This window comes from Pogona vitticeps, chromosome 2 (assembly GCF_051106095.1).
Source record: "Pogona vitticeps strain Pit_001003342236 chromosome 2, PviZW2.1, whole genome shotgun sequence".
Lineage (NCBI taxonomy): Eukaryota > Metazoa > Chordata > Lepidosauria > Squamata > Agamidae > Pogona > Pogona vitticeps.
The window spans coordinates 166,985,995-167,130,173 of record NC_135784.1 but is presented as its reverse complement, the minus strand read 5'-3'; the positions used below and the strand labels follow the sequence as shown (position 1 = coordinate 167,130,173).

Genomic DNA, 144,179 nt, shown 5'->3' with positions numbered 1-144,179 from the left:
TCGGACCAGTTTAGCTGAGGGCTATGGGGAGAGGAATACACCCTGTCCCAATAGCCCCTCCCTTCAAGCCAGCAAGTCCCAAAGTGAGCTTGATAACATGGTGAAGAAATGATGTATTTTATAGATTTATTTGATTTCTATCCTGCCTATCTAGACCAAAGGTCTACTCTGAAAAGTCGTGTACTGAAAAGTCTTCAGCAGACATAAGTTGCAGTCAACCAGTCTGTATATACAAAGCTACCAAGCATGCAGAGATCTAAAAGGGGGCTCGTGTGAATGAACGAATGAATGAATGAATGAATGAATGAATGAATGAATGGAGCCTGGATGAAACAACACACTTCCCACGACAACAGCAATATTTGAATACAAAACAGACACCTGCTGGCAATAGTTAAGATTGGACTTCGGCTGCTTTTACAGGCACAACTGGACAATCTGGATCTCTTGAGGATCAGCATATCAGCGATCGACAACTATGGAGCATTAAGAGGATACTTTTTTTTGCCCCCAGAGGCCACAAAGACTGCCAAAAATGCAGGTGGGGGGGGAACAAATCTAGTTAGCAAACTTTCCAGCCTTGGGAAAAAAAGTATTTTGGGGTGTTAGGAAGTACAAAGCTGCTCTATGACTAATTTAAAATGAGAACCGCTGCTCCTGGAAGCTTGTAGGAGTGACAATTCACCCCTTCTTCCCCAGAGGCAAAAAAAAATCATGTTTTTAATGTAAGGATGAAGAAGTCGGATGTGGCTCAAGCCTTAGCTACAAATCATCTTCTGCCTTAAAGTCTTTTAATCTTTTTGATCCTAAGAAAGTCTACCTTGGCAAACAGGCGGTCCCCATCATTGTCCAAGATCAGGATGGCTTTTACTGTGTAGAGAGATGGCTCCTGAAAAGGAAGGCACAACTGAATAGTTCCATTCAATCAAGGCCAGGTACTCTTCTCTTTAACCGTGTCCTGAAATCTAGAGCCATAACCCTTCCAGAGGGAGGACACAGCTTCCAGTGTGGTGCACAAACAGGCTGTTACATCCAAAGGTTAATATGTAAGCACATCTGAATCTACATTATGCTAACACAAAGTCCAAACTCTCAAAGAACATTAGTTTAGATTTTGTTTATATGAACAATTTATAAAAATTAAGCAGGTCTACATATCTTTTCCTTGTAATGGGAGGAAAGACACTAAGCAAGGAGCTAAAATTCCACCCAGCAATCCTACCAAAGTTCCCAAGCTGACATGCTCCCAGGGTCATAGCAAGTTGATTTTCTCAGGCCATAGGGACTAGAAATTTTGTGAATACTGGGCTTCTGAAGATGCTACATTTCATGCTAAATATCCTTTTTGCTTTATACAGTTTCACAATGTGTAGAATTGCATATAAATTAATTTGGAGGAGCAGCTGAGATCATCCATAACCCACTTCCATACCAATCACTCCAGCGTTGTATAGTTTGAGAGTCTCTGAGTGTAATGTTATGCATGGGAGCCCCCAGACCACTATTGCTTTATTTTATTTTTTTATAAATTTATTAAACAAACATCTGATATAAACCTAACACCATAATAAAATGCAATTACATAATACACCAGTGCCACCATCAGCCTCAGGTCTAGCATTAATAATACTTTAAATTTCATTCGGTCCATTTTCTCTCCAAAACTTCATTGTTTCTTCCCTCAGTATATACCCCTTCCTTCTCCAAGATACATATTGCAAGAATACACTCCACATTTTCTTAAAACCATTATTTTTGATAGGCGTCTTCTTATTTTCATACCTTGTGTCAGTTTATCATTAATTGCCATATCCCATAGTTCTCTATACCATTCTTCTAAATTGAATTGGTTATCATTTTTCCAGTTTCTTGCAGAAATTAATCTTGCTGCCGTAATCATTATTACTATTAAGTCCTTATTTTCTTTCAATAATTGAGCCTTCTTAAACAAATTCAAGAAAGCCACTGACAGGGACATTTGAATATTTAATCCAGTTATTTCACTTATTTCTTTAAAAATTTGCTTCCATTCTTGCTTTCTTACTTCACATGACCACTACATACGTATATTATGTCCCCTTCTCTTTTTTATACCTCCAGCACAGTGATGATACATTTTTATTTATTATATTCAGTTTTATTGGCATTAAATACCACCTCCATATTACCTTATAACCTTACAGACATGTTCTTCATAATTCTTTGGTCCCACATTTTATCCCATGCTTCTCCTATTACTTCTTTATCCAAATCATGTTGCCAACATGTTTTTAATCCTATTGCTTTACTTTTTTAAAACTACACTGTGGTGGTGATAGGGAATTGAATGGTTAAGGTAACTCACTTTCTGCCAGGCTGAATCAATCACATTCATAGCAGGAATGGGTAACTTGTAGCTCTTCACATATTGCAAGATCACAACTCTCATCCTCATTCACGATTAGCTACACTGGCTGCGGCTGATGGGAATTTCTTCCTTAGTTGTACGTACATCAGCCTTTCCTCTCATAAGATTTTCCTCTTGCTTTATTGAGCTGAGCAACACCGAGACAAATCAAGCTGGGAGAGAGGGACCGGTCTAAGATCACCCAGGAGCTTTCATGGCTCAATGGGGACTAGAACTGAGATCTCCCAATGACCTACCCACTAAACTGCATTGACTCTCCTGTTCTTGCCAGATACTGCTATCCATCAAAATCTGGAGGGCAGCACTTATTTGAATAGGATATAGTGGGGCTTCAGAGCCTGAGAGAGGGCGTCTGTCACCCAGATGGTGCCCACAATCTCAAGCTTACCAATCACACTTCAGAGGTAGATTCAAAGCAACATGAGACAGCAGTTTATCGCAAGGCCTGAAAAGGCAGGAAGCCCATGTTCCTTTTGACAAGCCATCCGTGCTTCTCATGGCTGTTGAAGGAGCATCTTTTCACCCCCTCACAGGTGCTCCAAGCAGCATGCCAGGGAACAATCTCACTTCTGGCTGAGGTATTTATGACCAGATGAGCCTTTGGGGTCTGTTCTGTCCAGCCAGTACCGTTCCTCTTATTTAGGCACTAAATGCAAGGAAAGGATCTATGTGGTTCCAGTCACGGGTGCCTGCAGCGTATTATGACACTGTATGGAAACAGTACCCTTGAAGCAGGGAGAACATGTGAAGGGTGCCCCTATGTTTGACAGAGATTATGAAAAGGTCCCATTTGTGCCTGGAGCTGTGACTGTGCCACTGCAGCAGGCCTCAAACTTGCCTGGGTATGAAGAGTTGCTTAAACAGAATGGCACAGGGTACCAATATGCAGGGCAAGAAGCAGCTGGGAAGTGGGACATCCAGTGAGGCAAGTGACCTAAGGCACTGGTCCCCAACCTTGGTCCTCCAGATGTTCTTGGACTACAACTCCCAGAAACCTTCACCACCACCTCTGCTGGCCAGGATTTCTGGGAGTTGAAGTCCAAGAACATCTGGAGGCCCAAGGTTGGGGACCACTGACTTAAGGGACCAAGAAGGAACTGACTAGCCCAGAATTCAGTTCAACAAGCCATCCATTCTTAATGCACCATGAAGAACCCCACAAGACACTTTACTGACATCATCAGCAAAGCCCAGGGTAGGGGACTGTTGGATCAAATCTCTCTGGCAGATCATTTGGGGAATACACATTCCTTTCTGCATCCCGAACACCCATCACCTTGGCCCACTTCTAGCCATTCACCACCAGGCGGAGCTCCAGGACTATGTTGGTGAAGCTGTGGCCATTCTTGAAAATAGGAGAAGCCCCAGGACTCAGGAGTATATACTGTACTGGTCATGGGTAAACGGAGTACAGTATTATACACACATCCTTCCCACAACCTTTTGCAGCTGTCATCCTCTAACTAACAAGCATGCAATTGTCTCTGCTTCTCAACCCACAGAAACACAAACATATGCACACACCTCCCTTTCTTTCAGGTCATCCATTGATCCACTATCCTGTTCAACTAAAATAGCATTAACATTCTAGGAGCCTCCACCCTACTTGGCATCTGATCCTCCAAAGAGACAAAAACATTGGCATACAGGTTTGCGTCAGGGACCACACCAGTGAGCCCCAGGTTGCAGATGAACTCATGGCCTGGAAAAATTGCAGCTGGCACATGAAGAACAGAACATGATGTGGTTCTGACCAGTATTACCTTGCTAGAGCTGTAACCAAAGTTATAGATTCTATCACCAGGCCAAAATGCATCCCACATTTTCTTGGTGCAGTGCCTCCAAGAGCCTAATACTGTCTCTTTCTGAGATTACAAGGCTTAACAGGGTGTGCTGCAAATGGGAGGGTTGTAGCTCAGTAGTAGCATACATGCTTCATGTGCAGAAGGAGCGAGGTTGAGTTCTCACCATCTCTGCTATAGAAGTGGGAAAGATTCAAGCCTGAATTCTTTAAAAGCTGCTGCTACTCAAAAGTCAATAATATGGTGCTAACTAGACCAATGGTCTTGATTCAGTACAAAAAGCAGCTAGCTTCCTGTTCCTAACATTTTCTTTGGAGCATAAGAAAGAGAAAGTACTAAAGGTTATGCAGCTTCTCTTTGCCAGATGCTGGAAAGCTCTCGAGACAAAGTTCTGTGATGCACTGACTTCCATCTAGCCACAGTCAGAGTGTATAACAGAACTTCACCTCAAGCACTGCAACAGCCCCTTTTCAGGAGCAGCAGGCGACCCACCCATGGAGTAGATCAGCTGATGGTTCCATTATGCCATAGAGACACTAAGCCTGTGTTTAGATGTAACCAGACAAAATTAACAGGAATACAGAGTGTGCCTGTGGTCAGATTTGAAGGAATGGCTGTGCTTGACATCAACAGGAATGGAAGGATCTGTTCTTCTCAAGATTAGTGTCCTGACTCCAATATAATTAAAGGGCTAATAGCTCTATTTCCAAATATAACTTAATAGGTTTTCATCTCACCCAGCAAAGAGCACCCTTTTGTAGAGTCACATATTGTAATCCATGTGACCTACAGTGAATTGGGAATCAACACTGGTCATTGCATCCTGAAGTGGTTCTATCCTCAAGGTCACAACAGCATTGTAAAAGGTTACCCAGCTAAACAGGGCAACAAGTCTCAATTCTACCAAGGAGCAGTCTAGATCTTACAAATGTTGTAGTGTGGAGGGGTCAGGAGTACCCAGGCCAGCTAATGCAGAGTGTTTCATACAGTGTTCCAGGAAATTGTAGAAACAGCAGCTTACCAGAGGCTCCTCAAATGAGAAGGTCTAAAATAACAGCAGGCAAGGGTTCCAGAAATACAGTTTATCTATATCTACCCCAATTTGAGCACTGGAAGGGAACCTCTGGCCCTCCACTGGAACTTCTGGGAGTTCAGATGATAGACATCCCAAACAGAATGGGTAATGGTAAGTAACTGTGGACCAGTAAGTTTCCTCATCTCTGTCCTAAATGTCCCTTTTTGAGAATGCACTGTTAGCTCTTGCCAAACAATAGTGAGAACACACCAGGACTGGGGGCCAAGATCCTAAAAGATTTCCCAAGATCCTCTTCAATAAGTAGCAGATTTATGGTCAACATTACAAGAGTGTTCTGGCAGAATGGTCCATGAAGCCAGAAACTTTGACAACCCACTGCTGCGAAAGTTTCCATTCTGTAGATGTAGAGGGTTCTCTCATCAATTTAACGAAGTGTTGTGTGCCACACAAATGAGCAGAGGGAAGGCTCAGTTTCACAACCCTTGCGGGCCATCCTTTACCAAGTGAATGTGCCAACAAGGTAGACAACTTCACCTTTATCCTCCTTCTCTCACACACGTACATAAGATAAATTTAACAGGTAAATGTAGTAACCAGCAGTTGTGCTGTGGGAATTTCTCCTTCCCTTCTATAATATTTTGTCTGTCCCTAGGCAATGCTTCTGTTTGAGAATCCCTGTTTTATAGCAATATGGGGAGTATACAATTCCCCCGTAAAGCCCTCTGAAACTGCAGCACAAAACTGCAATGCTCCAAAGCTAACCAGCTAATGGTCCATAGAAATGCCATCAGAGGAATATTCAGTCTCTGTTATGAACTGAATAAAGGAGTTGGGGGGGGGGAGTGCTTATCTCCCCTCTGCCTTATTTTCACAACGTAAGAATAGATGTTCACCATTATAAGCACTAGAGAAGAATTTATACATCTTTTTGCCAGAGAGAGACAAGCTTCCACCGGAGAGACAGCAAATAAACACACATTTTAAATCTATAATGAGCACTGACTAGAAGGCCAGAAGCGGCATAAATTTCTCTCTGGAGGTTTCTAGTTCAAGCCAAGGGCTGCCTCGAGCAATCGACCATTAAAACAAGACGTTAAGAGTTACTGCACAGTTTATTCTGATCATTTAATTCTGAAGTTTCAATAAATTAAACTTCAATCAATTAAACTAGGTGTGCAACAGCCCAGATGGTCAGCACGATAGAAGCAGCATCGTCATAAAGATTTTACAGCTGCCAGGACCCTGCGGAAGGGGAGAGGTGGCCAAGGAATACAAGACAGCAAGAAATATGTCTGCACCCATTTTATTTGCAAAAGGCAATTGAAGAGCCACGTGGAGGAGCTTAGGCCTTTCCCATCAGGCTGCCTAGAGACCTTTATGGCTCACAGACAGGGGAAGTGTTTTTTGGAAAGAGGGCAAATATATATATACTAAGAATGGATGGAAAGGGTATTCAAATTATTATATTAACACAACAGCTCAAACTATATTAGTTTCTTTTTGTATCGTCATCAGCAATGAAAAGGTATCTTATTCCTGTGCTGTATCCAAATGCTTGAAACTGCCTCCCACAACACCTGTACAGGAATAATGCTACTTCCCAATTTCTTTAATCCCTCTCAAAACTCACTTCCTCTGAGAACCACAGCTTAACCCCCACCCCACCCCACATCACATCACAGGAGTGGAAAAATTTGGCACTCCATGTTGTAGAACCACACCTCTCATCATCCTTCACAACTGGCCATGCTGGTTGCAGCTGATGGGAATAAGAGTCCACTCAAAAGAGGTCTGCAGTTCCCAACTTTGCCATATCATATTTTAAAACATATAAATGATTATTCTTCCTATTGACCCTAACCTGTACTTCCCTCTTTCTTTCTCCTGTCTCTAATGCTGGATTCCTAGACTCCCAGCCTTGCCTTTTCCTTCATAATTTGTAACGGGCCATGTATAGTGACAAGGCTACATGAAAATAAAATAAGTGGTGGTGGGGGGAGAGAGAGAGAGAGACAAACCAAATATTCACAAAAATACCTAGACTTCAGTTCTCTTGTGTTATTTCACCAAAGAAACACTAATGACAGAACTTCTGGAGGTAAATTGCCTCAAGTTGAAAAGCCACATGGAGGAGTTTAGCCTTTCCCAACAGGCTGCCTAGGGAAAGAGATAGGTGAAATAAACTTCTTGTCCCTTCTGTTCCCAGAATTCTAAGACATCAGTATCCCTCTTAGAACTACCCGAGATGACCACCTGCTGCCTTGTACCAAGGAGGCATCTGCTACTTAAAATAACACCACATAAGTCAGAGAAGGGAAACCTCCAGTCCATAGGCCTAATCTAGGCCATAATATTCCCTACCTGGGACATCCTGGCCAAACAGAGAGAAGCTTCATGTGGAAGCCCTTCACAGCTCCTGGCCCAAGAGGACTTGGGAGAATCCACTCTCTAATTATAATTTCCCCAGTCCCCTGATGCTGGTGATATCACAGTAGCAAAATTGCTCTATCCTCTACTCTAGACTGTGTTACACACCTGTCCCTGCAACTATATTCTCTTTTGCCTTCCAAAAAAATAAGTGCTGCCTATGCAAAGGGATAGTATGTCCCTACTATGCCAACTCCTCTGATGCACAGTGAAGAATTCTCTGCAAGAAAAGATATATAAGTCACATATCATTAGCCATGCCCCGTCATGTAAAATACAAATACGTTAGGACAGGCCAATGAAAATAAATCCAAAGCCTCACATGTAGACCAGGCAGGGCTGTTTTCAGGTATGGCTTTAATCTGTGTCTAGGCCATACCATTACAAACTGAAGATTTGGAGATCACATGGTTGATTTCCATTTTTGTCATCATCTTTCCCCATTCAAGAAAACAAAAAACCCAAATGACAAAGTTCAGGAAAAAAAAAAACTTCTCTCAACTTGTCAGCTTTTTATTTCCTTTTTCATGGAAGAGAATTCCCTCACCCTGCAGTCTCAAGTGGTTTAGTCTAAATACTGATGTACTCTAAGTACTATGCTAAAGTTCTGGTTAGGCCCAGTATAAATTCCAATAGGCATACCAACCATTTCCAGATCACTCTGAGAAGCCAGTTATCTGCTCTCTGAAAACAAGGAAAGTGTGAATCTTTAACCTGAAATGGCATTCAGATGGACTGGGGGAGACTTTTATGCTTGAAAATCACTGCCGAGACCAGGATCAGGATTGTTGGTGGTGATTTTGAAGCATTAAATTCCACCACTACCCCATCCTGAGATTCCCAAAGGCACCAGGTCAATAGGGGTCCCAAGGGAGCCTCTGAGCCTGGCAGGCTGGAATAAGAAATTTTCAGTGAGCAATAAAAGACAGTATCAGCTTGCGCAGGTATAACTTATCCAAAGAGGATTTGGCTACTCTCTCTGGTTAGGGCTTATCAGTGGTGCTATCTAGGCAGGTTTTCAACACAGAAGTCCACGACTCCTCAATGGAATGACCAAGAGTTCCTACCCCAAATGCATCAGAGCTCTTCATCAACATTTGAAGTGAAGCAATAAATATCTAAAGAGGATGGGGAGGCCCCCAATATTATTATGTCCAGAATCTAAAATTATCTTACTGGTACCAGTGCTAATGAAGACAAGCCTGCTGGTCCTTCTTGTAAATCAGTTAATAAGGCAATCTTTTACAAGTAACTGACCTTGTGTTCCATTTGGAGACTTAGAGATTTAGCAAAAAGTTTACAATTCAGTTGGCCCCAAAAGTAGGACTGATATCAGGTACCTCCCATAACCCACACATTGCATAAAGTGGCCCACTGCCAGTTCCTGCAGCCTCTTGGTACCAACGCTCACCCTTACAGCTAATGCCATCACTGGCTGTTCATCTGTTCTTTAAAGCATGTGTGCAGTGGTAGGAAACAGAAGGAGCAGTAACCTCTACATACCTCGTCCTGTCTTCTTCTGCAAGTGGTGTTAACCAGGGCTAAGAACAATCAAAAAGGCTGCAGCGACAGAGATGTGGAGGAAGTGGGCCCAATGAGAATACTGAACCCCCTGAAATTAGAACTGCCAAAAAGCAAGTGCATTGATAGGCTTGATTCATGTGCTGCACAACTGCGACTGACCTGATATCTAAGGTAAAGGTAAAGATTCCCCTTGACATTTTTAGTCCAGTCGTGTCTGACTCTAGGGGGCGGTGCTCATCCCGCTTTTCAAGCCGCAGAGCCAGTGCTTGTCCAAAGACAGTTTCCATTGTCACGTGGCCAGCGTGACTAGGGAGTGCTGTTTTACCTTCCCACCGAGGAGGTACCTATTTATTTACTTGCATTTACATGCTTTCGAACTGCTAGGTTGGCGAGGAGCTGGGACAAAGCGACGGGAGCTCACTCCATTGCGTGGATTTGATCTTACAACTGCTGGTCTTCTGACCCTGCAGCACAGGCTTCTGTGGTTTAGCCCACAGCGCCACCACGTCCCTTGAGCTGATATCTAAATATAGAGCCTTTTCCTAAAGCAGGGATGATCAACTTGTGGTTCCCTCAGATGTTGATGAACTGCAACCCCTATCATGTATCATCACTAGCTGGCTAGGGCACTGGTTCTTAACCTTGGGTTACTCGGGAGTTTTGGACTGCAACTCCCAGAAGCCTTCACCACCAGCTGTCCTGACTGGGGTCTCTGGGAGTTGCAGTTCAAAAGCATCCGAGTAACAAAGGTTAAGAACCACTGGGCTAGGGCCAATAGCAGCTGAAGTTTACCACTGGGGAAAACCCCACACAGTGCCTACTCTAGCATACATACAATCCTTCTCCCCAACTACTCTTAGAAAGCCATCAACTGCTGGACCCTAAAGACACTTCCAGTGTTAATGATGCCACAGCAAGACAGAAAATGGCAGTTTCTAGGTCATATACTATCATACCCATTGACGTTAAAACTTTTTTCCAAGCAAAATGCTATGGATGTGGGAAAGAAAGCACTAAAAATATAGAAAAGCTAGAATATAAAGGTAGGAGTGAAAACTGATCAGAGTAAGAAGGGATGATGATAGTGGATGACAATAGTATAAGCATTTGGAGGTGTTATCAAACAGCTGTTAATTATAGATTATGTTGTTTCTGATAATTATTATAACTTTTACCAAGAATATTATGTCTTTAAGTTTTTATTCCTCAAGCTGCAAAATACTTTGGGTGAAAGCTACAGCTAAAAATCCTTCCCAGCATCCATAAAAAATGTCAAAAGTAAAATCTAATGAACAAGATGCATACATGCAGTACATGTGATTCTTCACCATCTGGAACATGGCCAAGATCATAAGGTCTGAGGTCTTACCAAGTACACTAAGGTTTCAACTAAAAGCTGCAAAGCAAAGAGGTACCAGACTGAAGATTTCCGTCATACAAAAGGATGATATATGTCCTCAAAAGCTTTGTAGCTTTCAAACCACAAGGCCTAGAAAAGATTCTAAAATTTAAAATGTAAACGCATTGACTTTACTTGGGGGGGGGAATGGAATCCTTACATTTTGAAGGGGATTATGGGAGTACTCAGGATTACACAGGACACTGAAATTCTGTTGGACCTCACATGTTCCCCTATGGATGGGGATGGAGAGTGTACCCTCCGGCACATACATACATTTTCATCATCTGTGCACACTGTAAGATAAATGCAGTACTGGTGGGCAAGCTATCTCAAAAAGGATATATCCTTCATTACCAATTCTTCTCACTGGGCCACTGCAGTACTCCATGTACCAGTGTTCCAAACCCTGCTAGCAAAACAAAACCTTTGTGCTCAAAATAAACACATTTTAAAAGACAACACACACAAAAAATATTACAGATTTTATGTGTCAGGACATAAACTCCATCAGTGGCAGATTAATTATGGCCAGAAGCCTGTACATATTCTTCTTGGGAGTAGGCTCCCTTTGTAAAACCACATATTGACTGGGAATAAAAAGCTTATTATCCCTGCCTCTCGACTATTAACGAAAGTTAAGGAATTCATTTATTGCAGAGGCAGTAGGCTGCAGTTAATTCGGCCCATTTTATGCATCCTCCATATGGCCAAAAATGCTCCAAGTCAGGGCTTGGAAGAGATCCCAATTACCTCCCAATAAAGCAGGATGCCCTTAAAGCCTCCAAGTGGCATCTGAAGCTTCTCCACCCCAGTAACAGAATCTTCCCCCTTTCTGACATACTGGACCAACCCAGCCTCTTTCTCTACCCCTGGGCCTGGGTTCCAGCCCAAGGATCCAGCCCAGGTCCGAGGAAGGCTAAGTAGTGGTCCCGTCCCGCCCACCTGCCCGTCTCCATGGTTACGGGCGCGCACCCTAGCAATTCGCCTTCTCCCCCCCTCTTGCCCCTCCGGCTCCTACCAGGATCAGCGCCTCCATCTTGGTCACCCCGATGCCGACGTGGAGCACCAACCGCGGGCTGTACGTATTGGCTGGCCTTACGCCAATCTTTTCCCTAGGCTCCGCCTCTACTTATCTATTCGACTTCTGATTGGATAACTCTCGACTTCCTCGTTTAACGTGCCTTCCTATCTCTCTCAGCGGGCCATCCCCCTGCCCAACACGAGGCGGTGAGCCTCCCACTGAAGAGCTCACCTTTAAAACCTGCCTTGGCTCGTGATTCGAAAATATGGCTGTCCGTCACTTGCAGGAGCCCGATTCCTACGAAGGTGGGGCCTGGAAGAATGCGGCAGTTTCCATGGTGAACAGGGAAGCCGCCAGGCCGGGCGTTCTATTCTTGGATCAGGATTGGATCAGTCTCTGTCACATGACCGGAACAGCGGGGCGATTTCCTGCTAATGAAGGGATGGGTTGTCCCTGTATTGGTTAGAACGGGGTTTGGATGGTTGAGACGATGAATTGTTGCTAGGGTATTTCTGGGGACAACGGGAGCCTCCCAGTGAACCCGACTACTGGAACAATACTATAGTTCCGTTAGCACTTAAAAAATTAATGGGAAACTCTTAGTACTTACAGTAATCTTTATTCATCATAGGCATCCTTCAGTCTCGAGAGACTATGGTATCGTGCTCTGTATGGAGGACTTGGAACAGCGTCTAGTGTGGCTGAGAAGGCCAATTCGAGGGTGACGATCCCTTCCGCACTGAAGACAAATACAATCTGTACCCCGTTTAGCTCCCTGATTTTGCTGGTTTCGTGACTGCCTCTTTGCCTCAGCCTGCTGGGCGAGGGTCTCTTCAAATTAGGAGAGGCCTTGATGCAATGCCTGCCTCCAGGCTGAACGCTCAAATGTCAGGGTTTCCCATCTGTTGAGATCCATTTCCCTGCACTAGTTCTCCATACAGGAGATCCTTTGGAATCCGACCCTCAGCCATTCTCACGACATGCCTAAGCCAACATAGGCGTCACTGTTTCAGTAATGGAAAATGGATTGAGGCTGAACCCGGACAAGACGGAGGTCTTGAGGGTGGGTGGCCCTTCCATCAGCAGCATAGGTGACTCCCTCTCCTTTGGAGGGACGACCCTTGCCGCAAAGAGTGAGGTCTGCAGCTTGGGAATACATCTGGACCCGGCGCTTACCATGGAAACCCAGGTGGCGTCCGTGGTCCGCTCCGCCTATTTTCATCTATGGTGGATTGCCCAGCTGCGACCATATCATGATCGGGGGGGCCCTCACTACTCTAGTCCATGCGCTCGTAATCTCGAGATTAGACCATTGTAACGCACTCTACCTGGGGCTGCCTTTGAGGCTCATGCGGAAACTTTAGATGGTCCAGAATGCAGCAGCCAGGCTCCTTAGTGGGGTGAGATAACACCAGCATATCTCCCCCACTCTGGCTGCTTTGCGCTGGTTGCCCATCCATTTCCGCGTTGACTTCAAAGTGCCAGTGATCATTTATAAAGCCCTAAACGGTTTGGGATCTCAATATTTGGCAGACTGTCTTCTCCCACCCAGATCTACCCGAATCACCCGACATAGCCAGCAGGGGCGGCTGAGGGGTCTGACGCCGAGAGAGGCCCGGAAGGAAAAAACAAGAAACCGGGCCTTCTTGGCGGTGGCCCCTGGGCTGTGGAACGCCCTCCCAACAGAAATTCGGCTGGCACCCTCGCTGGGTGTTTTTAAAAGCCAGTTAAAAACTTGGTTGTACAAGCAGGCCTTCCCTCCAGTCAATTAGGTTTTTCTCCTTTTTTCTTGTCTTTGCTATTCCATCTTGGTAATCCTCTCTTTAAATTAATTGTTTTAAATTGAAATTGAAATTTTATGATTTTATATATTTTTATACTGTTCTGGTTTTTTTTTGTAAGCTGCCCCGAGTAGACATGGTCTAGAGGGGCGGGGTAAAAATCAAATAAATAAATAAATAAAATAAAATAAAATAAAATAAAATAAAATAATGTATACATGCTAAAAATTCCAGCTCGATCTAGAACTACTTTATTTGGAACTTTGTCTTGCCAGGTGATACCAAAAATGCATCAGAGGCAACACATATGGAACCTGTTCAGCTTTCTCTCCTACCATGCATGATGGGTCCAGGACTCACTGCAGTACAGGAGTGTGCTCAGGACACAAGCTGTATAGACCTGGATCTTGGTGTATGCTGTCAGTTTCTTATTGAACCATACTCTTTTTGTGAGTCTTGAGAACATGTTAGCTGCTTTGCCAATACGTTTATCCAGCTCGACATCTAGGGAAAGAGTGTCAGAGATCGTTGAGCCAAGGTACACAAATTCATGGACAACCTCCAATTCCTGCATGGAGATGGTAATAGAGGGAGGTGAGTCCATGTCCTGGCCCATGACTTGTGTTTTCTTCAGGCTGATAGTTAGTCCAAAGTCTTGGCAGGCCTTGCTAAAATGATTCATGAGTTGTTGGAGGTCTTGGAAGTTAAGGCCAGAAAGACAGACAAGGAACGAGGCGACGGGGGTTGAAAACAGAATACAGTAATATCTAGAGAGGTAGCCGTGTCGTTTTGTTGCTGCTGAAACAAAACCTTGTTAATCCCAGTTTTGTGGTGGCAGAAGCTTTTGTGGACTTCTAAATACTTGCCACAGATTTTTTTTTTGAAGTTCATATGTCTGCTGTACATACCCAATACCTGTAAAGGCCTTGGATGAGTTGTAAACAAGGGTCAAAAGGAAATAAATATTGCTGGAAATGAATGTTTCTATATGTACTATTTCTGTTTAAAGCTGCTTTTCAGCTTGTTTGCATGGTTTTGTCAGTTCTTATTTGTGCTTATTTTTAATCTTATCAGACAGCTCGAGACCTGTTACTGGGGAAAGGATGGGATATAAGCCAAATAAAATACGGAAGTATGCAAGTAAAAGGAGCCGTGTAGCACTGTGGTTAAACTGCAGAGAAGAGACTGTTAATCATGACCACAGTTCAATCCTGGGATCAGGTAGTTGGCTCAAGGTTTACTTCACCTTACATCCTTCCATGGTTGGCAAATGTGAGTACCAGCTTGCTAGGGCAGGGAGGAACATGTGTAGCTTTTATAATTAAATTGTAAACCACTCAGAGCTTTATGGGACAGTATATAAGCACCATACTTTGCTTCTTTGCTTTTAAAATATGTAAGTAGTATTATGGGTGATGGAAGCAAGTTACACTGAGTGAAATGCAGCTTATTTATCATTATAGGTCTATAGAAATTTTGCCTTGTTGGGTCAGACGATGGCTGCTGATTTTCTTTTTCTCCCTTTTTAAAAAAGCATATATAAAAAATGTTCACTGAATTGTTTCTGTCTTGTATGGTTAGTACAAAAACTAACTTTAAGAACAACTTACTGAGATTTTCCTTCTCCACTCCTCTGTCTTCTTCTTCATAGTCATATCTTTAAATTGTGAGTTTGAAGACAGTTTCTTCATAAATTGTCCAGGGAGACCTTTGGTTAAAAGGTTGTGGGGAAAATGTTTTAAACAAATAAAATTAACAAAATAAAACAACATGTTCTGTCTGGCAAGGATAACATTCCCATAGATATGCTTCAAGGTTTACCTTTTGCCATGTGTTGACAACTGCATAAACTTTTATTTGTTCTGTTGGCTTACCCTTTTTTAAGGTACTTTTCCTGTGCAAACACCAATGAAGACAGATTCTCTTTGTAAAAGTCAGAATACAGTAAAGCTTTATGGAAGTGAGAGCTGGACCATAAAGAAAGCTGACTGCTGAAGAATTGATGCTTTTGAATTGTGGTGCTGGAGGAGACTAGTCTATAGCGTCCCCTGGACTGCAAGGAGAACAAACCTATCCATTCTAAAGGAAATCAACCCTGAGTGCTCACTGGAAGGACAGATCCTGAAGCTGAGGCTCCAGTACTTTGGCCATCTGATGAGAAGAGAAGACTCCTTGGAAAAGATCTTGATGTTAGGAAAGTGTGAAGGCAAGAGGAGAAGGGGACGACAGAGGATGAGATGGCTGGACAGTGTCATTGAAGCAACCAACATGAATTTGACACAACTCCGGGAGGCAGTGGAAGATAGGAGGGCCTGGCGTGCTCTGGTCCATGGGGTCACGAAGAGCATGACTAAACGATGACGAGTAAAGCTTTGGCAGATTTCTTCCCAGAAGCCAATATCTGTGAGCCTTCTGCTACAAAGCCACCACCAGAGGGCGGAGGGTTAACTTCAAAGAAAGGCCCCAGAAACTGTATGCTTTCATGCCACAAAAAGCTTGCCTTCCTGGAAATCGCAATAAAAGGTCCCCCCCCCACACACACACACACATTACCCTGTTTGTTGTGGTCTCCACACACTTGCTCATATTCTCCAGAAGAGATAAACAAGCTGGAAATACTACTTTTATTCTTTTGCTTGTGCTGTTGTATGTAAGCAGTTTAATCAGCCACATCTTTTCCTCCTCCTTGTTTATTTTAAGCTGCTTATCATTACTACTGTTGCTTTTCTAGGGTGATGGGGGAAGGATAATCAGTCTTTGCTTTATAGGAATTCCCATTAGCTGCCAACAGCATTGATGGAACTCGCCTCCCTGCAACTCTTCCCATAACAGCTTCTGTACCGCATTCTTGCTTGTTTTCGTTGAAAAAGAAAGCACCAAAAAAAGTCAATTTCTGCACCAAAATATGGAATATTTCTTCATAACTGTAGAGATGATGCATGTGAGGGTGGAAGCCTTGTTGACCTTATACTGCCTCCATTGAGCATAACCTAATGATGCACCTATTGTATTGAAATAGTGCTGCACTTCTTTTTATATTTCCACTTCTATTTCAATTCTAATGTACTAATGTAAACAGTACTAATGTAAACAGTTTTTTCCCCTGTTTTGTTGCCTTTAAGTTGTAAGAATTTTCTGTAGTTTCAGCTCCAGAAAGCCTGGAGGGACTCCATTTGAACAGAGCTAATAGTAGAGTGTCAGCCAGGAAACGGAGAAGTTGGGTTACACAGTGTCCCTAAACACACCACAAACCACAATTTGGAAATGAGTCCCAAAGCAATAGATGTGAGAAACTGTTGCAGGGGACCAACAAAATAGTGCATTTTGGTAACTTAAATATCAGCAGATTTATTATTAGCTATATTCTTGTAATCAAGCTCGCGTCGCTTGTCCCAGCTCCTGCCAACCTAGCAGTTTGAAAGCATGTAAATACGAGTAAATAAATAGGCACCACCACAGTGGGAAGGTAATGGTGATCCGTGTCTAGCCGCTCCGGCCACGTGATCACAGAAACAGTCTATGGACAAATGCTATCTCTACGGCTTGGAGATGGGGATGAGCACCGTGCCCTAGAGTCGGACATGACTGGAATAAATGTCAAGGGGAACCTATATTCTTCTATATCAAAATATATGTTATCAAGTTGCCTCCAGTCCATAAAGGTTTGTGCTGTTACATGTTTTTTAGTCGTTAAGATGGTTTAAGAACTTTTAACAAACATGGAAGCATCTAAGAATGATAAGGCATTTGTTTTGGGTAAAACTTTGTCTAGGTTTTTAGAAACAATTGAACAAGTTGATGAAAATGCAACTTGACGAAAGACTTGCTTGGGAATTTTCTTCACTGAAAGAGGATGTTGTGGGGAGGAGTCACAGGGCCAGGGGCAAGTCAGGACCTGGCTTTGCCAACAGTATCATGGATTGCAAAATGGGAGACGATTGGTGGGTTCCCAGTTGTGAAATATATTAGAACAATAAAGCTATTTTTTCCACTGACTTTGCTACTGGTATTTCCTTTACTTTCCACAGAAAAGAAAGGCCCAAGCTTTGGGATTAGTATGACATTCTACAGAAAATGGTGGTTCTAAACTGTACTAGACAGGCAACCCTGGGCAAAAACTATGAGAAGATCCAGGGGTAATTCCAAGAACGCAAGGGGAAAACAGAGTTTGCAAAAAAGCATGTAACGAGTTTCTTTTTCTGGAATGGCTGCATGTTATGCCTCTTGTGCAACAAAACAAGATTTTAGCTGATATAATATTACCTATATTGCTGTTGCATTTACTGACAGGGAAAAGGAGAGCCATTTGTGTGAGTTTCCATCTAGGGGTCAAAATAATTTAACTGGGCCTGCTTACTTTGCATCTTGACTTGAGTGAGGGTGAAGGTGATGTTTGCCACCCTAGTTTGGGCAGCAAAATGTCATGAGCCTGCCTATATCTTATGCCCTGCATGTTATTCACAACTGACTTGTTCACTGCTTCCTGATCATCATTTAGTAACAAGGACAGCCTTTACCCTCCTCCCTTAGTTATCCTGCAGTGGCAGGGAGTGACTCTGACACCTCAGTAGACTTCACTGCCTACAAATCGAAGCCACAAAGATGCACTGAGTCCTGACTTGGAAAGCCACACCCTTTGCACATGCAGTGTTTTTCTTTTTCTTTTGTCCGTTCTTTGAAGATTCTTTTCTCTATTAACATGTAGAGGATATGGGGAAATTGTTGCAGTGGATGCACCATCAGCTTCAGCAGTGTGCTATGTAGGCATCATTCTTGACCCTTTTCAACCAAGGAGAAGTACGGTAAATCTATTCAAAACCTGACATGAAGATAGCTTGTAATATACCAATGAATGCAACAGCCCAGGCTTCCCCAACTTGGGGCCAAGATGATGTGTTGGATTACCACTCCTATCATTCCAGTCTGGTCATCTATGAAACAGAACAATCCACATTTTAGGCCAAATCATATGGCCATTCAACTTCCAGTTAGATTAAGTCCCAATATAAATGAAATGCAAAGTGGACAAGCCAACTTTAGATGTGATGGTTACACCTAGAGCTTTTTACTGAGATGTAGAATCGATTGTTGATCTCTGCCTTGAAGACAGAAAGGGTAGCAGAAACTCAAGAGACCTGTGCATTGCACCCAGCCTCGTTTCCCATCTCCTGATTTTTTTTCCCTACCAGGTAGCCTGATGAAGATAACTGAAGAACTTGAAAACTTCCACACTTGTAATAATTTGTTTGGTCCTAGGTGTAACATTGTCAGACTCTGAATTTTGTTTTTACTCATGGTCTACACTACATGGCTACTTCTGTTTTTTTTTTTTTTTAACAGAAGTGCTGGAGATGTTGTTTATCTAGAATACAGTTTGAAAATTATTGAGCTGGTTCATCTCTGCAAGAAGAAGTGTCAGGACACAGACCCCCTTGTTACCAGAAGCTTTAACCCATAATCCCAGGTGGGAAGAGGGTCTCATTACTTCTCAACAATGAAAACACCATTAGGAGAAATTACATCCTTGGACTACAACTCTCAGAAACACCCAACTAATTGTTATCCCAGAAACTAACTTGCCTAAATTCTGAGAGAGAAGCCTCCGTTTATTGTGGACTCCAAAGATTCTAGAACAGAGCCATGGGGTTGAAAATATGCTGAAAACCTGGAAGGAGCAAGAGATGTGATTCTGATCTAACCAGCAGCTTCACTTTGCTGAATTTCCCTATCACAGTGCAGCCTCTCCAAGTTTTGGACAGAAGCTGAAAATGGTGCCACCGCTGCCAGTGGAAGAGGAAAGGGAAGGGGGTGTGATGGCATAAGCACTGCTCTTGCAATGGGCAGCATCCAAGTAGAAACCTGCCAGAGATAGTGGTCATGACAGAGAGAAGCACCACCTGTGCTAGGTGGCCCTAAGATTGTCACCCCTAGCAACTTATCCTGCATAAAGCTGTGGCCTATCTCTGTCTCAGAGCATGTTGTCTTCTCTGCTACCTGGGTGTAATCTGCAGAGGATAGAATGTGGTGAATAAATTTCAAGTGCATTTCCAGCTTTGGTTTCTCCATTATATCCCAAAACCTTTTCTATTCAGTTTACCAGTCTGGTCTGTACTTAAACGCTATCTAGAGATCTCTCCCTCCGTCGCTGCTATAAGGCACTTACAAGGTTTCTTCTACTGTACTTTTATCTTCAGTTTTTCCTTTCAGTGTTCCATGTGCATTTTGTTTATTTTAAAGTGATTTGCTTTGCTTTGATTAGTCACTGCAAAATGCAAAAGAGCACAAAGCATAAAACCGTGCCTTCAGTTGTACTGGAGAACAACGGAGACATTCTCATTAACTTTATAAAATGATGCAAGTTATCTTGATAGTCCCATTGCAGTGCCACTTTGTCTATTGTCTAGTAGCCTCACCTCGGCACAACCCCTACCACTACAGGGATAAGTACTGTATAAATACAGATGGCATAGTATGACCACTCGGTGTCCCTGAGGGTGAAGCTTTTGATCCACAAAAGTGCAAGCTGAAACAAATGCTCCACAAACGGTTACATGATCTGGAGTTTGCCCCATTAAAACCAAGGGGGCTTAGCGTGTGTAAGAGGGTCAGGGAAAGCACCAGGAGGTAAGGATCGAAAACAGCTCTGCATGCATTTGTGGAGTAATTGTACCAGGAACCATCCTTTTGGCCCTCTTCTCTCATTAGTTTCAAAATGAAATGGATGTGTTTAGGACACCAAATAAAAACAGGGCTGTTACATCTTTAATAGTTGCCCTTTCTGCACAACAATTAGGAGGCCTGTTTCCATTTGTTCCTGCTTTGACAGTGGCCATCGTATGTCCTCCTTCTGGAGCTGGCATGGATTCTGGAGGACAGTTCTCCATTTGAAGAGTTGCCAGAGGACAGTCATCTTTTTTTGAAAGGCTGTTCCTTTGAAGGGCTCTCCAGTCCAAGCCTGATTCAAGACTAAAGAATTTTAAAGAAATCAATGACCTTGATGTTGCAACCTGGACAGTAATTCTGCTTAAATCAGAAAAATAGTTTCTAATTATATACCTGTACACTAAAATTAACATATGCAACTTATCCAAATCAGTGTCCTCTTTTGCTCTCCTTTTTGTTGATGCATGTTCTTCTTTGTGGTGATACGGAAGTGGCCGCCCTTCCCCTCAACCATGAGTTTTCCTAGATGAGCAGGCATGTCTCTTGATTCTGCATCTGACACACTACACACTACACCACACTGGCTATCAGGTGATGTCTCTATGAGACCTATAAAATCTCGAAAACAAGCCAGATTTGAGTCCTGAAGACTTCTTTATCAAGCTGGGCTTGGCAAAGCTGGAGGGGAGAAGAAAGGGGGGGGGGAATGCTTCAAATAATTGTGGTTGGAAGTAGAGGCAAGGTTATTATGAATGGTGAATGTATGAAATTAGGTTTTTGTGTGTAGATGCTTTGATTTATGAATGTATCCAGTGAGCCTTCCATCATTTTCAAATGAAATGGTTCTGCGGGGAGGAGGTTCATTTTGTAAGAAACCCAGCAAGCCACATACACTGATGTAACAACTGATGGATGGCAGGAAAGATATGGCAGGGCATGTCAATTTGGTGTGAACGTCAAACGTGAGATCAGTCCCAGGAGTGGACATTCTGGAACCACAGTTCAGACCACTTCTCTGAAATGACTGATTTCTGCCTAGCTAGGTATTTGAACAAAATTACAATGGCCTCTGTTTATTTTCTTTCTATAGATATTCATTCTCAGTAAACTGCAGAAAGTACAAGGCACTGGGCACTTCAGAGAGTTATTAAATGCAATGCCTTATTTATTTATTTGGTGTATTTATCTTGATACTGTTTCCCAAGGAGGATATCTAATCACAGTCTTGAGCCATAGTATATTTCACTTTACATTATGGTAATAGGATATAATTGTAACATGTATGCATTAATTTAGTTTAAATCAGCATATGCAAATTCAATGCAAATATTTCCTGCATTTTGTAAAGAATGCCCTCCTTTCTGGTATTCCTCCTCCCTTGTGTCCTCCTTTTTGGTGATGGGCCAGTGGCCACTCCATATGCCTCTATGCTCACCTCACCCAAAAGTTTTGTAGGTACTGTTAAAATCAGTGGAACAAAAGTTGTGTTTGTTTTTCTTCTAAACCTGAGTTGTTGCAGAAACCTTATGGAGAGGCTATTGTTTCAGACCATTAGGGTATGACAAAAAAAATGGCCATCTCTAACTACCTTCTCATTTTTCTCTGACTCATGTCAACTCTCCTTACTTAAACTACCACATATTTCCAACTTGGATTGTCACCATCTGTCAGCTGAACAGGGAAAGAGGATTTAACCAGTAGTTTTCCAGCAAAATTCTTCCTCCTGCCTCCTGTAGCAAGCAAGAACTCAGCTTTGATTGAGGGCAGATGTTCCCAACCTTGTGTCCCCAGATGTTCTTGGACTAAAACTCCCAGAAGCCTTCAGCATTAGCTGTGCTAGCCAGGACTGGGAACCACTGTTCTGGGGAATGAAGAATTGCAGTGTAACCATTTTTTGTGAGTTAGGAAGGGGTTTTTGAAATGGAAAGCCTGAAAGGAATTGTAATGATGTAACAAAAATAATATGTACAGTAGTTATCATGGAAAGCTGTCCATACTACCTAAATCCATGGGTAGATCAGAAATAAGACTGACCCTACCATCAGGCATGATGAAGGAGTTGCCTCATGGAGTGCATACTGTGAAGTGGCAACAAATTGTTAAAGCAAATTGTGCCCCTTAACATAACCTGCTACTGTCCATTATAGGAAGGAAGGTTCCCCTTCACCAGGGTGTTAAAGAAAAATTCAGCTGCCACTTTAGCTGGTTTTTTGAACTTGGAATGGAAAGGAAGGTGCCATTTTGTCTTTTACCTCATGGGCTTGTAGCTTGTCAGTGTTGCAGAGTTCTGGATTTTAGTTAAATTCCTCTAGCTGCACAGTGGAAGTGTAGGGATTCACATAGCAGAATAGCTTCAAACTCCCCAGTTTAGTCCACCCCTTTTTTTTCATCAACTGGCACTCACAATCTCAGTAACTCACTCTGAGACAACAACAGTAGAAAGTATAAAAGGTTTGATCACTTATGATTGAACAGGACAAACAGCAAATGGACAAAAATGACTGCTTTCAGCAACAGATTTCAATAGTCTCACTGCTTCCAAGAGAAGGAAAAAAGACTGAGCAGAGAGGCTGAAATCAGAGGCAGGAAGGAACCATTGGTTAGTGTTGGATAGATCGACAGTCATCATACCCCAGAAAGGTTCCTCCCAGTCACACCTTCTCCAGGCAGCATGTGAGGTTGTAAAAACTCCATCAGTCAGTGCTGTTATTATAGATTATAATATCTTTAAGTGTTGTAAGTACTTTTAAAGTGTTTCTTACTCAATTTCATTTTAATATTGGTCAGAATCCTATTAGTGATTGACACTTGGGTAAAGAAAATTGCAAAACCCATGATCAATTGGGTGTGTGCCCAGGAACACAACCAGCATCTTGTTAGTGAGTAGCAGTTTGCCACAGACATAGGCAAGTTCCTTATGTGTGCGCAAATTGTGAATAGAATACCAGTCATTAATTGCGTCTTGACATTATGACATATCACGTTTTTATCTGTATATGTTTTCATGTTGTAAACCATCTTGGATCCCAGCACTGGATGGAAATACAGATATAAATCAAAATGAATGAATAAATCAATGAGATAATTAATTAATAGCTATTTTCATAGCCATTGTTAAACTGATTTTAAGAAGTCTTCATCCAGGATCACCCACTAAAATACAGAGCCCCGTTTTGTTACATTTTTGAGGCAGATGCAGAGACTTTACAGGTGAAGCAGATTTAGTAATCCATTTCCCTTCCATGTCAGGAAGACATTCTGTATTTCAGCTGATAGTTCACCCCTGGAGAACCCCTATGAAGTGGGCTCAAAACTGCTCCCAATTTCAGGACTCTTTGTCTCTCATAAGCAAAAGAGAAGCAGGTTATTACTGCTGCCCCTGCCGTGTGTGTCTTTTCTTTCCAACAGACATTTACAACACACGTGTGGCTTGTTGGCTGCTTGTGGGTGTCTGCTTGGCCACTGCATGAACACAATGCACACCGTGCTGGACAAAAGCAGGCCTTTGCTTGGACCCGGCACAGCTCTTGTTGTGGGTGTTTCCATACGTGTCTGATTTGATGAGTTTGGCAGAAGAGAGTTTTTTACTATGACTCTCTCATCACATCTAGTGCCTGACAGTAGAACAGGGATAGGGAACACGTGGCCTTGCAAATGTTCTTGAACTTTCAATCCCATCAGGCACCAGTTAAAAACCCTGTCACAGTTCTAACCGTACTTGGTGTCAGTATTGGGCGGGATGACGGCAAAAAAACAAGCTAATCCAGAGAAGACAGAGGTGCTCCTGGCCTGGTCAAATGAAGGGCAGATGAGGGAATAAAGATCCAGCCTGTGCTGGAGAGGGTTACACTCCTCCTGAAGAACCAGGTCCTCCGCTTGGGTAGGCTCATGGTTTCATCCTTGAGCCTGGATGACCAGGTTTCAGTGGTGGTCAGGAGTGCTTTTGTACAATTAAAACTGGTACGCCAGCTGCACCTATTCCTTGAGATGTCTGCTTTGGTTACAGTGACATATGCCTTAATTACATCCTAGTTTAATTACTGTAACTTGCTCTGTATGCGGCTGCCTTTGAAGTTTGGAATCTTCAGTGGGATCAAAATGCCGAACTACTGACAGGGGCCAGTTATAGGGAACATATAACACTCCTACTACAACTACTACTACCAATCCGTTTCTGTGCCTATTCAAAGTTCTGGATATTAGTTATAAAACCCTACATGGTTTGGGTCCAGGCTACCTGAAGAACCATATCTTTCCCTATGAACCTTTCTGGTCCTTAAGATCTTCAGAGGAGGCCCTGCTGTCGGTCTCACTGCCATCATTGTGGCTTCTCCCAGGTTGTAGAATACCATCTCTGAGAATGTTAGATTGGTGCCCTTCCTTTTATCTTTGAAGACCCACCTCTTCAGGCAAACTTTTAATAAACATTACATAACTGATCCCTGGATGCTGCTTTTTAGTAGGTAAGTAAGTTTACTTTTAAAGTTTAAATGTTTTCATCATTTACATAATATATTTATTATTATTGTTATAGTTTAATTGCTTTTTAATGTGTAATTTATTGTGTGTTTATTTTTACTTATTTTACTTGTTTTAACATCTAGTCTTCTTTGTGGGTGGCCTACAAATGAGACTAAATAAATATATAAACAACTTCCTCCTCTTTGGTGATAATGGCCAGGCCTGGTACATCTGGAGAACTGCAGATTCCCTAGCTCTGTGGCAGAAATTATCTTTGCCCCATTTTTTTTCATTCCTGTGCAGTTCTAAATAATGCAGAGCCTGCCACCCCTCCAGTGTCCAATGAACTGCTTGATTGCTCAGTGGTTTAGGTCTCTGCCTGCAGAACCAGAGGATGGGAGTTCGATTCCCCCACTGTGGCTCCTTGAGAGGGGCTGGACTCAATGACCCATAGGGTCCCTTCCAACTCTGCAGTTCAAATGTTGTTGTTGTTGTTGTTGTTGTTGTTGTTGTTGTTGTTGTTGTTGTTGTTGTTGTTGTTAGAACAGCCAACTTTAGGATGGAATTATGAGTGGTGTGTAGCCTAATTTCACCTAACTGAATCTACTCACTATTAATATCACTATCTTGTTTAAATGAACTTGCTGTCCAGTAAGTAAGAACAATATTGCAGCCATCGTGTTTTTTTTTTTCCCCATCTAAGGATTTTCCCACCCACCCCAGCCCTAATACTTCTGTTTCATTATGGTGTGTGGTGTTCAGCTAGGTCTCTAGGGATGGTGACTGTTGATGTGGGGGGAAACATTGGGCTCAGGAATAACTGCCGCAGAAGCCTGTCGGCCAGTTGCACAGGAAGTTAGGAAGGCGGATGCCTTGTGAGGAGCTGATAAGTCAACACCAGGCTCCTTCCTGGCCCCGGCCAGCTGCCTCCCCTCCTCCTCCTCCTCCTCCGGGGGTTTCATAATATCCCGCAGACTGCGGGGAGTGGCCCCAGCAGGGAGTGAAGGTTAGATGGAGGCCCCTTCCAGGTGCCACCGCTATGGCCTTGTGCGTCCTCTTAAACCCCTTTCTTTCTTCCTCATGTTCCTGGCACACTTTATTGCCCATCTGAATCAACCACAAAGAGTTAGCAACTGAAGTGTGCCTTGGAAAAGGTGGCAAGTCTGTTTCCCTCACAACTGACTACAGTAAATCAAGCTCTCTTTGCCAAACATTGGGACAGGATATTCCCACCAGCCCCGCCGGGCCTCTCTCATCCTTCCTCCAAAAGCAAGGGTGGCAAGGACCAGCGTCTGGCACTGGTTGGCATCCTGCACTAGGATTTGGGACATCTAGGTTCAGCTGTGCACTGAACCCTGGAATTCACTAGGTGACTTTGCACCCGTTTTCTCTCACTGTGGTCTAATTCACAAGGCTGACGTGAGGGTAAACGACAGACCCATCTGTGATTTGGGGAAGGACGAAAGCCATGAGCTCGTAACCGAACAGGTGGGATGCAGATGTAAGGAACAGGTAAATCATGAATAAAACCTCCCTATATGACATATGTTGGATGGGCATACAATGACCTTTGCAGTGTTGATCCCTTCCAGCCCTTCACATTAATTTACTGCCAAAATTTTCCATCTTCTGGAGTTTTCCATGAGCTGTTGTCTTAAATTGAGGTTGTGATGGCTCCAGGTCCTACAGACAGTGAAACCCCCACTCCACCCGCATTACGTGCTTTCTCTCTCCCTCTCCCTCCCTCCCTCCCTCCCCCCCCCCCCGGACTGCACACGCCGTCATTCCTTTATTTTACTCAGAGACACCTTCAGGGAATGTCCAGAAATAGATCCAACAACCTCTGGGGGTTTTAAGTTGTCCATATGGCAGAAAGAGACAGGACTGCGACAGAAACCACAGTAACTGCCTTCCTGTGGTGGGCAAGGCTGAGAGATGTCACTGTGTTTAAGACCGCAGGCTGGGGAAAACAAGACCTAGAATGGGAAAAAGACATCCCAGGGCTTGGTTCCCCCCCCCCTTTCAATGTGCATTTCAGGCTTCAGACGTTTTGAAGCAGTACTTCTGCGTGTCTGCTTCTCACAGTCCATCTGTGATTCCAGGGAATTTATAGTAAATTGAAGAGTATAGTCTCTGCAATGCCACACTGCCTTTGTCATGAATGCTGCCAATCCCTACCCTATAGATTCTGTTTTAACTTGTGATGTGCAAAAGCACCTCTTTTCCTATTGTGTGAATGCTAAGTTTTCTTGATACTCTTTGAGAAGCCATTTTGTAAAGGTCATAAGTTTATAATGTCTGCCAGATCATCTTATCTATATATATATTTACACTGCCTGTTAGACAGGAATTCTCATTGCAGAAACCATGATGTTTCCACCTGAGCAAGACTTGTTCTAACGAAGTACTAGGATCAATTTATAGCATGTTTTCCAGCATAACATTTACACTGTGGTTTATTGGGTCTCCTCTCACTCCTTTTAATTGTGTCTGTTTGTGTGTCTTTATGTTATAGTGGCTGAAATCCTGTTCAAGTTGTCATAATGTAAAGTTACACCTGTGGAAGTGGGCTGAATCCTATGCCCAGGTAGCCAACATTGTCCAATTTGTTTGCACTGTTGATTGTGTGATTCTCATCATGGTTGCATGGCTCACATTGCTCAGTCAAGACTACTGAATGATACACCTACAGAAGTGATTTGTGGATATTATGAACATGTGCACCTCTAGCTGTTGTCGGACTGCAAGTTCCATCATCCTTTGCCATATGCTATACTAGCTGGAGGCAGATGGGAGCTGAAGTTTGTTAGTATCTAGCAGGCCACACATACACCACTGTTGGGCTTGCCCTTTGTGCTATTAGATGGGAAACTGACTGGCACACCTCCTTTTTTCCTGGGTTGGCAAATGTACAAATCAGGGTGGGCACAGTAGGGCTCTCCATTTGCTGCTGGACTGGCGTTCCTGTTAACCCTAGTTAGTATAGCCAAAGATTAATAATTTGGGGAGTTGCAGTCCAACAACATCTAGACAGCTGCACTTTGCAGAGGATCTACAAAGCCCTTGTCAAAGACATCATAGTTCAGCCTGCCATGGGCCACATTGCCTTGCCAGAGACCAACACACCAGAAATTGTAGTGATTCCAAGTAAAAAAAAATTCATAGTTTTTTCTTCCTTTCCTCCTTTTCATGTGCAAGCTATATAGAAAGTGTCCAATGAATAGAAGTAGAGTATAAATGTGTTGGAAGCAAATATTCTGATCATCCAAATATCCCCTGCTCTTATCTACCTACTACAAAGGGACCCCCTCCTTCCCCAAGAGGCCATCTTGCTTATGCATGGAACCAGGGCATCTTTCTGACACATACACGCAAACGCATACCCAGTAAAAACTTGGGTTGTTTGTATGCATGGACAGCCTCTCTGTCTCACTGAAGGTATTTCATTGGGAGCAGAAGAACAAATGGTGCTTATTCTTGCTAAATATTTATGCACAGATTACAGGTACTGGCAACACGTACAATCGTACATGGTTTAAACTCTGGCAGCGGCACAGGTGCAGAGGGGCAATCGTCTCATGTCTAGATCATGTTTGATTGTTTAGAGGCAGGACAACTTCTGCAGGGCTTGTGGCCACTTTGTAGTTGGCTAGCTGCTTGATGGGTACACACACACAAAAAGATGTATGGAGGAACATGAGGAACATAGTAAAAATCTTCACATCATATGTTTATAAAATGTCTCTATTATTTATTTATTTATTCATTGGATTTCTGTCCCACCCATTGAGACCAAAGGTCTACTCTGGGTGGTTTTATTTCTCTACTAAGAAATAAAATAAGATCAAACACACACAAAAATGTGCGCCATAGCTACCAACTTAGTACATGTCTAGAGCATGCTTCAAATGTGGTGTCAGTTTGGGAGACAAGCTACGTTCATTTTTCATGGTCATCAAACTAACACATTAACACATATCTGCCAACATACGTACATGGATTTATGTGCATTAAAGTGGTATGCTTCTGCAGCTTTGTTCATGTAGCATCTAGATCCATGGTTCCCCACCTTGGATCCCCAAATGTTCTTACACTAAAATTCCCAGAAGCCTTCACCACTAGCTGTGCTGGCCAGGATTTCTGGGAATTGTAGTCCAAGAACATCTGGGGACACAAGGTTGGGAACCACTAGAACATGCTGGCATAATGCACTAGCACATACTTTTCTAAATTATCCAGGCTAAGAGATAGGAGATGCATCTCAAAGTGCATCAGAAGATTGTAGGAAAGCTGAATGAACTCTTTGCATCTCTTTTCCATAAAGATAATGTCAGTTACATATCTATGCGTGATATGACTTTTTAAAAAAGGAACCTGGAAAACTGAGCTAAATAATTGTGGCAGATAAACTTCTGTACTTTACTGACAAATTAAAAATTAACAGATAACTAATTATGTGTGGTACGTGTCCCAGGCATAGTGTTCAGATGGGAAGTCACATGTTGTCCTCATGTACCAGAAGATTGGGAAAGCAGCTAATGTAAAACCAGTTTTGTTTTAGATGTTCCTTAAATGGAACAAAATAAGTTAAAATCTGACCACCTTTAAATGATGGGAAATGTTATTGAAGATAAAATATCCAATATATAGAAAAATAAATATTGCTGATGGAAAATGCAGCATCTACAAACCAAAACTGTAGAATCATGAATTTGGAAGGGGCCTATAGGGCCATCAAGTCCAACCCCCTGCTCAATGCAGGAATCCAGATCAAAGGAGATCTGCCAGGTTGTGACACTAACCTTTAAGAATTGAAAGTATGTGGATTGGGGTAATTCCAGTCAATGTTTATACCTGAGGTTTTGCAAAGCTTTAAAGAAGCCCCCATTTTAAAAAAGAGAACTTTTGAGTAAATATAAGTGTAAAGAAACAGAGAAAAGCCACTTGTTTGATTTTTAACTATTACCAAGTTAGTAAAGGCTCAGGACTAGGACTTGTAAAAACTGTGGCAAACCTAGTCCTAGTCCCAAATTTAGGGTGGTGGAGATGGGTGGGAATGGTAAATGGCATAAGAGCAGCTGTAAAGCCTTGGGAGTCTTCTACAATAGGAATGCTTCAGAGGAATGCTTGTGAGTACATGGAGGAATGTGATGGGAGGGGAAGAGGGCAGTGTTAGGAAATTAGAATGGTGTGCAATTAGGGCATATATGTCTGCACTGCTAAGGGACCCTAAGCCAAAACCACACTCCCCAGAAAAAAAACTGATGAAATCTGGAGCAACTCATGTCATCACACATGCTACCAAGCATTCAAAATGGTGCGCAAACTTTTCTGCTCTGGTTTATCATTTATTTTTGCAGATACAGTAGAGAAGTGCCTTAGCACCAACATTTGGATTTGGAATTGGAATTACAGCCTTTCAGATTCGGAATTCGGAATTTTAAAGATACAGAATTTCCAGATATCCAGAACTCTGTTCCAGTCAATATGACTACTATATAGTAATTATTTCTCCCTTTTAAAAACACAAACCGGTAAACCATTTTAAAAGGAAGCACATGGCTGCTCTTATTTTCCTGCTCGTTGTCTGTCTGCCCCTTCTATCCCCAGGTGCCCATTTGCCAGCCCTTCTTCCTCCTCCCTATATGTCCACCTCCACTGTGATGTCTTCACATTCTTTTTCTCTCCTTTGTGCCTCTGTTTGCACATGCAGATGTGTGATTCATGTGTGATTCCTTTTTTTAAAATGTAATTAATATCATATAGCTGAAATTTTTTAACCATGGAAGACAGGGGTTTCCTCACGGATGATGTCTCTTCCAGGGTTTGTGGCTTGTTGTGGTCTCTCAAAGAGATGGTAGCTCTCTTGGTGATCTAACTGGGGGTGGGGGGAAGAGAGCAGGAGCTCTTGCAGAAGAAACACCACAATCAATAATTATGCAACAAATTTGCCCTTTCTATAAGGTGTCTCTTGTGCGTATATATACAAGGGTTTCTATTGGGGTTGGAAAGAGAGTGCTGCCTCCCATCCTAAACGTACAGTATTCATTTATTTTAATGTACACAGTCAAAGATTTGGGCACAAAAGGAAGCATGTGGCAATCAAATGTCTGCACATGCACATAACCACCTTTTTGAAAATAAAAAAGAGGTGGGGTAGTAACATAATAACATTTTGTGATAACATGCTCATCATGTGACATCATGCCCAGCCTCTGACACTCTCAGAATACACGGTGTAGTTTCAGCCTTAGTATAATTGCCATTTGTTGTTGTTGTTTAGTCGTTTAGTCGTGTCCGACTCTTCGTGACCCCATGGACCAGAGCACGCCAGGCCCTCCTGTCTTCCACTGCCTCCCAGAGTTGGGTCAAATTCATGTTGGTTGCTTTGATGACACTGTCCAACCATCTCGTCCTCTGTCGTCCCCTTCTCCTCTTGCCTTCACACTTTCCTAACATCAGGGGCTTTTCCAGGGAGTCTTCTCTTCTCATGAGATGGCCAAAGTATTGGAGCCTCAGTTTCAGGATCTGTCCTTCCAGTGAGCACTCAGGGTTGATTTCTTTCAAAATGGATAGGTTTGTTCTCTTTGCAGTCCAGGGGACTCTCAAGAGTCTCCTCACGCACCACAATTCAAAAGCATCAATTCTTCGGCCATCAGCAGAAGACGGTTATCATATGGACTCAAAGTCCATATGATAACCGTCCATCCACATTCATGCATATACACTCCACTGGCTGCCAATCCATTTCCGGGCACAATTCAAAGTAGTGTTTTTAACCTATAAAGCCCTAAATGGCCTGGATCCAAGCTATCTCAAGGACGGTGTCTCCCATTTTGAGCCATCTTGGATGTTAACATCATTAGGGGAGGTCTTTCTCTCGATCTTGCCACCTTCACAGGTGTGTCAGATGGGGACACAGAAGAGGGCCTTCTCTGTTGCTGCCCCCAGCAACAGAGGTTACTCATTGTTTTTAGCTTTACTATTGGCTTTTAATGATGTAAGTTGCCTTTTTATACTCAGCATCCTTTACTTTAAATATCGTCTTTTAATTATGTAAGCCACCATTGTATACTCATTGTTTTCAGATTTAAATATTGTCTTTCAATGATGTAAGCTGCCTTAGGTCCTTTTAAAGGAGAAAGGCAGGGTAAACATAAATAAATACATTTTTAAAAGTTTACTTTTGTAGTTGACTCCCCTCTCTGATATATTGTATGCATGTTGTGTGGGTCACTGTGTTTTTTAAAAGCATAGGCCTGGCGTGCAAAGTATTGCACTGAGAGATTCTGCTGTGAACTTACACAAGTGCTGTAATACAGTAAGTATATCCTCAGCATGTCAACAGGTATTCTCCTGCAGGCCAGTAAGTTGTGTTGCAAGGCACCTGTGTCCTGCAGTCTGGCTGCTCTCCCTCCCCTGTTTTTGTTTTGTCCAGTTCTCTGGCTTCTTTGTGTCAATCTGGGTGTGCATGTTGTACCATCAGGCCAGCTTACAGGCTCTCTAGCATTCTTCCTCCTTGTGTCTTTGCGCGGGGCTGTTCTGCACAGGCTTTGAGGGCTGTAAGTTTAGATAGAGGAGCCTTCTGTGAGCTTTCTTGGAAAGGCAGGGTGCAATGCGAGGCTTGTGGGAGGGAAAGAACCCTTTGGGCCATCCGTGCTGCCGCCACCGCTGCCGCCACCACCACCACCACCGGCTCTGTGGTTTGCCTGCCCCTTGCACAGGGGCGGCTCCTGTTATGTAATATCAGCAGCCCCCAGGGAGGCGAGGCGAGGCGAGGCGGGACACAGACTGTACAGCTCTGGCTACCTGGACTGCATGGGGAATGTGGCAGTGATGGAAGCACCCTGAAGTCCCATAGCAACCCAGCCTGGAAAGAGAAAAAGCTGCTCGCCTCTTCGGAGAACTGGGGGGGCAGGGGGTGCTTTTTTCTCCTGCAGGTCCTGCAGGGAAAGTCTCTCCCCCCCCTCTACCTCCCTTCAAGCTGCTCACCTGGCTAGGCAGCTAGGAATTCCAGCAGGTAAGAGACCATACTCTTGTCTCAAAAGGTATCATTGTTCCCATGCCTCTTCAGGAGAGAGGGAAGGGAGGGAGGGAAGGAGGGGTGGATTCGTGTCCCAGAATGGGTGACTGGGGGAGAGGGGATGAAGAGGGGCAGGGTCTCACATTGAACAAGTTCTCTTTCCAATGGAGTGTTTCAGATCACAGAGTCAGCCATTTGCCTGGCTCATGAGATTAAGCATTGCCTATAAAACCTTCCCCTGGGAAGCGAATCCTCCTGGATTGTGGTTCCTTGCTCTGTTCCTAGCGTCCTAATTCCAAGTCCTTTGCTCCTTGCTTTGAAGGTCTTGCTAATGCAACACAATAGAGACTTCTTGCAAGTGCATGTGTAGGTATGTTCATAATCAGAAGAAAAGAACGATATTTCTTTTTCTGACAGCTCTGATCTAATGCGGAAGCTACAGGGGTCCTTATAAATATTTTGTCCAGGAACCTTCAGATTAACATTTCAGCCCTGTCAGTCTTTCTTTCGAGGCAAGCATAGCTTTGGCTTGGAAAATGTAAAGATTTCTTAGAGAGATCTGAACACCAGGATGGAGAGGGGCAGACTGATGCATACACAAGCAGGCATTTGACTGCACATAAACTGAAGTCTCTTGTATATGCAGGAATATGTATCTGTGCAAAGTTTTATTATGCAGACAGTACAAGTGCTCTGATATTCCATGAGAGCACACAGGCATTCACATATAAGGATGCCATTCTGCAATAGAGAAATGTATTCTGTGTATCATGAAGGCTCTTGGCGGGGGTGTTCTGAGTACATATGAGAGGTGTGTTAGAAAGCAGTTGGAGAAGACGGTAACAACAAGTGCAAAAGAATGAAGAAGGAAACATTTTCAAAAGGAAACATTTTCATCTACAGTCCCCTGCCCACCAGTCTGTTGACTTAATATCTGGCATTTGCAGTATAGATGTTTAGGGTGGCTTCTTTTCATATTACAATGCAGCGAGATTGTGAAATCCCGGAGAAAAACATGAACTTTCATATCCCCTGGCATTACATAATAGTTACGTTTGGGTGTAGCTGACAGGGTCCTCTAGTAGTGCAGTGGTTCCCAAACTGGGATCCCCAGATGTTCTTGGGTTGCATTTCCCAGAAGCCTTCACTAATAGCTGTGCTTGATGGGATTTCTGGGAGTTGCAATCCGAGGACATCTGGGGACCCCAGTTTGAGAATCACTGCTCTAGTGTGACCCCCCCCCCCCCGCAGCCTTAATTTGAACCCAAGGCTTAATTCTAGGTGCTGGCTTTGGATCTGTGGCTCTGTCCGGGGACATATGAGGACTGTGAACCAGTGTGGTGCAGTGGTGGCTAGTCCACTTGGTGTGCATGTGGAGAACTGAGATAAGGAATCTTGTCCAGTTGTATAACACTGTTGATGGCCTTGAATAAGTTATTCTGGGTAATGAGTAGTGGGAGCTAATGGAATGTCCATGCAACCACGTGGTGAGATGGCTATCCTCAGCCAGAGACAAATGATTGCATGTATTTGTTTTGTATACTGCTCAAAGGGTCTGAAGGTGAATATTTTTTTTTGCAATTTGAGTGCAGTAAGGGGTTTTGTTGGCCTTGAGATTATTTCAGAATCCTGCAAAACCTATTTGTCCAGAAATGGCACTTGGAGAAAAGAATTGCTACTTGTTTTTAGATCGGTGTGTCCATCACATTAAGTCAAGTCCGTTTCAGTTCACTTGCAGCCTCTCAAAAACTATGCCTTATCTCTTTGCACTGCTGTTTGGTTCTGTGGTCTGTGGCAAACCTACAACTAACTCTTCTTCACCCTGACAGCATACCCTAAAATATTTTGCATTATGAAGGAGTAGCTTGCAACAAAAATCCTCTTTTACTATGTGATGATAGCTAAGCTCAAGGGGAATGGAGAGATAGGAGGAGTGGCAGAGAATGTCATATGGCTTGCTCTCCGGAAAGTCCCAAGGTTCTTTGGACTAAATTTCAGTTGCTTTTACAGAGACTTTACATGCTCTGCATTGTGATGAAGCTGTGTTTACTCACCTGAGCGACAATGAGAAATCCCACATGGGCCTGTCCAGTGTTTTTGCTTTCCATAGCAGCAGCCTCGGCACTTGGAAGCATATCAAGCTGGTTTATACATAGTCTGGCCATTGGGTTATCTAGCTATGTGTTGTCCACATGGCCTGTCTGTGGCTCTGTAGCATTTAGATAATCTTTCTCAGCCCTGCCTGGAGGTGCCAGGGATCAAACCTGAGACCACCTGCAGAAAAGCATATGCTTGATTACTGAAGGTACCGCCCTTCCTTCAACTGTGGCTGCTATGTTCTTTTTAATGGGGAATCACCTTTCACATGTAGTTTGGCAAGGAGCTGACATAACACAACTATGTGGGCCGAGCTATTTGCGTGGGCCTCTTCCACGGATTCAGCATGCTCCTGGTCTTTGCCTATGTGACTGCCTTATTCATGCAGAATTCCCTGCAGAGCGGGATTGCATCGCACTGAGATTACCCCACCCCATTGGTGAGCATATAAGGACATTTTAGAGTGAAAGCCCTATAATTCAGCACTGGCAACCTGTGGCCTTCTAGATGTAGATGGACCCCAGCTCTTAAGATCCCTAACCATTGACTATGTTAGCTAGGGCTATCCACATTGGAGGGCCACAATTTACCCGTCTCTGCTTTGATCCCACCTTCCGTGTGCACCAGATGTCTCAACAAGCCTCCCCAACATCACCAAAGAATGGAGGTGATGGGCTTCTTTTGTTGGTTGGGGAGGGGCTGTAGCTCAGCAGGATAGCACGTACTTTGCATACAGAAGGCTGCTGGATCAATTGTTCAAATCTCCATTGTATGGACTACGGAAAAACCCTGCCTGAAACCCTGGAGATTTACTGCGGGTCATTGTTCACCATTTTGTGTAAGACCGATCAGTAGTTTGATTCAGTATAAGGAAGCTAGCCATGTCCCTACCACTAAGTATTGGGGGTACACTGTGCCCCTACTTGGAGAATCAGTTTGGCTATTGCAAATAACCATCAGCGGTAGATCTGTTCCCATTGCATTTAAGAGGTCCTTTGTTCTGTTTCTCTCTAGTAAAAAGCCACCTAAAAACAGTTTCTTAGTCAGTAAACATTATTTGCAACGTGATAAAGTTAACAAGATCTGTCTTGCTTATTTTAGCCAGCTTTTCCCAAGCCTGGTAATCCACAGACGATGGCACACTATAGTTCCCTCAGCTCACAGACAGCAATGCCCAGAAGTCAAGGATGATGGAAGTTGTAGTCAAAAGGAATGGGAGACATGAGATGGGGAATTCATCATTTAGAAACTCTGCTCCACTCATCCTCATATTATTGTATGTATTTCCTTCTACCTTTGGCCTTGAAATGTCCAAAAAAACAAAACAAAAAACCCTCTCTGGGTGTGGTTTATTTTTTTCTTGTGCAACCTCCTAGCAGAGAGAATAAGGAAATTGCAGGGCCAGTCTGTGTCGAAAGACGCACGGGAAAAGTGAAGGGCGAGACTTGATAACGGACCACAGAGGGAAGATGGGGAAAGAAGGACAGAAGACATTAGCTTTCAGATCCTTGACATTTCCCAGACAGGGAAGAAAAAAAAATACATGCCCCTTATGCTGGAAGGGAAGCCATGTGCAACGACAAATCGCTCACATGAAAAGTGCTGGAGCCCAAATACAGCTGGACCAAAACTCCTACTGTGGACATGTGTAATAGGCCAGCATGATGTCTTTAGCTTACCTAGTGTTGTGTCTTCTCTGACTAGTGCTATCTTTCTAGGATCTCAGATAGATCCTTCCATCACCTGCTACCTGGTTTGTGTGTGTGTGTGTGTGTGTGTGTGTGTGTGCGTGCGTGCGTGCGCGCGTTTGCGTGTGTTTCGATGCTACTGACTGAACCTGTGATTTTCTGCATGAGAACTATAGGATCTACTGTTGGGGACCCTCCAACTTTTTTTGACGGAGGTTCTCTCAGATGTTTGGTTTTGTCAGCATTCTCTTTTCCCAGAAAACTTTGGGAAATTTAGTTTTCTTAGGAGGTGTTCTAAGATCTCTGAATGGGAAACATCTGGCTAGCTGGCAAAAGGAAAGGGAAAAAAAGTAGTAGTATTTGAAAGACTAATCATTTTCTTTCAGCGGATCAAAGTTCACTTCATCCAACAGTGGAGTGCAAATACATGACTGTTGTATTTATATTTATACATTTCCCACATATGGCTAGGTGAGGATACATAAAATAGGCAACGTGATAATGGTTTCTTATCACAGGAATATCAGATAAAAAAACATAACAAAACAAAAAAGAGACAGAAACATTGTGACACCTTAAAAACTAACTGCAATATTTTAATATGAGCTTTCATGGACCAAGTCCACCTCCTCAGATATAAGAATGAGATTATACAAATGTTTTACATGGCCCCACATCCAGATAAGGATATAGGTAATGGGCAAAATTACAGTGGTTCATTAATAATAAAACAGGCTATCAGACTGTGAATAAAGTCAATTTTCAGTCTACAGAGCAACACTAACATAGTTCATACAAGTAACAAACTGTGAATTGATGTAGGATCTCACACTTAGTAATGACTTAGGAACCTTTATAAGAGGGTCTCCAGCATGCATGTACTATATACCCATCTCAGCTGTTTCTCTTTCATGTCTTGTTTGTAGTATTTTATGACTTGCAAAATTTCTACCTTTTGACTTTTGTTTTCATTTTGATCTGATATGCTCGCATAAACTACTTCATTGAAAACTATCACAGGAATGTGGCTCTCAAGAAGTCAGTTACTTCAGTTAGCAAGTCTATAGTAGAGATGGGTACAAATTAAAAAATGGATCACCCAATTCATTCAAAAGTTCACAAATTCATCAATTCATATTCATGTCCCCAAGCCAACTGCTAAAGGGCTCTTTCCTGAGAGGACCCGCTTTGTGGGTGTATAATTTGGTCATCCAAAACCCAAACTTCACCAAACTTGCAGGCCTTGTAGAGAAGAGTAAGGGGAAGCTTCCTTGCGATTTTGGTGCCTCCTGGTGCTTAGGGGGGCATTTTATAGGGTTTCAAAGGTAAAAACAAATCAACAAACTAATTTGTTGCTTCATCAGAACTTTTTTTGTAAATTCATTACAGTATTTGCATTTTGTTGACCTTGACGAATCGCATATCAAAATGACTCTTTTTCTGATTTATGCACATCTCTAGTCTGTAGCTGTAGGCCAATTAGCCTTAACTGCCATAAGAATGCTAGAGGATGTTGTTTACAAAGGGAGACTAGAAGGAAACAGTGGAAATTGGCTATTTAAACTTTTTAATACATTTCTAAGGGCTTCAATTGAGATCAAGTCTTTATATCACACTGTATATATTAATAATCAATCTTCCTGTAATATCTTTGGGTATAAAATCATTGTTTCCCTTCAGATTCCATTCTTTGCCCAAGAAATATCCCCTAGCATTCCTGTGTCAGCCACGTCTAGCTGGCCTATAGTCATTGGCCTGGCCAGGACCAGGTAACTGAAGTAATTAACTACTGTGGATTTTGATTCACAAAAGCTCACGCTGAAATAAAATTGTTAGTCTTTAAAATGCGAAATTCCTAGGTAAAAGGTGTGTGTGTGTTGCAAGAGCAAGCATTTGAAAATAAGCTGGTGGTCTTCTGTCTCATGCACACCCATGGGCTTGTTGTCTTACAGCACTTCCCAGTTCTATCCATGGTACTCACAATCTAAATAATAATAATATGTGCTTTCTTCAGTCCAGAAAACACACAAGCAATGCTGAGCAAAGCACATCACCCCCACAGTCGTTTCCGTTCCCAATGTGTCCATACTGATGATGGGGACAACTTGGCATTCCTGGAAGAAGAGGAACTAGCAACAGAGTTAAAGGAAGGGTGTTATCTTCCCTGGCATATTCTTCCCCTCCCAGCACCATGTAGAAACACAAATAGATTTTAACTCTGCAAAATTCCAGGTTAGGTAATAGTTGTTGTTTTTAAAATAAGGAGCACAACCAAGCAAAAGTTAATTGTGACTCATCAGCATGGCCCCAATATGGTGCCCTCCAGTTGTTTGGCATTATGGTGTCCATCAGCTCCAGGCAGCATGGCAGATGGTGAACAATGTTGGGGGTTAGAATTGAAAATCTCTACAGGGCAGCATATTGGGGTAGTCAAGACAGAGAGCAGAAACAATGCTACAGCTGGCCCAGGGATGGTACTGAAAGCACTTTGACTCTTCAATTGTATTCCAAGCTGGAGCTGTGTGTTCTTAGCAGGCAACTGAGAAACAAGCTCTCTGCAGAAATGCCTTCTCTGTAGCTGCTCATTCTCTGCCCAGTGAGTGAGCACTTCATATCATTTCTTGGTACTGAATTCAGAGCTTTGGAGTAGGGGATGTGATGTGAAGGGCAGGAGGATTAAAAACTAGAGTAGGAGTGGGATAGGAGATTAAAGCTAAAGTGGAAAAATCACCTCACGCAAGATGGTTGCTTTATAAGAATGATAAGGATTTGGGAGAGAAATTCTCTTGATTAGTGTGTGTTGATTAGTGAGAAGTGGACTTGCCCACAAAAACTCACATTAAAATATAACAGTTAGTCCTTTAGGTGTCATGGCATTTTTGTCTTATTTTATTTTATTTCCCCTTTGTGCTTCATATGAATCAAGGCAGGAGGATGAGGAAATCTTAGGGGATGTAGCTTGGAGGGCTCTTTACTAGTTCAGACATTTTCCTACTAGGTACAGTATATGAAACACAGTTCAGTTTGATGGCTATTTACCAAGGAGTAAGGCCCAATGCAACAGTTTTCCTACTTGGTTAAAAACAAGCTTTCTTTTTTTAATTGCTTGGAAAAATCCAGTCCTTCCATGTCTTTTTTTCCAAACCCTATTTTGGGGGTGGAGGATATACAAAAATTAGGATTTCCACATTTAGTTTGAGGTAGGCATTGCTTTCCATTTAAATCTGTTTGAGATTTGTTTCTTTCAGGTGAGTTGAGTCAGCTTTACTTTTCTTCCACTTTTCTTTTGGAGAAGGCAGAGCACAAGGTTGGCATGACTGACTGCATAGACATATCTTGTTTTGTGTGAATCCATGCAGGCTATGGGGTACATATATCTATAGGGGTTGTACTGCATTTACTGCTTCTCTTCATTGCAGCAGGTCCCTGCTTCTCACATAAGCTGCTGACATGTAGAGATGTTAATATTTTGCACATGGACAGATATCCTCTTCAGATCTGCAAGACATGTCGGCTGCTGGGACAAGTTCCCTCATAGGTGAACACACAGAGTATGCCTTATATTTTTGCAATGCTCTCTTTACAAATTGGTTGATAGAGCAGGTACTGTGGCAGGGCAGTGAGTACACAAGCCATACTAGTCCTACAGTTTGGGTCTGACCCCCAAATTGTACAGTTCTGCTCACAGGCCCTCCAGTTCTCAAATATTTTCCATGAATGAAAAGGGTGATGCTGCAACTTGATTTCTCCTTCCACTAAGAGAACAGAGGAGGAGGTTCAGGATCTAATTCATAAAACTGAAACCGGAGAACTTTGAAGACTTATGATGGTCCTACTTCCATTATCACCTGTATGACACCTGTATGTTTCATGCCGTTGGGCAAGCAGTATCGTAATCAGGGAGTATACTAATCAGGTGACGGTATAGGGAATGGCTAAAGCCCACTGATGTAGTCTCCCCTCCTCTGATGTTTCTTGTTTTAACAAAATCATAACTGTAGAACAGGATGGAGAACCTTTGATCTTCTAGAGGTTTTGGCCTACAGTTCCCACCAGCGCCACCCAGTATGGCCAAAAGGGAGCAAATTACAACCTAAAATATATGGAGGACCAAAAGTTCTGGACCAATGTTGTAGAACAATGGTCCCCAACCTTGGGCCTCCAGATGTTGTTCGACAGAAATCCTGGCCAGCAGAGGTGGTGGTGAAGACTTCTGGGAGTTGTAGTCCAAGAACATCTGGAGGCCCAAGGTTGAGGACCACTGTTGTAGAAGATCTTGCTCGAGGGTCTCCCACACAGAAATTAGCTGGGTGTGTGTGTGGAATGCTTTTAAAAGTGCAATGCCCAGATTCCAGGTGCTTGTAACTCTTCCAAGCTCAGCTCCTATGCGGCGTCTGATGGGAACACCAGTTTTATGAGCATATTGCAATGTCCTATACCACACACTAAGAACATAGAAATTGCAGATATCTCCAATCCCTGACAACTCAAGGTACTCAAACCAAGCCAAATTATTTTGGCAGAAAAATCTTGCGTCTTTCCCCCTCCTTGGGAGTAAAAATACAAAATGATAAATCAGATAATCATCAGTTGGCTGCCCCTTTATGGTATCTGCCTTCCACTTTGCCCAGTGATGGTGACTGACCTGGTGTTGAGTCAACTTTCTGCACCAACACCTAGGCAGTGTGGCTGGAGCAGTTTATACAACTAAACTAAAACATCCCTCCCATTTCCAGAAATTAGAGAACTCTCTGGATATGCTGCTTTAATGATCAAGGATAGCTCTGTGGATCTGCACTGTGTTGTTCTTACATCCTGTGTAGGCACTTTCGAGTTATGGTGGCAGTTTTAATTGGTGACTTACAAAAACTCCTATCATTAAAAGCAGTGCAAACTAAAGGCAATAGCTTTATTAATCCAATCTATCTCATGTTCAATCTTTCTCTTTCCCTCTTGCTTTCAACTTTTCTCAGCATTATTGTCTTTTCCAGGGAGTTTTGTTTTCACGTGATACGCCCAAGTTGTAACACCACCTTTTGAATGGATTGATGTCCCCACCTCCCTGGCAGCTTTCTTCGCTTTCCAGTTCTCATACCCATGTATAACAATTAGAAATACTATGAGTGATTTTGGTCTTTGTCTCAGATGACACATCCTTACACTGGGTATAAGAATCCTGAAGATCTTTTCTGGTTCTTACGTAGCTGCCTTTCTGAGTCTCAGCTGTCTTCGTGGCAATAGCTTTCATTCAAACTGATGACTGAACTTATTTTGATTCCTTAATTGGCAACATAATATAATGATAAATAACAAACAATTGTTTGCCATCAAGTCAATTCAGACTTAAAGCAACCCTTTCCAGGGTTTTCTAGGAAGATAGTACTCAGAAGTGGTGTACCGTTCCCTTCTTCTGGGGGTGCCCTGGGATTGTGCAGCTTGCCCAAGGCCACACAGGCTGGCTCTTTTCACTGGAGGCACATGGGGGAATTAAACATCTGCCTCTGCAGCCAGATACCTAACTCACTGAGCTTTCCAGCCCGCCAGCTGTCAACATTAGCATTATATAATTCTTTTGTAGTCATGATTTTTATTCATGACGTCTCAACATTCAACTATAATCCTTCTTTGGCACTTTTTAAACCTATCTTGTAGACACCTAAAGTCATTGCCACCTTCTGCCAGTAACAAGGTGTAATCTGCACAGAAAAAATGTTGATGTTTGTTCCACCTATTTTACTCCTCCTTCATCTGAATCTAATCCATTTTTGTCCTGAAGTGTATGTTTGTTAGTAGCAACTTCTGCATTTGTGTCTATACCTTTAAATTAACCCATGTACATTTTATGCAAACCTGTCACCTCTCTTGACCTGATTTTGGCAATGCAGAAATTGCTGGCCACCCTAACTTGTGAGAGGAGCACAGGCAATATCAGTTCAACAGATCTGCACTATTGTTCTGTTATTGCATAATTTATTCTGCCTTTGCTAATCAAGGGGAATGGTACATTCTCCACCCTTAACCACAGGAAATCTTATTCAACAACTCCTCAGCCTTCTGAAATTTCATCAGGCCATGCCCACCCAGTTATAAGCACACTTTTGCAACAATGAGAACTAGAAACTTGCTTCTCCAGAATCACAGGACACTAGGCCCAGAATCTGGTTTGTCATTTTATCCATTTCTGAATGAATTATTCTTCAGGCAGCTAAGGACAATGGCTGCCTCCCCCCCCCCAAAATAAAACAGATGCCTTTCAGCAGTGTCACCTATCTAGTGAAGGCACTAGAACTGAAAATGGTGCCCTTCCACCCTGAGGCACATCAAGGGGCAGCCAAAGACATTTTTCTGTCTTTGGCACCTTTCTAGCTCTAGCCTTGGATCCTTTCTCTCCTCGTGATTAATAGAGGAAACCAACTATGCAAACTTAGAAATGTGTGTAGAAACACTGGCTGTTTGGGGGATAAAAGTGGGAATATCCTTATACACAATCCTTAAGATTTTGTTCTTAAAGGCACAACACACACATCTCTTGAAATATGCCGAGGTCTACTCGTGCATAAAGGTCCTTCTCATGTGAAACGATCAACTCCAGGGTCCAGTCTGGGACAAAGAGGCCACAGGCATATATACATGTAGTCAGGGAGATGATGATTGTTGGACAACAAATCCCATCATTCTGGCTGTGCCAGCTGAGCTAAATGATCTTCTGGCCTGAAATGTGTAAAGGGCCATTTTGGAGCCTTCCTCACTGGACTGATCCTTGTTCTAGAAGTAACCATCTGATTGTATCCCATTTTACTGCTTTTCCAATCCTCTCTTTCCAAATTCTCTTCTCCACTGTTCATATACATTAGGCAGATGGGCTGTTCAGCCTCTCATGATGCCTACCAGTGGGAGTAGCTGTGGAGACAAAGCTCCTCGCCCTGAAGTTGCCAACAAAAACAAAAAGACTGTGGCTGATAAGAGGACGGTTATCTTTCTCTTGCAGGAACGGAGTGGGCACCCTCCCGACTTCATGAATGTCTGATCCAGGCAGCTGCACGCTGCAGATTCACAAAGCCAGCTCTGAGGTAATGGGGAAGGACAGGAGGTGCTTATCAAGGACCAGATGGGCAGTCCCACCTATACCAAAGCAGAACTGAGAAAAGGAGGGTCGAAAAGGAGGGTCAAAAAGGAGATGCCCGGAAATTGAATGGGGAAAAAGCTCAATGGCTACCTTTTAGTGTTGCAGCTTGATTTTCGGCAATTTGTTGAATGCCTGAAAACTGGTCCGGTACCTCCGTTTGATAGGGACGTAGTGGCGCTGTCGGTTAAACGGCAGAAACCTCTGTGCTGCAAGGTCAGAAGACAGCAGTTGTAAGATCGAATCCATGCGACAGAGTGAGCTCCCGTCGCTTGTCCCAGCTCCTGCCAACCTATCAATTCAAAAGCATGCAAATGCGAGTAGATAAATAGGTACCTTCTTGGTGGGAAGGTAACGGCGTTCTGTGTCTAGTCGCGCTGGCCATGTGACTACAAAAACTGTCTTTGGACAAACGCTGGCTCTGTGGCTTGGAAATGGGGATGAGCACTACGCCCTAGAGTCGAACACGACTGGACTAAATGTCAAGGGGAATCTTTCCCTTTCCCTCCATTTACCCCAGGGCAACCCATGTTCCCCAGCTAGAACATCCAACATTCACCCCCTGCAGGGGCACTGCTGGGCCTGGGTCTAATCTGCCCAACAGCCCTACTCGCATTGCTTGTGTATTACAGGAGAGAGGCCACTAGCAGTCAATTCTTCTTAAGAAGTCTGTTACAGACATCTCTTGTATATCTCATTTAGTACAGCGTTTAGTACTTTAGCAGCCCTGTGTTGGGCTGCAAACTGAGTTGGATGCAGACAGATGAGCCGTGCTCTGCTCAGACAACAGGGATCTGATCCCCTTCATTTACAGCAGCACTGTGTTGTCCCTATAATATTTTATTATTTAGTCATTCGATTTATACCCTGCCCCCCCCTAGGCACTGGACCCTCTGAAACAGCATGGGGGAGGAGAGCATAAACTGGGAGGGGAAAATCAGGACACATCAACAGAGCTGCCTTGTATTACTAAAGGTGCTTTTGGCTAGAGACGAGCCACTGAATGGCGGGACATAATTCCAAGTCATTCTTCATACATCTGTGCAGCCTTTATTTGTACGTATGTGCAATTTTTCAAAATCTGTTATTGATTTGTTGAGTTGCTTTATGGTAAATACCGTGATTGATTTAAACACTGAAGGTTACTAGATCATCTTCCTTGCCAGGTGCCTTGAGGATCTGCCAGGCCACAGGGACAAGATAAAGAGTACAGAAAATAAATAAAGGGCATGCCACATAAATATTATGCGTTGGCTCCAGACTGATGTTACTTGAACTTAGCTCCCATTGAAAGTTACTTGTCTCTCTACTTGCCTCACTGGTTTCATTGGGGGCAAAGTACAACTGACTGAGTCCAGAGCTGACCCGTATCAGAACAGCCAGCTGACAGGGTTCATGCTTAATTCTGAAGTACAAACCAAATAGAAAGCCTGGGAGGTTGAAAATCAAAGGGGGTGGGGGTGGGAAGAGAGGCTGGGACAGTAGTTTGATAGGGCCAAGCTGCAATAAAAGGCTGTGGGATATCTGTAACAAGAATGCATTCATTTTACGAAGAGCATGGTATCCAAGTGTTTTCATATTGCAGAATTTTGCTGCCACGGCTGATTTTGGGGGGCCCCTGTTGGAGCAGACGTGGGGCAGGATCTGGCCAGACAAAATGCCCCCCTGCCCACCCCAGCAAGGATGGCCTCGGAACACCTTCCTCCCTTTGTACAACCCATTGGCTGCAGGGGAGTCTGGCTCACAAGGCGAGACGGAGCTGACTTGGCAAGAGATCCTGTCAATCTCAGAACTGCAGGTAAAAACCTTGGGATGGCCATGTCACAGGAGGGATCAGGGGAGAATCAGGGGAGAAGGTAACTTTCTGGAGATAATGGGGTGGGTGGTGTTAGATGCTTGCCACCTTAGTTGTCTAAACAAGATACAGTTATTGGAAAGGGGTTGTGACAGGTGGTTGTGGAAGATATGGGAGAGGAGTGATGGGAAGAGAGGCAGCAAGATTTAAAAAGTGGGTGGCCAAAACTCTTTTGTTGGCAGAAAGTGAAAGGGAGTGATGTTGACTCTAACCTTGCTCTCTGCTGGATTCCACCCCACCAATTGCCAGCATGTCCCTCCCCACAACATATGGGGTGGATTAATAAGAGCAGGAGTCAGACAGTTGTATTTTTCTTCCCTTTAAAAAAAGAGATGAAGGTAAGGCAATTTCTTACTATCTGTCCTCATGAGCTGGATGATAAATAATCCTCTCAGCATGAAACACGTGATCGAACAAGTAAGAGCTGCAACAAAAATTTGCAGAGAGTGAGGATATTGCAGAATATCCTCACTCTGTTGTTCAGTTCTGGATTCCAGTGAGCAATTTTCTCAAAGCAGGGGAGGACATTCCATACTACCTGTTGCATCCCCCTTTCCAACTGAGAGAGAAAATTCAAGGCCTACTGAACAGATTCAGCTTCACTGAGCTGAATTTTGCCTCATGATTTTGTAGCTCTCTAAACTCTTGAGCTCTCTCAACCAGCCTGCCTTCTTTGGCTCGTTTTTTTTTCCTTACCACTCATCACCTGAGTTCACATTTGAAGGGGAAGTCTCTAACAAGCTTTAGTTGCAGACCTAAATTGCATTCCCTACCCCCCTTTGCAAAGACTTACAGGCTCTTGTAGAAGGCTTATACAGTATGCTGCCTTTTTGGTTCCTTTTTTTTTTTGAGTGTTAAGTAAGCCCCCTGCTGGATTTAGATAACAGTTCTGGGAGTTCCATTTTGTTTATTTCCCCGGACTTCCCTTCCACATAAGATTGTACTCCTGAAATACTAAGAGGAAGGGAAAGGAGCACAGGCAGAGCTACAAAAGGTGGTCCAGAGAAGCAGCTGGCTAGACATATGGAGGTTTAGACCTTCTGTGGTAATGTGTGGACTAAACTCTCAGTTTTGGGGTGGCGTGTATCCATTACTTACAGCTGTTTCTTTAATCTTGACGCTCCCAACACTGCCCCATTCAGTACATGACCCTGGGGAGAAGTGAGGCGGGGGAAGGAGTATACAATGGGGGATCTGTCTAATGAGATGAATCACCCCTTTGTTCTTTAAAGGAATACTTTAAAGACATCCCTCTCTGCCAGGTAGGCACCTGCGCACTTCACTTTCTTTCCCCTTCTACCCCTGCCCTACTGAAATCCATGTTACATAGGAGGAGGAGCAAAGGAGGTTCAGGGAGTGACATTGAGGAGCACTACATTGGAAATGCTGCCTCTCCTTCAATAATGTGAGAATTACATGCCTGGTAGATCACTGAATGCAAAGCACATTCTGTTGGACAACAGAAGTTACCAGATGAATCCCAGGTGGCTTGCCACAATATGTGTGGACTGCAATTCTCATCCACCTCCTTACTGGTAGCTAGCTACAGCTACTAGTCATAGTTGGAATTGTAGTCCAGCATCTGAAGAACCACATGAATGAAGCCTCTTGAAATAGAATGAGGGAATCCCTGCAACTTGATAAGTTAAAACAGAAAAGAAAGATGATTTTATTTGGAAGGCAACTGAGATGTAATAGAGTGGTGATCAAGAAACATCCTGAACCCAGAAGGGAGATTTCCCAGTTATTTTTTTAAAGGTTCTGCACCAATATGTTGAATAAAACCTTCATCTTCCTAAACCACCACATTCTTCTCTAGCAATTAGATTACGCTGTCTCCGCAAGGAGCTCCTGCCTCTTCTGAGTTTCTCCCTCTTCTCCCTTCAGGGTCTTGACATGCGAACGGAGAACTGTTACGATCCTGTTGTGTGTGGTCATGCACAACAGGCAATGCCACCTCATGGCTATCTACCATGCACAGGGATGGGGGACAATGCAATTTCCGGTTTCAACCATTCTGCTCCAGCATATGAGTGTCCATACCCAGAAACTCTGCCGGGCTATTGCACCGTCTACAACTACACAGGCATGCTGATCTCATCTTCTCTTGAACCTCCAGGACCTGCCAGTCTGGGTGGGTGTAAAGAGGGACAAGGAATGGTGTTGGAGAAAGATTTTACAAGTGGCTTCGGATCCCACGGGTCTCGTAAATCCCAGGAAGACTTTGAATCAGACTCTGGATTGTCACTAAACTACAGTGATGCAGAGTCCTTAGAGGCAGAGGGGCTGGAGCGGGCAGAATATACATCTTTATACCCCATGGACCATGTATCAACCTACCCAATGTTGGCACCAGTGCCAGAGATGCCCTTCTCTGGTTCATACCCAGAACATTCGTTGGAGAAGGGACGGAGTCCTCATGGAGAAGTGGCTGGCAGTCGGGATGAACGTCGAGCCTTAGCTATGAAAATCCCCTTTCCAGTCGATAAGATCATCAACTTGCCAGTGGACGACTTTAATGAGCTGGTGTCCCGCTTCCCTCTGAGCGAGCCTCAGCTGGCACTGATCCGAGACATCCGCCGTCGTGGGAAGAACAAAGTAGCAGCCCAAAATTGTCGTAAGCGTAAACTAGAGACACTTGTGCAGCTGGAGCGAGAGCTGGACGAGTTGAACAGGGAAAGGCAGCGCTTATTACGGGATCGTGGTGAATTCAACAGGACAATGGCACTCACCAAGCAGAAGTTGGGGGTGCTTTACCATCAAATTTTTTGCATGTTAAGAGATGAATCTGGCAACACCTACTCTCCAGAGGAGTATACATTGCAACTCGCTCCTGATGGTGGTGTCTTTCTTGTCCCACGCAATGAACAGCCAGACAGTTGCACAGAAAACTGCACAAACCATGGTGGGAACTGAATGGTACCAACCATCCAAACTGGAGTTTTTAAAAGGGATTCATAACACTTCCTATGGAGCCAATTTGAAACTGCAAATACCTGAACTCATACACAACTTGAACTTGTGTGATTTAGGTTCAGGTCTGGGCCCATCTTGAACAACACACAGCCAAAGTATCAGGTCAATTTTTATATGTATCAGAGGACAATTAGGCCCAGGGTGATTAGAATGCTGAAGGATTCATCAGCCTAGGCCAGCCAACGTATGCCGTTACTCTGTTTTTGAACCACTAATTCCCATAGGCTTAATCCCTGTGCACTACTGCAAAGGGGCTTTCTCCCTGATTTTTTTAAATCAAAGCTAGCATTTTGACTTTGTTTTTTAATTTCTTAAAAAAATGATTAAGCAGGCTACAGCAATGACAGGGTTATGATCTGAGTTTACATCAGCTCCAAAGTAAGTTTTCATAAATTTTACAGTTTTGGCACCCTTGGTCAACAATATACAATCTATTTTATCTTTTACTTTTTAATGCCATTGTATGAACATTTTCATGTGTACTGTCTCCTTGGTGCAAGCTGTACATATATTGATGGCACTACTTCACAGAACTCTATAATTTGTTCTTATCACAATTTCATGTCCATACACAAGCTACTTTGTCTTAGCATTAAACCCTCCCCCACCCTAAAATTTAGGTGTTGCTTTTTTGTATGCCTTGTAACAGCTGATTTTTTTCCTGCTACAGTACTTACATTAATCTGATTTCAAACTCATTGATTCCCACCACATAGACTATCAAGAGAACAAAAAGGTAACAAAAATTAAAGGGGGGGGGGGGAACAAGAACGAAGCAAATAAGTGATGCAACTGTATGTATTATTGAGGTGATTCATAAAGATGTCAATAAGATCACACTCAAATAGATACTGTATGTTATGTGCTGTCAAGTCAGAACGGAATTATAGGGACCCTTACACGATTTTTCAAGGTAAGTGAAATATTTAAGGAGTGGTCTTATTAGTTCCTCTTCCCCCAGTGAGTTTCCATTGCTGAGTGGGGATTTCAACCCAGGCCTCCTGAATCCAAGTCCGTCACTATATCCACTACACTACACTAGGAACCAGATCATGCAAGGAGAAAAATGAAAATAAAGCAAATAAGTGATGCAACTGTACATATTAAGGTGATTTATAAAGATGTCAATAAGATCATTCATACTTAAATAGATCATAAATGATAATTACTCTAAAACGCCATTCTCAACAGGAACCATATTGCCCCTTGGGGGCCCCTGGCACATTTGAAGTGGGGGCACAGACTGGAGTGGAATTGGAAATAATTCTTCACACGCCATCTTATATGTCTTATGTGACTTGTACAATCCTGATTTGGCCTGCATTTCCTTCATATTGTGTTTACGGCTGTGATCAAAAGAAAAAAGATTGAGAATGGCTGCTCTAAACTGATAGAAGATATTAATAGATGTGACCAACAGGAACCTCAGAAGGACAAAACTGTAAAACCAACATGTTAGAAAATAATTTGGATGTCCTTTAGAGCTGCTGCATCTGAAGTCAAAATACGGTACCTGCAATGCTGTCAGACCTCCTACAGGAGACTACATATACCTGTGCTTGAATGAGAAGTGGGCAACTTGACCCTCCAGTTCTGTACTCTTCACCATAATCACCTCTTTGCAGTATATAGCCATTGTTGAGGCATTATGGAAACTGCAGCCCCCAAACATCTGAAAGTGTGTTTTTTCATCCCTATTTTAAAGTGTCAGTCATCTTCCACTCACACTTGCCACTGTATCAAGAAGTTTTAACGCAACTCTCATTCTCAGTGAGGGCTTTATTTGTGAACATTCAAAGGTAGGAAGAACTAACATTAAGGCAATTTGACAAACACTACCCATAAATTAATTTCCTCCAATTATGTTGTCTCTCCCAAAGGTTTCCTGACCAATACAGCTTCTATAGTTCAATTCATTCATTTATCTAAATAAGTTGTTTAACCCCCAACAGCTTTCTTTTCAAATCTGTGCAATTCAGTTCCTAGCTAAAACCATGAGAGCAGACAAGATCAGCTCACCTGGAAGCTGATACCCAACAAGCAAAGAAATTGGCTGTTAGGCTACTTCTGGGTATGTGGGAGATGTTTTTAACTATATGTTACATAGCTAAAAGGAATTTGCTCAATGGTAACCCATAATTTATCAGCAATAGTACTTGGGACTTATATTCTGATAATTTTGTATGTTAACTGCTTCTACAGTTTAAGAAGAGACAAGGAATTATTCAGGGCTAAAATACCCATTTCACCAAATAGTCCAGTAACCACTAATATCTGTTTACTAAGTTGTTTTGTTACACACATTTAAAGACTATACAGACCTGACTTTAATAAAATAACCTAGGCTGTACCTTAAAATCCAACTGTTTTATCCCCTATCATTCAGTGATTTGAGGCATCTCCACAAAGGAGTCGGAGTTGTAGGTTCAAAACTGCTATCCCCAACCATTAGTTCCTTGTTTGCGAACCCAAAGTCATGACGCTTTTCAAATGTATTAAATATGGACAAATCTGAAAAGGAAACCTTTTTGCTATAAAAATCCTTTAATAAATAAATAAAAGCTATTCATATGAATAGTTTACACATACAGCTACCCAGTAGCTATTTAACCTTTTTTGAGGAAGGTTTATGATACACCAAGCTGAACAGTCCTGCAAAGAAAGAAAACAAAACCATGAAGCCTATGATCAGACACAGGGACATTATAGTATAGTTTTACTCTGATACCACACTGAAAATCCATTCCTTCTAGTAAGGAATTAATATTCTTTGCCAATCTAAATTAAAAAACATCAGCCTCCAGCCTAGATCTCTCAAGTGAATTCTTGTAGTATTCCTTGTCCATTCACGTAACTTTCTTACTTATTTATTTGGTTGATGGTCTTATGTCCTCTGCCACCCAACATCATAGGACTGGCCATTTTTACCCTTTTAAAATGGTGTTCCAGAGACATCTTGATCTATAAGCACGGAGCAGGGGCATTTAACCAATGAAGCACTCCTCTTCTCCTACAAAAAGGAAGTAGTATTAAATATCACTTACTGTTATACGTTCATTAATCAGTTGCTTTACATAAGTGTCCCCCACCCCCCACAATAGTATTCTCCCTTTATTGCAACACAGCCAGTGCACTGTGATACTATGCTAAATCTTTTTAAAGTCAACAAGGCCATTCAAAGAGGGAGATGAAAGGAAGTGCTTTCATTAAATATTTCACCCGTTGCATTGTCAGGGCTGTGACTGATTATTATTAAACATACAAAATGATTATGTTCTACCCATCTAATGCTTGCATTACAGCACTGGACAATTTTTTAAAAAATAACTGAACTAACATTTACAAGGTAAACTCAGCCTTTGAGAAAGTTTAGCAAGGTAACAAAACTGTATAGGACATAAGTAAAATCTGTTCTTACCTACCAGTACAGTAATTTAACCTTTCTTTCCTTCTGCGTCTGACTGCTAGTCCTAAGAGCAAGGATCCTTACTCTCGTCTGCCTCCTTCCGATGGTCACTGAGCACTCCCTTCTATTCAGCAGAAGCCTGCACCTGGCTTATCTGTCCACTCGACTCAACACACGTGTCTACTCTCAGCTGTAGTAGCGTCTGAGCTGGAAGCCATTCGGAGCTATGCTTGCTAGCCGTTCCTAGTAGCTCAACCATCTGCATGCCTCCCGGATTTGTAACGCTACTTAGTTTTCAGGTCCTGGCGTGCTCTCCTCTGTTGTGGTTATGCTACCATGCCAAAAACGAGTATTACTTCGTCAATCCTGAGGTCTTGTCTCCCTCAATAGAATAAGGATCCATCTGCTACTGCAAACTCAGCCATGTAGAAACCCATCAGGACTATTGACTTTGCAGTCTACATTAAGCCATTCACCAGTCAAGAACATGTTGATAAACATACTATTTACATGCACCATTGTAACTTGAAATCAAGAACAGATTGGGTCTGTTTCACAAAACACTAGAATGGAAGTACCCGAAGTGCACCCAGTCTTCTTTTAGACTGGATACATCCCTTCAGTTTTAAGTGCAGTTCTGATTCCACCAGAGACAGAAGTGCACTAGAAAATAATTCAGCAGAGCTGAAACACGGCACCCAGGAAACTTATTTTGTATAGTTTAATCGTACTGAAGGAGAATATGCCTCAGACATTTACTTCAGAACATGAACATTTTTCTAAAATGCACTTAGGCATTTGAAATGCAAGATCACAAATAGAGGTGAAGCTGCTTTGTTGAGAGAAAGATTTAGGAATAGTATCGTTTAAAACCAGTGGTTCCCAACCTTGAGTTCCTAGGTGTTCTTGGACTGCAACTCCCAGAGATCCTGGCCAACACAACTAGTGGTAAAGGCTTCTAAGAGTTGCAATCCAAGAGTATCTGAAGACCCAAGGTTGGGAACCACTGATTTAGATGGACTTATGATTTCCTCAATGCCACAAAAGTAAACTTTATTAAAATAATCAAATGACAAAATTCATTCTGTTTTTCCCAGTGACATAATTTTACTACCCAGTACAAAGACTAAACTAACCCTTGGAACAGGGAATACAGTGTAGTCTTGTACCACAGATCCATGGCTTTTTTGAACCTTTTGACCACTATCTTGTGGGTAGCTGAAACATTCAACACAGAATCAGATTCAATTTTTTTTGTAGCCCACAATTCCATCTCCATCAACAATCAGGTTGTGCAACACATGTCTTTAATATATTAATGTTGGTTTCTGCAAAGTGCAGATGAGAAAAATATAGTTTGCTGTGACATAATCAGCTTATTCCCCAATTATCATTAGGGCAGAAATGTGACTGAAATGAAGCCATATGGATCCAGCATTAGCTTCCACCTTGTTTGAAACACCATAATATTTGATAATTAGGTGACTATTTCTGAAAAATTTAGTAACCCAGGATTTAAACCTGATCGGTAAGATTGCCATCAGTACCACTTGGGGGGGGGGAGGGAAGAAAGGAAGAAAACCCCAATGGATTTTGTTGTTTACACAACAGAGCTGTCTACACAAGCAAGCAATACAGTAGATGCTTACTTGCCAAGTGTCCCAAAAGGCATTTCAAGGCCCAATATTGAGGACTGACTGCTGCATCAATTATGCAGGTGTGGATGATCTTGATTGGTGTATAATCCGAGAAGAATCTTATGGCAGCTAAAAGACTAACCCATTTTATTTGACATAAGCTTTTTTACTCAGCAGCCCTTTTAAACTATAGGTACTAAAGCTCGCACCTGATGAAATGAACTGCAGTCTGCAAGTTTTATACCAAACAAAACTGATTACTCTTTTAAGGTGCCACATGACTCTTTATCCCACCCATCCCCACCAAAATAGGTTAAAATGTCTAAGTCTCTGGAAATGTCTTTACCCCAGTATACAGAGGGCCCCTTTGTCCCAATGTATTGGCATCTTTTAAGCTAAGTTTGCATGCCAACCATGCAGCTAAAACCAGTGCATGTTAACTTACAGTAAACTAACTTTACACAGTACATTAAAAAAGAGACACATTTATTCAGCGTCATGATCAGTCTATTACAGTTAGCAATCAACAATATGGGTGTGGAAAAAATAATCTACATAAAAACCCTTGTTGGAATGCTTTGCACTTTCCACAGAACACAAAAACTAAAATATCCTGTTATACAGTTAGTCACAAATACAGTCCTGATGTTTGCAAACAAGCGCTTGTCTAACACATGTCTTCATGAGGCAGCTCTACCCTGCCACAACTGTGTTTGGCTGAGTTCACAACTGTGGTAACCTGTAGCTTCCCTGTCACTTCTCTGGCTCTCCTCTCCTGCTAAAGCTTTGTTTCCTGTTGAATAATATGGAATAAAGTTGTTAATCTAAACACATTGAGACTCAAAGCTACAACCCAACAGTAAGTTTGCTCCCACCAATTGCCAATCCATATCATTAGCTTTAACATCTGCAATTTAGTCCATTGTATGCTTTAACTACAATGACTTGCTGAGCTACATTAACAATTACTGCTATAATTCTAAAAGCACTGTATATTTATTCACGGCTAAAGGGAAACATCTTACCTAGGAATTAAAACCTCCTTCCACCACCATAGCTACTGCCACTACCAGAGCCACCGTAGCCACCTGAAAATAAGTGTTTTATTTTTTAGTGATAAAAAGGTCACTACTGAAATGACGAAACTAGACAATTATACACACAGACACAGAAACACTTTTTTATGCTCAAGAGCTGGATGTGGCAAACATGCACCTAATGCCCTTCAGCACTGTTAAGTAAAACAGACTAAGTTACCCAGACTAACATTTGAGGATCAAACCAGAAATTACTAGGGTTCAACTCTTCTACTGAACCCTCAAAATGTATTTAAAGATGCTTACCACCACTTCCACCATATGGGCCAGAACTCCTGCTGCCAAAGCTTCCTCCTTTCATGGGTCCAAAGTTTGAAGACTGGTTATTATAACTGCCGAAGTCATTGTAGCTTCCCCCACCTCCAAAGTTACTCCCTAGACAGAGCGAAGAGCCACCATTTTTAAAAAAGTATTTTTTATTAAAATTACTATAATACACTACAACATATGAAAAAACTTAAGAAAAAAAGGAAAAAATCTTGTATCAATACAAATTTCTTTTAAAATCCAAAATTAGTGCACCAGTCACCAGGATCAATAGATATATTTCCACCACTTTTAATTATGATGCCCCATAACCCTCCCAAAATATTATCTCTTGCTTGGGTAGAGGCTTCACTTTTCAATAATAGAAAGTTCATATTTTCTTTTAGCAATCCCTTTTTAAATTTAATATCCCATGTCAACTTATCATTAGCTGCCATTTTCCCCAGATTCCATTATACCACTCAATAGTTAATGTACGCTACACTTTAGTTTCTAATTTCTTGCAATCACTAATATGGCTGCTGTTGGTATTAGACATGCAAGATTCGTATTTACGTATATTCCTGGGGATACTAATGCAAACACTAGCACCACAGGTGCCAGGGAAAATCAGACCCTGTCCAACCAGCAGGTCCACTTACCGTGTGGCACGCACATCTAGTATTGTTCCCATCGTGCCAATCTGGGAAACAGCCCAGCTAGCATCTCCCACATAGCCAACCACTCTGGCGAGGAGGTGGGATGACAGGTCTCCCCACTCTCCACCACTGTTGAGTGGGCAGCTCTGTGGGGAGGCATGGAAGCGCCGGCCAGCCTGCTTCCTGGATTGGCACGATGGGAACGCCAACTGCACACTCAACAAGTGGACCTGCTGGTTTGGAGGGGAGGGTCTGTTTCCTCAGGTACCTGTGGTGCTAATATTCGTATTCCCTAAACCTAGGGATAGGTATATGACTATCCCATGTCTACTGAAAATATTCATAATTAATCCCCCTCATGACACTGTACTTCAAAAATAAACAGTAATGTAATTTGGGGGGGAATGTGGTATTTGGCAAAATAAACTCCTTTCAATGTCTGTCACATTTTAAAGTATCAACAATTAAAAACTCATGTCTTATGTCATCTACACATACTAATACACATTTTGAATGGCATGACAATCCTCTGGTGTTTATTTAAAATATTTTTGCTCCACCCTTCTCCTTTAAAAGGCCCCAAGGTGACTCATGAAGTGTGCCTTGTTACTTCATTTAAAAGCCACTCCAAGATGGCCAATCACTAAGGGGAAGTCCATCTGAAGAGAAAGGCTTCGTCTTTTTGTGCCTCATTTGTTTACTCTATTTGCAACCTGAACAGGCAAACTATTTGCCCGCTCAAGTTTATTTATTTATTTGATTTATACCCCACCCATCTGGTCTATATGACCACTCTAGGCGGCTTACAACATAAGCTGCCTAGAGTTGCAGCCCAACAACATCTGGAGAACATTAGACTGAGGAAAGCTGCTAAGTACTTCAGCATATGTGGGAACCTATGGTCAACTTGCACTCCTCCATTTGTTGTGAGGCTATAACTCACCAGTCCTAGCCATGTCCGTTGCTCCTACTGATACTGGTTTGTGACTTCCATAATTTGTGGCCACTGGCCATGCTGACTGGGACTGACTGAAATTTGAATCCAACCAGCATCAAGATTACCACAAATTCCCAAGCTACAAATTGCAGATTAAGTCTATATTGATCTTCAAGATCACAGCAAGTATTTGCTGAAGCCCAACGTAGTGTCCCAGTCAGGTCTTGACACTTATAGTCCAATATTTCAAAATACTTATATTTATTCCCTGAAGATTTCAGATATCAGAATCCAAAACAGAGAAGATGCATCAAAATACTTACCACCACTGCCACCACCAAAACCACCACCTCCATTGTTATAGCCATCATAGCTGCCACTGCTGCCATAACCTCTGCTTCCTCCAGAATAGCCAGGGCCACTGCCTCCATAACCTAAATAGTGGTTATTCAATTACATTGAATGTCATAGCATAGTGTTCTTAGCACATAAGCATTTGTCATTGCTGTATGGCACAAATTTGTACAGTATGAAATGTTTGTTTGGATATTTGTTCATTAGCACAGGGTGGAAAGCAGACTGAGGAAAAGGGTGGTGTACGGAAGTAACTCATACAGACTATTATCTCAATTCCAGAGTCATATATGTTTTTATCCTTATTGTATGACACAAATTAGCTGGCCTGGTAGCTCAGTGAGTTAGGTTTCTGGCTGTAGAGCCAAAGGTTGGGAGTTTGGTTGCCCACTCTGCTTCCTATGAGTACAGCCATCCTGTGGGGTAAGCTGCAGTCCCAGGATGCCCCCAGAAGGGAATGGGAAACCACTTCTGAGTACTCTCTATCTGGAAAATCCTGAATAAGGTCAACGTAAGTCAGAAGTTGCCTTAACGATCATCGTTGTCATCATTCTATTGAATTTATCTGTAAGCCTCACTGTTAAGTATATGAATAGTTGAAACCAGGCCATATAGTGAAAGTCATTTATATAGAGGGATCCTAAAGAATCCAATGCAAACTCACCATCATTGCCAAACCCGTTATAGCCATCTCCGCTACTTCCATAACCGCTGCTGCCGCCGCCACCACCACTACGACTGCCAAACCCACCTAAGACAGAAAACTGCCATTATCTTTTTATAGTAAGACAACTTTGTGTGATTTCCAACAACTAGACTTAGCAGTCTTAAAGAACTGAAGCTAATGAAACACCTTCAATGTTTAAGTGAAACGTTTCAATCAACAGAATGAGAAACATTCCTGCAGTTTGGCCGAGATTGAACTTTATCCAAAAAGGAAAATGTCCAGATTTATAGCAACTGCACAACAGGAAAAATAAATCATACGCTTCGCATTTACTTATTAAAAGCAATACATAGCCAAATTCATGAGAACTGCAATGACCATATGATCATGGACATCAAGAGAATACCCATTACGTGTGTTGCACCTTGTAATTTGGTTAAATGAAAAGTAGGATCGTAAGTATGCAGTTAAAATCAGAATAAACATATTAAAGCAATTTCCTTATGATGAGGAATATAAAAAACTAAAATCACTCAGAATGCAGTTTTATCACAGGATGTACAAGCTTCTTAATGAGAGAATGAGAAGGTACTAAAGCAAATGATTTTGAAAAAACACAGAATAGAGAAATTTGGAATACAGTACTTCAACCATATAATGGAAAACTAAAGTACAGACCATCCCAACTCATCATTCAGAGTAAAATGAACTGAAAACCACACAAATAAGATTTTATTGGATGAGGAACTTTAGGGATTGGTTTGAACACAACATGGTTTCAAACTGCTGAATCCAAAGTCAGAACAAGTACAATGATACTCAACGTCCAATAGGAAGAATGACTTTAAGCCCTTATATTAAAATCAAAATAAATAGTACAGTAAAACTTAAAATTAAATCATGCATTAGTGCTCACCACGGCCACTGAAGTTGCTACCACGACTGAAGTTGTCACTACCGCCAAATCCACCTCCACGGCCACTGCCAAAACTGCCAGAGCTACTGCGGCCTAACAACAACAAAAATAATTAGAGCTATTGAAAAATATCACTAACACAATTTTATTTGGATATAAGCACAGAAAACTCACCTCTCTGACTGGAAGAGGCACTGGCCATTTCCTGCTTCGATAAAGCCTTTCTGACTTCACAGTTATGACCATTCACAGTATGGTATTTCTGAACTAAATATAAAAAATATAGAAAATTTTCACAACTACAAAATATACATTATAACAAAGGATAACCATAAAATGAATCTGCAGTGAAGAACAGACTTACTGACAATTTTGTCCACAGAGTCATGATCATCAAAAGTAACAAAGGCAAACCCCCTCTTCTTGCCACTACCCCGGTCGGTCATTATTTCAATAACTTCGATTTTTCCATACTGTTCAAAGTAGTCCCTTAAATGGTGTTCTTCTGTATCTTCTTTAATTCCTCCAACAAAGATTTTCTTCACCGTCAAGTGAGCCCCAGGCCTCTGCGAGTCCTATAACAAAAAAGGGGGAAGGTCTTATGTCAGACTTTCAAAACGGCTTTTGAGCCCATATATTGTTCTTTACTTCAACCATCAATGCTGCATAATTATACATTGGAAAATAGCAACCGAATAAGCTTTTTATAAAAATTTCATGATGTGTCTTAGGACTTGCTTATCTTTCAGCTCAAAATTATGGACTACTGATTTACGCATCCACAGGGGATGTACAATCATGTTTGTTTAGCAAGTTTTGTTCCAATGAATTGAAGACGTAATATTGAACACAACTGTCCAATTCTGTTTTAGTAGCCTCAAGCAAAAAATGCCTGATCATTATTGATCTGGCAAATGAATTATGTTTCTATACAAAGCAAAGTTACTTTGTTTCACACTGCTGTCTACAAGACAAGAGTCTATTCCCCTAAACATTTATCCATGCAAGTAACAGCAGTTCTTACTTCTCTAGACACAGCTCTCTTTGGTTCAACAACTCTTCCATCAACTTTGTGTGGCCTGGCATTCATGGCAGCATCAACCTCTTCCACTGTTGAATAGGTGACAAATCCAAAGCCTCTCGAGCGTTTGGTATTTGGGTCTCTCATAACCTGGAACAAAAAGCATTAAGTCAGCAAGTCTTCCAGACTTCATCATAAGGCTGCTAGAAAAACAACCCAACGTTAGTTGCGCGTTGTATGATGACAGCTATCAGTGCTGAAGTGGTGGTGTAGGGCAGTGGTCCCCAAGCTTTTTAACACCGTGGACTGGCTGGGGAAGGCAGGGAACCCCCCGTGCCCACGTGCATGCATAGAGAGTGGTGGCGCTCGCAAAGGCACACATCCACTAGAGCATATGTGCGAAGGGTGGGGGGGCGCTCAGGGGGGAAGCGTACAAGCAGTCACGTGTGAAGGGGCTGTGGGGGGGGGGAGATCTGTCTCCACAGCCCAGGCAGTGGACCGGAGGTTGGGGACCCCTGGTGTAGGGAATAAGACCAAAAAGGTCAGCTCCACTCCTCTCTGCCGCTGTTTTTCCTCATGTAAGAGGAGCAAACTCCTGTGCTAGATGGCCCAAATATTAGCAGCTGGGAAGACTACTTGCAAATGTAACTATAAAATCATATGATAATTCAATCCAGGGTATCACATTATGTTAGATCAGGGCAAATCCATGGCTAACACTGACCCAACACACTAGTGAATTGCCCTTTCTCTCCTTTTTGACTACTCTTGCTTACTGGTCCCACGAGATAAGCATGTTTCCTTATAAACAATAATTAGCACTCTGCTTCCTACGAAAAATCAGTTTCCAAATCTATGCATGTACTTACCACACAGTCTGTAAGCGTGCCCCACTGCTCAAAATGATTGCGAAGGCTTTCATCTGTTGTCTCAAAACTGAGACCACCAATAAACAGTTTGCGCAGCTGTTCAGGCTCCTTTGGGGACTGAAAAAGATAAAAAGGTGACAATAGAACTAAGATTGCTTGAAGAGGGCGTCAGGACAGGCCCTCCAACTACACCAACTAGATACTGGTGAACTTTAACACTTCCAATACCTCATCATTTACCACAATGGGTGGTACTACCTTGCAGCCCGACAACATGTGAAGAGTACAGTTGTCCTCCTTGACTATTATGGAATAGGCACACTCCTCTAAAACTCTAGCTAGGCCAGAACTACTATTATTTACTTTAAATGCCATCAGCTTAATTGTAATTAAGTTGGAATACAGCAAGGCTTCCAAACAACACAAATAGAAATGAGGTAACTCCCAACTTCCTAGGTAATTCAAAATAAAAGTCTGATCTGGGCACCATCACGAATTAAGTATGATTAGAAACATAAAATAGACCACCACCACCACTTTTACTCCAGTGCTTAAACGTGTTTCTTGCAATTTTGTTAAGCATGTTAGTCTAAATTGAATCACCTCACTCTTTGAAAAAGAAATTATTTCAGCACTTCTAACATAACTGCTACTGCAATACAGTACATAACACTTGAGGCCTCTTCACTATAAGATATTCCAATAAAAAAGTATTGAAGTGCAAAGTAAAGGGCAGCTCAGAAGTTTAAATTTCGAGGCAGGACAAAACAAATGTGCTGCCTGAAACCATTAGAATATCCTATCGTTCACCACTGCTTTCAAAAACGAAAACATTCTAGAAAGTTGTGTATGAGTATTTAACTGGGAGAACCGTCACTAACCAACGCGGGTCTTGCGCCAGCGCGGAGCCATCATCTTCACGGCCACACACACCCAAAAAATTGCTAGAGAAAGCATGGATGGGTGAAGGAGAAAGGCCAATGGGGATACAGTAAGGCGCGGGGGGGGGGAAGAACTGACATAAGAAAAACCAGTGTGTGGACAAAGCGAATGAGCACATGGCATTCGCCTCTTCCCATCCCCCACTCAGCTAAAAAAAGATGACGTAAGGGACCGCGCAGGCGCATTGCATAAAACCACCTTCCTGTTCAGCGCAAGCGCAAGAATAAGCAGTAGCGGGGAAGAACAGCTGCGGACGCCACGCACTGTAAAAAATGGCGCCTGCCCCAGGACAGTAGTGCGCATGCGTGGTAGTTAAAGCACAGCAGGCCTAAGAGGGAAGGAAACCAAAGCCAGTCATACGAAAAGCCTGAAGCAAACCAAACCAAAATTAATTACGGGCGAGTGAGCAGGAGGAATGAGTATAATTTACACTTACTTCATGAGGAGACATATCGCACCCGTAATCGGACGATCCCTAAAGGCAAAGGAAACATAATTCCACAAAAAAAAAACAACCACAGCTTGAGGATAAAATAAAATGAAGACAGCTAGGTTGGCCTCTTACCTCAGACTTCGACATGTTGGCGGCAACAAGCAAACAAGGCCTAGCCGGCTTCCGCGCGAACGACGCTATCTCTCTCTTAGCCGGGACGGAAAGGGGCAGAGTCAGCAGTGCGCCGCCGCCTCACTATCCACACCCACCTTCCGCCCGCTGCCATTGGTCCTTCGTTTAGCCACTCTCACCTTCCATTGGACAATGCACAAGCTGCTTGTTTTCTACTGGAAGATCACATAACGACCGCACCCTTCTTAAGTCGTCATCCCTACCTGCGCTAGGCTTTCATTGGTCAAATTTCTGTCAATCCTCGACTTATACGAACTTTCCCGCCCTGTACTCCTTAGACAGCCATTCACAAGGCGACACCCTCCACAATGCTATAGTTTTGTTCTGATTGGGCTGTTTGGAACGCAAGCTATTGTGATTGGCTTTCACGGCTGGAAATCTTTTTTCGGGTTGGTTAGTTTTCTTTCATTCATTTTAACAGAGGCGAGAATTAAGTTGCGGCTATTAAAACATTTCTATTTGGGGCTTCTAACTTTATCCACCCCAGCTGGTGAAGGCACCAGCCAGAGTACAAGGGGGGGGGGGAAGGGAAGGCCATCTACGTTGGCCGTCCAACTTGCTTCCTGTATACGGTGAGACATAACATACAAGCCACGCATGCGCCCTAACGTGTTGCATCTGACGAGGGAAGAGGCTGAAGTGGTGCGCGCGCTTCACGCCAGCGCACTGAAGTCGAAAAGGGGGCGGGAGGGGTTCGCGCGTGCGCACTGGAATGCTGTTTTGGCGGGCGTTGCGCAGAAGCGGCGGCTGTGAGGGGGTACAAACCAGGGAGGGGAAGTTGGTTTCGCACCGAGCCGTTAGTTTTCCCAGGTGAGCGATCACGGAAACCGCCTTGGCGGGTGGCGCGCTACCGACAGCCAGTGATTCCGAGCGAGGGGGCGTGGTCTCGGTGTGATTGGGAGCTTGCCTGAGCCGTGCAGAACCGTTGAAAGTGGGGCGTGGCTTATGTCTTGGGCGTGGCTATGGCGTGTGAGTGACAGCTTGGCGGGTCGAAGGGTTGAGACAGAAAAGAGTATTAGAACGCTAAGGGCCAGAGTGTGGAATAGCACCCGTCTTAACCAACGGGAAAGCCGCGATTGCTTGTGGAGGGGGGGGAAATTGACCCAGTTGTATATGATTGACGCGCGGGCTAGCCAATGGCGGGCCGCGAGGCCACCTAGCGCCTACATGCTGAGTTTTCCGGGGTGGGCGAAGAGTCGTGGATCCAGGAGGCGTCCCGCTTTCTCTCTATAAGACGCTTGCCGCAAAGTACTTACTGATTCCTAGTAGTCTTGTTCATCATCTCAAATAAGATTGCTATGTACTAATCCTAATGAAACCTTGTGGAGTCTGTGCTGTTCTCGTGAAACTAATTCATAATGAGGTCCTCTTTGTAAGTGGGAATTTCTCTCGCGTGTAGTTGACGCTTTGGGGCTCCGCTGTCTCTCCCTTGTCAGGCTCACAGACTGTGCCCGGGGAAAGGAGCTGATTTTACACATTCCTTTACACACAGTTTCCATCCCCTGCGACCCAGAGGGATTTCCGTCGTTTCTCTCAGCCACGCCAGGGATCTGTACCTAGGAAGGCTTCGCTGCCGATCTTGCGTTTCCAGAGCTTTAAATCCCATGATATCGTTAAACCCGTCATGGTGTATGTTGCCGTTTGCTGATTGATGATCGTTCTGTTACGGGAGCACCCAAAGATTTGCGGGTTCTTGGGTGCGGAGAGTTTTTCACTTTCGTGGAAGGTGGTGTGCGCCTTAAGGTTCCAGAACAAGGATAGATAGGTAATGATGATATCAAAAGCAGTGGGTTCGCGCATTACCTTGGAATATTGTTTGTAAATGTTACTTTTGGGAGGCAGTTGAACTGAAAAATCGATTTAGTTTAATTATTTCAGATAGTGACGTCATTTTGCAAATATTTCTGTTCTCATGTGAACTTACTGCCCATTGTTGCTTTAATGAAAGTGCCAATCCTGAGAGGGTGACCCTTTTATAGAAATTGTCAGCGTTGGTTATGAATGCCTTGAGACAGACTGAAGAGTTTGCCTGCAGTTTGGATCAACAGGGTTTCCAGAAATCAGCTATTGTTCCTACTGCTCCTCTCAATCCATGGTAAATGTTACTACCAAAAAGATGAAAACAAGGAATGGAGGAATCATGCCTTTTCAATGGTGGCCCCTAGTTACTGGAATAAAATGTTGACAGAGATCCAGGCTCCTTCCCTCTTTGCTTTTAGAAAGATAGTAAAGACTGAGTTATTTAAAGCAACCTTTAATAACTGGTTTAAAAATGTTTTAATTCTAATTATTGTCTGCTATATCGCTGTATTGTTTTGAAATCTATTGTTTAATAGTTTGGTGTTTTGAGGATTGTGTGAGTGTTAACCTTATGTAAACTACCCAGGGTAGAACTTGCATTAAAGGGATGGCATATAAATTGAAAAAATATATAAATAACCCCTAACACTGTGGTCAAACTTTTACTATTAGATAGGTTGTTGCTCTTCCCTGAACTCTTAATTTTAGAGTTAGCATTTGAATGTAGCCAATAAACATTTACTTGACCTTCTGCATTTGAGGAGTAAATTTTCTGTATGATCCTTCTCAGCATCTTCACATTGGGAGTTTATACTTGAAGTGGCACTCAGCTACTGCATATATAAAGGTGATTCTGGGCAACAAGTCAGCTAGAAAAAGAATTATCTGAGTGATGTTAGGAACCAAAAACATCTTCATAGCTGCCATAAGCCTGGCAGGCAAACTGTCACCCTATTTATGATGACTGGCAACAGTTTGGTACTGCCATGATAAGAGAGCTAGGTAAATATAAGGGCCTGAGAAGTATTGGAGGAGCTATTTTGGAGGACCAATTTGAAGAGGAGTGTCTTTCCCATTTTCAGGATAGCTTCTTTCTTGAACCAGAATTGAATTGTCACAAAAGGCAAGATATGGCAGCTAGAGGTTTTATATAAGCAGAATTTATCGCTAAAATTATAGATAGATTTCTCTTTTATTTCCTTTTTATATCTGTAAGGACATTGACATGGTTTTTAATGGGGAAAGCCTAGATATAATACTTATGTTTAAAAAAAGCATATTGAAAGAACTGGGAGTTACTTCTCGTTAGATCCTATTGTGAAAGTTGATAAATTTTCTATAGATGGGCAATTTCTTTCCTAGAAATGTAAAATTACTGAAAGTTTCCATTTTTTCCAGAAATAAAAACACTCTTAGAAGTGTTTTAATTTTATATTTTCTTATTATATGAACTCTGGTGTTCTTTAGAGATATAAAATTTCCAAAAAAATTCAAATTTCCCCCCAGAAAAAATGTTTCCCCCCTCTTTTTTTCTGGAAAAAGTTGAAAATTTTGGAAATTTTACATCTCTGTTCTTTCCACAGAAGAATAATTGCTTGTTATCTGTTCATAGGTTGAAGCTGCATTGCATTGTGGATCTCACTTATTGGGAGGGAATAATATAGGAGTTCTTTCCATCCGAAGTCAGTAAATGATCCTGATGCAGTTTGTTTGTTTCGTCATGTCCGACTCTTCATGACCCCATGGAGCATGCCAGGCCCTCCTGTCTTCCACTGCAGTAGTGTGGCATCTCCTGGGACCTTGTGTCTCTATGAATGTTCTAGTTCCTAGGTCTAATAGAAAGCTTCAGTAGCTGATATGATGCATGGCATAATGTTCATGTTTGCACATCAGTTTAAGCCAGGAATCCTGGTTATTAAGCAGCTGTGTGAATGAGTGATGTGTTGTGTTCAGGTTGTTTGCTTTTGTTTCTTTTTTCATACAAACCAGTAAAAGAGAGAGAGAGAGAGAGAGAGAGAGAGAGAGAGAGGTTAGTGTGACCTCCTAGCTTGGGATTAGAGATGAGGTATTCGTATATGAATATTCCAGCACAGGTGGTGTTAATGAGGGTCCAGCCCCATAGGGCCAGACGGTCCACTCACCCATCCACCGCAGATGCGGATGGTACGATTCTACCAATGGCTTCACAGCACGTGATCCATCCCATCTCTACTTGGGATGATACACTATTTAATTTTTTCCAAACAAACTGAGATACATAAAACAATGATGTAGCCTGATTTAAACCTGGTTTGTTATCAAGCTTGTGTGGAAGTTTTCACTCCAGGTTTGAGTGTCACACTTAACACCTCTGTATGATTTGTTTACCTATTCCAGTGATATTGAACCTTTTTGAGCCCGAGTGTCCAAAGTGCAACACAAAACAAACTTATTTATTTCAAAGCCAACACTGCAATTAAACTTGGATACTAAGATTTTAGTTTAGAAAAAAACAACTGCCCCAGCACTGGAAGAGTTAATTGCTTGTTTTTCTTCTTCTATGGGCAGTATTAACAGAGAAATACTTACCAGTCCTCCAGTCCCCCAAGCCAGACCAGTAATGGCCACCATTGCACCCCTCCAGTGGATCAGCAGAGGGGAGTGCCAAAATCCGGAATTGGAGGATGGGTATTTATCAAATGGCAATTTGTGGCTCAAATGCCCACAGAGAGGACCCTTCATGCCAGCTATGGCATGCATGCCATAGGTTTGCCATCACTGACCTATTCATATGAAGGGAGAAATGCACAGACTTGCAGTTTGGTTTCCAGCTCCACTGAACTATAGGGTTTTCATGATAAGGAAAAGTGAGTAGTTCCCTGGTCCCTCTCTATGACAATGCAATAGGTTGCTACAGAACTGAGACCTTTTATTTAAACAAATGTCCAACTGTAAAGGCCTACAGGCCTGAACAGAACATTTGGGGCACCAGGGAGTTTAATTCATTCCTGGGTTTTTTTTCTTCCCTTGAACCAAGTCTTAGTGGCAGAACGGAGGCCTTGTTCCTCCGCCAAGTCCGGCATCTCTTGTAGGTGAACCAGATAGGGAGTGCTGGGACAGGGATGCTAAATACAAGTGGACACCTGTCCCTGGAGGCAGGTGGCATGAGCCCCTTCCCATCCAGGCCTTAGGGGCTGGCAGTGGCTCCTACAGTACCGTAAATGCAGTAGTTCTCAGCACTGGAGCAGCTGAACTCCAAGCACATGTGCATCACACCCTCAGTCATGTGGACACCTGAGTACAGATGGACTGTGCTGTGTGACTCACTTGTTGAGGGCTGTGGAGCTGGGTCTGTAGTGGACGGTCCTGGTTTTAGTGCTGCTGTCACTGGTCATGACACTGGTTCTCCAACCAGTGGGCCTTGCAATGCTGAGCCTGGTCTTGCTGGATGCAAACATTAGTTTGAATGTAACTATCCTTGCTTCCTTCACCAGCATCACTCTTAGCTACCACTCGCCTATACACATTTCAGGATTCCTGGATGTTTTCCCTATATAGAATTTATTGCAGGCAGAGGCATCGGATGGGATATCTTGTACAACAGGTGCTGAAGGTGGTACATTTTCTGAAAATACCCAGTTTGCTATTGTTGTAATGTACAAATTCAGTCTTTGTACAAGTATATTGGAAATAAACTCAGTGTCCCCACCGATGATAACTGTATAGAGGTTTTGCTCCTGCTAGAATTTTGAGATGTCTCTGTTGCCCTTCCTAGATGACTTAGTAAAATATCCCCAATATTTTAATAAAATATTCCCAACATTTTGTCTTGTTTTGAAGAAAACTAATAGTCCCTCTTGACACCTATATACTGTATATTTCTCAGAATATGCTAATATTAGTTATATGACCAAATGCCAAAACACAGCTGACTTGATTTTCAGGTTTTCTATAACTTTTTGAAAGGGATTGGTATCTGCAGAATGACCGACCTTGGCAAAGCTGTTTGGTATTGCATGCTTGGGATAGCTCTTATCTCTTAACTGGTTCTTTAAGTAACCTTGATTCTTGCCAGAAATAGTCCTCCTCTGTGGACTTCATCGTATTCCATGAGACTTACCCTAGGGAAAATTACACTCTGTGATCTGGGAGGAGAGCTATTGAGTCTAAGGTATGTATTGCAGTCTGATAGTTTTCTGTAAAGTTGTGTGCAATCTGCATCCTTTTTTAACATTATGTCTAAAAAGATTATTGTTTTTGGCGATAGTAAGGTGTCAAGCTGGATATTTATAGGCTGGAAACTAGTAGTAAGTTGCAATTATAATAAGTTTGTTGAATTAAGTGGGAATGTGATTCAGGGGGCCTACTCTAGCTGCAGCTTACTGGAAGATTTCAGGCATATAGTTTATTCACCTGAAGAAAAACATCTGAGCTTTGTTCACTGCAGTTCCATATTGCAGAGATATTGTGTATAAATCTAAGCTAGTATGTGAAAAGAATTGAAAAAGATTGTTGGTACAATCTCAATTTTCTCAAAGGACTACATATAGAGATTTACTGCTGGTGGTGAATTAGCATATCCTGTGACCACTCCCTTAATCTTCTAATAAAGTTTGTTGTCAGGTTTTAAATAATTATTTTGTAATATCAGCTCTGTTAAAGAATATAGAAAAAATGTGGGTGGATGTTTAACTGTTCCCTTTCCCAAAATTTCCCTTATAATGAATAGAGCCTCATCCTGGTGGTATTATAAAGATCTGCCGTCTGTTCTTATCAAAATATCATATTCAGCCACTACAACAAACTCCAGAACATAATATTTTTATGAAATCCCTGAAGTCCTATATATAAGATGGAATTTTTGGTGTAAAAGATTTCCAAAAATAATCAGGAAAGTTTAATGAGGGTAGCTGTCTTATATACTTTGCTCATAATCTGTAAAGACATAAGTTCTGTTTTTTGAGACCTGTTTCTGGGTCAAATTCAGTTTTGGAATCCTTGTCAAAGTACATAGCAATGAAACAGTGACAGAACATTTAGAGCTTGTCAAAGGGCTTTGTCTTAGTTTTAAATATTCTCTTTGGCTGGCTGTTTTAATCCAACTGCACTGTTGTTGGTTTTTTGTAACATTAGTCCAGGTGCTTTAAGTTCAAGGATGAGCATCAGAGAGCAGAGATTCTCCAAATTTTCTTAAAACAGGATTCAGAGTACAGATTGTGACCTAGATTCTTCTGGCACTAATAATAATAATAATAATAATAATAATAATAATAATAATAATAATAATAATAATAATAATAATAATGATGATGATGATGATGATGATGATGATGATGATGATGATGATGATGATGGCAAGAGCCAATGAGGACTGGTGTAACATCTATTAGTGCCAGTGTATTTCTGGTCAAATATGCATATGTTGTCATGTATGAAGCCAATAAACATGTGAACTGCCATTTATTTCTCTAAAATAAATGTAAGTTGAGACAAGGAAAGGAAATAACCCCCAGTGGTGTTTTTTTTTCTAGATACACACCAACAAAGGCATGGATCTTTTATAACTGACCTTGTATGTGCGTATTTTCTGTCATTGCATATCAGTATGAAAATTACCCTGATTTCAGCAATGTCTTTAGAACTCAGACTGAATCCTTAGTTGAATCTTCTGCTTCATAATTTCTGTTTGTTATCTTAATAGGAGGGTTGGGAAAATGAGCAAATGCTTTGCTGCAAAGCTGACTTTCTCTCTTAATGATGTTTTTCATGAATGTTAAAATAGAAGCCAATTAAATTGGAATGGCCAAATTGGCAACTATCATTTACCCTTATGTATACTTTTATAATGTAACTTTTATCTAGTTACTGTATATTGTCTTCCACAGCATGCTGTCTGAGCACTTCCTGAACAAACAGGCAGATCTGCTTATTAGCTGTCCAAAGCTAATGTGAAATATGCAACAAAACATCTGTATTCCTGATTTGCGACACTAATAAAATCCTTTTCATATCCTAAAACAGAAGTATTTCAGTAATTTAAGTGGCTGAACTTCAAATGACTAGTGATATTTTTTATTTAAATTACTGTCTCTGTCAAAACAATGACTTAATGTTTAAGAACTTAAGTTCTTTCCAGTGTTGCAGACTAGCTCTATATCTTGTTTTAAGCTGATGTTTAAATCCTGTTGGAAGTCCTGAACATCTGTTTTGTTTTTCAGCAAAATGGCTGCTGCTGGTCTGAGAAGCAGAAATGGCCACAGTTGAATATTGGTTGTAGTGCGATGACTGATAAGAGAAGTGAGAGCACAAAACCATAGAAATTAGCTTGTTTTTAGAATGAAAGCATTTGTGCTTATGCTTTTGCAAAAGGCAAAATAAATGTTTTTCTGAATATTCTGGGATGGATACATTTGGGGGAAAAACTAGAAGATAGATATATGAAAATATACACTGTTTCTCATGCATTTTGAGAGTGACTCTTGATGAGAGTGTAAGTGCAAACATATTAAAAATCAACACCTGTACTGTCCCATACATTAGAACATTTTTCTGATTTTGTAATTAATGAAATGACACACTAACTCTTGCAAGGGGTGATGTGACCCAGTACATATTTTTCAGACTTCTGTTTTACTTCATACAGATTATAAAGACTTGCCATGATCCAAACATAACTGGTTCAGTGTGTTCTATCAGAGTAATCTGTGGATCATTTTTTTTTTAAAGAAAAAGTTCACCATAGCTGTTCTTAAACCATTAGTCAGGAATGTACTGTTATTCGTTGTAGTTGTTTCTGTCTGGTTTTTCTAAACAAAGTCTGACCGCACACTGAAAAGAACTTTTGAGACTCAGTGTTTTCCTGTCTTTTGCGTTTTCATTGAACTGCTGCTGTAAACCAGTCTGGACAACCCTCATGGTCTTGCTAAAATTGTTTGCTAAAATTTCATTCCACTCTCATGTGCCATTTAAAACATTGCCTGGCTCTAAATACCACTTCGCATAGGCAGAAAGCTCTCTTTTCCATGGAGAAAGCGTTACTTTTGCCCACCCCACCTTGCATCCCTGTATTCTGTATCAAATCCCACTAAGAAGCCGTAGTGGCGAAAGGGGAATGAGTACGTATAACCCATTTGGTACATTTATGGTACAGTTTTTAGGTGCTATTCAACCTTAAAATGAAGTCTAGTCTAGCTTTAGGAAGGTACAGTATCTTACAAGAGCATTCATTCTTACAAAATACATCTAACAGTACAGTATTAACAGCCTTGAAAGTAACTTTGCTAGGATATTATCTGAAGCTTGATTTTGATACATTGGTATTAAATGTGGCTGGGTGTTATTTTTGCATATTTCAGATACAAAATGTAATTAAGTTACACTTCTTTTGAAAGATCCCTTGGTCAGTGTAACTTAATTACATTTTGTATCTGAAGCATGCAAAGAGAATATTTATATTCATTATTAGAGTACTGTACTGCATGCCTCTATTGCATCTGTTATTTCTAGCACTTTGTGGCCAACTGAAATACATAAACAGGTGTATGATAGTGTGGTTGGAAAAATCGCTCAGTGAGTTGGATATCTGGCTCTTTACTGTGCATCTCTGTGTCGCTTTGGGCGAGTTACACAGTCCCAGGGCACCCCGAGAAGAAGAGAATAGTAAACTATTTTTCAGTACTTTCTAAGTAGAAAATCCTGGAAAGAGTTGCCATAATTCAGAATTGACTTGGTGCACAGTTACTGTAGTAGTTAAATATTGTTATGGTGAAAACAATATCTCAGAGTAGTGTGAGGTGCCAGAGGATTGGAGGAGGGCCAATGTTGTCCCTATCTTCAAAAAGGGCAAAAAAGAGGAACCTGGGAACTACAGGCCATTCAGCCTGACATCAATCCCAGGCAAAATTCTGGAACAGATAATAAAGCGATAATTGTGCAAGTACCTAGAAAACAATGCAGTAATAACTAGAAGCCAACATGGATTTGTCAAGAAAAAATCCTGCCAAACTACAGTGGTGCCTTGACTTACGAATGTCCCCACATACGACCATTTTGAGTTGCAACCAACTCCGGTTGCAAAATTTTGCTTCAACTTGTGGCCGGAGCTTCGAGTTGCAACCGGAAAAAGGCAGGGAAAAAAGGCACGGATTTCAAATTTGCGAACCGTTGGTAGGTGAAGAGGCTGCTTCTTTGTAACTCTTTAGCCCCAATGGTTAGAGTGAGTGCGTCGGAGGAGGCTTTGGACTGCCTGGAGCTGCTTTCTGCTCCTGAGTAAGTACATTTACTTTGTTTTGCAGAGTGGGTTGGGGGGGTTATATTTCTGTGCTGTGATGTTTTTTGTGTTTTGGTGTATTTTGTTTCCCAGCCCCATTGCGTCCCGATGGGGCTGGCTGTGTGTGGGGCGGTTGTTTTTGTGTTTTTTTCAGCCCCATAGTGTTCTGATGGGGCTGGCTGTGTTTTTTTTTTTGTTTGGGTAAATTTTTTTGCCCTAACGCATGCCAATGGGGCTTGCATTGTTTTTTTTGGGAGGGGGTTGGTAATTTCCCCGACCCCGACACATTCCTATGGGGCTTGCAGTGTTCTTTTTTTATGTGTGTGTTTTGGTGTATTTGTTTTTCGGCCCCAGTGCGTTCTGATGGGGCTTGCAGTGTTTTATTTTTATTTATTTTTTTCCCTTCTGTAACACATTAATTGCGTTCCAATGCATTTCTGTGGGAAATGGTGCTTCAACTTATGACCATTTCAAGTTACGCCCATCTTCTGGAATGGATTATGGTCGTAAATCGAGGCATCACTGTAATTTGATCTCATTTTTTTGATCGGGTCACCTCCCTGATAGACAGAGGGAATACTGTAGACATAGTATATCTTGACTTCATCAAAGCTTTTAACGGAGTTCCCCATGATATCCTGATTAGCAAGCTCTCTAGGTATGAGCTGGACAGATCAAGTGTCAGGTGGATACACAATTGGCTACAGAATCGTACTCAGAGGTGATGATTAATGGGTCCTTCTCTAACTAGGAGGAGGTAACTAGTAGGGTACCCCAAGGCTCAGTCCTGGGCCTGTTGCTCTTCAATGTTTTTATTAATGACTTGGATGAGGGCGTACAGGGAATGCTTGTCAAATTTTCAGATGATACCAAATTGGGTACAGATAGCAGCGGGCACAGATGACATCAAGGGAATGTATAAGAGAATATGGGTTAATAAGAAGCGGACGGCCTATACCAAGATCCAAGTCTACAGAGCCTGTGTCCTGAGTGCACTCCTGTACTGCAGTGAGTCCTGGACCCTTTGTGCACAGCAGGAGAGGAAGCTGAACACGTTCCTATATGTGTTGTTTGACACATTTTTTGGTATCACCTGGCAGTACAAAGTTCCAAATACTGTAGAGTAGTCCTAGAACAAGCTGGAATTTTTAGCATGTATACATTACTAAAACAGCTACATCTACATTGGCTCAGGCATGTCATGAGAATGGCTGATGGTCGGATTCCAAAAGATCTCCTGTATGGAGAATTAGTGCAGGGAAATTGCCCCAGAGGGAGACCATAGCTGTGATACAAAGATATCTGCAGGTGGGATTTGAAGGCCTTAGAAATGGACCTCAACAGATGGGAAACCTTGACATTGGAGTGTTCAGCCTGGAGGGAGGCGGTGCTGCATGGCCTCTCCCAGTTTGAAGAGACCCTTGTCCGGCAGGGTGAGGCCAAGAGGCAGTCACGAAAGCAGGAAAATCAGGGAGCTGGACAGGGGACAGATTGGATTTGTCTCCAGTGTGGAAGGGATTGTCACTCTCAAATTGGCCTTCTCAGCCACACTGGATGTTGTTCCAAGTCCTCCATACAGAGCACGTTACCACAGTCTTTCGAGACTGAAGGATGCCCAATCTAGTAGTTCCCATCCTACTGTTCTGGTCAATAGCTCCACTTCAGGTACAGTTACTACTAGTATAAGGAGTAGCTGTGCAAGCAACAGCCCTCGATAAATAATTAATGTGTTGAGCACAGATAGAGTTCTGACTCCTGTCCTCTGAAGATGCCGGCTACAGAGACTGGTGAAACATTAGGATCAAAAACCTTAAGAACTTGGCCAAACAGCCCGGAAAACCCACAACAACCAAAGTGTAGAATACTCTGTTTCAAATCTAAAGAAGATGGTAAAATGTCACAAACTGATGATTAAGAATGGTGGTCCCAAAGTAATCAGAGAACATATGTACACATTATATCAGTTGGGCTTCCTTGTAAATGAGCCCCAGAATTTAATAACCTGCAAAGGATTCACTGGCCTTTTGGGAGCTGGCATCCAACCAGCCAACTAATTGCTTTTCTGTTTTGGGTGTGGAGAATGGGGTGGTTTGCTTTTTCTACCTGACACACAGCAGGGGCACAAAAGTGGATTCTTTATCAGACTGCTTGCTTATTTGTACGCAGTCACCTAAGTAAGTCAGTGGGTAAAATCCTGTTGGCATAGTTACACCAGTGTAAACCAGATCTGAGCACTGGAAGGAATTAATTGAAATTAATTTAGAGCTCCCTCCCCTTTCAGCCTCTGAGATTCCCTATAGCTTTTTTTTTTTTACCCTAGGGAAGCCTTTGGGAATCTCAGGGGTGGGGTGGGGAGACATTAATAGAATAGTGGCTGGCGGGATCAGGACGACTGGTGGCAATTCAACTGTGATTTTTTTAATATTGAAGTCCACCCCATCCCAAGACTTCCAAAGGCTTCCAAGGAGCCTCGGAACTTGAGAAGGAGAGATAGGAAGCTTTCAGTTAATTTGAATTAAATGCTTCTGATGGCTAGATCTGCTTTAGATTGGTATAACTATGCTAACATGATTTTACCCACTAAATTCAAAATTGAGATAGTGTTGAATCCATACCTCTAAAAATATTGTATTAGCATCCAAAGCAGGACTGGATGGTGGAAAGAAATTGGATGACCTGGTTGATTAATTTTGTCATCCAAAAAAGGTAACTTTTACAACTTTTGAACGTGGCCAAACTGGCAGTGCCCTAGGTAGTTATATCTGGCAAAATGAGGAGAGTTTTGCACATCTGTTGAAGTTTGTTTATGTATTGCTTATTTAGAATATTTATAATTTTTCTACCAACTAGATTTCTCAAAGCAATGTATGATAGAATAAAATATCCTTTAAAACATAGACTTTAAAAAGTCTTTAACTGTAGATTTAAAATATCCTTTTGAAATGAATTCTGAACACTAAAGCCATGTGAATTGCAGCAATCTTGGCTTCTTGCCAGAACTTAGGAGGTTTCAGCTATCTTGATTTCCCTTGAAAGGGAATTCCACAGCTGCTGTGCTTTTGCAGTAAAAGCTCTGTCTCTGTTCTCACTAGTCTGGCCTCTCAGGAATTCTGAAGGAAGCACCAGGATAAAGTTTCCGCACATAAAAACCCAAACTCATATCTGAAATAAGAACATCTGAGGTTTACTTCGTTCTGAAATAACAGCGTCTGGAGTTTGAAAGTGAACAGTTAAGTGTAAGCCTTTTCTCTTCAAGACATCGCCACTTTTCTTTTTATGTTTCAAAAAGATTCACCTTAGATACTGCGCATTACCCTGGTGTAACTCCTGGAATTTGCTGGCACATTCTACAGCTGTTATTTCAAGTTATTTGTAATATCTAGCTTGGTCTATGACAGAACATAATCTTTTGTGCAGATTCCTCCAATATTTCAACCTGTGGTGCCCCAGGAGACCTTAAAATGCTTCAGTGGTGGAATAAACTGGTGACTGTAGAGAGGTCAAATTAAGACCTGGTGCGTCAGGGCAGCTGGTTGTCCTGATGTTTTTGGACTGTAGCTCCCAAGGTCCCTCATTATTGGCTATTCTAGCTAGAGTAGATGGAAATTATAGTTCAGGAATATCTGGAGAGCCACAATTGCTCACGCTATACTAACTGGCAGCCCCTTTGACCCACAGGATGTATAATTTTTTTTAAAAAAATCAAAAATCAAAACAGAAGTATTGTGGTACCTTGTAGACTAACAAGTTGGAGATTAACAAGTTATTTCAGTATGAACTTCCATAGGCTAGATGCCACTTCCTCAGACTGAGAAGGAAGTGGAAGTGTCTGAGAAAATGGATCATGAAGACTCACACTAGAACAAAAAATCTGTTCATTTTAAAGATGTCACAACATTTTCATTTGGTTCTTGTTGAACATGCTAGAACACTAGGCATGGCTACATTGAAAACTGACACAGTGGAATGGCTTGTTGCTGAACATGGCTATTTGTAGCCCACAAATAGTTTCTGAAGCCTTAATGGGACTTCCAGTGCCTTCTGTTGGAATGGCAGAGGAGCTGGCAACATGGGCTCTATGTACGTAATGTGCTTGCTGTTTTAATCAAAAAATGAGAAACACGTTGAGGTACTGTATGCTTCATAGCTCAGAAAAGGCTACAATTGTCTGATTTAGTCACAAACTTAAAAACACATCTGAGGATGAGAATTTCCTCCCCAACACAATCTTGATATATTTGTATTTAATAAGAAGCCTTTCACATATACATTAAGCTTTAAACTGTAATGTTTTGATTGATTATCGAATCATATTTATTTATATCCTAATAAATAATCAATAAATTACTAGAATCTGAAAGTGACAGCATAGCACATGGTCACCTTAAGTGCAGTTAACCCGAAGGCAGAAAAAAAAGAGGCATACTACTGAATCTTGGATATTCAACATCATTTCTAGATCCAAAGAATAAATGTAGTATGCTTTATAGAAGTTGCAGTTTCACAAAAATAAATGAATTCATTCACAATAAAATCCAAAGTTCACAAAATATACCCATTAAAAACTGCTTATGCAAACATGCAATCAAAATTATTTGGATTCAGTGAATTGCAACTTCCTGTTCTACAGGTGCTTTCCCAATATCTTTAAATGCCACGACCCCCCTGAAGCTTTATTGATCAACTTTTTCCTGGCTGAACTGAGTGTGCAAGGGCCACAACTTGTGTTGAGTCAGGAAACAAGAGCCACACAGAGGTCAGAAGGGCTTCAGGGTAGCCATGGCATTTAACAGTACAGTGAAAATTATGTGTATGATCTTTAAAGTGTTCTAAAAATAAGGAAGTATACATTTTGCTTTAATAATTGGGAGGCTTTTCTTGATTTGACTAAGGACATAACTTCACAGGAGCAGGATATGTTTTATACAGTACTAGAGATGGGGGTAGTCGTATTCGTATACAAATATCCCCGCACAGGTGGCGTTAACGGGGTCCAACCCCATGAGGCCAGACAGTTCACTCACCAGTCTGCTGCGGACATGGACAGCATGATTCTACGAATGGCACTGCAGCGTGCAATCCGCCCGCTACTCCTGGCAGGAGGACAAGCCTCCCTGCAAGGTTGAAGAGTTGTGAGCAGATCACCACTGCAGTGCCATTCGTAGAATCATGTCATCTGTGTCCATGGCGGATTGGTGAGTGGACCCTCTGGCCCCATGGGGCTGGACCCTCGTTAACACCGCCTGTGCGGGGATATTCATATACAAATACCCCCATCTCTAGTTTATACCCCTAACTGGCGCAAGGATCAGGAACATAAGTAAATAGGGATGTGCTCTTTGTTTTGGAGGTTTGGAGGAGGGGGAGTTTGGACTCCCAAATCGCAGAATTCTCCAAGGGATCCCCAGACAGAATTGTGGTTGTTCCCTCCCACTAACAGACACCTTCATTTTACTCACCTGGAAAAGGTTGGAGCCTTCTTCTTGGCCGCCTTGTAGACCTTATTTCTATTCCCTGGAATAGAAATTTCTACCTTCCCTGGAGGGAAATTGTTGCAGTGTTTCCTAGGTGTGGTAGTCACTTTTTATGCTCTATAGAGGATTCCTCCTGAATAACTACCACCCTTAGGAAGCATTACTACAGGAAACAAAGGCTAGAAGGAGGCCTCAGCCTTCTCCAGGTGAGTGAAATAAAGGTGTGTCTTTGTGGGCTAGAACTTCCAGAATTCAGTCTGGGGAATTCTAGGTGAATTTTGGGGTTTGGAGTTCCCCCTCCCACAAAAACCCAAACCAAATGGCACATCCCTAATAAATGGCTATTTATGCACAGACTGCTTGAGATAACTGATTGGGGTCTTCTTGCTTTACAAAAACAATCTGTTTACTTATCTATGTCAGATGCTAAAACATGACTTTTTTTTCAAATTTGTGTATTTGACCATGTTTTTGACACTTTGCATCAAGCATTACTATTTCATTATCATCTCTTAAATATTTATTAATACATTTTTTAAAAATGTATGTGTCATCTTTAGACAAATGCTAACCGTACACATTGATGATGACAGTTCTGCAATGTAAAGCAGCTTTAAGAGGAGAAGCATGTTTGCTTGCAGGGTGATGCTTTTTCCAGACATAACAAATTGTGTATATTACTGTTCATCAGGTTAGTACTTGGCTAATGCATGTTGTGAGTAATTCGTTGCATTCTGGAAGCGACGATGTAATATATTTGTCATCAGTAGCTTGTTTTCCGAGCATTTTTAAAATTTAAGTCAAAATTTATTTTAGGCTTTGTTTTTCAGATTATATAATTAGCAGGCTTGTTTTCTGGGACATAACCAGTTTTCTTGGACTGGAGGCCTGGTTACGGTTTGAACCGAACATGGGCTTCCACTTCAGAAGGTTATGTCAACTGGGTCTAAAAATATTTCCAGTTTTTCTAAAACTTTTGAATAAAGTATCCCTATCCATGCTGGTTAAGAAGCCTCTAACTCATTGACACATAATAATTACAGAAAATGTTCTAAATTCCCTATGTTAAGGTTTTGGTAAATGTTAGGAATTTAGAACACAAAGAATATTGACAGTTTTCAGCTTCAAAAGCAATAGTGTTGTTATTGTTGTTAATGCTATCCAGTAATCAAAATCTTGGGTATCAATGATAGTGTCTTTTGAATTAATAAATGTTCCTTATTTCCACCCCTTTTTTGTAAAACTGAAGCCCAGTGTACATTTAAATTACACCATTGTTACATCATTAATAAAATGATTAATAAAAGATGCTATTCAATGCAAATATATCTAGTATCTTATTTTATATTGACTTAAAGCACGGTCTAAAGGTATGTGGTATATTTTGCTAAAGATCTGACTGTAGTCAGAATATCCATATGAGCACCAAAGGATTCTAAACCATAAGAAATAAAGGATATAATTATTTTGAAATGCTTTTCAGTGAAAACATTAATTTTACCTCTGAAGGAGTTTTAACTAAGGTTATAACGATGAATCTTTTTCTGTCCATGAGCATTATTTTTAGATTTCATCTTATTTTTGTATGTAAAATCTGAGGTTTATTAAATAAACCTCATAAAATTGTATGTAACAAGGCATAAATATTGAAGCCTTTTTTTTTCCTGTAGCCAAAGTAAAGTCTGTCTTTCAGAAAACATATGCTTCAGGGAGAATTAAATTTTTTCCTGCTATGCTGTTAATGTACTCTTCTCTCCTGTTAATTTTCTTTCTTATTCTACATGCTACGCATGGATACTCTTCTGCTTACACATAGTTAAACATGTTCAGTTTTATTCAGCTTTAATGTTATGTGTGAACAAGTGAGAACTGTACAGTCACTCTCTGTATTTTAATTTATTTTTTCTCATTCAAAGTCAGCCTCTCTCTTTCTCCTAAATACAATAGATCCCTGTTTCTCAGTATTGGTGTAAGCAGTGTCTTATTTTAGGACTAAACAAGATGAAATAAGCAGTGGTTCTCAACCCTTTTTATCCTATATCCCAGCACTCAGTGTGGCCAAGAACCTTGTATCTCACCATCCTGGGTGTGAAAGCCACAATGTTGAAAGACATATTATTACAACATTCTGTTACTATGGGTGTTTTTCCTGGTGAATTAGAAGGCAAGGAACAGCAGATCAGGAAAAGCACTGAGTATCGAAAGTTAGCTCCTCACATGTGGAAAGGTCATAGGATGGATAAGCTGTAGAACTTCTGAGATCTGAGCATCACCATACAAAGGCTGGCTACTTGGTAAGTGATCTTCGGGTCTCTATCAGAAAGAAGAAACTCAAGTCTATTTTTTTTTCTGAACAGTCAGGAATTCTTTTTGGCAGTGGGGTGATGATCTCCTTGTGCGCCACCTTGTAATGCAGGCAAGTGAAGAAGAAGTGCTCTGTAGTCTCAACTTCCCTTAAGGGACAGGTACAAAGCCTATCAGTGGAAGGGATATTCTTGTACAGTACTTCCCTTCAAGGGAGGGCTGAGCACCTTACCTTTTACTTACAGAGAGGTTAAGTAATTTGCCAGTTCCCCAGAGTTTTTGATGTAGGCCCTCACCATACTATTTTGTATGCTGGAAAGGTTGGTTTGATGTTCTGTATCCTCAAATCTCTGCTAAACTAATTTTTTGCCTGATCTATTCCATAAGATAAGAGCGCCTGAGGGGGAAAAGCCAATTTTCAGCAAATAGCTCTGGACTAACTTGACCCAGTTGGATTGGGAGTTGTCATAAAATATTAAAGGGGATAGTCCTTGTGGATTTAGATGTTTCTTTAGCCATATATATGTATATCAGTATCCTATTGATTGATCGGATACTGACCTAGGCTTCAACTTTTAGGCAATATGTCTCCAATCATGCCCTGGCATTTGACACACATCTAGCGACTTGTAAGATAGTTCTTAAGAATTTAGATTGGACTCTTTCTTGTGGTGTAAAATGGGAGCTACGTGGCCCCAAAATGAACCATATGACATTTGGGCTAACGTCTTGGTCTTATAAAGTTCGAGAGTTGCTGGAATAAAGAACCCTCCTTGAGAGTGATGGAATTTTGCTGTGCTGTTTGCAGATCTTTCTCCTTGATCTGCTGCATATTTACTATGTTGAAGCCCAAAACCCGAGGCCTGAAGAGCTACCCTGAGGAATTTGAAGTTAACTTGCTTGATGCAGTGCCCATGAATTGGTCAAGACCAAGTCAGTTGATTGTTAAGGACTCATCTTTACAGTATGAGGAGAGCTTTCCAAGGGCCCTCCTCGACCCAGCAGGGGGTTCTGGAGAGTATCACTGTACTATCAACATATAGTAATACTGGGAGGATAGAGATCAGGGGTATTAAGCTAGGTAGATAGATTACTGTATTTATAGAAAAAAATGAATAGTGCTGATACTAGTAGGCAACCTTGCCTAATGCCTCTATACGTTTAAATGGATTCAGTAAGATGCCCTTGTCTACTGTGTCTGACTCTCAGATAGGTTTGTTCATGTAGGGAGGCTATGCATCAAATAAGTAAATTGGTTTCTGTAGATATCCAAATTTGCTTTGCAGTTAGCAATTTCCTTGCGTTTTTTTGTCAGATCAACCATTTTTGAATGGTTGAATTGTTTTGAAATAAAGTGAAAGCACTACTTGACCAGACAGGCTGCTGCACATTTCTATCCCTTTTTGAATTTAATGATGGCTATATGAATTCATTAGATTAAAATATAGCATATTTCCTGCTTGTAATCCTTGTGTGTGTATGTGGGGGGGGGGGGAGAGAAGTCTTTTACTCTAATTTATAAAATGGAGGAGATTCTGTTCAGATGAGCTAAATATTCTTAAACTTAAAATCTGTTGTAGAAAAATTTAGCTAGGAATGCAAAGATCTCAAATAGAGTTGCAAAATCAATGTGAAATCAAGATAGCTAGCTAGCTTTGTTCTCATAATTTGCTGCAGCAGTTTGTGTTGATCCAAATGGTTACATGGTGTTTTTGATTCCTATGGCCCAGCTATACACGAGGTAAATCAGTTTCTGCTGTGAGTGCTCTGTGTTCTCCCTTCTGAGAGCAACAAAAAAGTCATTGATAAAAATGAGAATTTTAATCATTGTTTCAAATCAGCCTTATGCTAGTACTTGAAAGGAAAACTGTGTTCATCTTTTCTGTGCTTTGGAGAATATTTTTAAACAATGATAAATCACACGTAACATTTATATAGAGCTTTTTGCGCATTCAGATGATGTTGTATATATCTATTATTTATTTTAAATATTTTTACCATCCTTACAAATATCCTGTAAGTAAGCAGTACTAAAATGAGCCATGATAGGAGCTGCATTGTTCCCATTCTCTGCCACCATATTAAGGCAACCAGTTCTCTTCTTCTCCACGCCAGCTATTCTTCTTCCTCCCACATCCTTGTAGGCACTGGCTCCATCACATGATTTCACTTCACAAGTACAGGGGATGCTCTTGATGAGATTTTATGCAGTTAGGTCCTTTGTGCATGTTTCTGCTAGACTTTTGTGTGCTTCCCTTCCCTGCTGAAATATGTTTGCTGAACTGCACGAGCAGTGCTTGGAAAATAGATTTTTTGGATTACTTTGTCACTAATCTATCATCAGCATAAGCACTGGCTAGACTGACTGTTCATACATTAATTCATTCAATTTATATACTGCCCATCTAGCAAATTGCTACTCTGGACACTACACAACAAATTAAATTTATATCATACAGAAATACAGACAATAGGCTATCGCAGGTATAAACCATAACCCAAGATAGGCAGGAAAACAATTTTCAGAATATGTGCAATACTACATTATTCTCCTTCTTCCAGTGTGCCAGCTATTTGGGGAGATGTTTGTTTAAAATATTTTTACTCCACCTTTCTCCTGAAAAAGGTCCCAAGGCGGCATATATAATTAAAAATACAATATTAAAAGCTAAAAAAAGTAAATTATTCAAATATTATAGAATAATTAATAACATAATATTAAAATTGTTAGGTAAAAACATTATGAAAAGCAGATTTAGAAGCAACAAAATATAAAACATCACATTTATTGTGTTCTTAATGGTCAGTCAGAAAAGAAAAGCCTGCCTTGAAGAGAAAGATCTTCACCTACTTGGCTGGGAAGTCTTGGAGATTTAATTAAAAGTGTAATTTTTCCAAGTTTGGATTAACAGTGTGGAAATATGGGCCACTCTCTTAGATAACACCTGTGAACAGATAGGTGTTGTTGTTGTTGTTTAGTTGTGTCCGACTCTTCGTGACCCCATGGACCAGAGCACGCCAGGCCCTCCTGTCTTCCACTGCCTCCCGGAGTTGTGTCAAATTCATGTTGGTTGCTTCGATGACACTGTCCAACCATCTCGTCCTCTGTCGTCCCCTTCTTCTCTTGCCTTCATGCTTTCCCAACATCAGGGTCTTTTCTAGGGAGTCTTCTCTTCTCATGAGATGGCAAAAGTATTGGAGCCTCAGCTTCAGGATCTGTCCTTCCAGTGAGCACTCAGGGTTAATTTTCTTCAAAATGGATAGGTTTGTTCACTTTTCAGTCCAGGGGACTCTCAAGAGCCTCCTCCAACACTGCAATTCAAAAACATCAAGTCTTCGGCAGTCAGCTTTCTTTGTGGTCCAGCTCTCACTTCCATACATCACTACAGGAAAACCATAGCTTTGACTATGCAGACTTTTGTTGGCAAGGTGATGTCTCTGCTTTTTAAGATGCTTTCGATGTTTGTCATCGCTTTCCTCCCAAGAAGCAGGCGTCGTTTAATTTTGTGGCTGCTGTCCCCATCTGCAGTGATCATGGAACCCAAGAAAGTAAAATCTCTCACTGCCTCCTTATATTCCCTTCTATTTCCCAGGAGGTGATGGGACCAGTGGCCATGATATTGGTTTTTTTTTTTATGTTGAGCTTTAGACTGTTTTTTGCACTCTCCTCTTTCACCCTCATTAAGAGGTTCTTTAATTCCTCCCCACTTTCTGGCGTCAGAGTGCTATCATCTGCATATTGGAGGTTGTTGATATTTCTTCCGGCAATCTTAATTCCGGTTTGGGATTCCTCCAGTCCTGCCTTTCGCATGATGTATTCTGCATATAAGAAATAATCCAAGGGATAATATACAGCCTTGTCGTACTCCTTTCCCAATTTTGAACCAATCAGTTGTTCTAAATCCAGTTCTGTATATCTCATTTCTAGAACTTAAGAAAGTTACTTTTTCAGACTACAACTCCCAGAATCCACCAGCTAGTATATCTAGTGGCTATAGTGGCTGGGCAGATTTTTGATTTTGGTGTCTGAAAAACTATATTTTTGTCAGGTACTAACATTTTGCAAAACAGTACTACGAGAAGGTTGTATGTAAGTTGCTCCAGTAAATTTCAGTGTTTCCAGTGGCCAGTAGCTGATACCTGTGCTGACCAAAAGTAGCAGGTAGTAATGTGAAGTGTTGAATATGGTGTGGAAAATGAATACAACTGGTTTAGACTTAATCTTCTGGGCAAAAAGATCACCTTTTGTGTCTTGTATTTGTAGACCTGTATGGAGATTGCATTACAATGAGGTATAAATTTCCCATATTTATCTCAATGGAGTGTTAATAGTAAACCCTCGTTGTCACAATTTAAATGCTAATATTAGTGGCCCATCTTGAATCACAGGAGCTGGGCTGTAAATCATCCTGAGCAGACTTTCCTTTGAACTTTTCTAACTGTGATAGATGTAAACATGAAAGGTGTGCATCAAGGTGATACTCTTTGATCTTGTTGCAGTACTTGGATAGAACAAAGACCTGCCAAGGCTTGTAGTCTTCTTTTTTAAAGCCAGGTAGACAGTGTACCTAACAAGTTTTATTGGGCATAAGCTTTTGTGGGAAGGCAGTCCAGCTCTTCAGATGCAGCCTGCAAAGGCTTATGCCAAATGAAACATTTTAATCTTAAAAGGCCCGTGGGACTTCTAGTTGTTTTTCTACAACAAGCTAACGCACCCCTCCCCACCGCTTTGGAAATATTATCTTAAAGTAGTCCTTGTTAAGCAAAACTGTGAGTCAAAAGTTATATATCTAAAGTTTTCAGAGAAGCAGCTGTGTTTGTTTTAGTATGTGTAACACAAGCAAAAGCGTTATGATACTTTTAAGACTGAATTTTCCCCCCCACAAATGTGAGAGTAGGTGATCCATTTTATTCTGATGTCAGTTTTCATGGATCACAGTTCTCTTCTTCCTCTTTCATCTGAGAAGGGAATTGTAATCCATGCGAGCTCACACTGAAATCTGTTAGTCTTAGAAGATGCCACTTTTTTGTTTTGTTTCTGGTTTTTATACCTCTTTGTAGTTGTTCCATCTTATTAATAATTCTAGAGGGTGTCTGATTGCAAGTATATTCAGACTTGCTTTTCTTGTCTATTAATACCCTTTCTGTGTGATCTGATGTAACTACCTAGATACATTATTCCTTTTCAGTCCAAAGGTGTCAGGAGCAAAGATTTGTAGGATGACTGTGATTTAGTTTGGGGCTGAGAATGTGATTATTTGGTGGCCATGTTGATAGTAAAAAAATGCTAAAGAAGCTTTGAAGAATGCTTATAGGAATAAAATGGGGAAGTTCAGGCTTATTAAAAGTGAACTGAGCTTGTCCAGAATTTCAGAAAGCTCTAGGTAGAGTTTTCTCCTAGTGACACTGTCCAGGATTTTAGAGAAAAGGGGAGCTTCTGTGTTCTCCAAAACATGGGAAACTATTTCTCAGAATTGCATCCATGTATTTTATTGGGGGTGGTCAGTGTAGCAGCAGAATGATCACTAGGGGGAGAATTTATATGACATGTCATTTCCCCCCCTGCAACCTATGTTTGAGTTTAGGGGTTTGAACATGTTTATGAGTAATGAGAAAGGCCAGATTATTCATAAACATGTTTGAACTTGTATTCGCGAAGGCTTTCACGGCCAGGATCTAATGGTTGTTGTGGGTTTTTCGGGCTCTTTGGCCATGTTCTGAAGGTTGTTCTTCCTGACGTTTCGCCAGTCTCTGTGGCCGGCATCTTCAGAGGACAGCACTCTGTACTCTGGTGCTGTCCTCTGAAGATGCCGGCCACAGAGACTGGCGAAACGTCAGGAAGAACAATCTTCAGAACACGGCCAAAGAGCCCGAAAAATCCACAACAACCATGTTTGAACTTGCTTATGGGTTCAAATGTAGGTTGCAGAGAAAATGTGAAATGTCATAGAAATTCTCCCTCTAATGATTACATATTTTCATGGAAAATATGAACAGTTTTTCATGAAACATAAAATGGATTTTTCTGTACTTAAAAAAATTCCACATTACACTGTTCTTTCATAGATTACCATTCTGAAATTGAAGTCGGTTAGGCTTTGTGTCTGTGAACCAAGTGAGCAATAGTGGGATGGGGGAGAAGGACCATTTGTATCAATTCTCTAAATTAAGGAACTGAGATTTCTATTCCAGAGTAGCAAGGTTATAAGAAAGCTCTCTCTTTCTATAAGAAAAAACTACCACTTCTTTGAACCTGACTACTTCTTCTTCTTCTTCTTCTTTTTTTGGAGCGGAATGCTATTTAAATAACAATATATCTGCAACACTGGGCACATTTTATGATATTGTGGCACAATAACTCACACTTAAATGTCAATAGAGACACTTGAAAGAACCTACAAGGTTCAATAACTTCTGGTGTGGTTTGTTTCTCCTGTCATCGGCCATTATATTTTTTACAGCTTTTAAATTGCTACAGAGAGAAATTGCTTTGGATTATAATGGATGGTTAAGAGGCTGCCAAGGGTACCCTTGCACAGGGTGGATGAAAGTTCAATACTATTTTGGTTTTATGTGTCTAAGTTCTAGGCTATATAGCTTAAATATAATTTGTTTGACAAATGCATTGGAGTGATACTAGAGTACAAAACTATACTGTGCATTGAAAGAGGCACTGGCAAACCCTTCATCAGATTTTTGGTAGAAGATTAAACTTTAGCCATTATCTTTTCTGAATATATGCTTGGGAGTTCTCCAGCCCTTATCAGGCCTGCAAATTTTCTTCTAGACTCCACTAAGGTAATACCTGTATATGCTAGTCTTTTGTTGGAGTGTTGTTACTGAAACTTGGGCATCAGTCTGTGACGTAGTCTTATATTTATGTCCTTGGCTGGTAATTGTAGAGGACAAAGGTTTGCTTTCAGGCTGGTGAGCAAGCTGGCAGAGGGGAGACAGAGGACTCCTTGGCACCCAGCATAGAAGTGCAACTTTCTGTCATTATTTAAATCAAAAATATCAATTTTTAAAATGTAAAAAAAAATCCAATTATTAAAATTGAAATCAAATCCACTCTGTTTCTGCAAGTTCCAGTAGACTTACAATGATGCTGATGATTCTACAGGCTGGTAACATAATATGTAATACATTTGCTAATTTTAAAGGACTGGTTTAATAATGAAATAGTATTTGTGTATGTGAATGTACCCAGCTGAGACGGCCCATGAGGCTGTCCTCCCATATTGGTTCAATACTCTAAGAGTTGGGAAGCAGTTAACAAACAGGGCTTATTGAAGTAGGATCAGTCACCAGGGAAGATGAAATGGCCATGAGGAAACCACAAACAACAGTCTTCCGGACCCCGAGTTCAGTCATTCTGGTCTCTTTGTAGGGAGACGTCATCCCCCGATCGGTCAGAACACAGAGAACTCCGGGGAGGTGGGCCAGGCATGGGGTCCCAACAGGGGTGATTGATAGCTATGGTCATCTTGCCACTCAGGGAAGTTTTTCCATCCTCTGCTATGTTTCCAAGGGGGTGAGGTGGCTAAAAACTGTGGTGACTTTGCTCTGGTATTAGAAGCTGCCGGGAGGTGGCCTGTTTTCTTGCCTCCTTTAGCTTGGAAGCGTCAAAGTCTCTCCAGTCGTTCCTCCAGTAGAAGAGCTTATGAGGATTTGCCTTCCTCTGGTGGCACCCCCAGCTTCACCAGCTACCCCTTCTACCCCTTCCAGCAGGAAGACCTTGCTATGGGTCTCCCTGCTGGATCACCTCCTAGGACTTGTTGCAGGGAACCATCACAGCTTCCCTGGCAAGTTCCCTCTGTCTGTGCTTGACAGGCCTCCCAGTCTGACTCCTCCCTTGCAATCTTTCATGTGCCTGACTACCTTCCTTGGTTCCATTTCCTCCTCTATTGGGGAGTTAACTTGGGGGGGGTCCTTTCTGGGGCTTGGGTGGTGTTACACCCTGCTTTTGGGGATGGGGATATCATCCTCACAGCGTAATGAATTACAATTGCCTTCTTGTGTTGATTTGTACAGTTTAGGGCCATTTCAGATATCTTTCTTTTTATCCTTAGGACAACTGTATGATGTAGTTTTCTCTGTTTGACTAGAGATAGTAACAAACAAAGTTGGCCCAAAGCTCCCATTGTGTAAGTGAAAGGTGACCAGGGGTCCTCCAGGTCAGTGGTCTCCAACCTTGGGCCTCCAGATGTTCTTGGACTTCCACTCCCAGAAATCCTGGCCAGCAGAGGTGGTGGTGAAGGCGTCTGGGAGTTGTAGTCCAAGAACATCTGGAGGCCCAAGGTTGGAGACCACTGCTCCAGGTTATATGACGTCTTGTAGAGAGTCTTTTCTCCGCTGGTCTCCACTGTTTCCTCTTCCCTTGAAAAAAACATTAGTTGAGTCTGTTGAAGTTTGTGCACATGTTGAAAACATTATTTTGGCTTACAGTACCTATATAGTTTTGATTTTTAATTTGTGGTTTGCTGACTGTAATACATAGTATTGTTTTATTTTTACAAATATTTGCTGTGCAGTTTTATTATTAAATGCCACATGGATATGTTACAAATGATAGTTCATGTGCAAATATTTTAAAAGGTGTAGAGACATATATCTCATAGAACCTGTGGAATTCACAGTAAAGTTCACTGAGATATGAAAGATTTTGTTGTGTAAACATAACAGGTATTCATGTTAATTTGCAGATGTTAAAAGTGCATAGAAAAATAAAATCCTATTCAGCATTGATTTTATGACTTCAAATGTTTGACAATGACTTGATTGTCATATTTTTCAGTCAAAATGAATCTCTACTGCGTCTGGCATTCAAGAAAGAAAAAATTGTAGCTGATATACTCGGTGCAGTTTCCTTATTTGGAGTGTTCAGTATATTTTGTTATAGATCAGAAAAGTGGTTCAGCTTTACATCTGGCCAACAAGAAAAAATATTGTGCCAGCCAATTTTACACATATGTAAAATTTCCACAAAGTTTAAGAAAACCTTATTTTTTCCTGAACAGTTGATGGTTCAGGGGAGGAAATTGGGAGAAAAGGGGAAATAGGCAGTTTTCATTTTCACACCTTTACAGGTCTAGAGTCAGTTTGCTTGCTTCAGGAACATAAAATGTGCCGTATATAGTTTGGTTAGCTCATAAATTGTTATGTATGGATACCTTAAATTTGAAAGTATATTTCACCTAGAAGTATTGACATTTTGTAACTTTTGATATTGCTTAATATGGAACTACAGTATGAGTTGCTAAGCTCCTTAAAACTACTGTAGCAACTCTTTTTGCCAATCTGTGTGGAGCACACAAATTGAAAACACAAGACACCATTATAGTAAAACATAGTTACTATATATCCTTGCCATGGTTCTCTCGCCGAGCTTCCTTCTTTACAGCCACAGCTATGCTGCGCTTGCTCCTTCTGGAAGGGGAGTCAGATATAGTGAATACTATGGAAACTTAACTGAAACCATAGCCACTTCCAGGGCATTACTAAATAGCAGGAGAGAAAAGCATTGTTACAGTGGTGCCTCTACTTATGAACTTAATCCGTCCCAGAAGATATTCTTAAATCAAAACATTTGTAAATTGAATCAGCATTTCCCATAGGAATGCACTGAAAACCAATTAATCCCTTCTGGCTGTCTTTTGTTTGCATGTAGAGGCACCGTTTGTAAGTCGAATCATTAGTTCCCATAGGAACTAATGCAAAACCGGTTAATTTGTCCTCTACCACTGGGGGAGATTTTTTTTTAACCTAAGATGATTTAGGTTTAAAAAAAGAGCAGGGAAGGAAGGAGGGAGGGAGGGGACAGTGGAGAACAATTTTACACCAACACATTTTAACTCAAACACATTTTAAACCAAACCAAGCACTTTTTAAACAAAACACATTTTAAACCAAACCAAGCACCTGGGGAGCAGAGAGAGAGAGAGAGAAGACAAGGGGGGAGACTTGAGTCTAAACTCCATTTTAGAGCAAACCAGCCGGCACAGACCCTTGCAGAAAGGGTCTGCAAGACACATCAGAGCACAGAAACATAACCCCCCCCCCACCTAGCCCAAACCCAAGCTACAAGGGAAGCATGCAGGAACCATTGCAAATGCACAGAAAACAAATGGAGCAGATCAGAAATGCACAGAGAACAAAGGGCAAGGTCGGAAATGTACAGAAATCAAAGGAAAAAGCAAGGGAAGCATGCAGGAGCCATTGCAAAAACAAACGGAGCAGATCAGAAATGCAAAGAGAACAAAACAAAAAGCATGCAAGACACATCAAAAATGGGGAACCCCCCAAAAGCAGCCAAACCCTCCAAGATCCATCGGAAATGGGGAGGAAAACAAAAAACAAAAAAAACCCAAGACCCACCACAGCACAGAAACATAACTCCCCAGCCGAAAACCATGCTGTAAAAATACAGTGGGGTCTTGACTTGAGAACTTAATCCGTATTGGAAGGCGGTTCTCAAGTCAAAAAGTTCTCAGGTCAAATCTGCATTTCCCATAGGAATGCATTGAAAACCATTTGATCCGTATCTGCTCTTTTCCGTCCATAGAAACTAATGGGAAGCTGCTATTCCGCCTTCGACCACTAGAGGGGGATATTTTGTTTCTTTTTTTCTTAGGTCAAGAAAGGTTCAGGGAAGGCAGGGAAAATACAATCCAGGCAGTACAGTACCAGGCAGTCCAAAGACTGTCTCCCAATCCACTCTCTAAACGCTGGGAGGAGTGAGGAAGCAGACAGGCACCCTTTTCACTGGCCAACAGTTAACTGAAAATTCACATTTTGCACTTTCCCTGCCTCCCACGTGGTTTTTTTCAGTTCTTAACTCAAATCTAAGTACTTAAGTCAAGTCAATATTTTCCTATGAGAGCGGTTCTTAAGTCAAAATGTTCTTAACTCAAGCCGTTCTTAAGTCAAGACCCCACTGTACCCAGACAGTTTTTAAAAAGTATAAAGCAGCACCTTACCTTAGCAGGCAGCCTCCTCAGATCCTACACTCTAACTGCTAGGGCGAAAGAGCTACAAAGAAGCAGCCTCGTGGCCACCTACAGTTAACAATTTGAATTTCCTGCCCTTTCCCCCTGCCTTTTTTGTTCGTAAGTGGAGGCTTTGTTCGCAAGTAGAAGCAAAATTTTGCGACCAGAGCTGTTCATAAGTTGAAATGTTCATATGTAGGGGCGTTCGTAGGTAGAGCCACCACTGTATTCTCACAGATGTGCTAGGTTGATTAACTAGTTTCCCTAATCCCTTGTATACCAGTAAATGGGCCATTTACACACAGGACCATTACACACTGTTGCCAACAACATCTTGGTCTTTTCATGTCAGGACAAAAGGCAGCTTCCTAGCCTGCTGCAATTCCACCCTCATATCTGCATAACTCTCTGGGAAGGAAGCCAGCTGAATACTTTAAAGTCAGGGTTACAGATTAAGTCCTTTTGCGGTGGCTTTGATGTGCCCTCTGATAAAGAAAGGGATGGAAGCATCTGCTCTTTGCTAAGTCCCTTTTTTGAAATGTTCTATGGCAGGAGATAAGTTGAAGGTGTGAATTGTCTGTTTACATGTTGACCTCTGCCTGTAACGTCAGCTTCTCAGGCTTTTGCAGAAGCATACAAGAGTCCAGCATCTGAATTCCACATTTCATATACTCCAGGTTCTCAATTTTGCCACAATTCTGAACTTCCCTTTTCCCCTGGAGTCTACCATAAACAGAAATCGGTCATTTTTCAGGAAAAGCTCTGAGACAAAATGACACACCTCAACTTACAGTAATAATAATAATTTTGCAACACCAGACTTTGTCTAATCAGTCCAGTCTCCTGAGCTATTAGCATCCACAGTTTCTGTTTTTGCTCGTCCATCATGTTTTGTTATATTCATAAACTTGTAAAAATAGATGTTTTCCTGAACTGAAACAGTTTTCTCTATGAGACAGTCTTCTCTACCCTTTAATATTTCAGTTTATTTTCTCACTTAGTGTACTTCCAGACATCAGCCACTTTTTCCTGCATTTTGCAGATTGGGGAATCATGCCAGAAGCAACAGGAGTCGCAGAATGTGAGTCTTGTTACCTTGTTGCAGAGCATGAATGACTGGCAGATTCCCAGATCACATTCTTTGATTTACATACCTAATGATGATTTGTGTTCTGCAACATTTGAAATTTTTTAAAGATATCAGTCCTAAATGTACTCAGAAATCATATGGGACAGATAAAAGCCAATATCAGTATAAGAATAGGTTACCTTAAGTATTTTATTCCTTTTTGTGAGCTGCAGTTTTTAGGGGGAAAAGATTATTCTGTACAGACATTGTGTCCCCCCCCCCTTTTATTCTCATCTGCTTCTACATTGGTAAGCATTGAATGTGATTAAAACGGGATTGATTGGCTAAGACTGTAAGGTTTGCAATGATTATACATATTGTTAGCACAGAAGATTATGGGATAAGTTTCTTGATGGGGAAAAAGATGATTGCTCTTGCAACCTGCACCCTATTTCTGTACTTACTGGTCAGTTTATATGTGCAGTGATTCATTATGGAGATGATTGAACCCTTTTTAGTCTCGGTTACACTGGTAACAGAATGTTATCTTCATGTGCATTTTAACTAAAGAGGAATTAGCTATAATTAATTTAATTTAATGGAAAGATATTTAAAGATTGATTTTTAATCAAGCATGTTCTTGTTATATATTAGGGCATTTTACATGGATTTGTCCACTTCTCTAATTACTTTTTGGTAGAAGTACAGACTTAACAGGATTATCTTAATATTTTAAAACTTTCAAAGCTTGAGACTTTTACAAGGATTGTTTCTTCATCAGAGAGTGTGCTGTGAGTGTTGCTTGGAAGCATAACAAAATTTTATGAACTGGTGCTACTATAGGAAATGCATATCTTTATTATGCTTTTATAACCAAGTGTTTAAATCTTAAATGCCCTATCACAGGCTTTACTTTACAGTATTACAGAAGATATTGTAAATGCCAGTTTCATAAGGCTTACAAATAACAGATGGTGCTCAACCTTATATAAAGCAAACAAATTTCTAATTAATCCCCCCCCCCCTCCTCATCATCACTTTCTATGGACAAGTATAGAAGACTTGGTAATAGTTATGTTGGGGCATATAGCCTAAGGTTTATGGCCTGGTTCTTTAGCTGCAAGTAAAAATCTACTTGCAAAACAAATTTTATTTTATTTCGCTAGACCTCGGTATTGTGCTTTCTGCTTTGGGAGGAGCCCCCATTCTTCTTTGATAGAATTGAAAGGATTCTGTACTGAGAAGATGGCTAGATTAAAATAAGTAAAACAGGAGTAGCAGTAAGGTTACAATTCCAACCCTACCAGCATAAAACTTTGCCATCAAAGACCAGACACTGAAGTACACACTCTTCCGTAGTTACTGTGAATGATCATGGACCTGTTGGCCATGACATTTCCTGTTAGCCAGAACATACTTCCTTCCAGTTTTAATGGATTGTACTTTTCATAGTATTGGGGGAATGCGCATGAGATAAAGAATGAGTTCCTTTTTATGCACTCAGTGCTGCAAGGCCTGGTATGCCTAGGTCTAGCAGAGGATTGACCCGTCCTAGGCCGATCCTAGCGACAGGATCTTGGTTATTTCAATGGATTCAGTAATTTTCTAACTGATGCTTTCATATACCTCTTACATCTTTTCATTTTACAAGTATGTTTGTTTTAGTTATGTAGACAACTGCTATAGACAACTACGTATAGCAGTTGTTTACATAAGCTCAGATGTTAGTGTGTAAGGTGCTTCAGGAATTCCCTCTCATTGTTAATTTATCAAGCTGGCTCTTAAGCTTAAAACTCTTAAAGTAAATGTCCCTAAGGTATGGTACCCAGAAGCTATTGAGTAACTTTGGCTGCAAGATCAAGAAGCATTCTAGGATAGTGAAAACGTAACTAGATTTTCTTTATAGGACCCAGTTAAGAGAATCCCTATAACCTCTGTTCTCTTTGTTCCCAACTGAGGCTAATCACAATTGATTAGCCTCCGTTGGCTGACCTGCTTGCATCCCTCAACAACTTTGTGTTTGTTTTAAATTCCTATGTCTTTCATTAATTTCTTATGGTTAGTTATAGGTATGAGTGCACAAGCTTATTACCTTGCCAGTCTTAGATATTTTTATGATATTGATTATCTTAGCAGAGCAGCATAGGAAAATATGATATCACAGAGCTTAATAAATGTAAATTGCAGCATGTATTCCACTTTACATGCATGTTTCAGATCATTTGAAGGACCTCCTAACAGCTCGACAGTGCTGCTTTTTTAATCAGTGGATTTAAATTGTAAGGGTGTTCGCAATGGACAAACTTACTATCACTGGGGTTTAAATTAAGGCTTATAAAAGTGCTGGTCTTACGAAGTTGTTTGATATATACAGACTTCATGACCACATCCTTTAGAACTTCATGTCACAAGGAACTACTTAAATTCTGTTCTAAGTCTGCAGAGTTTTGAGAACTCTTATAACTGACATATGAGGAGGTATTAAGCAGCTTATGAACATTAGTATAAGTACAGGTGAAGTTCTTCCTGCTCTTCATGTTATGCATTTTGATTCCGAGAGCATAGGCACATTAGGGAACACAACTCAGATAACATATAAATGCATTTTGACAAGACCATAGTAAGCTGCATCCCGCTATGTCTGTCTGTTGATGACGTGGACACCACTGGCCAAACAGATTCCTTCTTTGCCATACAGCTTCTTTTGTGCTCCCAAGATGATTTGGAGGATTGGAGAGCCCGGTACAAGATATTTAGGGGACAGAACTTTGGAAATGTGATGTTCTGTACATGCAGCATTAAATATCCCCATATACTTTGAAGACTATACTAGCATGAGGCAATAAGAGGCAGATTCTGTGTTCTGTCACTTAATATTGATTAAGCAGAATATCACTGTCAAAGTTACATAGACACAAATGAAATAATGGTCCATATAGATGGAGATCTTTTCTAAAGTTTTTCCCCCAGACTATTTCATTGATTATACCTTTCTGGAAGTGTATTACTGGAATTTTCTTCTTTATAGGTACAATATTTAACTGTTACTGTAGGTGTTGCAAAACAATGCTGATTTAAAACAGGGTGTAGACAGCTACAGCCACCATATGCAATATTGTTCAATGTTAATGCAATTGGTTTTAGTGCCAAGACACCCAAAGTAGCTAACACCATTTTGTTTCCATCACTGCAAAATGCCAGTGTGATTCCAGCCTTTGTTGGCAGTTCAGCTGATCTGCCAGATGGAGCAGAACTGTCTCCACCTCACTGATGATTTTTTTGTGTGTACGTGGTCAGTTTAGTGCCTCTGAAGACCCAGTAGAAATAATGTGCATAATCCTGTCCAAGGTTAGGCATGTAGAACCCTGTGATCTTTGGACAATTGTCTTTGTGACAGAAGAGCAAATCCCCAATGGTAGTAGAAGAGTTCCCATGCTGTCTTCACATGCTGCTTCCATATGATTTTTCTAGTTTGTATCACACCTTCTTTTCATAATCTGTTATGATAAATAACATCATGCTCGCAATTGACCCCTCTTTGTTGAGGATCAGGATATGTATTTTAGCTTGGGACAGGTTTTAGCAGGCACCAATGGGTCAAGAATGTGTAATAATAAGCACTTCAGAATAATAGCTGTCTAACCTAAACTAACACAAGTCAGGAAATTCTAATTCAGAAATGGGAGTCTGTTTGAACTTGGAGTTTCTTTGGTTTCTGCCAGAGTAAGTCTCCTTGTTGTTCTGTTTTAATTTCATTTAAAAGGCTCAGTTAATAGACTTGTAAAAATACACATTTTTCCAGAGAGCTTGTAATATATCTTAATTTGGGGGAAATTATTAAGCGCACCCATTTATAAGCCAGCAGATTTTGTTTCATTAAAGGCTGCAACACCTACTTTCCTATCTGCAGTAGAATGTGTAATTAGTTGTGATGGGGTGTGTGCGCTGCACAGTGACAAAAGATTACATGAGGGTGGGGCCAGGAGGAAGGAGTATTCCACAAGTAAAACTTAAATAACATTTCCGCACAAAATGCAGCTGGACCACACGGTGTTTATAGACTAATCATCTGTTAAATTCAAGGTTGTTAAAATTGGAAGCTGTGTAATTTATAAGAGCACAAAGCAACTATAACTACCTTTTTTTCTTCCTTTAGTCTAGTAACTGAAATGGTGTAATTGATTTCTCTTTTGCAGATGCATACCTTTTGGGGGGTTGGGGTGGAGTGGCAGTATTAAACTTCACTTCGGGGCTTGAGACCTCATAAGCCCATATTTCAAGCTGCAGTGAATTTTTATAGCCAAGTTATAAATCCCTGGAAAAATATGGCTTTTTATAACTAACTGTGACAGAACTTTAACTACTGATGCATGAATACCAGTATGGCTACAGTCCAGTTTATTATAGTTGGTGGGTAAGGCTCTAGTCTGTTGAAAGACTCAGTCAATTCCAGATTTTAGTTGTTTGAATTTTGCTTTAGAATTAAGCTTTCTCTTGTTTTTGTGAGTTTCCCCCTCCCAAATTTAATTATTTTTATCAGTCTCTTAATATTGGCATCAGGCTACTTAGTCTGTGTATTCCAGAAATGAAGCATGTACTGTATACAGCTGTTCTTTTGATAGTTTGCATATCTTGATTTTACTGTATAATGTGACTTGCTTTTAGCAGATTAGAAGTAGGACAGCATTTGAACCAGTGGCTTAAATAAAAAGTACTCCCCCCCCTTTTTTTTAACAAATGTTTCTTGGTTTGGTCCTCACAGCTAGCAGGAGTGTAATAAAAATTGATGTTCATCTTCTAGGAGTGCATTCCCCCCCCTCCATTATAAATTCAAAGTTAAGTGTTGCTCCTGTGATGAAGAAACGGTTCTTTGGAGGATTCACCAGTCCTCTGGAGCAGGGGTTGTGAGGCATGGAGACAGCAGTGCAACTTCCAATTCCATTGATAGAAGCAGTTCTTGTCAGCTGATGTTGTCAACTGGATTTAGGCCCTTACTGCCAAAGACTTGAACAACTGGGGGAAGAACATCCTCTCTCGTTATAATTTCTGAAGATTTCTAGATTTCTTTTGAACTGCCTTTCCCTCCTGAACTAATGGGTATATTCAGTCATCCTTCCACCCTCATTTGCTACGCTCAAGTGATAAAATTTCAAATATTGTAGCCTTCTCTTGGCACTAGTGCAGAATAGGGAAAATCTAGAGGCACACATCAATTATCTTTACATTAAGATATTTCACTTCCTTTACCACATGCAATAGCTTGCTATTCTTCAGTACTGTACTGAGTTCCACAATGTTATTTGAGGTTTTGTGACTTTTGCCTTTTCACATCTGCCCCCAGAAAAACCTTAATTAACACATGCAGTGCTGTACATGTCTGTTTAGAAATAGCTTCCACTGTCCAGAATCCTACCAGGATGGCATAGCGTAAACGGGCAACTGTGCAAGCAAATACTCTATGTGGAAATGGACCTTTGCTTTGCTTCCCATCCTCCTCTAGTTGATAAACAGCCATGTGTCCTGTCAGGTACCTGGCTGATTGGCATATGGTAAGAAAGAAGGGAAAACTGCTTGCATGATTACTTTTGTGAAATAGTTTTCCTCAAGAGGACTTTGACTATTGAGTTCACTGGCGCTTACTCCCAGGTGAATGGATGTAGAATTGCATCCTTGGTGGCTCCAGCTCTTTACTTCAAGCAGTCTGAAAGCCACTTCATCAGGAGTTAGAGTACAACTGCTTCTTATGCTTAAAGCCAGGATTGAGCAAAACAATAAATCTCAGTCAACTACTTGTAGACATCTTGAGTAATTTGCCATGGAATGCTAAGGATTTCTTACTTCTAATATTTAAGCCATAACAACAACAAGATGACCCCTGCCAAAATTATATTATTGAAATAAAGAAAGTGCCAAGTAACCAGGATTAGATTTTTATGTGTTTGGATTCTCAGATCTATTCTGTTCTGATACTGTGGGGTCCAAGGTGGGATAAGGGAGAACTTAGATCCTGCAAGTATAAATTCCATCCACTCCTCCTTAAAGTAAACCGAACAGTAAGATTTACAGCAGTTTTGAGTTTACAGGAGCTGAGCAGGTCTGTTGAGGATAGGACATTTTAGAGGTTGCTCATTCATTAGGTCACCATAAGTGAGAGATGATTTGATGGCATATAACAACACAACAACAACAGAGCATGTAAGATTGTAGCCCAACTGCTTCCCTTGTTTGGGCTAAACTTTTTAAAGTGAGACAGATTTAGGGTTTGTGTACACTTCTTAGGATCCTACTGCTCTAGAGTGTGAACTAAAGCCATTTTAAAATGGTGCATATTATATAATTTGGAGTAGCTAAGTTATGGTTTTTATATTTCAGTTCAGTTTTAGTGTGGTTAAAGGCCAAAGGGAACAGGCTCTTGCTGGCATTTAATAGTAGGATAGAAAGGGAGATTTTAGTAGGTGTCATTTTTGTTTGCCACAGCTGTTAAAATCCCCCCTTCTATAGAATTATGGGAAGAACAGCTTTGTCCTAATTCCATCTGATAACCCAAACTTAATCCAGTATTGAATCTAGTTCATATCATACCTTGCTCACCCCACATGCATGTATGTCCTTGGATTGCTTTCTAAACTCATATCCTAAACTGAGGAGAAAGAGTGCTGAGCAACCTTGCAGGATTGTTGTAAAGGCAAGAGGAACTGTTACAGATAAACTTAAAGCAAGAGCCAACATGATTGTTCTGCTCCTTTTTAGAAGCCTTTTGTTGCTGCTAGGGGAGATGAATACTTCAATAAATGTTTTTAGTCTTAAAGCATGACACTATCACCAATCAAAAGTTTCATATTCTGAATGACAAACCAGGCAATTCTTCAAGTCTAGTCTGGCTTGTAATGCTGATATTTAAAACCCTGTGAAAAAATCTGCTTTTTTCTTCATTTCTCTTTGAGGTGTACATGGGCTCCTTTGTTAACCTCTCTCTTTCTCTCACTCTTTCTCTCTCTCTCTCCCTCCACCCCCCCCCCCCAATACTGAACATCAGGTGAGGCAGTGCTTAACTGTGTTGTCTGGTACCAGTATGATTGATGCTTCAGGTGAATGTAGGTAGGAACAGACATGTTTATGTGGCCTCATGGATTATTACAGCTGTACAGAGCACCTTATCTTATTTACTGTCCCTGTAGGTCTCTTTTGTCTGTAGACCACCTTGTAGGCTTTCAGTGCCAGCAAGCAGTCTGTGTATCATACTGATGAGTAATGGTGGCGTGAAATTTCTTGGAACAGAAGGCTGGTATTCAGTGATCACCAATTAACATTTCACTTCCGATTTGCAGGAATTGGGTAGCCTTGGTGCATTAGGTGCAACTTCTGCGCTATGGGAAAGAGAAACAAGAGGACAGCAGATAGTTCGTCCTCTGAAGATGAGGAGGAATATGTTGTGGAGAAGGTTCTAGACAGGCGTGTTGTGAAGGGTCAAGTGGAGTATCTTCTCAAGTGGAAAGGATTCTCTGAGTAAGTCCAACTTTCCTTCTGATGTGGGCTTTGAGCTTTCTTGGTAGCAGAGCTCCAGGCAGTGCTTCCAATTTGACCTCCATTGCACTCATTCAAGTTTTCCTTAAAAAAATAATAAAAAGCCCAAGCCACCAAACTTCATGGGTGGTAGCTTGTTTCCTTATTCCAGACAAGAATGGTGTGCATCCATTTAAATGAGTGGGTCACAAGGCCTGGGACCTTAAAGCATGTTTGGAAATCCTGGCATCTGCGTTCCCTCTCTCACTTCACAGAGTTGGTAGTTCCACTTGAGTTATTCACCAGCACTATCGTCTGAATAGTCTTCCTCCTTGTTTTGAGCTTTTTGGTGGCAGGGGCTTTTTTGTGAAGTACTCTGGTGGCCCTTCTGTAGGTTGTTCGAAACAGCCGCATCAGGAAAAAAAGAGAGAACTCCCTACCTTCCATAAAGGGCTGTATTAATTCTCCAGCTGTACAGACACAGAATTTTGGTATTGGGTGTGAAATTGAGCATCTAAAACACTTTCCACTTAAAAAAAAGACCCAACAACATTTTAGCCCTTAAGGCTGTTAAGATAAGCTTGAACGTTGTGGGCATCACAGTAAAATATGCAAAGCCAAAATGGTTGAACAAAATGCCCAGGGATCAAATGATAGGATTCAAACTTGATGTAGCATTTTTATTTTATTTATATGTTATAACACGTTATACACAACCCTCCTCATTTGTCCCAATATAAAATAGTTACCTGCATGTGTTTTTTTTTCTTCATGAACTTGTGTCTGTATGTATATGTCTCTTGAGTGTTTGTCCCAGGTTCTGGTAGACTGCTTTACAATGCCATTGAGTATGACCATGATTCATTATCAATAAAATTTAGCTTTGAAGCTGCAATGTTTAAATGGATGCACACTGCTTGGTTTCTGGGAATACTGGTTACCAAGCAAGACACTTGGCCCTGTCCTGCTCTTCAACAATGGAAAGGGCATGTCTGCATAACCTTCCTGAGCACCATAGCAAAAGACAGGAGCCTTCTGAGTTCTTTAGCTTTCAGAGATTCAGTTATCAAAAGGATTCAGTGTCCTACCTTTACGAATATCTGTTGGAAGCTATGTATTTTATATTTCCAAAGGAATAGTCATTGCTTCTTCTGTATTTCCCAGTATGCTTTGATGTAGCCTGTGAATAGACTGAACAAACCCAATTAATCTGCAAATACCTCCCCACTCCTTGTACCCCATTTTACCCCTCTGTTCTTTTTTTTAAATGAATATCAAACTGGAAGAAAGTTCTTTGAAACTCAAAAGCTAGCTCACCACATTGTGCATGTTTTTAGTTTGCCCTAAGAAAGTGTCACACACTGTTCATATTAAGTGGAGTTACTATCCCAGACAGTATTCTCAGGGGGGCTTATGTAGAAGGCATGAGCATCTTCTCAGAAATAAATCTTTTGTATTTTAAACATTCATGCAACCATGCAGTGTAGGTGGTTTCTCTAAACATATGTGGTTGTATGGTAGTTCCTTTACTAACCATAAATACTGTTTCTGCTATTCCATTTGGGAAAATCATTCCTTTAACTAAAGGAAACAGATTGTTAGTGACCAGGCTTTCACAAGAATTGAGATGGCAAGAAGACACATTTCTAAACTGTTTAGAAAGTCCAATAGATTGTGTGCTTGAAATCCCACTGTGGCTGCAACCATCCCCAGTTTGCCACTGAACTGCACCTAAAGCACTGAGAAATGGGGAAAAACTTGTTCAGAGTATATGAGCAGGAAAACCAACGTTGTTGCATTGGTTTCAAAAAGCCCCTGCCTTACCTAAGAACCCCAAACAAATCTTTCCATGGACAGATTTCCATGGATCTTTGTTACATGGCAGTTCTTCACTTACTTCTCAGTTAATGCCTCAGTCAGTGGAGAGGAACATTTTCAACTTTTCTTCTGTTTGTTATTTCCCACCCCTGTTGTTGCCCTTTTTTCCAAATTGTGTCAGGGAGCACAATACCTGGGAACCTGAGAAGAACCTTGACTGCCCTGAACTGATTTCTGAGTTTATGAAAAAATACAAAAAAATGAAGGAAGGCGAAAACAAGCCTCGGGAGAAATCGGAGAGCACTAAGCGGAAGTCCAGCCTTGCCAACAATACTGAGGACATCAAAGCCAAAAAGAAGAAAGAGGTGAGCTTTCTGTCTTTCAATTTACACTTGCAGAGTTCTTTCTCTATACCAGCAGTAAACTACAAAGGTTGTGGGGGGGGGAGGTTTACACTGGTGGCACTTGTTTCTTTGCAGTCAAGTGGCACAGAAAAGTTTTCAAAAATTTTCATGTCAGGAAGGTGTTGGCTGAGCTTAATTTGTGTCAACTTTCTCACTCTTCTCAGGGAAAACTACCCTGTAAAACAAGATGAGCTAATTGTCACCACTTATTGTAGAGAAAAGAACAGTGAAATAATTATGGTCCTTAAAATACAATAAAGATTAACAATCAAGCAGGGAGCTTCTTAGTACTATCTAGCTTAGATTAAGATATGAAGAAATGCAATTTACCATTTGAAAGCCTTGCTAAGGTAGGGCTCCTTTTAAAGCACTTTTTGAGTTGTGATAATAAGGAAGCCCTCATCAGAAAAGGGAGATGCTCTTCTTTTTCTGTTCTTTGTCTGAATTCTCTGTCCCTTTTTTGTGTGTGAGAGAGAAATTGCCCTGAACACCATTACAAGAATTACCTTTAAGAATACTCTGCTAGAAATGTGTTCTGCTCATTGGCCACCTTTCATGCTATAATGTAGGATGCTCAGGGCAGATGAGTGGTATAAGGAAAGGAGGGGGAATTTGGTTCTGAAGATTACAAACCCTGCACTGAATGAGAGGAAGTGGCTCTTCTACAGCTTCTGTGTCCTTATAGTCCAAGGTTTTGTTACCAAGGAGCAGCCAGCTAAGAATTATATTAGTTGCTCTCTAATCCTATCCATGAGTTTAGTAGTACCCATGGAAGGCTCAATTCATGGCAAGGAGGGGGAAACACATATTAACCCCCCCCCCCATGTCCCCACCAGACACTGTTTTATCAGGATTCTTAAGCCTTGGAGCACAGTAAGATAATGAATAGAACACATTTAAAAAGTCTTTATCAAATCTTCACTGTGAAAGTGGAAAGCTGTCTAATCATCATCATTTTAGAAATATAGAGCTGGAAGGGACCTTATTGATCAAGTCCAGCCCCTGTCAAGGAAGCAGAGCGGGGAATGGAACTCCTAGCCTCTGGCTCAGAACTAGAAGCAGCAGCATGGGTTGATTGAAGAACATGGTCTGAATGCCCATCTATCCTAGGTAAATCAGTAAATCCTAGGTAAATCAGGGAGTCTAGCTTTTTGGACTCTTGCAGCTTCTTGTCTGTTTCCAGTGGAGGGTGTAATGACTTCACAGCCAATGTGGGCCAGGCAGTCCATTCATTAATGCTAGAAAGGTAGATGAAAAGTGCCCATGTTTTGCTTCCCAAGCATCCATGATTCTAATTCTAATTATGAAGCACAATAGCCTGACTGAGAACTACAACCAAGCTTAGCCTTTTTGAATTTTTTTCCCTTTCTCTAGTCCGAGCTATGTTGGGTTATAAGTTGCAGCATCCCCTGCCACCAAGATGTAGTTCAAGACATCTGAAGTGCTCAAGATTAGGGAAGACTGCTTTTGGAATATTATTACACTCTACTTAGGAATGCTGTGAGAGGAGTGTTTCAGACAGGCTAGAAAAAGCCAGTCATACTTTTCTAGGAATAATTAATGTTTCAAACCCTATGTACTTTTAGCTAGATATGCCTTGCTGAGGAAAAGAATTTGAGAGTTAAACTGCTGCTATTCATATAGAAAATTCAAACAGCATAAACAGGTTTGTGCTGGGTAAAGATTTTTTTTACTTCTACCACAATTGATTCTTCTAAGGATGGGATGCAATTTTATCATGGATAGAGTGACTGACTAGGACTCAGGAGACTTGGGTTCAAATTCCCACTTAGCCATGGAAATTCATGGGGAGTGGTGTAAGTGGTAAAACCACTCCTTAAATATCTCACTTACCTTAAAAGCCCTTTTAGGGTCTCTGTGAGTCGATTCTGACTTGACGCCACATAACACATACAAGCTTGGGGGCAGGCAGATATCAAAAAATCATGGTGGGTGCTAAAATGCTGTTCCCTCCATTCTTCCTGCTTCTGAAAATTTTATGAGGAATTGTACACGTTTACTTCAGCCTGTATTTGTTGTTTTCAAAAACCAGATGCTTCAGTAAGTCCAAAATATTGTGTCATGGCTGCACAGTTTGCCCTCAGAATGGCAAAATACACCTAGTTCCATATATAATGTAAAGACTGTGTTCTTGCTGGCTAAGTTACAGGTATTGGAAGTACTATGAAGGTCAAATGTATCACCTTGGTTAAAGTGGAATTACATTTCTCCCTTTCTGTTCAAAAATTTGCCATATTCACTAGCTAGCGCATCAGGAGACATGAGAACATGGGTTATTAAAACGCATCTTTATAGGGAATGTGAACATATGAAATTCTGTGTAAATGAGGATCTGCTGAGTGACATTTTATGTCTTGCCTTTCCTTTCCTGGAGGAGAAAAAGCTGCTGCAGTTCTATGTGTTCGTTATTTTTTTATAACCTTATTTGAAGAAATGCCCTGCCCTTTACATCTGTGTCTGTACAAAATTATGGCTAAGTCACTAGAGATTCAAACCTGCATTGCTACTGTCGGCCCTTAATAAAATCATGAGGGGTAATAAGGTCGTATATTTCATATCCAGCAGGTTATCCTTAGTGCGTTTGGATTACAGTTTTATAACCTATTATGTATTCTGCTTAAAGTTTGCGAAGTAAAACTGTCCAGTGTGAAAATAAGTGGCTTGGTTCCTTCCCAAGCATCCTGTCTGTTCCGGTATTTTAACTTGCCATGATTCCCCCTTGAAGACAGTGCATTGTGTTTTTCAGGGCTCCTTCATTAGGGCTGGATGCAGACATAATGCTAAACAGTAGCTAGTGGGTTTAGGATCTAAATAACTACTAAGATTCCACACAAATACTCAAACCGCAGTCCAGACGTATGAGGCGGCTATACGTATCTAGTCAGCTTGATCAGGGGCAGCCCCAGTAGAGACCAGTGGCTGGAGATACTTGCAAGTGCTGCACTCCGCAACAGTAGCCATGCTAGATGTGGAGTCCCAGTCTAAAACATCTGGAGGGCACTGTACTAGGGGAGGCTGCACAAGAAAATAAGACATTCCTGGAGTCTATGGGCTCTGTAAGGTTCTGTTGCTGTCCCACAGTCTATGGAAGGCATGCTTAGGAATCTTGTAGCTGTCACTTCTTGACTTTGTTCCTGTTAGAACAGTTCCTAACTAATTTTGCTCTCATGAGGGCAACTGCAATAAGAGAGGCTGAAAAATGTATGAGACTTAGGCTAGCTTGCCATCAGCGGCTGCCTTGCTTCCTATCAGTGTATACTATATCCTATTGCAACAGTTTTCAACCTTTGATCTATTTTGTTATATATGTAGGTATCAGATAGAGAATGCTCATCCAAATAGCAGGAGTCCTGCAGATAGAAACATAAAATCCAAGAACACTTTTCTGAGAAAGACATGAATTTTTACAGGCTTTTTATTATATTTGTCATGCCAGAGGGTGTCCCCAGCTGCCATTCACTCACAACCACTTTGAGCGTGTATGAGATGTAGATAGAGTGATATTGGCTGCAAATTCACCCAGAACCTGGCTTCCAGCACAGCAGGCTAACTGTGGCTTAGCTGTGCCAATGAGGAAGCAAAACCCTGCAAATCCGTGTAATTTCACAAAGCACACCAGCCTTACAAGGTAGTACTGCCACCACATACACTTATTTCTCGGTAGGTAGCCAAGGAATCAAGGGTGGATTTAGTACCGGGGTCCTCAAGTCATTAACTAGGCCTTTATGTAGACTTAGAGAAGATCCTATATTTATTAAAGTAAACAAAAAAGAAAAAATTAAGTGAAAATATCAGAAAAGCCACAAAGGGAAAAATCCAATATGTAGTACAAGTTTGGAAATGAACAAGAAATCACAAAACTATAAAGCTAGTTCTCTAACTAATACATGAAAAGCCTCGTGGCGCAGTGGTTAAACTGCTATACTGCAGCTGAAACTGCTCATGACCCAGGGTTCAATCCTGGTAGCCGGCTCAAGGTTGACTCAGCCTTCTATCCTTCCAAGGTCCATAAAATGAGTACCCAGCTTGCTGGGGGGGTGGATGTGTAGCCTGCATAATTAACTTGTAAACCACCTAGAGAGTGCTTGAAGCGCTATAGGGGGGTATATAAGCAGCACGCTTTGTTTTTGCATCCTATAGTAGAATTCAGCATAGATTCACAGTTTACACAGAGAGCATCTCATAATGACAGCACAGCATCCTCCTAAAAACTGAGCTGACCCCCCAAAACTCTTTAAAGCAGGGGTCTCTAACATGCGGCCCGGGGGCCATTTGCAGCCCATTGGATGATAGATTGTGGTCCCCACCTTGCCTGCCCCCCCCCGAAGCGCCCACGCATCCTCTGCTGTCAAGAATCAAAAAAAGCCTTGCCTCGCTCGCCGGCTCTCTCCCAAGATAGCGCCTTTTGCACCGTCCATCCAGAACTGCAGCCTGCCTGCCAGCCCGCCTGTTTGCCGGTGGGCAGGCTGCAGTTCCGGATGGAGGGTACAAGAGGCGCTGTCTTGGGGGAGAACTGGTGAGTGAGGTGTGCTGCCGGCCCTTTTCCCCGAGCGCCCAAGCCACCGCTGAGCGATGCCTGAGAGTGGAGCTCGCTCCCAGCCCATCCTCTACGAGCGCTTCCAAGCCGCCAACAGCAGATGCCACTGCCACTACCTCTTCCAGGGAAGCGGCTCTCTGGCTCTCTTTCTCTCTCGGCACCCCCAACACCAGCCCGGCCAGCAGCCGCCTCAGCACACGGTGGTGCGTCTTCCTCCTCCTCCTCCTTTTTGTCCTGCTTCAGCTGCCTCGGCTCTGGAGGCTGCCTGGGCTCGCCTCACAAAGTTTGCTCCTCTGTCATGGTGGGGGTAGCTCCTGCTGCTGAGTGCGCCTTTTTTGAGGGCGGCCCTCAGAGAAAGGCTGCTGGATCTCTCTGTGTGTGTGTCCGTGCGCATGTGCGTGCGCGCACCTCTGGGCCTCTGTCACATTCTGTTTAATTTTGCGGGTACCCGTAGGGGCTCTTCTCCTTTTGCAAGGCGAATTCTGTGAGGAGTTCTTTTTTAATTTTATGTCGTGTCCTCCCCCGGCTACGTGGTCGGTGGCGCTCCCTCCCTTCTCCGCTTCTTTGTCCTGCTGATGGTGGTGGTGGTAGTGAAGAAGGAGCCGGAGGGGGTCGTGGCTGACGACGAAGGCTTGCGCTCCTCTTCCTCCTCCTCCTCAGAGCCCCAGCCGGGCTAAGAAAATTCCTGGACGGCTTCCTCGGGCTCTTGCTCCGCTTGGCGGAAAATCTGATGCGGCCCAGTCTCACCCAGACACTGCCTCCAGCAGCCCCCAGGTAAATTGAGTTTGAGACCCCTGCTTCAAAGTCCTCTTCTAGACCCTTTCAGCCAAGTGGGTCTCTTCCTTCTAGGAAGATTTCAGAAGGCAGTTGAGGCCTCTTGCTCGCCCCATCCACACAGCTGAAAGGATTGATAATTAGCACAGTAGCAAGCTGTCTTTGGGAGGTTCCATTCACAAGAGATAAGATGCGGGTGTTTTCTCTTTGATTGCTAGCAAAGCCATGGCAAAGGAGCAGCTTCCCACAAATACATACCCATTGGCATCTCAGTTTCTTAACAGTATTTCTCATTTAGAGTAACTTGGTGTGGGCAATGAAGAGAACGTGAGAAGAAACGCTAAGTATCCACAATTACAGTCATCATGCCCAGAAGTTTGCAGAATCCATGACGGGAGGAGATGCCATGTCATGCTTTCATCTGTGTATCCCTGGTTGAGAACCAATGTCCTGCTGCAGTTGCTTTGTAATCTAACAACCCAGGGGTCCCAATCCTCCTCATAGCTGGTTGCTTCTGGCCCAGCTGCAGTTCTTGGGTGGGTGTGCTGGGATGACACAGTTTGGCTGGGATTTTCTTACCAAAGAAAATAAGGATTGTTACCAAAGGAGCCAAGTCAGTATGGATTTGTTGTTTTTAATATGTTTTAGTACTGTTTTTATCTACTAGTTTTAATATATTTGTTTAACTCGTAAAATATGGTAACACTGTTTTAGCTTTCAATAGTCTTTCTATTTTAATACTGTTATGCTGTCTTGGATCCTTTTGAGGAGAAAGGAGAGAGACAGATAAGCAGGCAGCTGCCCCTAGGGGAGATGTGGTCCTGAAATCCAAATATACACATCTCTAATATACTATATCTGAAAAGTCACACACACACCCAAAAAGCACCACTTTTTATTAACATCCCTACATGTTTTCTGGTCATTTTATCTCAGAAAAGGTGTTGTAGAGCTGAAAGAGGCATAGCCCAAATAATAAGGTGGAATTACAAGGCTTGGGGCTATATGGCTTAAGAAAAAAAAAGATGTGTAAGAGGAGTCATTATTGAGGCGTATCACATTATTCATAGTGTGGAAAAATAAGGGGGATCTTAATTCTAGAACTTTAGGAAGTAATTCACTGAAGGTGAATGGTGGGAAATTCAGGACAGGTGGAAGGAAGTACTTCACATGATATGTAGCTGAATTATTTTAACTAATATTATTTCAATTATTATTGTACCTGAAGATGAGGTGATCACCACCAACTTAGATTTAAGAGACAAATACTGTATGTGGAGGATAAGGTATCAGTAGCTACTTGAATTCTAACCTTGATGGCTGTGCATTATCAACAATATTGGAAGCACTATGTTTTTCAATAGTAGATGATTGGGTTTCTTGATGTCATATTCTTCTTATGGTCATCAGGTAGGCACTTGGCTGCCTACTGTGAGAGCAGCATGCTGAAAAGAGCTAGATAGATCTTTGTCCTGATGCAGAATAGGCTCTTGTTATGTTACTGTATTCTGTATGCTACATTCAATGTGAATACAGTACCAAAGTCAAACTACCCATCCTCAGCAAAGCCCAAACTTTTTTTTATCCTTTGGAGAGCACTGAAAACTACCCTTTCTGAACTTACAACAGAGTACTAATAAACTATTCTTCCGATGCTTGATAAAATATCAGTTCCCAGCAGGCAGAAATTAACTTATGAACACCTTCACTATCTGCTACAATGTTTCAGTACAGTATCTTGAAATCTGTCTGTCAGTTGTTGCTTACAGATACAAGAGCATGGCTGGCTATTTTTCTTGTCTCATCCTTTTAGTTTTTGCTGTGATAATGCCCTTCTTTATCAATAGTGAATGTTACTGAACACAGGTATGCTGTTAATACATTCATATGAGTGACAGCAATTAAAGTGCCTAGCTTGGTTAATTCCTGTAGACTGTGGCTTACAGTATTCTTACCATGTTTTGGAATATGTTAAGAGTTCCATTTTTTAAAATCATCTTCTCCTCAAGCCATATCACCTAACCAGATTTTCTTATTTATCTTAGCTATTTACATGGGACAGTACCCCTTAATCTCTACATTTGGACTCTTCCTTCTATTATGTAAAAATTCCTGGGGTTTACTTTGTGGCATAAGCCATCAGTTTTCCTCTTCCTCCAAATTTTTCATGTCTCACCACAGCTCTGTTTCAGAGCCATTGACTATGACCACCGTCTCCTATCTTCCCTATATGTCCCTCCATATCACATCCCTCTTTATGTATTTTGTGATTGAACAAACGTCCCATCAATAATTAAATCAACACTTTTCAAAGTATCACTTAGTTTTCCTTTTTTTCACTCTTTGTTTTACAGATGGCTGACCAAACACAGTACACCTGTCAGAAGCAGGTGAAACAAGTATTTAGCTAATCTAAGATTGATTATGAGATGGCATCTGTTGGGGAGGGGATAGTTTGAGGAAACATGGGAATGCTGTGCTGGCAGATGGGATTTTGGTATGTGTCTACTTCTTGGATGGTACCCATTGTCATGTATAACATTTAGCACGATGATGAGAAACTGTATCCCTCTAGATGTTGTGTGAATTAGCAATTCCCATTGTCTCTTGATATTGACTTTGCTTTAAAGAGCTCATGGTATTTGTAGTCCAGAACATCTCTAGACGACCACAAGTTGCGAACTCCTAGGTTAGGAGGAACTGCTTCTGTTCTGTGCTATAGGTTGACCACACGGAAAAGTGATCAGGGCTCTTGAAGTTTTAATAATTGTGTAGTACCTTCAACATTTGTGTGGAAGAAGTAACCCCTACTGAGGTTTCTTTTTCCACATATTAAAGGTACAAGCATCCTACCATCTTTTTCAGACAGTTGCTATTAAATGGTATTGAGAGTAGGAGCATAGCCATAATCATTATTTCCATTTCCCCATTGTTGGCAAACTTGCTTGAAGCCATGATTTCACATTGTAGGTTGCAGCTGGTTGCAAACCATCAGGTATTATAAAGTGTAGCTGTGATTGAGCCTTATTTTTACACCAGAAGAAGAGTGCTGACTCACTTGGCTAATTTGTGAGATTCCTTCAGATGAGCAAAGTACAGGCATGAAGGTGAGAAGCTCACTTCCCAGGTCTGTGGAAGTCACCATGGTGGTTGGGATTTAGACTTTGGATAGCAGGGTTCAAGGAGACAAATGAAAGTCACCAACTGGGTGGCCTTGTCTGAGCTTCTCTGTTGTTCTTACCCTAACTTGCTTTGCTGTGAGGATAAAAGTGAGAGAACAACAGGTGTTGGTTTTGAACCTTTTTTAGAGGAAAGCATATGACAACAGGGACTGTATGTATTCAGTTACAGTTATTTCAGACGCATACACTAGTATTGCTGCCCATATTATTTTGCTAACACACCAATTACTACTCTGTACAACATAGTCTCTTTATAAATCAGACCTCTGGTTTTAAACAGTTAACCTATTTTACCATGCTACTGAGAAATGCAATAATTATAGATCTTTAAGTGCCCATTTTGTCTCTAACTGCTGATACTTTCTGGATTAAGATGCTCTTTTAAAATGCCCAATAATGTTTCTTAACATGCCTGTCTATCAAGATAGAGACTTGATTCAAGGATTCAGCTCTCTAAATAAAATGTTGGTCTTTACTTTGCACTAGGCATCCCCCAGTTTCTCTCTCTGGACACAACACACTGAGTACCAGCTTGGTTTCAAAAGTGAAAGCCACCTCACTTCTTGCTAGTCCCACACAAAGGTTATCTTCTTTTGGCCCTTTTTGTACATTCTTGTTTAAAAATAAAGATGCTAAAACAAAGTGTGAACTAGCTTTGTGGTCTTGACTTTTTTTTCTAATATTAAAAAGGACAGAAATGAATTGCCGTGGGGATATTGTGTGTGTGTTACATTGCACAATACTTCTTTTAATTCCCACAGGGTTTTCCAGTCACTTAGTTAGCTGACTTCAGTTCTGCAGTCAGTATTCTGTCTGTAACCACCAGTTGTCTGTCTTATACACTTAAATAGGAGAATCAGGAGAGATTTTCGTTCTTTCCCCTTCTGCCTCATCCTTTGACAACTGGCTTTAGTGCCTTAGAAAAGCCAAGCTGTCTGTCTGCTTCAATACTGCCTGGCTGCATAGCTGCATCTAGCTAGGCAGTATGTGTGAGCCACAAATGTGTGGATCTTTAGCAGAATAGCGTGTGCTGCTGCTGCTGCTGCTGCAGAGCTGGGAGAACACGCTCGCTCCAGGCTTGCAGCGACTGAAAGCTGTTACCACCCTTCAGATGGTATGTGCGGAGGGAGCTGACCGACCCTTGTCTGGGGCCCCGACGATTTAAAGCAGCTCTCGTTTGCAGCAGCAACAGCCCCCAAAAATAATTTTTTTTAAAAAAAGAGCCCCGCATGAATGGGACACACCCATTGACGGCAGGCACCGGCACAAAGACCTCAAGGACCGTGAGAGCCCATAGAGGTGGTGCGCTCTGGAGCGGGGGAGGCGTAGCAGGGATGGGGAGCTTTGGAAATCACGAATGGCTGCAGCAGCAGCAGCAGCAGCAGCTGCAAAGGCAAGACGGCTTAATTCCCTCGATCTGTCCTCCGCTTGGCGAGCTCTTTTTAAATGGCGACTTTGTAATTCCCTGTCTTTTAAAGTTCTTCTTCCCCTGGGTACCTCCCATTTCCCAAATATTTAATAAAGAGGAAATGCAAAAAAAATGATGACTATGATTAGTTGGTAGTAATAAAGACAGGATATTAAGGCCTTGTCCTCCTCTCCTAATTGCCATCAAGCCACGCGGAGCATCTGTTTATCACCTGGTTCTGGTGGCCTTTGAAGCTCCCCTCTCCTTTTTCGTTAAGGGAGGCTAACAGATGAACCGGAGGCAGAACGTTTAAGGGTTTTTAAAAAAAACATTCTCCTTTTTTCTTTTTTACCAGAGCACCGATATCGCCAGGGGCTTTGAAAGAGGATTGGAGCCGGAAAAGATCATTGGAGCCACAGACTCCTGTGGAGATTTGATGTTCCTCATGAAATGGTGAGTATTCTTTTCAAAATACATCTATAAAAATAAATTGATCCTGGTATCTGATCCCTCTTGCCCCGCAATCCCCGGTGTCCCTTTTTGAAACGGCTGGGGAAGAAATAATCTTAGGTGCGATTACATGTTTGAATGGCCCAAGGGTGGTTTATTTGCTGGGCTTTGTTCTCCCTCAAGTGGGTGTTGTGCTTCTTGCTTGCAACTGGTATACTGTATTTCGGTATACAAGCTCCCCATCTCCCAGTCTTCCTTGTGTTGCCCAGTTGTGGAGAAAGAGAGAGAAGGAGAGGAGAGGAGAGGAAATCCTCCTGCAAAGGTTTTGACTTGCCTCTTGTTTTTGCTGCTGGGTGTATCTTAGCTGGAAGACTCTTTGGGCAGGAAGAGAGAGAGAGAGAGAGATGGCTGTGCTGCATATGCAGCAGGAGCCCCTCCCCCACCACGAGGGAGCATGGAGACAAAGCCGGGAGCCTGGCTTATCTGCTTGGCAGAGGTTACAGCACAGCTGTGTTCAAGGGAAGTGCTTTTTGCTCCCTCCCCCTCCCCGTCCCCCTCCCCCTCCCGGTTTTCATTTGGGTGGGGGTGGGGACCGCCCCATCCCCCATGGCAATGCGGCAGAGAGAAAAGAAGCCCTTGTCTGTCTCCCTTCCTTTCTTCCTTTCTTATCACTGTTTGGGCTGAGAAATGGATGGGGCCGCGCACTTCCCAAGGCGCCACGGAGGGGGAGGGGACCCCAGCGGAGCGCGCAGAGCTCTTGGGCGGCCAGGTCGGAAGGAACATGAACCACTGCAGGGAGAGGTGGTGGTGGTTTCACAGTGTGACCAAATGCTGTGGTTGTGAGCGACAAGCATGGGGGGGGGGAGTATTTTCTGAGTATGCATACTCTGTAGTGGTTATAATCTCTCAACTGGATAAGTCTGTCTCCACTGTCTCACCCACTATACCTATCACTGCAAAACAATGGTTGTGCAGAGCCCCCCCCCCAGTCTAACTATACCATGGCTCAAAGTGATGCATTAAGGGGAGGTTTCCTGTGTGTACAGTGATTGATTGCCTTTGACTATCCAGGCTTCATGTTTCCAGCTACTCTGAATTCTGAAGGGCAAAAATAAAAATCTGTTTAGTGAGATGGATGCCCTGCAGATTAGAATGATAAGAGTTTTCTATGCTAATTTGAACGTGCAAGGCTCTTGACAGTGCTTACCATAGTTGCATTGCATGTACCCTGTGGGGTAGGTTACTTTTATGGCTCTTCTGGAAATAGGAGCTGAATTTAACAGAACCTGGCTTGTACAGGGCTTTGACCAGAACCTGGATTTTGTAAGTCCATGGAGAAATTATCCCCTGGACCACTGGCTTTCATTCTGGTAAATTAACCAAAAGAACACCTAATTGCTTTCTAGACCATGGGAGTAATCCCTCTTGCAAATGTTGAAGAAACAGATTGTGAAGTTTAACTACACTAATTTTAATTACTCTGCACTGTACATTTGATCACTTCTTAATTTTACCTTTGCAACTGACATCATTCTGTGCTCATTAATAAAATGTAATCATTGTCTCACTTTTTCACTAATTATTGGAGTACAACTGCACTCCTAAATTCATTTACTTGAGAGTAAGCTCAGTGGAATTCAAAGGTTCTCTTTAGAAGACGTTTTATGACTTGATATTTAAGAAACACTAATGTTTGTTCTTGTAAGGAAAAGCCATATAAAAATTTAGTGAGATACATGAATATGATATATTCTATTTTTCATTTTTTAAAAACAAGGTGACAGCTCACTATTCCTCTAGATCTTGGTTTTTAAAACATTTAACTCCAAATGTTAGGTTATAAAGTTAGAAGGAATAGCTATATTTGAATTTCTTCTATCAAACGCAATTCAGGTTAGTGACAGAAGTTCTGGTCTCAAAGTGTTAGCTTGTCACACCTTTAATAAATTGCATTTATTGGTCAATGGAGGTTAATTTTCAATGAACTCTGTAGTTGGTAGATTGCATCAATAAATAATTTAAAGCTTCCAGCCCTAATTCGTGCTAAATTGCCTATATTGGTTATGTTTGGTAAGAGACAACTTGCCTGGAACTGAGGGATGTAGCGTAAGAGACTAGGTTAGTGGACAGTCCCTGCTGCATATGAAACAAGGGACAAATGCAGGCAAAGGCAGTGATCCAGCTAAGACATTGTCTGTTTTATGTGTTAACTGAAAGGGGTTTTTGTAATAGCCTCTACACAAGAATTGTTGTAGGTAACCCCAAAAGCTCTTATGCGCAGAACAAAGCATTTAAAAAAATATGCGTGTTCAGACATTTAAGGACTTTCTCGCATTTCACTTCTCCTGGCTGTAGTATGCTGGGCTAATCTGGTTTGTTCTGCTGCATGTCTTTCCCTTCCCCCTCCTCCTGCCTTTGACTCTTCTAGTGTAGTACAATTTAAGGTAAGTTTATGTTTCATCTGTGTTGGTGAGGTAGCTCTGTGTTTATGCCACCGCACATTCCTCTCATGTTTTCATCAGCCATATGCATTTGCTGTTCCTCTTGAGATTTTTAACCAGAAAATATGCTTTGTGACTGGTGGTAAAACATGCCAGCAAAGATTAATTCTGCCAAAAGGGTAAGGAAAGAACGTTTAACTAACAAAGGACTGGGGTACGGCCTTTGTACTGGGGTACAGTGTCCCTGAGAATACTGCATTGTAAACACTGGGTTTGCTTGTGCTTCCTCAACAGACTTTTATACAGTCCCTCTGAGCTCCCACAGTACAAGACTGCTTTTGACATTATGCAGGATAACTTTGTGCCACTAGAGACTCAAGAAACTTGGGCCCCTTTCACAAAGTTGCGTTCCCATATTCTATGAGATAGGAGAAGGAAGAAATATAGAAAGGTCCCACTAGAGCTCTCATCCAGTTAAATAATTTTTAAGTTATTTGTATGACTTCTAGATTATTGATTATTATTCAAAACCGTCCTGTCCTGTCCTTCCTACCTTCCTTTCTTTTTCTTTTTCTTTTTCTTTTTCTTTTTCTGTTGGACATGCTTCCACATCACCTTAAAAGGGTATTTTCTTTGTGATGGAATAATGGACATGTCTTTTTAAAGATCATGTTTGCCACCAGCAAATTTTAAATGTATTTGCATTAAAAATAATGTGTTGCAAAAAGTGAATGCTTGACAAATGAGGATCACATTTTCAGCCTGTTGAACCTTTTGAAAATCTTTTGATCTAACCAATGACTAAATAGTGGTTCTCAAACTGGAGGCCCTACATGTTTTTTGACTACAACTCCCAGAAGCCTTGATCATTGGCAGTTCTGGCTAACACTTCTGGATGCTACAATTCCAAGAAAATGTGGGGTCCCCCATTTGGAACCATTGGTTGCTGTCCTTGCCTTTAAAGTGCAGGGTGCTTGGAAGGAGTAAAGAGAAGGTACTTCTTTTGCTTCCCTTTCTTCCCATACCTTTTTATAGCAGAGAAAATGCAGAAGGTTGCTTTTTTTGACAGTCTACTCTAAATTGTGAGGTCTGTTTCACAGGTGGGGGGGCAGTGCAAGATGTTTATGTCCATGTGTATTCTCAATCAGGAGAGGAAGAGACAACACTATTTTCTGAGTGTGCATAGCTGTTAGAATACAAGTAATATTCTAATGGGCACGGATTCTGCAACTGGAGGCCCCTAGGCCAGACTGGTTCCCACAGAAGATGTCAACCTCATCCCCAGTTGCCAGTTTAGAGGGCAAAAGGCAGGAGTGGCTAAATAAGGTCTCTGCTTTATCAACTGGTAATCACATCTGCTTTTGTTGTTCTTGCTTCAGGAAAGACACGGATGAGGCCGACCTGGTTCTAGCAAAGGAAGCCAATGTGAAGTGTCCCCAGATTGTGATAGCATTTTATGAAGAAAGACTGACCTGGCATGCATACCCAGAAGATGCCGAAAACAAAGAGCGGGAAGCAGTGAAAAGCTAAAGTAGCTTGGGATCCTCTGTCCATCTGTAGTTGTACATATCCGCTCTCCCTTTTCCCCTTCCACCCAAATGAATCCATGAATATGTGCTTGTTACTGTGCTCAACAGGATCTTGGTTGGTTTAGTCATAACATAAATGGTGTGAGTTGCATTCAGTTTCACTTCCAAGAGATTTGACAGGTCATGTGTGTTCCTTTGTCCTTTCATTTCAGAATTCAAAACATGGTCTCCCTTTTGAAAGACCTCTCAGATCATCCAGGCTGGCTTTCCCTGCCTGGCTGCTCACTTCTGCCTCTTCAGCTTTATCATGATTTGTGTGGGCAGGAGTTGCCTTCCATTCTAGACAGATGCAGTCAGAGTGACTGAAGGCTACTTACATTTGGGGCCTGGGGGAAGTCCATTGAGCTGAGCACACTTTTTGGATTCTGAAATTTCTCAAATACTAATCAAACCAGAACTACCAAGAGAGTGATTTCTAATTATTGTAAGAACTGCTGACATTATGTGGGAATTTGTTTTCAGATTATTGGATAGCAGTTCCAATCCTGACTCCCAGTGCCATCTTTATTTGCATTAGCCCAATTTGTTCCATCCAATGAGCACTGTTGTGTTCTAGCTGTAGGGCAGGAACAGGTTATTCTGAAATGGGGATCAGTGGAGAGTAATTAGCTGGCAAGGACAGCTCCCCTTTTAACTGGCCTTTCATGCAATTAAATCTAGTCTCTTATAGCTCCTCCCCATTTTTCTTAATTTGCATTAATTGTGCTTTACCAGATATGTAGTCCAACCAATTTTGTGCCATACCTGAGATCCTTATCTGTCACTAGGTCTTTCCCAAGAACAAACAAACAAACAAACAAAAAAACCAAGAATTGTGGTTCCAAGATGTAATCAATGTTGTTTTTCCTAGGAAGGCTGTCAAAATTAGGATCAATGCTTTAGCTGTTGTTTCACACATAGCAGACTTCCCTGACATAGTAACCTGTGTTTGAAAGAGCTCTTTTGTTTCGGGATCTGGACCTACTCTATATGAGAAGCAGTTTTCTGCTTCTGCTTGTTTTAAAGGAAAACAAGCACATGAGCACATTTTTACTCTTGAACACCTGGCTGTTTCTGGTCAATTGTAGCACAACAGTCTAGAAACTGCTCCTAAGATGCAAGAGTTGTTTCCCACTGGCCTTTGTGTTCTCCTCAGCTGGCACCTATACCACCATCTCTCTCTACACTAGCAATATGGCAGTCAAATGATTCCATCCTTAGGGTGCTGGGGCTATTAGTAGTCAGTCATTTCAGCGGTTGGTTTCCCTCTTGGTCCTTATGATAAGAAAGGTTGAAAGACCACGTAACAGAAAACAGGTAGTAGAATTCCCTGCAGTAGCTCCGCTTTTCCCCCTAATGATGCCCATGCATGGTCCCCGCCCCTATGTGGAATGTCTGTCTTGCGTAGTATAGTTGGGACTCCAGGGTCCGGCAGAGTTTGATGCTTGCTAATATTTTCAGTTTCACTTTCCCCTTTCCTGTGAACATATGTTGACCCAACTTTTGATAATGAATGGCAAAGCTGAACAGTATTAACATGGATCAGTACGAGGCTGTCACCAGCTAAATTTTTGGCTGCCTGAAGACAGCTAAGGGTCATGGGTGCTGGTAATAAATTGGATGGAGGCCTGAAAAAAAGATCAATTGAATAAACTTCGTATACTGTAGAATCGATATGTCACTACTCTTTCAGATGTCCTTCTAGGGTCTGGCTCTTCTATGTAGATCTTTTACCCTTGCTTGCTCCTTTTCCCTGCTCTGCTCTTCCATTCTTCTTACTTTTTAGAGGGGTAGGGGAAGAGGTTTGTTTCTATTGTGATCACAAATCCCTCTTAGGCGCCATTGCTTGCTTCAGTTTTGCACTGCCATATTTTGCTTAGTCTATTTTCCTACAGCAGACAATCAAAGGGGTTCTCTGTCCTTCCTTTTTATGCTGTCTCTGTATTCTGAGCCATGTCTAACTAGACAAGCTGCTTCTGCCTGCACATCAGTGCCTGTTGATGCTGGGGGAGCTATTGGTGAGTGAAGTTTTGTTAGGAATTTCCCCTGCTTTTATATTTCAAGGAGGTGCTATAGAGTAAAATGAATTGTGAGAAAGAAGAGAGAGACACATGCAGATGTGTCTTGAATGGTTTCTGTTCTGGCATGGCTAGTCACCTCTGCAAGATTTGCCTTTGAAGGACAGATGGTACTGATCTCCCAGAGGTAGGTGCAGACTAAAACTTAAGCTCTTCCCTTCTGGTTCCCCTTTGAAAAGCTGCCATAGGCGGGCAAAGGACATCATAAGAAGCTTCTCTTGCTTGGGGTTGGATGCTGTGCACATATCCGCATTCTCTCTGTGCCTCTTTTGCAGCTAGATTGGCAAGTCAATCTGATGTCATAGGGGCTCTCATTTTTCCATCACCAAGCTCATTGCATCCCGGTTCTATCTAAGCTTTTGTTTTTCCTGCACAGATACTTGTATATGTCTTTGTGTTTTCAGATGTGTGTATGTCCCCATTAAAGCCAGGTGCATTCAGCACATTTGTGTGTGTTTTAGAATTATGTGCAGCTTTCCTTATACCATTTTCAAATGCATACATAGAATGCATTGCAAGATCAGAAAAGTGGCTCTGATTGCATTTGCACCATATTTGGTTTCAAGATGTGCAATCTGGGTAAATACATTTTGGGGAAAAATTCTTGACGGAGCAGATTTGTCACTCATTGCTTTTTACAGTCCCTTTGAGCTTTTCTAAATTTTGTCTTTATTGGTCTTTCTTTGTGTTACCATTCTTCCCTCCAGCCTTTCTTCACACTCACACTGCTGTGCATGCCTCTAACGGCTGGAACATTCTAGCAGCTGCTAAGCAGGATTTGTGAGGGAAGTTGGATTTTATTGTCTGCTTGGATTTGGTTTGTGCCATTTATGGGTTGTGAATAAGTGATTACTTTAATAATTCTTTGAGACAAATAGATTCCCCAGATCTGCTTCTTTAATGGGGCTTCCTTAAAAGTAGAAGCTTCCTCCTTCTACTTTCCTCTGCCTCTCTCTTGTCTGTAGGCCAGTCACTTCTGAGGTCATATTTTAACATGAAATATAGAAGGAGCAGCTGGTTTAAGACTAGAATGTTCTTAATTTACTACTACTGCTACTACTAGTACTACTAACTATGAAGTCACCTGCTTGAATTAAAGCAGAAGAGAAAATAAAAGCTTGCCCAGATACTCGAAATCTTATTCATGCACCTGAAGATATTTTCAGACTCAGAGGTGGTTTAAAAGTCATCACAGCTTTGGGGAGAAAACAGATTTGGTGGTTCTTAGTTATCACAATTGGGGCTGGAACCAGGAGAAATTACACATGAAAGCTGAAAAGACTACATCAAGAAGTGGCTGCCCTCTTATCAGCTAAGGAGCTGCTCTCTGCCTTTTGATCCTTCTCTACTATTTGCAGGCAGCCTAGTGTTCGCCTTGCCATCTTCTCCCACAGAATAGCAGACCACCCCACGCTGGCCCTCCCCTGATTCTCAGAGTAGGCTGCTGCAGTCTCATTGTTTGCCGTGACTTATCCTTGCGTTCTCTGGAATTTGCAGAGGTGAACAAAGAAGGAAAGAGTCTGGGGTCCCTGGCAAGGTCCTGCATATCTCTGCGCACCATGAGGTGGAGGCTTTGAATGATTAGTAGCCCGCCCCTGGAAATGTCTTCCCCTGCTGCAGTCTTGAAGAATCCAATTGAGATTTCCCCATTGTTATTAGCTCCTTTTATTTCCCAGTGTGTGCCTCTAACGGCAGGCACTGCTTTCCACATTAAGTGCAGTGGACGGAGTAGAGTCAAGTTGAGTTCTGGAGGATGTGGGCTAGATAGAAGACATTCCCCTCCGTGATGTTTCTTTTTTCAGAATAATTGTAAAATCATCTCTTTGAAAAAAAAAAAAAAGGCTCCACAACCCGACTAACTTAAACAATGTTTCATGCGCCTCTTTTGTTGCTGAACAACTGCATGAGAGAGAAGATGCAACAGAGTTGAGGGCACTGAATGTATGTCTTCTCTTTTCTGTCTCCATCTTGTATACACATTGCAGTGTAAGCGTGATCTCTTTTTGCAAGTTGATGGTAATAGTCATTTCTGTGTCAAGCTAAAAAGGAAGCTGGTGATTATCAGCACTAGTGTAGCCAGCTGAAAAGCCAACAAGGCACCTGCTAGGGAATTAGCAGACATTTAATAATGTTGTCTGTGAAGAGTTATAAACATTCTTCTTCCAGTGTAATCCATTGGTGTATCCTTCTTTTTTCTGCCTGTGAGTTGGGAGGTGTTCAGAGTACCTTGCCGAGTAAGCCCACCAACAAAATAGGTCAGCTGGACACACAAAATGGCTGCTTAACCTGTAAAGATAGAGAAGCTGAAAATCTCTTTCAGCTTTGTCGTCAGGCACAAATGTGAGGAACTTACAGCCTTGAAGAAGTTTCACAGTGTGCACTGATCCTGCACTGTAACCCTGTTCAAAAGAGTTCTCTGTTTTGAAGGGGTGGAAAATCATCTTTCAACAGTATCCAAAATGCATGGCCAGATTCCATGAAATGAAAAACCTTTCCCTTCCTTTTTTAAAGTTTCTTCTCTTTAGCTGAAAATCCTGTAAAGTTTGTGTGTTTTCTTCATGCAGTAAAATTAGCAGATTCAAAATATCCAGGACTTCTAAGCTGTTTATGCTGCATTTAGGTGGTTTCTGAACTGACCTCACCTCACTGTTTGGCTCCTGGTCTCAATGTTTCAATTGCAAAACAAAGCATTTTGATGTTAGCTTTTTTGGTGTCTTACATCTGGAGGGTATGGGGATAGAGATGTGTGTGTATGGTGGATGGGGAGGTTTCAGTCTCAAATCTGGGCTTTCACCAGAAATTTGTAATGTACATGTGTGTGTGAGAGAGTGAATGACATTTTTAAATGACTCCTTTTTTTACTGGAGTACTTCCTTTCTGAATTTATCTTGGTTTAAGTTCATGGCAAGACATTCAATTTGCAGGTGCAGTATTCGGATGCTGCCCATTCTTAGCATGCTGTCAAAAATGAATTGTTAGCCCTAGTCGCCTAGGAGAATGAAATAAAGTACTAAGAGAGAGAATTAATTTTGTTTTAATTAAACTCATTAATTTTTTGATTAACAGTCTAATTTTTACCTGGGGTGGCATTTAAATCTTTTCTTGGCTGTATAGTCTGTAATGACACTCTGTCTCCTCCCAGAGTGAGGAGGAGAAAAAGCACTAAGAGGAGGAGGAAGGGAAAAACTATGCATCCATGCAGTAAGAGTAATATTTTCTCTGATCCCCTATGTCACAGCTGCCTTTTGTTTGCAAGATGACCCAGGGTGTTAGATTTCACCTGCAATTTCCTACTTGCTACCTAACCCTGTGGCAAAATCCTAAACTGTGATATCACAATTTCTGTTTCCTGATTTTAAAAAAGATTCCTTTTAAAAGGCCACCAAATACTGAGGGCTTACGAATGCCCAGTCTTAGATTCTTCTGCTTTTCCAAGAAACAAAAGGTACAATTCCCTGTTGGTGGATCTGAAAGCCATCTTTATTCCAAAGCAAATCCCCACTTCTCCTTTTCAGAACTGAGTCATGCAGCTGTTCTTATGGTTAATTTTTTCCCCTCCCTTTCTTCTTCTTTTTGCCCTATCTTGATCCATCCTTTGTCAGATAAAATTGCTTAAACTGACAGCTTTCCTCAACCTGTTGTTTTCAAGATGTTTTAAACTGAGTTCCCATCAGTCCCAGATGGCATGGCTAATGGTCAGGAACAATGAGAACTCATATTTGGGAAGAGTGTTCATAATATGCCAAAGCAGAAGTTCTCCATGCAGTGTTTCAAAATGTTTCCAGGAGCATGCAAATAGTCAGATAAATCATGATCACTTGGTTGGATCAAAGCAGAAGAATAAACCCAATGACCTGTACAGTTGTATTGTGCAAAGGCCCTGCTTTACTGCTGAGGCACTAAAATTAGGCAAGGAAATTAAAATGTATCACTGTTCAGTGTAAGAAGTCTTATATTTCAGGTCTAAAGGAAAAGGAGCATGAACTTTCTCCTCCCAACTTCAGTAACAAGTTGCCATGCACAGCAGATTGTCAATGAACTTTTGTCTTTCTCTCGCTGTATGTATGTGTGTTAGTGTTAGCCTTCCTTATTGGTGATATTTTAAGCAAGCCCTTTGATTCTAAAGCTAATGTGTATTACGCTGGTTTTTAAAGTGTGAAAATGATTTTTAAAACAAGGAGCATTTTGTTGTACAATATGACATGTTACAAAAACAAACCTCTCTTCTCTGCCCTCTATCCCTCATCCTTACTCTTTCATACTTCTTGTATTGGTTCTAATAAATGTTTACTTTTCAATACAGGCTGTTGTCTTTTCCCTCACCACCAGCACCCATCTCATTCAGATGCTGTAATACAGTAGGACCCCCGTATCTTCAGGGGATCAGTTCCAAGCTTCCCTGCGAATGCTGAAAAATCTCATGCTGTTATAATAGCAAACACTATACACAGCAGGGTCTCTGGCTACCTCTCGTGGTCAGTTCTGGCAACTTCATTGTTAGAAAAATATATTTTGGGAAATTATTATTTTTTATTTAATATTTTCAGACCGTGGATAAGTGAATCAGGGATGCTGATGCTGCAGATAAAGGGGGGGTTAAGTGTACCTGCTTTTGCACCTGGTTGCTCTGTAGAGTTAGACACTGTTCCACAGGAAGAGAATAGTTTAATTCCAACCCCAAGAAACAATGCAACAGTGATAATACAAGCTACACTGAGTGCTCCTTTATCAGAGCTAATGGCGTGCGGCCAGCATATTACACATGTGAGTGGGCTAAAGCTTTTTTAATATTGTTTGGTTGGAGACCCCAGCTATAAAGAGTCAATATGCCTCTTTGCATAGCCTATGCTGGGTGTGTATGGGGGTGGGAGACAAAATGTAATAGCATATTGAGAAAGTGGGATGAGATATTGAGAGCTGCCTTTTTAAAAGCGTGGCACTTTATATATCCCTGTGGGGCCTGGTGGAGTGGAGAGGAATAGCTATTGACTCGTGGTGGTGTGTCGTCAAGGACAAAGATGAAGGATGGTGCCAAAGAGCCCCTCCTGACATCGCTCACATGTTTAGGGAAAAACACAAAATAGATGTGGAATATTTTACAACTGGGCTAACAGAAAGAAGCAATGGTGTCCAGTAGCCTGTTGACCACTTCTTCATAATTTTTATTTATTTATTTATTTATTTATTTATTTATTTTATTTATACCCCGCCCATCTGGTCTAAAAGACCACTCTAGGCGGCTGGGGTTGGTTTGCAAAGATTTAATATTGATGTAGCTGACTGAGTTTTCCAGAAGACTGATGGCCTAAAGGGAAATATTCTTGGCTCTCATAGTAGTTTCATTATCTCCAGTAGTGTAACACCAGGACTGTAGTCCTTTATTGGGAGAATCAGACCCATCAGTTTTCGTTAGCCGATAAAAATTCGATTTTCTTTCAGGATCCATAATATGTTTTAAGTAGACCTGCTGTTATATCATGATAAATAGATTATAGTTAATTGTCTCTTTAATCTTGAGGTTCACTGTTAGCCCAGTTTGTACTATTTCTGCAGCTGTTTCATTCCTTGTAACACAAAATTTTCTATTAAATGCCTCCTTTTTGTAGGATGGCTGAAGCAGTAAGTGTAAGCGGACTGATAGTGGCTAACGGTGGAAAGCAGTAGTTTGGCAGTGTCACACATGGGTAATGTTGCCCTGTGAGCAGAGGGGGCTTGACCTCCATATCTTCCACCCCGTATGTAGCCAGCTCTGAAGAGGGGAGCTGCAGTCACATGGGGATACCAGGAGGAAGGAGATGGGCCTTACCCATGGAAGTCAAAGATCCCAGAGCCAGGAGGGACTGGTGCCCACTCCCCCCAAGAATCAAGTGGGAGTGGGACCCTGGGCCAGGGACTGCCGCCTTGGGAGTGTGGATATGGAGGGCGTGGGGCTTGAGATAGGAAACCTGGTGCAAGCCTTGAGAGAGCTGGGAAGAGGAGCGATGAAAGCGGGAGAGCTCGTGCAGGATGTAGACCATGAGGATGGGGCACAGAGCAATGTGTTGGGAAGGCTGGGCTCCCACTGCCACCTGGAGAGCCCAACATTCACTGCTGAAGTGGACTATATAAACCAGTTGCTCACCCACTGAACCAGCTACTCCTTGCAAGGAGGCTTCCCGAGTGTGAGGTTGCCTCTTAGGCTTCGAAGAAGAACCAGAGGCAGGGTCTGTCCACAAACACTCCACCCTGATTCAAGTATGGGGCTGGAAGTGCGCTTATTTATAGTGTGTGTCTGAAGGTTCCTGAGGCAAAAGTGTTGCATACATGTTAAACAGTCTCTGCATAGAAGAGACCAGTTGCTTGGGAACTCCATAGCTGTGGTTTTGATCTCCTCAAGAGAAAGTTGTAGAGTATAAATGCAATAATAAATAGTGAGTTTAATTAGATTTGACTAAAAGGCTTCCTGTTGTAGCCAGAATTGTAGATGAGGGGACAGTAGGAAAAATCACGTGTCCTGGGCTTACAATTTAAAACATTACAGCTGCTTCAGGTAGCAGGATCAGCAGTGCTTAAATGCTCAGGACAACACACCAATAAAGTCTTATCTCCTACTTTAGTTATTGGAAAGTGAAATGGCAACCAACTCTGTACTTTTAAGTTAGCCTTTAGTGCATCTCCTTTGAGCTTTTCCTCTAGTGCCACCTGGTGACTGAAGTAATCCTCTGCCATGCAGGCCATCCAACTGGTCAGTTAGTTCTATTGCTATGCAAACAGTAGATCTCACTCCCAAGGGCTGAAAACCAAAGCACATAGAGATTCTAAGTAAGCACCCAACATACCTTGGTGTATATTTTGGTGAAAATGACCATAGACATGAGAACCTCAGTGAGCGGGAGAGTGCTAAGCAAACGCTTCAAAAAGAATCTACATTGCTTACCCTGTTTCCCCAAAAATAAGACCTAACCTGAAAATAAGCCCTAGTATGATATTTCAGGATTCTCTTAATATAAGCCCTACCCCCCAAAATAAGCTCCAGTTGAGTGAAACCCCACCCTCCACCATTGTGCATCATTGTGCAGCAAGCAGAAGAAGATGACATGACTGTAAAATAAAACATCCCCTGATAATAAGCCCTAATGGGTTTTTTGGAGCAAAAGTTAATATAAGACCCTGTCTTATTTTCGGGGAAACATGGTAGAACACTTCCACAAAAATCTCTAAAATGTTGATCAAAGGTAGAAACAAATTACAGTTAATCAATAGAAAGTCTGACAATTATCTAAAATAAGCACACTGTAAATAATGTTTGGCTTGAGTCTAGGGATGTGGTGGCGCTGTGGGTTAAACCACAGAAGCCTCTGTGCTGCAGGGTCAGAAGACCAGCAGTCGTAAGATCGAATCCACATGACAGAGTGAGCTCCCGTCACTTGTCCCAGCTCCTGCCAATGTAGCAGTTCAAAAGCATGCAGATGCGAGTAGATAAATAGGTACCACCTCGGTGGGAAGGTAATGGTGTTCCATGTCTAGTCATGCTGGTCACGGGACCATGGAAACTCTTCGGACAAACGCTGGCTCTATGGCTTGGAAACGGGATGAGCACCGTGCCCTAGAATCGGACACGATTGAGCTAAATGCCAAGGGGAACCTTTACCCAGAGTCTGTCTAAAACAACCAAATGCATGTGAAGCTTCCGAGGCAGCTTCACCTGTGCCCTGAAATGTGCAGGTGTTTGTGGAGTCCCCATGACCACATTCTTGGGACAGATTTCCATTAGGAAATGAAATTAAAAATATATACAAAAATGTATTGAAACAGGGTTATAAAAAGAATAGCAATGAAAACTAATCAGAGTGACCCTATCAGTACTAATGGTTATTTTCTGAACTACTTTTGAAAGCACTTCCACACAGAAAGCGTTGTAGTTAGTCCATCACTTGGTTCTCTTATGAAATTGAAATGAAATGAAAAATTTAAGGGAGAAAATAAGTGTGCAATCTAAGATCAGCAGCAGCAGCTGAAGAATCAAAAAAGACTTTGATCCATGACTCACTGATTGAGAGGATTATTAAATCCTGGAAAGGACCTTTCAAGGACAATCACAATTATATTCAATTATTCTTAGAGATTCTTCAAATGTGAACCATAATCCCAGTGACTCCTCTGCCCTGTGTTAGTGGTAGGTTATTAATATACTGACTCTTTTCATATACATGGATTGAACAGTGATGTACAAAAAGCAGACCTGAGTATAAACTGGGTTCTCATATTCCGTGACGGGGGGCGGGGATTACCTTTATTTTTTAGCATATTTTTTAGTCTTCTCCAGTAGTAAGGACCATTTGGCTGCTGGCATTGATAGTATGGCCCTACCATACATCTGCCAACATAGAAATAAATGCCACTGCAGCTTACAATGAGCAGATATAAACAAAACAGTGTTTTTCAATTTTTTCGATCCTACCTTTCTCTTAATTCAGAGCAGTTTACCAATTAATTAAAAACCAATTATACAGCTCAGAAAGACAAAGTTACAATATTAAAATACAACTGAACATGTAGCAATGCTGAGAGACCACTGTCTTTAAGCAGTTTAAAAGATTTTAAGCACACATTAGAAAGGGGTACAGCATTCCCCATTAGAAGCTCCTTTCTCCAAAGCCAATCCTATTGCCAATAGCCTGCTTGAAGAGAAATTTCTTTGCCTGCTGGCAAAAGGGCAGCAAAGAGAGGCCGGCCTAACCTCCTGTGGCTAGGAGTTCCATAGCCTCTGGGAGCAGCCACTGGAAAAGTCCTCTCTTGCGGCCTTTCCAAACATGTCTTTTAGGGCAGTGGGACTTAGAGAAGGATGTTCCCTAAGATCTTAAAACCTGGTGAGGCTCTTTTCTATACCTTGCATGGCTGCATAGAAGAGGGCACTTCAGCTATTGATGAAACTTGTCATGCTGGGCTCAGAAAAAAAAATGCTTGGGCTGATCACAGAAATTTGAAAGATGGCAATTTTGGCATTTCTTGCTGCCACAGCTTATAGAGACATTGGAAAGATAATATTAGCCACTGTGGGCTGCAGCAAGGTTGTTTTTCTGCAGTAGAGAATTTATCTCTAGCACACTAGCAAGGAGAATCACACATGAAGGCTGGAGGCTCGTTGAAAGGGCGAAAGCAACCTATCCAGCCCATGACTCTCTCCTCTAATACCTCACTGGCATTTTCCAGCAACCGTGGCTTTCGGTGCCTACCTCATTTTCCCCAAAGGTTAAGACTGGTCCTGTTTTTTGGGTGGGGGAAACTGCACTTTCTTCTTGATTTCTTGCCCTTTCTGCAGGCTTTCTCCTTGTTCACTTCCCCTAATGTTCTGGAAGATAAAACACACACACTAGAATGGTTTAGAAGAGGTAGCTGTGTTAGCCTGTACTAACATATCAGGCAAAAGCAAAATAAAAATTGAAGAATAGAGAAGACAAAAATGTTGTGGCACCTACAAAAGCTCACATTAAAATATAGCAGTCTTTAAGGTGCCACAACATTTTTGTCTTCTTTGATTTTTCTTTTTCTTTTCCTTTCTTCCTCATATGCTAGAATAGCTTTCAAAACAAAACAAAACAAAACATGGGTTTGGAGGGCAGGAGAGAAGTGGGAGAAATAATTTATCTCCAGTTCGATTCCCCCACTGTGCCTTTCTGATAGAAGCTGGACTCAATGATTCATAGGGTCCCTTCCAGCTCTGCAGTTCTAAGATAATGATGATGAAGAAGTGCTTCCCACAGATGCTCTTTGGTCTTCTGTGTACCAGAACTCAGACTTGTCAGGAATGAACAGAGACCAAACCAACAGAGACTATTACCCTGGGTCTGCAGGAACAGGTGTGAGAATATGGGGTCTGCGAGACTGGTCCAACCCATTTTGCAGAACAGTAAATGGGGGTTTCTTTCCACACTGATTGAAATTGAGCTGAATAGTGCCCCAGATTAGTGGCTTTATATTGACTCATGAGGAAGAAAATCCACAACCGCCGCTTCCTACCCCTGGCCAGTAAACAAAAACAAAATGAACAAACAAATCCAGGAACCACCAAGTAAGTAAATGAGCAATTTGCAACTTTTTCATGATGCCTCCAGAAGATCTGCTGTCTCAAGCAGGCCACTCGCACTGCCTCTGTTAAGGCTGGCCTGGAGAATTTGTGGGTGGGAATCTGTATCTTTTCACTCAGATTGTGCATCTGCCAGTGCCCTTGACCAGCGGTGTAGCATGGAAGGGACACAGGGACAGTTCTCCAGGGCACAAAATGCTTAGGGGCACAAAATTCAATAGAAAATGAAATACAGTACTAATAAATAAAAATAGTGCCTCCTCCTTCTCACACAGAAAACCTCCCAATGCCTTGATGCACACCTGGGAGGAAGCCAGGGGCACTAACTCCAGAGGAGCCCTTCCTGTCCAGTCAGCACTGCTGCCCTGCTGGGATCGTGGCGTGCTGCAGTCCCTGAAGGAGGGCCAACGGGGCAAGACCCACAGCCTCCCCCCGACACCCCAGGGCAGGCAGGCAGGCAGATCCCACGGGGCTGATCAAGAGGCTGACCGGCCACCTTCCTCCCAGGTCTGGAACAGAAGGGGGCCTCTGGAGCCCACAAATCTTGGCCAGGGGTGCGCTGCAGGAGTGGCTCCCTCCAAATTATTGGGGGGGGGGAGGAGAGAAACTGCTACTGTCTCAAAGTCCCCTCAGAAGCCTATGAGGAAAGGCCTCTTCAGGAAGATTTTGGTGCAAAAACGGGTCAGACTGCTTCAGGAGTGCTGATCACCACCACCCTGGCCCACCCGGAGGAAAAACTGCCCATTGAGGGGGCAGTGGGTTTTTTTTTATCTGCTGCCCGTCCTGTGGGGCAGCGCTTGGTTCTGCTCGTAGAGGGAGAGTGTGCTGGCCTCAGCCTCTGGCGGGCCCACCGACCCGCCAGCTATTGCCTGTCCCATTGGGGTGGTCTTGTCAGGCTGCCCTTTGCCCCTCACCCCCACCCTGTGAAAGCGTCCCACCTCCGAAAACCTTGGGATTAATTTGATAAGGGGCTTCAGGCTGTAACTGCTTGTTTACTGAATGTACTCGAGGTACTTAAGGTGGCACACAGGGATACCCTCCCGCTACTATACCCTCAGAACAACCCTCCTGCAAAGTAGGTCAGTCTGAGGGACTCTGGCTGAAACATGGTCACCTGATGGGCTTTGTGGCTGTGGAGATTTGAACCCAGGAGTTAAATACTGGACTGGTGGAAGGTACTTAGGGAGCGCTAATGGTCCGTGAGTTAGGGGGCACAATATTTGCCTTGCCTCAGGTGCTGGCAAGCTGCACTACACCACTGGCCTTGTAGACAACATATAGCAGCTGCCAGCCATTTTGTTCTTTCCTCTCCCACCTAAACAATGTACACTTTCCCCTTCAACAACACTGAGGTTAGGGGCACCAGGCCTCCTTGTATAACTCTTATACCCCCCCAATCATAACTACAAAGGAAAAACAGTTGAGTTTAACGAGAGAGAGAGAGAGAGAGACAGAGACAGAGACAGACAGAGACAGACAGACAGACAGACAAGACAAGACAAGACAGACAGACAGAACGAGAGAGAACAGTCCTCTCTATCGGGTTTCTCTTCCATAGCATTGACAAGCCTTTCCATACTGTACTAGGTGTAATGAGTCTTAAAGGTCCTTATGACCCCCTGATCTGGAGCCTGAATTAGAGATGTTGTGTTTGGGGGCAAGTAGACCACTTTGATCCCTTCAGTATTGAATTCATGGGGTACTTTGCTTGTTTGTTTTTTAAAAATCCACGTATAACCAAAACCATGCTGTTCAGACCCATGCAATCCAGGATAGATGTGATTAGGCCAAGAAAAGTCATGGACTAATACTTCTTCAATAAGTCCTGTTCAGTACTGTTTATAGTTTACCCTGTGGTTTCCTGCAGAAATATCAATAGTGCTTTACAAATGAATAAAATACATACAAAAATAAAAACAAAAATGAACAACTAACTGCAAACCTATGGTAGACCTTCAAGCAAATGACTGAAACAGCCAGCCATATGAAGTTAAAAGTCAATGTGGGCAGAGTGAAAGCCTTATCCGTCCTTGAAAAGGCAGCCTGAAATGAATATGGGGTTAACTAACTAATCACATTAAAACAGAGGAGGAGGGAGTCTAGATGCCCTCGTGGCAACGTTTCAGCTTGGACCGATTCATTGCTCTGCACCAGTGAGTTATTTTGGCTTAGTCTCCCCACAGTGCCTGAATCCACTTGTCACACCCATGTTAGGTTTTCAAAAATCTGTTTCCACATTAATATACAGGGCCACACCTTGTTTGTTTGTTCTTTTGTTTTTAAAACAACAACTGTAGAGCAGTGGGGCTTTAGAGCCTCCAGCAGCCACAAAAATAATAAGAAGCCCACCACGCAAAGCCCTCCCCTCCTGACATGTATTCCAGCCTTCGATGCATTTGAGCGAAGGGCTGCGGCAGTTTGGTAGACAGTGTGTAACAATTAGAGAGGCAGAAAGAAAAGTTTCTTGGTAGAAGGTTGCCTTCACGTGTTCCCAAAAATGCTGTACTGTACCTGTTTGATTTCCGCCTATAGCACAGCTTTTACAGACACAAAGCTCTTGTCAATCTTTTGCCTCTCCCCACTACCCCGCCTCAGCATCACCCCTTTTCATTGTCCTTTGCAGTAACTACTAACATTGTATGTGGCCCTCAACATTTAAGGGAATGCTGCTAGAGACCAAGGATTAATCCTGACAGGCCACACTGTACTACAGACTGCAATCCAACCATTTTTTTTTTTTTTTTTTGGAGAGTCATTCTCACTGAACTCACTGGGAATTATTCATCAAGAAAGGTCCCCAGATTGGGGCAAAATGTCACGTGCCTTTTTCTATCTATTGTGCCAGTTATGATTGTATTAATCAAAGAAACAGCACGCTTCAACGTTACTTTAAAAAAAATAAATTTAAAAGCACTGGCATTTAAAATGACTCGAATCTCTCAAAGTCTGGATGTATTTTACGCCATTTAGTGCTATCGTATAACAACAGGATGAATAGATGAAAAGCTAAAGGAGGGTACATAATTAGAATATAACAAACTCTATTACTTTTGGCAATATTTTATACCCTCAGTATTTATACCCTGTCAGTCTACACCAAAGACGTCTGGCATTTATTGCTACTTTATAGTGCCCGGAAACTTTTATGAATTTACCGTGCATATTTATTAATTGTCAGATATTAATCAGCTTGACGTGGCTTTGTCAACACATTGGACTGGCTGCTCCTCAAATGACCACCAGGTGGCGCGTGTGCGTGGAGAAAACCGAGGAATCGCAGGGAGTCAGCCGGTCAACCCACGTGTAGAGAAAGCCGATCCGCCGCAAGCCTTTGTGAAGCCGTCGGTCAAATTCCGCAGCTCGCTGCTGGTTTCTGTGATACCTGGATGAGTCTAATAGGTGATGCCGACTTTGGTGAGATTGCATGTATTGCTCCTGCCTCATATGAGAGAGAGGACAAGCGTTAGGTACAGGATGGCTACTTACAACATTACCAAAAACGGAGAGAAAGGAAAACACTGATTTGTGTAAAGCGTATATGTCGGTTTACATGTACAAAATGCAAACTTAAAAGCAGAATTGCAATGCTTCTCACTTGAATGGGGAAGGCAGTGACCATGTGATTTGTTTGCCTGCTGCTCAGTCTACTGCTCTCCTGGATTGACTGCCAAATTCCTTGATCTCGTTCTTTGCGGTTCCTTACCTTGAAATCAGATTTGGACTGGAGAGACTCCAAACAGAAGCCACTGTCAACTGTCAGCCCTTTAGATGGAGGACTGTCCTCCCTAAAACAGAACATGTGGGCACCCTACCTCTGTATCATCCCTGTCTAATGGGCACTTTTCCATGGATGCGTTGATGCAGTCTGCAGGCCACAAAAGCTAAAACTGGTTCACCTTGGTGACTCTTTGAGTACCCAAATTGGTGTGTATGTGTGCTCCCCTCTTCAGTCCACAAACCTTGTTAGTTTTAGGATGCCACAAGATTCCTTCCTCTCTGTATCCTGCAATCCCTGTGCCCTTCTGTGTTACTGCAAGGGTGACAGGGTTAAGGATGGCACTGATTCCACACTGAGCACAGGGATGGACAGCTAATATGGGAAAAGGCCATTATTTTTCATGTGTGCAAAAGGTCCAAGATTCAGTCAGGGGAGGGGGGCACCTGATTAAAGGAATTAGGTGGCAGGGACAGGAAAAGGTCTCTACCTGAGAGTCCGGATAGCTGCTGTCAGAACAGAGTATGGAGCACTGAGCTGGTTAGACTTACAGAGTGCAACAAGACATAAGAAAGCTTCTAACTGCAGACTTAACACTGGCATTCTCCAGCCACCGTAACCCCAACTATAAGGCCTTTGCATGGTGCTGGGGATGTTGGGGGTTGTAGTCCAATACATCTATTTCTGAATCTACATCTGTTGATTAGCATGTGTAGATTTTATGCAAATCTGTATCCTTTTTCTGTCCCCACCTCCAATCTGGAGAATTACATCAGTTTCTCTTTGGGCAGGACCTAAGTGGCTGCCCTCCTCCATTTGTTTCTCATGAAATGACATCAGGAGGGTCAACAGTTCCTTTGCTCACCCCTTCTGGTCCTACTATAACAAGATGTACCATTTCCATACCACCAATAAAGCTTGACCCAGCCCTTTGTCTGAGTTACTGTACAGAATGGTTTTAGAAGTCTGGCGCATAGCTTAAATATTTATAGTACAGATTAAGGTTTTGGGGGTTTAGAAAGTAAAATTGTAATTAAAGCATTATTGATTGATTGATTGATTGATTGATTGATTGATTGATTGATTGATTGATTGATTGATTGATTTGCCGCCCACTCTACCCAAAGGTCTCTTACCTTAGCTTCTTGCAATATCTGCTATTGAATGCAGAATTCACATTATGTGGCTAGCCAGAAGATTCAAATTTAAGTTTTAAATTCAACATCCAGAAAATGAGCATGAATAGGAATTGATTGAAACATGCCATTGACACCACTATTAGCAAGCACCAGCACCTTTGGCTATTGAGAATTTTGGCCTTCCCTTCCCTGTTGTTTCCATAGTCCCATTAGGACAGTGGTGGTGTTATCCACTCTAACGGTATGACTACACAGGGATCTAGCCTGCTGTTTGGCCTGCTGAAGGGACAGTGGTCAGACTACATCTTTGCAGCAATGAACTAGCTCACATTCAAAGTGGCCCCATCCTTTCTGTCCTGTATCAGGCACTTCTGCTTTTTTCATACAGGTAGGATTGCTCTGTATTGATTTATTTCCAGCCACATATGCAATCGCTGGAAATGAATCAAAAGTGAACCTTCCTGTCTGAAGTGCTAGTATTGTGAAGGGGCATAAGAAAAGAGCTACCGTATTTTTCGCTCCATAAGACGCACCTTTCCATAAGACGCACCAATTTTTTAGGAGAAGAAAACAGGAAAATATAATCTGTTTTCTTCGCTCCATAAGACGCACAGACTTTCCACACCCCTGTTTTGTGGGAAAAAAGTGAGTCTTATGGTGCAAAAAATACAGTAATTCAGGACACTGTCAAATTAAACATATCCTTGGCTTTGTGGAAAAGACAAAGAAGTGAAACAAAATGTTTTCAAAATGTGTTAGGGCAACACTTATGTGCTGCGCCACTTTAAAACAAAATCAAAGCCAAATGGAAAACTTCCACCGAGAAGTGGGAGGAGACAAGAGGAGGCAATGAGCAGGATTTTTGTTTGCTTTTTACTGGACCTTTAAAAGAAAAGAAAACCAGAATCCCCTACATTGCCCCTTCCTGTCTGCTCCTGCTTCTGGAAGGAAGTTTGCCATTGAGCTTTGAATTTTTTTAAAGTGATGCAGTGCATATGTGCTGACCTAATACAGTGTATGTTTAATTTCCCCCCCACTTCCTTGGCCCTCTAAAGCCACTCCACCATACTGGCAAATTAACAGTGGGCTGGTGCAAGATCTGATGGGGTCACTTGAGGTCCATATGGCATTTGGATGTGAAGACCCCTTAGTGACCATATTTAGCCAGCTCCACTCTGCTCCAAAACAGGAATGTAGAAAAGCTCTAACTGTGGCTTTCTGTGGATTTGCCAACCCTGTTCCCTGATAGCAGCAATTGGATCTGTACATGAACCCAGTACCCCACACCACTCTCTGCCACTCCAGCTGCAGGACCATTATGGGCAGAGGGAACCACCACCTACACCTGTCTTCAGACTGAATTCAGCAGTGACCATTCACTTCTGACAAAGGGGAAGTCCAGTAGGAATGACAACGAAGGTGGAAAAGATGGCATATTCAGAAGCAGACGGGGCAGCATCTGTAGACTTGGCGCAAACTTGTCCCGCTCCCCACCTTCCTTCTATTCCTTTTCATATGCCTGTCTTGTGCTCCCAGCTGAATTATGGGTAATGCTGCACACAGCCTTGTAAAATATTATGAAGACATATGTAGCACTGCCTGGGTTTATGATACGTGACCCTTGGTCGCTGGCTGTAAACCCACCGGCTGTGGTGGGGCAGCATCTGGGAGCTGTCAACCATGTGGCTTCAGGCAAATTCCTCAGGTGTTGAATGAAGGAAGGATGGAAGGGAGGGAGGGAGGGACAAAGAGAAAGGAAGAAAGGAAAGAAGCAAGGTTTTCCAAATGAGGTTGTTGATTTGGATGAGGGAAAAGGATGGAGGTGGCTCTTACTGTTCTAACCTGTCTCTGTGGTTAAACCACTGTAATGCACCCAAGAAACTGTGCTCACGACCTGGGGTTCAGTCCCAGGTAGCCGGCTCAAGGTTGACTCAGCCTTCTATCCTTCCGAGGTGGGTAAAATGAGTACCCAGCTCGCTGGGGGGGGGGCAATGTGTAGCCTGCATAATGAACTTGTAATCCGCCCAGAGAGTGCTTTGGGGCGGTATATAAGCAGCACGCTTTGCTTTGCTTTTGCTTCACTGGCTATCATAGCAACACCTCACAAAGTTGTTTCCTTTCCAGGCTACCAATTGCTGATGTGGCCAAAGTGAAGTTAAATAGGATGACGATGCACGTGTGAAACCATGACAAACATTTCTGCTCTGCTTGTGACCCATGCCACATATAAAATAGGTCTTGTTGAATTGAAGCCCATGAGGAACCTACTGCAGAATCTGTTTTTTGTTCTGGGCTCCCAGCCCTAGAAGTTGCTCTCAAGCAGTGCAAAGTGTCTTTCTTCTATCCCAGCCAGCAAGGAGAATAAGACATAGGCGTTGCATATGAGAGGCACCAGTTCCTGGCATTTCAGGGGCCTTTCCTGCAGTTGCCCTTAGGCTGTGGAAAGATTTGTCTGGTGAAATTAAGGATAAGGAAGTAGCTTGTCCTTTTGGGCTTCCTAAAGAGAGTGAAAACCTGCCTCTTTCAAAGGAAAACTCTGTGGCTGTTGCTTGTTCTCTGCCATTGAGGACTTTTGCTTATTGTTCCCAATGTTGCTGTTTTCTTCTTACTTGTGATGGCATCGTTTTAAAATTGTGATGTACAGTACATCGCTCTGAGCTTTGGAGGGGGACGGGCTATAAACCTGGTTGTATAGCTAACCTCTTCTTTTGGAGAGTCTCCTCTGAATGCCCTCACTTTCTAAGATGTAGGTGGGCAAAGAGGTAAGAAAGGTCCTTCTCAGTAATGGATCACCCAACCTAGGACAACGATTCTGTTAGTTAATTTTACAGGCTGGACTTTGTGGCTTTAATGGGCAAGTGGCAGAACCTCTAAAATGCTGACGTGTATTACTTCACTTACTCCAAGTATGAGAAGCCAACTATGTTGTGATTGGGTAGCCCTTCTGCTGATTCTGTCGACTGAGGCCCTGGATTTCTGCCTCAAAAGTCCTACCTTGATGGCATCACTGGGGCAGAATGGTTAACTTTGTTATCCTTCTCTATTAAAAATTAAAATACTCTGTTTTAATATTTCCACAGAAGATTCCTAATTTTATATCTTTAGGACTGATTTTTTTAAAAAATTAACATTTATACTAGTTATTTTAAAGGTAGCGGTAATATAACATATATAATATTCATTCAGACAATGGTACTTAAATGTGAAATTCATATATGTGTGTTGTACTAGTTGGCGGTTAAATAGAAAGTACCATATTTTTCTGTGTATAAGACTATACCTATGTCTAAAATCTTTAGACTAAAAATTGAGTGTCATCTTATACACGGAAGTAAACTGAGGAGAGAACAAAAACAAGTGAAGGGGAAAGCAGGGATCAAAGTGATCCTGCAGCACTTTGCTCCCTTTCCCCCTACACTTGCTAAGCCCCACTTATTTTTCTTAATTTTGGATTTAAAAAATTGGGGGCGTCTTATACATGGGGGCATCTTACACAGAAAAATATGATATGTTTTGTGGTCAATCTCTGTTTAGATTATACATGTTGTGTTTTTTGGAGGTTATCTGTGATTTTCTATATTTTTGTTGTGTGTGTGTGTTTTGTCATCTCTGTCAATGTATTTACAAACTGGGATCCAAAGAAGAGTCCATTTTGATTTCCTTCAGAATTACTTTGCTGCTGCTTTTATAGGTCACTTCTACATCAGTGCTGTTTTAAAAGTTCTTGGCTTTTTCTGGAGTGGGGCTCATTTTATTTGTATTGTAACTCACCTTAGCGGAGAAAGGACATTTTAATGGATGGAGTATAAATCTGATAATAAATAAATGAAGCAAATGTTCAAAGACCCCACTGCCATCACTCTGAGATCTCAAAGAACTGAAGCCAGTCACAACACAGCAGAAGTGGCCAGAAGTGTAGGGCATTTTGGTTTTTTAAAATAACTCCCAGAACACAACAGGTGGCAAGGGAATTCTGGGAATTGTAGTCCAAAACCAAGTAATTTCCCCCAGCCTTGGTAGTAGCTCTCAAATTTTAGAGTGGGTTACTGGAAGAATTAGGCTACAACGTTTGTGGAATGAAATCAGAAAGTCCTGTCCTTTTCTCCTACCACCAGAGAACTGGGTGGAGTCAACGAGGAACCCTTGGCAAAAGAGAGTCGTATACATTGGATTTCTTGCAGAGATGGTGCCCCAATTTGTCCCATCATGAGAATGTGATTTGGGAAAGACTTGCCCAATTCCATAACCCAAGAAGAATTTTGCTGGATTAGACCAAAGGCTTCTCTAGTATTCACACAGTGGACAGTGAGCTCCCTGTGGGAAGCCTACAAGCAGTTCATTCAGATCTAATACTCATGCAGCCATATATTAAAACTATTCAAACTGGCAGTCATCATCCCTACATCCCATGGCAATGAATTCTGCAGTTGATTTCCACTTTGTTTTTTTGTGTGCCTAGCCACCAAGGTCTGGTCCCTGACCAGAACAAACCAGCCTGCGATGCCTTTCCAACTGGCACTGTGTCAACACTGTCCCCTGAAGCATACAGTCTTGGATGATGATGATGATGATGATGATGATGATGATGATGATGATGATGATGATGATGATGATGATGATTATTATTATTATTATTATTATTATTATTATTATTATTATTATTATTATTATTATTATTATTATTATTATTATTATTATTATTATACCATTGTGAGTGTTATACTGGAAAGCACTGTGGAATCTTTTCTGACAAAAGGCATTCTGTAAATCACTGTGATACAAGGGATTTGCACCTAAGTTTCATGTGGATGCAAATGCAGAAGACTGAGAGATAACAATGACTTCATTAGAAGGTGGAACATATTTAATTGGGGATAGGTGTTATGGGGATGTGGTGGCGCTGCGGGCTAAACCGCAGAAGCCTGTGCTGCAGGGTCAGAAGACCAGCAGTCATAAGATCGAATCCACGTGACGGAGTGAGCGCCCGTCACTTTGTCCCAGCTCCCGCCAACCTAGCGGTTCGAAAGCATGCAAATGCAAGTAGATAAATAGGGACCACTTCGGTGGGAAGGTAACAGCGTTCCGTGTCTAAGTCGCACTGGCCATGTGACCACGGAAGATTGTCTTCGGACAAACGCTGGCTCTATGGCTTGGAAACGGGGATGAGCACCGCCCCCTAGAGTCGAACACGACTGGACAAAAATTGTCAAGGGGAACCTTTACCTTTACCTAGGTGTTATGTTGCAATATGCAAGTTAAGTACCCAACAGACTTCGCTATTAACTAGCTTTTGGTCCTTTTAAAAAAATGTCTAGGTTTGAATAGTAAGCTCTTGAAGTGAACCAAGAATTCCACCCATCCCGCACAGCACCGCTCAGTGGCGGTATTTGTTTTGCACCACAGTCCTGCTTGCAGGCATGCACACTCATATGCAGCAGTGCAGATCTCAGTGGTTGGTTGTGCTTTACAGCTAGCTCACAATTTTGTGCTACAGCTGGCTGATGGGGGGCACGATGTGCATTGGAAGCTCAATCCCCATATGTTTGTTCATTGCTTTTTAATGAAAAAAAAACCTTGCTTAACTGTGTTCACCATGACCACATGGTGGCGCTGCTTATCGAAGGTGGGATCTTTAAGAAAGGACAAAAGGATGCTATCTATGCAACTTGCCCAGTGCCTTTTTCAAAGAGGGAGAGCAGGTGGCAAACAATGTGGATTTTCAAACAGTGCTCCTGAGTAGCAAGAAATCAGTGCAGGAAATCCCAGTAGAACTAGGAGGTATTTAGAATGAGCTGGTGGTAAAGTGAATCTCTGCTCTACTGGAAAGCCTTTTCCATGCCATGGAGAGAATGGAGATGGCAGAAGTGCCCCTGAGCATGTGTTGACCTCTCCACCAAATAGCATTACCATCTCCCCTTGATTCTTTTCTAGCCCGGTGTGTGGTCTTCAGAACTATACCACCACTAAGTATGAAACTTTCTGTAGTCATCTCCATGCACAGAGCTGTCCTCTGTTTGGAAATCCATTCTGAAAGCAATCTGAGCTCATGGGTGTGATTGTGAATTTATCCTGATGGACCGAGTTCCAAAGATCAGTGCATCTTGTGAAAAGTGGCCCTTCCATTAATTAGCCTTTGATCCTGCTGCCAGCAATGTCCACTAGGTCAGTGGTTCTTAACCTTTGTTACTCGGATGTTTTTGAACTGTAACTCCTAGAAACCCCAGCCAGCACAGTTGGTGGTGAAGGCTTCTGGGAGTTGCAGTCCACAACTCCTGAGTAACCCAAAAATTATGACCTGGAAATTGGCCCCATTTAGAAATGATTCAATGCCCCTCTGGAGAAGCCACTTAATTGGAAACTTCTACTGGGCTGTCCTTTGGAGGGTAGGGCAGAGGAAACTTTTTGCATTTCTTTTTAATTGCTGCTAACATATCAGTGACGCTTTGAACAGTCTTGATCATGTACCTCCAGTGACCCTGCTTAGCATGATCCGTGGACAGCAGTCCTCTCTAAAATGGGACATGGGGTCATCCTATAATTCCAACTGGTAAGTACACTTACTGAATGATTGGGACATATATAAGTTTTGACTTACCATTATGCAGTTGGTTAAATGAGTGTACTCAGTCTGTAACTACAACTGGTCAGAGACTCTGTATCCACAAACTTCTGAAACCCTGTTATCTAGGCAAAAGAACAAAAAACATACATTCTGAACAATTGCCCTGATCCTGACCTAGTGTGAAAATCATTTCAATGCAGAGCACCTCGAGGCCAAACCCTCCTGTTTCTTGCCATAAATTTGTGGCTTCATAAGTTTAGGCAAAATAAGTGACATCCCAAACAATCCCTGGAGAATAAAGTATATTTATTAGTTAACACTGGGAACATTAATCAAAGTATATTTATTAGGTATCACGAAAGACATTAATTTAACAGAGTGCACTGCTTCACAGACCAAACTGCACTAGAGCCAGGCTTGATCTATTATTAGTAATTATTAATTATTTTTAACCCTGGGTAACTTTTCCAACTGTGACACCTGACTCCAGGTATGACTATCTAATATTGCTGCATCCTTTTATTTTCATGAATGGGAAAGAGAAGGAAGGGGCCTATTTCAGTGATAGAATCTGTGCTGAGCATTCAGGCAACACCAGGTTTAATCCTTAATGTCTTTTGATTCAGTTACATGCAATAGCTTCCAAGCTTTAATTAGCCTCTTCCTTCTGATCATGGATTGGACATTAAGAGGCATAAAAGCTTGTGGGCTAAATGGTGATCTCATGTGGGCCACATTCAGCCCATGAGCCAAAGCTGTTCCATCTGTTGGTAAAGTTAAGGTGGAATCTGTGGCCTTCTCTAGACTCCATTCATCCGGTTGCAAAAGGATTTTGTTCAAATACTCAAATGCTGAAATTATGAATACTGTATATTCTTGTCATTGTATGTTTATCCTCTGGTTGGCTTGAGGCATTTCCATGGCATAGAGCAGACTCTCTTAATGTTGCTAAGCATTTATCAAATCATATGTTGCTAGTGGTTTATGTCTCTGGTTGGGCATTCAGTTCCTCACTGTGCCTCCTTGATGTGCTGGACTTGATGATCCATAGGGAGCATATACAGGAAGTCAGAATAGATTTGGATGAAAAAAGAGTGAAAATTGGTGGAAGAAACATTAGTAATTGAATATATGCTGATGACGCCACCTTACTGCCAGAAAGCAGTAATGATTTCAAACAACTTTTAGAGAAAGTGAAAGAAGAAATTGCCAACATGCAGACTGCCGTTGAACAAGAAGAAGACAACAATAATTACAGAAGAATTATACCACTTTAGTGTTGACAATAAAGAAATTGAAATAGTCAGAGATTTTGTATACCTTGGTTCAATGATTAATCCAAATGGCAACTGTAGCCAAGAAATCAAAAGAAGACTGGGATTCAGAAGGGCAGCAATCAAGGAACTAGAAAAGATAATCAAGTGTAAAGATGTATCACTGGAGTTCAAAATCATCCACATCATCCTATTTCCAATTACCATATATGAGTGAGAAAGCTGGACAGTAAAAAACGCTGACAGAGGAAAAAATTGAAATGTGATGCTGGATGAGAGCTTTGTGGCTACCCTGGACTGCCAGAAAGATGAACAAGAAGGTCTTAGATCAAATTAAGCCTAAATGATACTGTATCTAAGGGTAAAAATGTTGAAACTGAGGCTATCCTACTTTGGGTACATCAAGAGAAGACAGTATTCTCTTGAAAAGACAGTAATGCTGGGAAAGATTGGAGATAGCAGGAAAAGAGGAAGACCAAATAAAAGATGGACCGACTCAATAAAGGAAGCCACAAGATTGAGTTTGCAAGAGCTGAGCAGGGCCGTTAAAGACAGGGCATTTTGTAGATTGCTCATTCATGGGGTCAGCAGAAGCAGTGGGTGACTTGATGGTACATAGCAACAACATATAATGATCACATAAAGTTGCAAGAGCTGGCAAGGGAAAGAAGTGGCAGGAATCTCAGTTTCTCTGCAGCTGCCCCTGGAATCTGCCGCGTGCATGTTGTCCTTGGACATGCCGGCTTACAGCTGGCATGGCCCCAGTCTTGTTTATGACGTGCCACTGTTTAAAGTGCCAGTTTAAAGGGCTAGAATTATGAGGTCTTCCTGTGCAGGGAGCTGGCCAAAGACACTTGAGGGCTTTAACGGGATGAAACAGAGAGATCTGTCACAGGAGGAGCAGTGCCAAAGGAGGCCATTAAACCAGCCATTGCCTCACTTGCACGTGGCCATGCAACATCCATTTCAATTAAAAAGCAATAGGATGCTTTCCCTCGTTTACACAGCAGCAGCAGCAGCAACCACAGCAGCTTCTCCATGGGGCTTCATGGAAGGAAATCGCAAGGTGGGCCACAATGCCAGCCGACCCAGAGGGAGGCTTTGACAGCTTGAGTGCTGGGTGGCTGCTGCTTCTTAACAGCCCAGCTCCTGTGTCTTTAGCAGAGCCGCGAAGTTGGCGAAACTTTCTCTGGCATGAAGGCAACCAGGAAGAAAAGCTCTCTTCTGTACCATTTCTGTGTGTCACAAACAGCTGTTCAAAGCAGTGTTCTTCTTGCAGAATGCCCCCATTAACCAAGAGAGGGGCAGGGCTCTTGATCGTTGCATCCTTTGCAGAAATGGGAAGGGGCAGAACATAGAAAGAGGGGGAAATAGGGAAAAAAATAGAAAAATGCACTGATGATATTGATCCAAACATCTGGTTTCACTACTCTGCATCAAGAAGAGTGAGAGCCATGGCACTCCTTGCAACAGAGGCTCAAAACTCCTTTGGTTGAGGTCAGTGTGTCTTTGGAGAGGTCCTGTTGTAAGGTAGTAGTTACAGCTTTGAGCTGAGATGTGTTGCTCCCCTCGATGGCTGGGGAACCCGGTTGTCACTCTTCTGCAACCTCACAGGGTTGTTGTTAAATTAATATGGGGAGGAGAAGAGCCATCCACATCACCCTGAGCTTATTGGAGGAAAGGTAGAGAACATAAATGTTAAAGGATCAACAACAACAACCCACAGAGCAAACAATAGTGGGTTTTTGATTGCACCAAGTTTAAGAGGATCAAGCTGATTAATGGCAGGTTCAGGTACACTGAAGCTCACCTGCTTCTGTGCAAGGCTGGACCAAGCAATAGCTAAGGGGAGGCAACCATAGCGGGGATATGGATAGAACCTGGTTAATGACTGGTTTCGTTCTGAACTGTATTTTGGGGGAGAGGGGCTTGTGCGATATGCTGCCTTATATACTAAAGCTTGCTTTTCCTTGGGTGTCATGAACCTGGATTTCAGTGGGGGAAGGAGCATATGTTGCTCTGCCTCAGGCAGCAACATATTTGGGGGCAGTAATGTATGCAATTGCTATTTACTCTCACTCCTGCTGAGGGAGACACACATGGAAAACCAGCACCAAGACGAGGAGAATTAAATGTAGAATTAATATGTTGGGAAGAATCTCCTCCTGCACCCGACACACAGACATTGAAAAAAGGAGAAATTCTCCTGTTCTCTCCTGGTCTAATGTTTGCTTGCCGCTGAGAAAGTGTTCCTGTTTTTGCAATCTATCCACGGCCCGCCCGCAGGCTTGACGGTACACTATTCGCCTTTGCTTCTTTCATGCTTAAGTTGCTTCCGGATGCGGACACGGCGCAATTGTCAACGATTAGGTTTGGATGGGACCTGAGGATAAAGCTGGACGAGGCGGTTCGGGATCAGGACGGGGGGGGGAGGAGGAATTCCAGATGCGTATGCTTTTGGGAGAGAGAAGATCCGATCCTTGCCTTTTATGGGGGATGAGGGCGGATGGCAGGTGTTGCTATGACAATGCTTTGGTCACGGTAGTTTGGAGCAGCGCCCACCAAATTCTCATGCTTACGTCGTTAGCTTTTGCAAGGCTGCGCGCGTGCCGGAGCCCCGCCGGCCTGGGGTTCGGGAAGCAACTTCATGCGGAAAGCTGTTCCGACAACCTTTCCTTGCTCTCGGCTTTGCGGGCAGGTTAGCATGCCCATGGGGATTCCTAATTCTCGGGGGAGGCGAGGCAAGGCGAGGTCCATCCGGCCGCCTCCGAAAACGTGCCCGGTTTGCGAGATGCCAAGACCTGCATTAAAAAAATAAAAATAGTGTGCCTTTGAAAAATGTACATGGCTAAAAGGCATATGCTTTGATAATGGGAGGTGGAGAGAAGGTACAAACCTACTTTAGGCAATGGGCGGAATGCACATACAGTAGTAAAGCACATACAAAAATAATAATATTTTTAAAATATGATTTTTAATCCCCTTGCAAGAATTAGAAAGGAAAGGCTCCTACATTGATTGGAAAGAAAGACTAGAAGATAAGGTTGTGTGTGTGTGTGTGTGTGTGTGTGTGTGTGTGTGTGTGTGTGTGTGTGTGTGTGTGTGTGTGTGTGTGTGTGTGTGTGTTTTAGAAGAGACAACACAGCTGAGGCGGTGAAAATGTCCAGGTTCCTAAACCAGATGGTCCTTATTCCAGTGCCCCCGAATTATGTCCCAAGACTCCTGGTTATCTTGAGATGCACCACAGTCCAAGTGCTGGAAGGAGGCTCTCCCCTGCTGCCTGCCCCAGCTTCTATTTCCCTGGAGAAATTGGGGAAATGCTTCTGTTTACTTGTAGGACACTCCCTTCTTGAAACCAAGATGGTAGAATGAACCATTGCCATTGTAGGAGCTGCACAAAAACCCTGTGCATCTCCCCACCCTGCTTGCCCTCGACTGCCCCACACAGGGTGGGTAAGTGTCAGGGATAATGGGAACTGTAGTTCAACATCATCTAGACAAGTCTGAGCTCTGACCCCTTTGTAGGGTTTTACTGAATTTTCCTTTTGCTCTTGTGGGGTCAGCAACACTGACTATTCATCTGGCTCAGACAGAGGTGGACATAGAGTGGAAGCTGGTCCCTACTGGGCCATATGAATAATAATTGAAGGAGGAGGAGTATTTTGTTTTTCACTGCTATGTCTATGCCTATAGGGTC

General features: G+C 42.0%; 4 protein-coding genes and 1 long non-coding RNA gene across 17 annotated transcripts in view; 2 read left to right on the top strand and 3 right to left on the bottom strand.

Annotated features, from left to right (window-relative positions):
* COPZ1 (coat protein complex I subunit zeta 1) overlaps positions 1 to 11,894 on the bottom strand; it is a 15,721-nt gene extending 3,827 nt beyond the window's left edge. The window contains exons 1-2 of the mRNA XM_072991132.2: positions 11,617 to 11,894; positions 821 to 889 (exon numbers count right to left, since the gene is read on the bottom strand). Of these exons, the coding sequence (XP_072847233.1) occupies positions 821 to 889; positions 11,617 to 11,634 (87 nt within the window). The 5' untranslated portion in view covers positions 11,635 to 11,894. The remainder of the gene's footprint in view (positions 1 to 820; positions 890 to 11,616) is intronic.
* On the bottom strand, positions 1,293 to 4,592 carry LOC144586434 (uncharacterized). Its single transcript, XR_013541263.1, has 2 exons — positions 3,486 to 4,592; positions 1,293 to 3,341 (listed from the first exon to the last, which is right to left on the bottom strand). It is a non-coding gene; the product is annotated as an uncharacterized LOC144586434 (long non-coding RNA).
* Positions 11,895 to 32,305: 20,411 nt separating the features above from the next.
* NFE2 (nuclear factor, erythroid 2) lies at positions 32,306 to 48,901 on the top strand. Its single transcript, XM_020784617.3, has 4 exons — positions 32,306 to 32,544; positions 43,321 to 43,402; positions 45,041 to 45,253; positions 47,198 to 48,901. The coding sequence occupies exons 2-4, from the start codon at positions 43,352 to 43,354 to the stop codon at positions 48,224 to 48,226; spliced, it is 1,293 nt and encodes a 430-aa protein (XP_020640276.2). The 5' UTR covers positions 32,306 to 32,544; positions 43,321 to 43,351; the 3' UTR covers positions 48,227 to 48,901.
* A 1,910-nt stretch (positions 48,902 to 50,811) lies between these two features.
* HNRNPA1 (heterogeneous nuclear ribonucleoprotein A1) lies at positions 50,812 to 61,786 on the bottom strand. 6 transcript variants are annotated; one of them, XR_012084032.2, is made up of 13 exons: positions 61,603 to 61,786; positions 61,474 to 61,512; positions 60,096 to 60,212; positions 59,230 to 59,376; positions 58,570 to 58,780; positions 58,380 to 58,472; positions 58,206 to 58,298; positions 57,287 to 57,373; positions 56,592 to 56,702; positions 54,673 to 54,801; positions 54,355 to 54,417; positions 51,150 to 51,296; positions 50,812 to 50,938 (listed from the first exon to the last, which is right to left on the bottom strand). XR_012084032.2 is itself a non-coding variant. In XM_078384661.1 (12 exons), exons 1-11 carry the CDS (start codon positions 61,615 to 61,617, stop codon positions 54,362 to 54,364), a joined length of 1,098 nt encoding a protein of 365 aa, XP_078240787.1. In that variant the 5' UTR covers positions 61,618 to 61,786; the 3' UTR covers positions 50,984 to 51,296; positions 54,355 to 54,361. The 6 variants fall into 6 exon arrangements, 3 of the variants coding, with proteins under 3 accessions (XP_078240787.1, XP_020640121.1, XP_020640125.1); XR_012084031.2 differs by having other exon boundaries at positions 51,215 to 51,296; XR_013541262.1 differs by lacking the exon at positions 61,474 to 61,512 and having other exon boundaries at positions 51,215 to 51,296; positions 61,603 to 61,747.
* A 152-nt stretch (positions 61,787 to 61,938) lies between these two features.
* On the top strand, positions 61,939 to 122,024 carry CBX5 (chromobox 5). 8 transcript variants are annotated; one of them, XM_078384665.1, is made up of 5 exons: positions 61,939 to 62,051; positions 98,871 to 99,048; positions 101,045 to 101,228; positions 111,545 to 111,642; positions 115,460 to 122,024. In XM_078384665.1, the coding sequence occupies exons 2-5, from the start codon at positions 98,912 to 98,914 to the stop codon at positions 115,608 to 115,610; spliced, it is 570 nt and encodes a 189-aa protein (XP_078240791.1). In that variant the 5' UTR covers positions 61,939 to 62,051; positions 98,871 to 98,911; the 3' UTR covers positions 115,611 to 122,024. The 8 variants fall into 8 exon arrangements, with proteins under 8 accessions (XP_078240791.1, XP_078240790.1, XP_078240793.1 ...); XM_078384664.1 differs by lacking the exon at positions 61,939 to 62,051 and adding an exon at positions 62,142 to 62,234; XM_020784467.3 differs by lacking the exon at positions 61,939 to 62,051 and adding an exon at positions 62,334 to 62,472.
* The last annotated feature ends 22,155 nt before the right edge of the window (positions 122,025 to 144,179 follow it).

Coding starts and splice junctions, on each gene's coding strand:
- NFE2 (XM_020784617.3), top strand. CDS start 43,352: ATGTCTGATCCAGGCAGCTGCACGCTGCAGATTCACAAAGCCAGCTCT. Junction 43,403..45,040: donor TTCACAAAGCCAGCTCTGAG/GTAATGGGGAAG, acceptor TTCATATTGCAG/AATTTTGCTGCCACGGCTGA. Junction 45,254..47,197: donor TGTCAATCTCAGAACTGCAG/GTAAAAACCTTG, acceptor TTCTCCCTTCAG/GGTCTTGACATGCGAACGGA.
- HNRNPA1 (XM_078384661.1), bottom strand. Junction 59,377..60,095: donor GCACGCTTACAGACTGTGTG/GTAAGTACATGC, acceptor TTTTTGTTCCAG/GTTATGAGAGACCCAAATAC. Junction 57,374..58,205: donor TAGCAACTTCAGTGGCCGTG/GTGAGCACTAAT, acceptor TTTCTGTCTTAG/GTGGGTTTGGCAGTCGTAGT.
- CBX5 (XM_078384665.1), top strand. CDS start 98,912: ATGGGAAAGAGAAACAAGAGGACAGCAGATAGTTCGTCCTCTGAAGAT. Junction 99,049..101,044: donor AAGTGGAAAGGATTCTCTGA/GTAAGTCCAACT, acceptor AAATTGTGTCAG/GGAGCACAATACCTGGGAAC. Junction 101,229..111,544: donor AAGCCAAAAAGAAGAAAGAG/GTGAGCTTTCTG, acceptor CTTTTTTACCAG/AGCACCGATATCGCCAGGGG.